This window comes from Pelophylax lessonae, assembly GCF_965119305.1.
Source record: "Pelophylax lessonae genome assembly, chromosome: 4".
Lineage (NCBI taxonomy): Eukaryota > Metazoa > Chordata > Amphibia > Anura > Ranidae > Pelophylax > Pelophylax lessonae.
The window spans coordinates 51,131,496-51,275,674 of NC_138771.1; the positions used below are offsets into that span (position 1 = coordinate 51,131,496).

Genomic DNA, 144,179 nt, shown 5'->3' on the forward strand with positions numbered 1-144,179 from the left:
ACTCTTGCTGACTGACCTCCCATTTGATACCAATGATCTTTTTTTTAATTCTATAATTAAAGCGGAGTTCCACCCAAAAGTGGAACTTCCGCTTTAGGGAGTCCTGACCCCCGACATGCCACATTTGGCATGTCATTTTTTGGGGGGGGGGAGCGGGTACCTAGTTTTGACAGGTACCCGCTCCCACTTCCGCTCGGAGCGCCGCGGCGCCCTGAGCGGAAGTTCTCCTCTCCCCCTCCCTCCCTGCAATCTTCTGGGACACGTCAGAGGTCCCAGAAGATTGCCGGCCAATCATGGTGCGCAGCGCGACTCGCGCATGCGCAGTGGGTACCCGGCTGTGAAGCCGCAAACTGTAACAGCCGGGTGCCCACAGCAGTGATGCCGGCGCCGAGGGAGAGGATCGAGGCTTCCGGCGGCCGCATCGCTGGACCGTTGGACAGGTGAGTAAATGGCTGGAACTCCGCTTTAAGGTATGCAGTAGAACATAACAGTATGACATGACATGCCATAATCAATGAAATCCATCTATACCCATCAATACAACCATATCTGAGAATCAATGGCTATCAATGAGATAACAATCAGGGTTCCTTTACAGCAATATAAGGTGTCCGTAAACTGTGGGCTGCAGCCTCTACACCAGGGATCCTCAAACTACGGCCCTCCAGCTGTTGGGGAACAACACATCTGAAAGGTAGCACTGATTGGTGTCATTGATGGGCACCAACTGGCATCGCTGCTAAGGCTGCACTGATGATCAGTGCCCTGATTACCTGTACAGGTCTCCTCTGCGAGGAGATGCCTCTATTTGGAGTGTGAGTCGTGGAGAGACGATAAACAGCACTTCTGTGTTTACATTGTGATTGGCTGTGCGCGAGAGCGGTGACACTGGGGCGACGTCATATGATGTCGTCCCAAAATGAGAGGAGATCCCGCCCGCCATCATTTTACTATACAGCAGGTGGGAGGAGGTTAAACACTTTATTTGTTTTCATTTGATTGAAATGTTGATGCACTTTCACTTTATCTGGATGGCGCAACACGTTTTTATGTTTATTAGTTAACTATATGTATGTGGATGTATAGTGAGTGCAGCTATCACTGATTAGTCTTCAATCACTGAGATTATTTTAGTATTGACACTCAACTTTATTTTTTGACATACATACACTTTAGCTTATGGAAACTTAGTCTGTCACCTATGTGCATAGTATAAATCCCAACTTCCAGCCAATCCCATTGGATTTAGTTGTGGATAGAGTGGAGAAAGGTAGGAACTCTGTCAGATTTTTATTATTATTATTATTTCAGGTACTTATATAGCGCTGTCAATTTACGCAGCGCTTTACATATACATTGTACATTCACATCAGTCCCTGTCCTCAAGGAGCTTACAATCTAAGGTCCCTAACTCACATTCATACACATAGTAGGGCCAATTTTTTACAGGATCCAATTAACCTACCAGCATGTCTTTGGAGTGTGGGAAGAAACCGAAATACCCGGAGGAAACCCATGCAGGCACAGGGAGAACATGCAAACTCCAGGCAGGTAGTGTCGTGGTTGGGATTCGAACCAGTGACCCTCCACCTGCTAGGTGAAAGTGCTAACCACTACACCACTGTGCCACCCATATGTGTCCCCATTGATGAGATTTCCATTCGCTTTCTGCCAGGTAAGGAAGTGATCAGAAATCTCTCCAATGCAAATACAGACAAAAGGGCAGCACAATGGCTTAGTGGTTAGCAATTCTGCCTTCCAGCAGTGGAATCCATTGAGTTCTGGTCAGAACACTATCTGTATGAAGTTTTCATGTTCTCTGCAGGTTTCATCCCACACGCCAAAGACATGCTGGTAGGTTAATTGGCTCTTGTCTAAAATTGGTCTAGTATTACAGTATATTCTAGTGATGGAAAATGGCTTCCTTGCCAGCAGCAGACAAAGCCCCCGAGGGGGAATGGGCTATATAAAATGTGAATTATTTAAATAGAATAAATAATTACAAAACATTCTTAGTAAATAGCAAATTTTTTGGTAATGAGGAGAATTTACTAAAACTGGAGCACACATAATCTGTGCATGATAACCAATCAGCTTCTAGGTTTTTGGCTCCGCGATTTCAAATTGCTGCGGTACGCATTTGCGATGCCATTACTTCTTAATGGCACCTCAATCATGCCGTGATTTCGCCTTCACCTTGTTTCGCCTTGTTTGCTTGATAAGACAGAGGTACTGGAGTCAGGCTGCACATGCTCAGTTTTGTGTGTATTACTAGAGAGGTAGGAGAGTGCATGTGATCAGCACAGGTCCAATCAGCACTGTCCAGACAGAGGGTAAGGGGTCCTGGATCCTGATAGGACAGCTCAGTGCAGTATGAAAACTCCTTCTACAAGCTTTACCAGGCACTGACAATGGTCACAAGACTGCTATATACTGCTGATGAGAAAAGGTATTAAGCAGTTTATATTTACTAAAATAATTGTATTTCCATGTTCTGTGTACTGTAGGAGGCCAGATATGATGAATGCAGGCGCCTGGGTTTAATAACACTTTAAATTTGTTGGCTGCATTCGTTTTTTTTTTTTTAAGCATTTTCCTCTATATTTACCTAGTCATCACGTCAGTAATACACTTTCTATCTTGGAGTGTCTGTACTCTGGATGGAGGACATAGTTGCCAACATTTGAAAAAAATTCCAGGAACACTGCAGCACAGCTATCAATTACTTACCACACCCACTTCCCTGAAGCTCCGCCCAATCCACATAATTAATCTCTGCCTACTTATCATCAGATTATAGGGTCTACTCAATAAAGAGAGAATTACAGGAATTTGAAAAGGGAATTTCAAACTTAAGGCCAAAGTAGCAGAGTGGGAATAATTCTCCCATTCAGCGTCACTTCTGCCTAAAGTTAAAATTCTCATCCCAATTCCCTACAATTCTAAAATGTCAAATGTGCTCAGGTGTGACCATACAAAAAATGTAATATGTAAATATAAAAAATGTGCGAGGCGTAAATAAGTACGATGAAACCAAATTATACTATCTGGTATTATTAGGTTTTATTGTACTGTCTTATTTACACCTCGCACTTTATTTATATTTACATATTACATTTATTGTATGGTCACATCTGAGCAGTTTTTGCACATGGGATTGTTGCTTTCATCCTACCTACCTTCATAATTAACCTCCTTAGCGGTAATCCCGAGCGTGACTCGGGGTTGGTTTTTCATATCAGGAGCGGTAACCCCGAGTCACGCTCGGGGTGGATTGCAGAGAGCGCAGCGGTGTTCTCTTACCTTATCCTGGCGATCCAGCGATGATCTCCCATTGCTGTGACCGCCAGCCGAGAGTCCCGCCGCTCCTCCGTCGGTCTCCGTCGCTCTGATCACTTCCTAGTTCCGTTCCCTGCAGCAGCAATGCTGCATGGGAGCGGAACTAGGGAGGGAAATTAAAAAAAAAAAAAAAAAAAAAAAAACGTTGCACAAAACACATTTTATATATATATATATATATATATATATATATATATATATATATATATATATATATGTATATATATATATATATATATATATATATATATATATATATATATATATATATATATATATGCACACACACATATATCTATATATAATATATAATGCATGAATTATAGTCTAATCAATAATATAATTTTATTATATATATTATATATTAAATAATAAAATAATATTATTGATTCGATTATAATTCACGTGTTTGTGTTTAAAATTTATCACATCTGGGATGTCTACTAGACTCTTGTTTTGGTCAGGTTTAAGTCAGTAATTACTAAGAATTGTAGGCCTATAATACATAACGCCAAATTTCCATGAAAAGAATTGTACCGCTTTTGGTATGTAATTCCTGACATAATCATACCGCCAGGGAGGTTAAAAGACGAAGCTACAGGCTATATTATACAAAAATTAATTAAATGAGGAAATACATACATCCCAATTATGTATAGAAAAAAAATGGAGAAACGGGCAAATAGGAGGAAAGGATTTTCATGGTACAGTACCCGGACAGATAGTCAGACCTACTAATGTAAATAAAAATATTAACATTTTTTTATTGTATACTGAGTAAAATAAAAATTTAACAGAGAGAAAAAAATGAATCATCAAATACATCAAAGGAATCAAAAGAATGAATCATCAAATATATCAAAAAAATCTTATATAAGATCTTTTTGATGTATTTAATTATACATTTTTTTGGATTTCTTTGATGTATTTGATTATTCATTCTTTCTTTCTGTTAAACGTTTATTTTACTCTGTATACAATAAAAAAAATGTTGATAGTTTTATATACATTAGTAGGTCTGACTATCTGTCCGGGTACTGTACCATAAAAATCCCTTCCTTCTATTTGCCCCTGTTTCTCCATTTTTTTCCTACCTACCTTCATGACATGTCTGTGAATGTGTCTTCACTCTCGGTCTCCAGGGGTCCTTCTCTGCAGTGTGGTGGCCGACGCAGACGAGGTGCTGCCTAGAATGAGTGCCTTTGCTTTAAAATTGGCGCCATTACATAACTGTGCATCTGCCCGCCTGACCAAGCTTGTGTGAGCTTTTCCAAGCCCGGCAAGCGTCGGAGCAGCACATGCGCAGTTACGATGTCGGCCCGGCACCATTTTCTTAATGGGCACCGGCTGCCCGTAACGGCGGGCATTTACTAGCAGCCCAATGCAACACTGATTTGCTGGGACTAGTCCCAGCAGAGTAAATTACCCGGGACAGAGTCCTATTTGTCGGGACTGTCCCGGCAAAAACAGGACAGTTGGCAGCTATGGGAGGAGCAGTGGAGAAACCTTTGGAAAGCACCACAATCTGTGTGGAGAAGGTAATGATGCAAGATGAACTGGTAGATTCACTAGAAGATCTAGATGGGCTTAACTAACAAATTAAAGCCGAACTCCAGCTAAGGCCTCATTCACTCCATGTGCAGGGACGTTCTGCAAAGGTGCAAAACAAAAAAAAATGTTCCTTATGTGCCCTGGTCACATCACAACACTGGTATCACGTGCAGATTTTTTTTGCGTAGGAATCTGTATAACACTCACTGAAGCGTGAATGAAAACTGATGTAAACATAAGGCTCTGCCAGTGAAATCTGCACGTCAGTTTCCATCAGTTTTACATGTATGGTGTGAATCAGGGGCGTAACTACAGGGGTTGCAGGGGTTGCAATTGCTACCGGGCCCCATGCTCCAGGGGGCCCGGTAGCAAACCAGTGGGTGAACTTCCAGGATCTCAAAGGTCACACTTGCGACCGGGCCCTGCCATTGCACAACTGTGGGGAGGCCCCAAGATTGCAGGAAGGGGGCCCACTGCAGAACTTGTGAAAGGATCCTGCTGCGGGACTGTAATAAAAGGCCATGCAACGAGAGTAAAGAGCCCCAGGATTAGTGGGAAGAGCCCCGGGCTTGAAGGGAAGGGCCCCGGCCAGGGGTCTGGGGGGCCCTTCATGGTTTCTTGCATCGGGGCCCTGAAGGTTCTAGTTACGCCTCTGGTGTGAATGAGGCCTAACAGTTACAGCAACCATTTTTTATTTTCCTTTTTAGATAAAAAAATGAATAAGAGTCGGTTCACACATATACGATGACAGACATTGCATGTGATTCAAAAAAGAGTTTCAATAGGTGGTGTTTAACCACTTTACCACCGGAGGATTTTGCTGTCTTCCGTCCAGGCCACTTTTTGCGATTCGGCTCTGTGTGACTTCAACTGACAATTGCGCGGTCGTGCGACGCCGTACCCAAACGAAATTTACGTCCTTTTTTTCCCACAAACAGAGCTTTCTTTTGGTGGTATTTGATCACCTGTGCGATTTTTACTTTTTGCGCTATAAACAAAAAAAGAACGTTTATTTTGAAAAAATAACAATATTTTTAACATTTTTTTATATGAAATTCCCCCCAAAAAAGATGTAAAACCAATTTTTTAAAAAATTTTTGGCCAATTTGTTTTCTGCTACCTATGTTTGGTAAAAAAAAATCGCAATAAGCGTATTTTGATTGGTTTGCGCAAAAGTTATTGCGTTTACTAACAAAGGGAAAGATTTCTGTCATTTTTGGTGTTTTTTTTTTTAACGCGTAATGGTGGCGATCTGCGATTTTTTTTGCGGGACTGCGACATTGCGGCGGACAGATCGGACCCTTGACTGACATTTTTGACACTTTTGGGGGTACCAGTGACATTACTGCAGTAATCAGTGCTATATATATGCACTGTTACTGTAAAAATGACACTGGCAGGGAAGGGGTTAATTTTATTGGAGAGGGAGGGGTTAATGTATGCCTGGTGCTTACTGACGTGTAGGGGGGGAGGTGACTGAGTGAGTCATGGACAGATCGGATGTCCAGCTATGCTGAACAGTCCGATCTGTCACTCCCTGTCACTATGGAGATCCGCCCGCTGTGTTTACACAGCGGGCTGATCTCCAGACTCGATCCCCGACGATCGGGTAAGAGCAGTGGCGATCGCCGCTGCTCCTCCCCTGGCCCGACTCCCGCTGTGAATGAAAACAGCGGAAGCGAGCCTCCGGCGGCGCGCCGCCCAGAAGGGGGAGTGTCTGACGACGTAGTACTACGTCGTCAGACGATAACGAGCCACTCTGCCGCAGTAATATTACTGTGAGCGGTCTTAAAGTGGTTAAGTATGTATAATTGTTATTGCACCCCATACAAAATAAAAAAAATGGGACAAGGGGGTATCTTGGGACTTTAACGGTGCAGAGGAATACCAGTATCAAATTACTCAAGACACAATATATTTAAAAGAGAACATTTTAACAAATTTTATTGTACAAATATTATTAAAAATATTGTTATTATTATTATTATATTTTTAATAATATTTGTACAATAAAATTTGTTAAAATGTTCTCTTTTAAATATATTGTGTCTTGAGTAATTTGATACTGGTATTCCTCTGCACCGTTAAAGTCCCAAGATACCCCCTTGTCCCATTTTTTAAATTTGCATGTGATTCGCGGTGCACTGCTCTGCAAATCACATACGATGTCTGTGCGATGCAAATTCAGCCATACATGGTGGAATTCACATTGCATGTGGACCAAACTCGCACAGGACCCTTTTTTGGGTCCGCAGCAGAATCGGATCGCATGGGTGTTCACACCTATGCGATCCAATTCATGTTCGAACTGACAGTTCGTACTGCGATATCCGAACTGATCTTGGGGTGTCGTTAAATTTGTATTGACACCCCCACATCAAGTGGATATAGGAGGAGTCCCCTGTAGTGCATTTGCACATTTTTCCCAGCAAGGAGTATTATCTCTAAGGGTTAGAAAGGCTGGATTCATCTCTTTTTCATGGATAGTGTAGGACCCACTGATAATGGGGACTTTGACGCAGTAGTGGGCTTGAGCACGATATGGCCATATGGTGGGACCAAACCCCCATTTTTATTTATGGACTCTCTTCAGATTTGGTAGTAATTTCTTTTGCATTTGCGCGCTATTCTTTTTTAATATACATGTCTTTTGGTTCATAGCTGCAGCAGCTTTGGAAATACATGGGTATGCTCCCCCAAATTTTTTACCCCCAGCGATTTGCATATGGCAGTGTGAACTGCCTGCGAGTTGAGTACAATGCGGGAACCCGCAGTAGATTTGCAGGGTTCCCGCATCGCATATATGTGTGAACCGGGACTCAAAGCTGACCTTAAGGCCTCATGCACACGGGACGTTTTTACAGCGGCTGTTTTTGGCATCAGACGTTTTTTTTCTGCAGCCAGTAAACTCCCCAGCATGTTATCCTATGTGTCCATGCACACATAGGCTGTTATCAGCAGTTTTTGGCAGGGGACGTTTTCTGGCTGGAAAAAAAACTCAGAACGAGAGGGTTTTGAGAGGAGTTTTTCAGCTGTAAAAACACTCTAACTCTGGTAAAAGCTTAAAAACGCTGTAAAATGCCCCAAAAAAAAAAAAACACAAAACACAGCTATTCTGCGTTTATTAACGTTTTTGAGCCATAAAGTTTTGTGGGAGTACAGTTTTGCTAAAAAAAAAAAGCTAAAAAACGCTACTGCAAGAAAGCTGAAAAACTCCTTCTAAAGCTACAGTTTTCTACTGGCGTTTTGGTAACGTCCAGTGTGCGTGAGGCCTTATAAGCATCCCTGTCAGTGGTAAATGATTTGTCTCAACCCCCTAACTGCTTTTTTTGGACAGCTTGGTCTGTTAACCGCCTTGGCGGTAATCCCGAGTACCAAAAGTGGTAAACCCGAACCACACTCGGGGGTTACCCTGTAGTGAAACTGACCTCGTCCCTCAATGTCCTCCCACTGTGTGCCAGCATCCGTCTTCCAGGTTCCCTTCCCTGCAAGCGCCGTGACGCAGGGGGGGCGGAACCAGACGGGAAAATCAAAACAAATAAACCAAACAAGACAGGATACATTGTAACCTGGTTTATATTACTGTATTAAACCATTTCACCTCAGTTTTCTCCCTAGTGCCTTTCCAGTGCCCTGCCTGCACTTTTACTGTTTTATTCCTTTTATTTTTATTAATAATTTTTTATTAATAAAGTATTAATTTATTAATTTAATTTATTAATTAAATAATTTATTTATTAATAATTTATTAATACTTTTTATTCACTTTTACCATTTTCCTAAGAATTACAGGCCTACAATATAAAAGAACAGATTTTCATGCAAAACAATGTACCACTTTGACATTCAAATATACTGACTTATTCAGACCGCCAGGGAGGTTAACCACTTTACCGCTGAGTACCGTAGTACTACTGCGGCAAAGTGGCTCTTGTAGGTCTGACGACGTAGACATACGTCGCCAGACTCCTCCCCCTGTAGGCGGCGCTCGCACGCCGCCGGAGGCACGCTCCCGCTGTTTTCATTCACAGCGGGAGTCGGGCCAGGGGAGGAGCAGCGGCGATCGCCGCTGCTCTGCCCCGATCGTCGGGGAGTCCAGTTTGGAGATCCGCCCGCCTGTGTAAACAGAGCGGGCGGATCTCCTCAGTGACAGGGAGTGACAGATCGGAGTGTTCAGCATAGCTGGACATCCGATCTGTCCCTGTCTCACACAGTCACCTCCCCCCCCCACACGTCAGTAAGCACCAGGCATACATTAACCCCTCCCTCTCCAATAAAATTAACCCCTTCCCTGCCAGTGTCATTTTTACAGTAACAGTGCATATGTATAGCACTGATTACTGTAGTAATGTCACTGGTACCCCCAAAAGTGTCAAAAATGTCAGTCAAGGGTCTGATCTGTCCGCCGCAATGTCGCAGTCCCGCAAAAAAAATCGCAGATCGCCGCCGCTACTCGTTAAAAAAAAAAAACACCAAAAATGACGTAAATCTTTCCCTTTGTTAGTAAACGCAATAACTTTTGCGCAAACCAATCAAAATACGCTTATTGCAATTTTTTTTACCAAACATGGGTAGCAGAAAACAAATTGGCCAAAAATTTTAAAAAAAAATTGGTTTTTACATCTTTTTTGGGGGGAATTTCATATAAAAAAAATGTTAAAAATATTGTTATTTTTTCAAAATTAATGCTCTTTTTTTGTTTATAGCACAAAAAGTAAAAATCGCACAGGTGATCAAATACCGCCAAAAGAAAGCTCTGTTTGTGGGAAAAAAAGGACGTAAATTTTGTTTGGGTACGGCGTCGCATGACCGCGCAATTGTCAGTTAAAGTCGCACAGCGCCGAATCGCAAAAAGTGGCCCAGACGTAAGACAGCAAAATGCTCTAGTGGTAAAGTGGTTAAAGGAAATCAAAAAATAACAGACTTACTGGCCGGATCACCAGGTGAAAAATAAAGAAAAAAAGTCTAACTATGTGAAAGAATTGCTAAGCTGCAATATATGAGATCTTTGTTTTCGGGTTTGATACTGCTTTAAGTCATCTTTGACACGGGTGCATTTTTCAGGTTTTGCTTTGGATGCAAAAGCAACCTTGGCCAACCACTGGTTGTTTTTAACCGCTTGCCAACCACCCCACGTATATGTCCTGGGGGGGTGGCGGCGGCTACTACAGGCAAACTGACATACCTGTACCTTGCCTGCTACTTCCGGGTTTGCTTTGGACACAGCGGAAGCCAATCAGCGGGTTTGGCAGACCCGATGTTCACCAGGACCCACTGATCGATCCCGAGAGAGGCAGAACCGCGGTCTGCCTATGTAAACAAGACAGATCGCCGTACTGTGACAAAGAAAGACAGAGATCCTGTGTTTCCACTAAGCAGGGACATGGGTCTCAGTCTTCCCACAGTTAAAGCACCCCCTCCCCCACACAGTTAGAAAGCACTCCCCAGGGACACATTTAACCCTTTGACCGCCCCTGGTGTTAACCACTTCCCTGCCAGTGTCATTATTACAGTGACACTGCATATTTTTTTAGCACTGATTACTGTATTAGTGTCACTGGTCACCAAAAAGTGTCACTTAGGGAGTGATTTACTAAAGGCAAAAAGACTGTGCACTTTGCAAAGTGCAGTTGCACTCTGAAAGTGCATTTATTCCAGAGCTTAGTATATGAGCAGAAGCAATGCTGACTTCCATTATCCAATCATATGCAAGCAAAAACTCTGTTTTTTTTTATTTTCCTTGCATGTGATTGGGTACTCTTTGCAAAGTGAAGCTTTATCTTATTTACTAAGCTCTGGAGCAACTGCACTTGCAGAGGGCAACTGCACTTTGCAAAGTGTACAGACTATTGTCTTTAGTAAATCAACTCCTAATAGGCAGTACACACTATCCGAAAATCATGCGACTTATCGAACCTTTTTTCTTGGTTGCTAATACACTTTCAAATATATCGCAAATGGGAGAGGTTACTAACAATACAAATTTTCTCGTACGATACTACAATAGCTTCCTGGATGAGTAACAACATGGTAGGGTGCGAGGGGAAATGATGTAATGTGGGTGTGACCCCCCCCCTAGCCACACCTTTGTTTGTGTCTGGTCACGTTTATTCGCTCATTCTGCATGGCTTTTTGGCATTTAACTGGTAATATGGAGGATTCCAGCCTTCCAGTAGCTATCCTTGGTGTTTTGGCTATCCAGAATGCCTTGCCTTATATGAAATTCATTTTTCAGAGGTGTCTTTTTGTGAAATGTTTCTGTAATTTTTTGGCCTTCACCAGTTTCTGTGTTGTGCAGTAGTAATGCACTTAAATGTGTGAAAGCAAGAAGGATTTGTGGGACTTTGATTGAGGTCAGTTGGACATAAAAATATTCTTTATTCAATAACATGGATAATATGAGATAAAACATGTACACTAGTACATCAATATAACCTATATTCTCATCTTTAGATAAACTTTCAAGCTTTCCATGAAACGCGTTGAGCCTACAATTACTCATGTTTCATCTAACTGTAATATATTCAAATATTGTGAGCATTTATGTCATATTTTATCCATTGTATTCTTGAGTGATCCATTTTTTGGTCCTAGAAAAAATTGTATTTACTTTGGATTTATTATGTATTGCTGTATTTACTGTGTGCCTTATCCCTGTATCTATTTATGCTACAGTGTTGTTTTATCTCATATTATCCATGTTATTGAATAAAGAATATTTTTATGTCCAACTGACCTCAATCAAAGTCCCACAAATCCTTCTTGCTCTCACACATATATACAAAGGGATGGAGGCTTTTGGACAACTGTGGCAAACCATACATATTACTTCCTAATGCACTTAAATGACACGTCTATAAGTAAAAATTTGGAAAAAATGTGGTTTCACTTTGCTGATAATGTTCTTCTTTTCAAGGAACTTGCTAATAATGAGGATGTCATTCCGTCAACTCCTGTTGCACCAACAGCAAGGGGGAAAAAAGGAGGAAACTGGAGGATGCCACATCTTCACTCTTATCAAAGGCAACTTCAGCTCTCGAACGAAAGCATGATGATTATGATAGGATTGGAATTGTCACAGCCAACAAATTAAGAAAAATGAATGATGAGCAACGCAATTTGACTGAAAATTTACTCCTAGAAGTCCTGCATAAGGGGGTTAGTGGGCAATTGTCAGCATACACACATTTGTCTGACAATCAAGTCTCAACACCACCACCAATACCACCACCACCACAGCCATCGCACCAGCATTCTCATCCCATGCCATTCCGTCCCATCCCATGCCATGCCATCCCATCAGCAGACAATAAGTTGGCACTACCCTCAAATGGAAAGGCACCATTCCACCTGGTTGCAGGAGTTTAATTATACTCAACTGTAAAGATTTTACTAAACATGTGGCATTTGCCAGTTAATTTGTTAAATCTTAAGCTATTACTAGTACTTTAGTATATTACTGCTCATTTTTGGAAATTGTTCTTCAGTGAAATATTTTTGGTGAGACCTTTCTTTGGAAATTAAATGTTGGTTTGAAATATTTCATTCCCTAATAAAAAATGTTTTTGATCATTACAGTTGTCTGCTTCTTCACTAAAAACAATATTTTAGTTTTCAGTACTGTCGCACTATGAATGGCAATTGCGTGGTTGTGCTGCACTGCACCCCAACAAAATTGTTATCCTTTTTGTCAAACAAATAGAGCTTTTCATTGGTGATATTAAGGGGGAGATTTAATAAAACGGATGCACACAGAATGTGGTGCAGCTGTGCATGTTAACCAATCAGCTTCTAACTTCAGCTTGTTCAATGAGGCTTTGACAATAAAACCTGGAAGCTGATTGGTTTCTATGTAGAACTGCACCAGGTTTTGCACTCTCAAGCTTTAGTAAATCTCCCCCTAAATCACCAATGTGTTTTTTTTAACATAAATTAATAAAAATAGATTTTTTTTTTTAAATAAGAAAATTATCATAGTTTGATATGAAATGTTTGAAACAGGTATTTTTTTTTTTTTAATTATATACACTGAAGAGGTTGCACTGAAGGGCACTAAAGAGGTGGCACTGATGGATGCCACTTTAAGGGCACTGATTGGCAGCACTGGTTGGAATGAACTCTTAAAGCGGAGTTCCGGCCTCAAAATCGAAAAAATCGATTTTGGGCCATCCGCTTGCTGAGTGTCACCTGAAAAAGAAATGGATGCTCCCTTCTTTTTTTCACTTACCTTGTTATAGAAGAAAATATACTCACCTTCCTTCCACTTACTCCCTCTGTCCCCACGGCCCGTGCCGTCTCTTCCTGTTTCTGATGACTCCTGGGAGCTGAATGTCATCGCTCCCAGGAGTCAATGCGCCTGCAACGGCCCCGCTCGTTACTTCCGGTGCAGGCGCATCATTCCCTGCTAAACAACTTCTGGGCATGCCCAGAAGCTGTGCAGGGATGCAGCGCCTGCACTGGAAGTGACGAGCGGGGCCGGTGCAGGGCATTCTGGGACTCTGACGTCACCGAAGAGGCCGCAAAAGAGGACGCGCTGGCTTCAGCTGCCCACACCTGAGATGGCAGCGCTGGAGAAGAAATTTTCAAGGTAAGTATTTCTTCTAAAAGGTAAGTGCGACCCGGGACAGTTCAGAGGCTATCCATTATGGAATGTACTAGCCCCGGGGGTATTTTTATCTAAATTTCACCCCCGAGGTCGAAACTCCGCTTTAATTAGGACACTGATAAAAAGTGCCATGATTATTAGTCTACATGTCCCTTTTGGCTGTCATGAGGAAAGGAGTGTTCCTTATTTTGAATACCCAAATACAAAAGTGTTGCAAAGAAATAATGGCAAAGACATTGGGTTACAAAGTCACTCTGCCAGCACTGCTGTTTAGATGGGAGAGTGGGGAAGTGCAATTATGATACATATAATTTTTACACATTACTTAATATTTTATTTTTCATTTTAATTCTTGCAAAAATTTCCATCTCTGAACTTTTTATTGTACAACAATTGTATTGGTTTTCAAAGAACACAAAACAGAATAGCTTTCCTCCTATACGAAATGACCTTTGCTATTTATACCTATTTTTTTTTTTTCTCTATCACTGGGTTTTCTCCGGGGTCGTTCTTTCGTTTCCGCTCATGCGCTGTCTACTGCTCTCAATTTTTTTCGTACGAACAACATACTAATCATACAATTATCGTACGATGTGTTATCATACGACCAAAATTTTTGTGCTTTCTGGATCGGATAATATCGGATGAGCTGTCGTGATCGGCTCTCAAAAGCTGTGTACTAACAATCCGATTATCGTATGATCGCTTTGAGAGTGGTATTTTTACTACGATTTTCGGATCGTGTGCCATGGGCCATTAGTGTCCGATTTGTCTGCTGCCCCACTATAACTCGCTAATCGCGGCCATTACTAGTAAAAAAAAAAGAAAAAAAAAGAAAATTCCATAAAAACACCCTAGTTTGTAGCCGCTATAACGTTTGCGCAAACCAATCAATATAATCTTATTGGGATTTTGTTTACCAAAAACGTAGCAGAATAAATATTGGCCTACACTGATGAAAAAATTAAATTTTTTACACTTTTTCATTGGATGTGTTTTATAGCAGAATGTAAAAAATATTGTTTTATTTTTTATTTTTTCAAAATAGTCAGTCTTCTTTTATTTATAGCGCAAAAAAATAAAAACCGCGAATGTGATCAAATACCACCAAAAGAAAGCTCTATTTGTGGGGAAAAAAGGACATCAGTTTTATTTGGGTACATTGTCGTACGACTGCGCAAAGTAACAAAGCGCCATATCACAAAAAAAATGGCCTGGTCATGAAGGGGGGTAAACCTTTCGGAAAGAAGTGGTAATGAACTTGTTTCTAATGCCTCGTTTCCACTGAGCGGAATGGTTCGGGTCGGTACAGTTTGGAAGGGTTAGAATGGTCCGGCCTATTCAGGTGAGCGTTTCCACTGCAAGTCGGACTGCCAGGGGCCATATGGGGTTTACACCAAATGCCTTTTGACGTGAGCATTGACGTTTTCCTGTCCGCCAATCAGTGGAATGTATCGTGTGACGCCAGTAGCTCCGCCCGAACCGTACCGTACCATTTCCTATGGCCCTACATCTGAAGGAGGACCAGGAATGGTATGGTTTAGCAGAGGACCAGGAATAGCGTACCATACCGAACCGACCCGAACCGATCCGCTCAGTGGAAACGAGGCATTAATGAACAATCCATGCCCCTTATAAAAATCAACCCGTATGTTCCTAAGAAAGGCAAAAGATCACCAGACCCATCCTAACCATTCTTTTATCAGCTGTAGATTTTTGGTGAATGAGCGCAATGATTTGGCATCAAAAAGGCAAACAAAATGAGAGCTCTGGTAACAAACATGGTCAAAATACGATCCGTAAATAATGTATTTTATTTGTGTTTTGCATTCTTTATTGTCCTCTGATAATTATTGTATTTTGTGTTCGTTCCAATAAAGGAGGAATTGTCGGCCTCCAAATTTTGCTGGATACCTTTTAATCTCCTTGGTGCCTCCCTGCTACAATAAATTATTATGGACTCCTAAGATGACCATCTGACATTCTGTCAAATTCAAATATCTCAATTTGGGAGGTCATCAGGGACATAAATAGCAATGAGGATCTGACAGAAGTTCTGGTCCTACTTCTATCAATCAAAAACTAGAAAGAAAATGTGACTGATTATCCATGGTGTTATTTTGCACACAGAAAAACCGTAGAACACAGAAGTGGATTTTTCGAAGATTTAATCCGTATCATACATCATAAAAAAAAGAATCATTGCAAAGGTATTTCTCAATAAATAGAAAATACTCCTAAAGACAAACCTTTTCTCCTGTTGGCCTGCCTAACATTTGCACATCGGTTGAGGTCACAATAAATGGTGCCTCTGCTGGTGATCTGTGGAAATGAGAGATGCTTTACAGTTCAGCATTGTACAGCAACCATTTTCAGCCAGCGTTCTGTGAAACCCTAGAGCAGTGATGGCGAACCTTGGCACCCCAGATGTTTTGGAACTACATTTCCCATGATGCTCATTCATTCTTAAGTGTAGAAACAAGAACTCACTGCTCAAGGTGGTGTGATTGCCTGATGACTCACACCGGTGTATGCCCCGGCTCGCCTCCGTGGAAACTTGATAAAGGAAAAGGAATTGGCAGCACTCCAGGTTGAGTCAAAATCCAGATTTATTGACTGGACATCCAAATATGACAATCGTGACAAGGTAGACGCGTTTCACACACTGACTGTGTGCTTAATCATTACCAAAGTAAAGTGGATTTTGACTCAACCTGGAGTGCTGCCAATTCCTTTTCCTTTATCATTCTTAAGTGTAGTTGACCTTCATGGGAAATGTAGTTCCAAAACATCTGGGGTGCCAAGGTTCACCATCACTGCCATAGAGGTTGTCTTTGCTGTGGCTGATTGACCTCCCATCTGATGATGCCTGCAGGGCCAAACCAGCATCATGACCCAATTATTCTTTTTATCTGTCTGTAAGGGTGGCATTCTGACCACCACTGTAAGGGTTGCATTATTCCTACTCATCACCAAAGTAATGGGCATTTTCCCCATTGACTCCTGATAAATTGGTTTAAGTGAGGGTTTCCCGAGACCTGAAAACTGTTTTAGGGGTTTCTTAGGGTTTCCACTAGGGTAAAAAGGTAGAGAAGGGCTGTTGTACAGTGTAATGCACCGTATAATGCTCAAATAGCAGTCAATATCATTATTCCATGCTGTAATATATTTACCCTAAGTAAAAAAAAAGAAGGTCCCTCATGCACACAACCTCTTCTCTGTTGTGGTGTTTATAGTCTATATACTGGACTTTACGGGAACGGTAAGTCTTATTGTTACATCATAGTTAGTATTATCCTTACATTCCTTAAAAAAAAAAATATAACAACTTGAGAAATAGTCCTTACACAAATGCAATATAAATGACTATATGACATCGCCAATATGCTTTCAAGGAGCTCTTTGACTTATTTTTACAATAGTCTTTTTGTTTCCATCACTGTAGGTGACATATTTGCTTGGCAGAGTTTGGCTCTCCTTTATCCATATGTCCACCCTATTACCTGGACCAAAAAAAAGTTCTTCTCTGGGTACATGTTCAACTGTCCTTGCGGGGACGCTAGAGTGTTTAACTCATTTTATAGCAAAATACTCCAAATTTCTTGTGTTTTTCTGGGAATCCAAAGCTTCGAACACCAGGTTCCGGAGGCCCACAGTTAAGTCGGGGGAAGGCAATGGGATATCGGACACTGCCATCATCCAACCATCCAGCATCACAGCGATCGAAGTCCAGAAATTTCCATGCAGCAAAGAGTTGGCCAAGTTTGGCGATCTTAGCGTCGTCTTCCTCACAGGCTTCTTTGGCTTCAGCAAACGTGAGCTTGTCAGGATGCTCTAGGTAGTAAACTCTACCTGGAACAGGAAATTAAACAGGTTAAACAATAGGTAGAAGCATTGATAGAAAAAAAGGTTTATAATTTTCAATGGAAGAAAATTTTTGGCTGAAAGTATTTTAAAACCAGACATTTTTTTTTAGCTTTGAATAGAGTTCGAATAGGGGGTAAAAACCCTTGCCGAGTTTTTATTGCCAACTGTGTCCCTGCTGAGGAGATTTACCTCTCTATTTGTCCCAGTCATTGGAATTGAAAGTTATGGAAAACCAAAAAATTTGAGTTGTCACCAAAAAAGGAATAAAGAGGAAATCTTCCAATAAGTACACTTCCTCTAGTGATAACTGATGGCATTTCCTCATTTTTTAGAGATTTCATCATTATAAGAGAAAAAGCTGACTTGTGTAGAAAGAAAATACAGTAAAACCTTGGTTTGAGAGTAACTTGGTTTGAGAGCGCTTTGCAAGACAAGCACATTTTTAAAATAAATTTTGACTTGATATACAAGTGATGTCTTGATATACAAGTAGCGTCATGTATAAAAAAGAAGAGAGGAGCCTCTAAGTGTAGCGATATGGTTACATTTAATGAAGGTTCAATATTTAGCAACTCACATGGTTGATGATTAAAACAGGCACATCTAAGTATGCAGGCATCTGGGGTAAAGCTGTCCACATAGACCATCCTCTGCACAGCCATCTTCATCATCCCTTCCACGCTGCACTACATGAGCAATTCAAAGCCTCACTTTCAGATCACTCTACTGCAGGATATTCTTCCCGATCATGATTGCAGACTGACAGTGGTGAGAGTCGGTGGTTCAGAAGATGGTCTATGTCGACAGCTTTAGTCCCCGTTCACACTAAGGCGACCTGTGAGGCGACCTGGTCGCCTCACAGGTCGCCGTAGGTCGCCTTCCATAGGGAAGCTGTGGACCCGTTCTAATAGGAGCGACACAAGTCGCTCCGACTTAGAAAAAGGGTCCGGAGCTTCTTTGGGGCGACCCGGAGGCGACCGCCATAGACTTCAATGTTATGAAGTCCGTGGCGGCCGCTCCGAGGTCGCGGCGCGCTGCTCGCACCGCAACCTCGGAGGTCGCCCCCCCAAGTCGGATCGCGGCAATGTGAACGGGGCCTTACCCCAGTGTGCCTATTTTAATCATCAACCATGTGAGTTGCTAAATGTTGAACCTTCATTAAATGTAACCATATTGCTACACTTAGAGGCGTCTCTCATCTCTCTTATATTCTGTAGCTCTGCTAGATTTTGCTTCTAATCCCCTTGGGAAGGCTGCATATTGTGGATGGACATTTTTTATGGTTACACAACCTATCACATTGCTATAATCTTTGTATATAGACTATAAACTGAAGGACTTGTAGAACGAATCATCTGAGTTTCCATTATTTCTTATGGGGAAATTTGCTTTGATATAAGAGTGCTTTGGATTACAAGCATGTTTCCAGAATGAATTATGCTCACAATCCAAGGTTTTACTGTATAGGAATATATCAATCTGCCTATGTTCCTCTAGAAGGCAAATAACCAAAACTGAATAAGACTAAAGGGAATATACTGTATAGTGATTTTTGTATGATTTTCTTCTTTGTTTATTGGGCCCAGGCTTAAAAAATATTAAAAAAAATAAAAAAAACTTGGGAGGCTCAGGTAAATATGAAATATGAGGATAATTCAAAGTGATTCTAAAGAATACTTTATTTTTCTCAAAATAAAAAAGATGTTATACTTACCTGCTCTCGAAATTGCAAAGAGCGGTCGCTTAACTCCTCATTGGCGGTCCGCCCACTGACACTGTCCACTCTTTCCTGTGCCCCCAGCAATCCGGGTGCTAAGTGATAAAAATATACTGACAGTAACCCACGCCCCTGCTTCTTCCTCACAGGAGTGTGACTGGCTGGAGAGGAGCCCATGGCTCCAACTGCCCTCTGTGTCTCCCGTGAAAGCAGGAAGAGAAGAATACGGGGCTGCAGCCGGGACAGCGCTGAAGTCAGGTAAGGGTTTAGGGATGGTGGGTAGAATAGGTAGTGCGGAGGTTTTTTCCTTAATGCAGATAATGAAAGCCCAACTCCAAAAAAATAAAATAATTTCCCATGCAGTGGGGTTGTGTCGGAACTGCACGGGTCAACTGCGGGTTTTTGTCCAGGAGAGAGGAGAAAGCTGTATACTCACCCAATCCTCTGCTCCACCGACATACGGCGCTCCCCCACGATCCAGTGGTGGACTGTTCCTGATGTCCTCATGCCCAGAGCAGGTCTATGGGCGTGATAACATCAGGAACAGTCCACTGCACAAGACCGCTAGACCGTGGGAAGGGAGGAGCCACAGGGACCGGTCTTGTGCAGGGAGGATCGGCGGGTTAGGTAAGTACATGTCTGTTTTTAAATCCCCTAGACAAAAATAAGCAGTTAACCTATGCGAGCACAGCCCCCTGCATGGGAACGTTTTCTTTTGCCAGAAATTGGGCTTTAAGGTAAAAAAAAAAAAAAAACATTTTGAATTTAGAACTACTTTAAATTGAACCTTCACTCTCCCAACCCACTTTCTGTCATCTCAGCCCTAGGCTTTTCCCCCCTTTAGAATCAGAAATATTAGCTTTTTGGAACCCTCCTCACACTTCCAAGATTCTCCAAGGAGAGAATGATGTATGAAGTATTAAAACATTTTGATGCCTCAGGTCAAAGAAAATGGGACTTTTACGGGCTTAGTAAAAAATTATATTTATTGGAGATTATTTAGAAAATTTCTTGCTGTTGAGCAAAAAATATAGAAATACAGACAAAATAGTATAATACAATTGGTGCAAATGGGTTATAGACCCATGTGAGAAGGTGAGAATGGAACGAAAGGTGACAAGGTGAAAATGGTGACTTTTTTGAAACTCTGTCTGTGGGGCTCAGAATTGTGAGCTTGTTGAGAGAGAGTGTGTCTTGTCAGACTTCCAATGCGTTTCGGCGTATATTGCCTTTATCAAGGAAGCGGAGACAGTTCACCATGTAGGTGACCAAGGCGGTTATGTCCCGGGTTGTATTATTCCCATTGCTCTTCCAAAACTATTCTCACGGGATTTCTGTGGAGTAGCTGTATAGCATAGGGATCACATGGAGGGGTCCAACCGAGGGACAACGCGGACGCCCTAGGACATGCTCTTCTGGACCCATACCACTTCAATCCAGCCTTACAAATCGGAACTAACAGGATCCATGACCAGGGCTCCCCCTGCTGTTCTGAACCTGGAATTCCCTATATATGCTCCATGAAAAGCACTCTCCACAGGCCTCCTAATTAACAAAATTGGATCACCATCTAGTCTTTCAACTGCCCACCAGAAGGATTCCCTTCATGTGATCCCCATGCTGTGTAAGATAAGGATCCCCTCCATGTGATCCCTATGCTATACAGCTACTCCACAGAAATCCCGTGAGAATAGTTTTGGAAGAGCAATGGGAATAATACAACCCGGGACATAACCGCCTTGGTCACCTACATGGTGAACTGTCTCCGCTTCCTTGATAAAGGCAATATACGCCGAAACGCATTGGAAGTCTGACAAGACACACTCTCTCTCAACAAGCTCACAATTCTGAGCCCCACAGACAGAGTTTCAAAAAAGTCATCATTTTCACCTTGTCACCTTTCGTTCCATTCTCACCTTCTCACATGGGTCTATAACCCATTTGCACCAATTGTATTATACTATTTTGTCTGTATTTCTATATTTTTTGCTCAACAGCAAGAAATTTTCTAAATAATCTCCAATAAATATAATTTTTTACTAAGCCCGTAAAAGTCCCATTTCCTTTGACCTGAGGCATCAAAATGTTTTAATACGTTTCTCTGGGACGGTGGCTACACCAACTTAGTTTAGGTATCAGGGATCGCATCTTTTTTCTCTCTCAATGATGTATGAAGTAGCCTGCAGCCTCCTGGGATGCCCATATCATGGATGCCCACATCATGGATGCCAAGAAAGTCTCTAATAAGCATGCGCCATGGCATATCATCAGGGGGGAGGTTGTTTTTTTCCTAGTTCTTCCAGCTAACCCCTTGATGACACACAGCAGCATGTGCACATCATCAGGGGGTTAGCTACAAGTAGAGATACAATTGGTTTCAATGACATCAGAGAAAAAGATGGCAGCGTGGAAATGATCGTTAAACAGCAAAGTATCAGATGCTTACAGAACACCACTAGATTACCGGGCATATAAAGTATATTTTACGTTTAAAAATACGTACGGGGGGAATTGGGGGGGAGCTCCTCCTTAAAAAAGAAGTATGTAAATCCGTTTAATTTCAGAATCATACTTACCTAGGTGGATGCAGCATCAGTACCCATTTGGCTCTAACACTGAGAACTGAGCGATCAAACACCACCGATCGCTCAGTTTTCAGAGCTCCCTGAGCGAGAGCTGTTGACTGTCAGTCACTGCTCTCTGCTCTGTCGCTCCAGCCCTCACTGGAGCGTGGGCTGTGGAGGGGCGGGGAGTGGGCGTCTCAGGCTCTTAGCGGCTCACTGTGAGGTTGAGCTGGGTGCCGGTCCAGGCATGTGGGCAGATCCCGACCATATGATCGCAATCTTTCCCAAGCCTGGACCGGCTCACTGTAACATCAGCCGACAGCATACTCCCACAAAAGCTTATGACTCAAAAACATTGGTAAACGCAGAATGGCTGCCATAACCCCGGTATTTTTTTTAAACAGCGGGCGGTCGGCTTTCAGATAAGGGTGGTCCCAGCGGTGGATTCCCCGCGGGATCACCCTTACGGTGCGACGGTAGAGGTGCCCCCCCCATCCCGCCGCGTCCCGGTCGTTTTCCCCGCTTACCAGACCCGCCGACAGCGGGGAAAACGATCGGGTCCCAGATCCTCTGAGACAGGAAGTCAAGTGAAGGCAAGATGGCCCTCACTCGACTCTATGGCCTTGGAGGACCGGAGCGACGTCAAACGTCGTTGCCTAGCAACCGGTTTAACCTCCATGGCGGTATGATTCTTTTGGATTTTAGGTGCTGAAAGCGGTACCATTATTTTGCATGTAATTCTTGTGAATGAGCAGCCCAAACCAATTGTATACATTTATTATATATATATATATATATATATATATGTGTGTATGTATATATATATATATATATATATATATATATATATATATATATATATATATATATATATATATATATAATGTATACAGTTGGTTTGGGCTGCTCATTCACAAGAATTACGTATATATATTTATATATATATATATATATATATATATACTGTATATATTATATATATATATATATATATATATATATATATATACACACATGTAGTATATATATATATATGTATGTATATATATATATATATATATATATACTGTATATATATATATATATATATATATATATATATATATATATATATATATATATATATGTATATATATATATATATATATATATATATATATATATATATATATATATATATACATATATTTACATAAAAAGTACAGTAAAACTGCAGGAAAGGGCACTGGGGGGCAATGTAATGTGATTTTATTTTATTTTGAATGGTATCAGTGTGTTTGGTGTGTTTTACATTTGAATTTGCCGCCGGTTCCACCCCCTGGCGGACGTCACGTCACCGGAGACGGAAGCCGGGCTCGCAGACGATCGGGAGGAAGCTCCGCCGCCGCATACCGCCCGCATTCTTCGCTGGATCCCGGAAAAAAGGTAAGTAAAACCTCTTCCAGGATCCAGCGATCTTCCTAGCGGTACCCCAAGTGTGGCTCGGGGTTACCGCTTTTGGCTCTAAAATCTAACCCCGAGTCACACTCGGGAATACCGCTAGGAAGGTTAAAGGGCCCGATTTTTTTTTCAACACTTATTTTTTTTTTTAGTGTAGTTGTGAGGTGTGAGGTCTTTTTGACCCCAGATCTCACAATAAAGAGGTCCTGCCATGCCTATTTCTATTACAAGGAATGTTTACCTTCCTTGTAATAGGAATACAAATGATCACTTTTTTTTTTTTTTTTTTTTTTTAAACTGTGTAAAAATAAAAAATAATAAATAAAATAAATGGGGAAAAAAAATTAAAGCGCCCTGTCCCCGTTAGCTCGCATGCAGAAGCGAACGCATACGGAAGTCCCGCCCACATATGTAAAAGGTGTTCAAACCACACATGTGAGATATTGCTGCGATCATCAGAGCAAGAGCAAACATTTGAGCCCTAGACGTCCTCTGTAACTCTAAGCTGGTAACCTGTAGAAATTTTTAAAATGTCACCTATGGGATTTTTAAGTACCAAAGTTTGTCGCTATTCTGCGAGCGTGCGCAATTTTGAAGCATGACATGTTGGGTATTTATTTACTCGGTGTAACATTATCTTTCACATTATGGAAAGAAATTGGGCTAACTTTACTGTTTTCTTTTTTTTTAATTAAAAAAAGTGAATTTTTTCCAAGAAAATTGCATTTGGAAGACAGCTGCGCAAATACGGTGTGATAAAAAATATTGCAATAATCTCCATTTTATTCTCTAGGGTCTCTGCTAAAAAAATATATATATAATTTTTGGGGGTTCTAAGTAGTTTTCTAGCAAAAAAAAAACGATTTTAGCTAGTAAACAACAATTGTCAAAAATAGGCCCGGTCTTAAAGTGGTTAAAACCCGCTAGTTCTGGAGTTTTTTTCCAGCGAGAAAACGCCCCTTCCAAAAATTTCATATAACAGCCAATGTGTGAATGGACGCATAGGAGAACATGCTGGGGAGTTTACTGGCTGCAGAGAAAAACGTCTGGCGGCTAAAACGTCCCGTGTAGGGTTGAGCGAACACCTAGATGTCCGTGTTCGACGGGTTCGGCCGAACTTTAAAAAAAAGTCCGGGTCCGTGTCCCGGACTTTTACCGAACTTTTCCCGGACGCCGAACCCCATTGAAGTCAATGGGGACCCGAACTTTAAGGCACTAAAATGGCTCTAAAACACCAAAGGAAAGGGCTAGAGTGCTGCAAATGGCAGCAAAACGTAATTAAGAGCATGGCAAGTGCTCTGCAAACAAATGTGGATAGGGAAATAACTTAAAACAACAAAAAAAAACAGAAAAATAAAACAATGTTCTTCTTCATCTCTGAAGGACGAGGCCCATATGGAGTAGGAGGGAGGTTAAGGTGGTGGTGGATGTGGCGGTGACATAGGCGTGCGCACAGGGTGTGCTGGGTGTGCCTGGGCACACCCTAATCACCTAGGGCACATAGCATTGCCAGTGAGGAGATGGGAAAGATCTCCCTGGGACCTGCTCTGCTCTATTTCTCCTTGCCTACAGGTACATGGCCCCGATACATTACTCTCCCTGCTGGCAAACACATGCATGTGTATTTCAACTTTGGGGTGCACACCTTAATGCAATAGGCTGCGCACACCTATGGGCGGTGTAGGTGGAAGCGGCGGTGGAGGAGGACCAGGGCCGGATTAACAGCATCATGGGCTTGGTGCTGAGGATTTTGAAGGGCCTTAGGGCCGTGCCTTGCCATGCACCCAGAGGAGGAAGGGTGCAGCCATGCATGCCTAATTCAACATGGGATGCTGTCTCTGAAGCCCATAAACACATCCATGCATCGCCAACTGTCCCTCCTTGTCCGGCCTTCACGCCGTGTGGGGAGGTTCTGAGGGTGCTGCCTGGGGAAGCGAGCATAGAAGCCAGACTTCTGTGTTTACAAGTGACAGAAGAGCGGTAACAGTGAATATGGCCAACCCGGGGCCTATATAAAAGGTAGGGGCCTGGAGCTGCAGCTCCAATAGCCCCTACATTAATCTGGCCCTGAGGAGGAGGACGAGGTAGCCAACACTGCTTCTTTTCACAAATTTTAAATGAGGGTACACCCCAAAAGAGTGAGAAAGAGCAAAAATGGAACAATGGGTGGGTAAGGTCGGTATCCATTGCTATTCTGCATAAGGTACGGAAAAGTCCCGTGGGATCCATGCCTGGTTCATTTTAATGAACGTGAGCTTGTCCACATTGTCTCTGGACAGGCGGCTGCGCTTGTCTGTTATAACGCCCCCAGCCGTGCTAAATACCCGTTCAGATAATACACTGGCTGCAGGGCACGCCAGCACCTCCAAGGCGTAAAGGGCAAGCTCAGGCCATGTGCCCAATTTGGAGACCCAGAAGTTGAAGGGGGCAGACCCGTCATTCACTACATGTAGGCGTGTGCACACATACTGCTCCACCATGTTGGTAAAATGCTGCCTCCTGCTAAGACGTTCCATCTGAGCTGCTGGTGCTGCTGTTTGTTGTGGCGTGCTGACAAAGCTTTTCCACATTTCGGCCATGCTAACCCTGCCTTCTGAGGTGCTGGCGGTGCCCTGGTTGCGTTGGCGACCTCCTCCTCCTCCTCCTCTGCCTTGTGCTTCCACTGTGGCCCCGCTGTCAGATGGGAATGCCAGCAGCATGGCGTCTACCAGCGTGCGCTTGTACTCGCGCATCTTGCGATCGCGCTCCAGTGAGTGAATTAAGGACGGTACGTTGTCCTTGTAACGGGGATCCAGCAGCGTGGCCACCCAGTAATCAGCACAAGTTAGAATGTGGGCAACTCGGCGGTCGTTGTGGAGACACTGCAGCATGTAATCGCTCATGTGTGCCAGGCTGCCCAGAGGCAACGAAAGGCTGTCCTCTGTGGGAGGTGTATGGTCCGTGTCCTCTGTATCCCCCCAGCCACGCACCAGTGATGGCCATGAGCTGGCCTGGGTGCCACCCTGCTGTGAACATGGTTCCATCTCCTCCTCCAGCTCCTCCTCCTCCTCATCCTCCTCATCCTCCAGAACTGTGCCCCTGCTGGACAATTGCGTCCCTGGCGTTTGCGTGTGCAGGAACCCACCCTTGGAGCCCCTTGCGAATGACTGCCCTGAAAGCCTTGGAAATGTTACCTCTTCATCCTCCTCCTCCTCCTCATCCTGTGCCACATCCTCTTCCATCATCGCCCGAATTGTTTTTTCAAGGAGGCATAGAAGTGGGATAGTTAAGCTGAGAACGGCGTCATTGCCACTGGCCATGTTGGTGGAGTACTCAAAACAGCGCAACAAGGCACACAGGTCTCGCATGGAGGCCCAGTTAAATTAAATAGCGGAATAGAAAATATGATCCAAAAAAAGTGTATGTATATCACACGTACACAACCACACTAGGCCCCAATTACTATTGTTTGTACCCCTAAAAGGCTAGATGAGGAGTAGGGGGAGTATGGAACAGGCAGCACCCTCAAACCTTCAGAAGTATGAGATGAACCCCAACAACTTGGAAAGGTGGATCTCTCTCACACGTACCGACACAGACTATCCCGCAATTCAATTGATCCTCAAAGGTTTTTATTGAATAGCGGAATAGGAAATATGATCAAAAAAAGTGTATGTATCTCGCACGTACACAACCACACTAGGCCCCAATTACTATTGTTTGTACCCCTAAAAGGCTAGATGAGGAGTAGGGGGGGTATGGAACAGGCAGCACCCTCAAACCTTCAGAAGTATGAGATGAACCCCAACAACTTGGAAAGGTGGATCTCTCTCACACGTACCGACACAGACTATCCCGCAATTCAATTGATCCTCAAAGGTTTTTATTGAATAGCGGAATAGGAAATATGATCAAAAAAAGTGTATGTATCTCGCACGTACACAACCACACTAGGCCCCAATTACTATTGTTTGTACCCCTAAAAGGCTAGATGAGGAGTAGGGGGGGTATGGAACAGGCAGCACCCTCAAACCTTCAGAAGTATGAGATGAACCCCAACAACTTGGAAAGGTGGATCTCTCTCACACGTACCGACACAGACTATCCCGCAATTCAATTGATCCTCAAAGGTTTTTATTGAATAGCGGAATAGGAAATATGATCAAAAAAAGTGTATGTATCTCGCACGTACACAACCACACTAGGCCCCAATTACTATTGTTTGTACCCCTAAAAGGCTAGGAGTAGGGGGAGTATGGAACAGGCAGCACCCTCAAACCTTCAGAAGTATGAGATGAACCCCAACAACTTGGAAAGGTGGATCTCTCTCACACGTACCAACACAGACTATCCCCCAATTTAACTGATCCCCAAAGGTTTTTGATTAAATAGCGGAATAGAAAATATGATCCCAAAAAAGTGTATGTATATCACACGTACACAACCACACTAGGCCCCAATTACTATTGTTTGTACCCCTAAAAGGCTAGGAGTAGGGGGAGTATGGAACAGGCAGCACCCTCAAACCTTCAGAAGTATGAGATGAACCCCAACAACTTGGAAAGGTGGATCTCTCTCACACGTACCAACACAGACTATCCCCCAATTTAACTGATCCCCAGAGGTTTTTGATTAAATAGCGGAATAGAAAATATGATCCCAAAAAAGTGTATGTATATCACACGTACACAACCACACTAGGCCCCAATTACTATTGTTTGTACCCCTAAAAGGCTAGGAGTAGGGGGAGTATGGAACAGGCAGCACCCTCAAACCTTCAGAAGTATGAGATGAACCTCAACAACTTGGAAAGGTGGATCTCTCTCACACGTACCAACACAGACTATCCCCCAATTTAACTGATCCCCAAAGGTTTTTGATTAAATAGCGGAATAGAAAATATGATCCCAAAAAAGTGTATGTATATCACACGTACACAACCACACTAGGCCCCAATTACTATTGTTTGTACCCCTAAAAGGCTAGGAGTAGGGGGAGTATGGAACAGGCAGCACCCTCAAACCTTCAGAAGTATGAGATGAACCCCAACAACTTGGAAAGGTGGATCTCTCTCACACGTACCAACACAGACTATCCCCCAATTTAACTGATCCCCAAAGGTTTTTGATTAAATAGCGGAATAGAAAATATGATCCCAAAAAAGTGTATGTATATCACACGTACACAACCACACTAGGCCCCAATTACTATTGTTTGTACCCCTAAAAGGCTAGGAGTAGGGGGAGTATGGAACAGGCAGCACCCTCAAACCTTCAGAAGTATGAGATGAACCCCAACAACTTGGAAAGGTGGATCTCTCTCACACGTACCAACACAGACTATCCCCCAATTTAACTGATCCCCAGAGGTTTTTGATTAAATAGCGGAATAGAAAATATGATCCCAAAAAAGTGTATGTATATCACACGTACACAACCACACTAGGCCCCAATTACTATTGTTTGTACCCCTAAAAGGCTAGGAGTAGGGGGAGTATGGAACAGGCAGCACCCTCAAACCTTCAGAAGTATGAGATGAACCTCAACAACTTGGAAAGGTGGATCTCTCTCACACGTACCAACACAGACTATCCCCCAATTTAACTGATCCCCAAAGGTTTTTGATTAAATAGCGGAATAGAAAATATGATCCCAAAAAAGTGTATGTATATCACACGTACACAACCACACTAGGCCCCAATTACTATTGTTTGTACCCCTAAAAGGCTAGGAGTAGGGGGAGTATGGAACAGGCAGCACCCTCAAACCTTCAGAAGTATGAGATGAACCCCAACAACTTGGAAAGGTGGATCTCTCTCACACGTACCAACACAGACTATCCCCCAATTTAACTGATCCCCAAAGGTTTTTGATTAAATAGCGGAATAGAAAATATGATCCCAAAAAAGTGTATGTATATCACACGTACACAACCACACTAGGCCCCAATTACTATTGTTTGTACCCCTAAAAGGCTAGGAGTAGGGGGAGTATGGAACAGGCAGCACCCTCAAACCTTCAGAAGTATGAGATGAACCCCAACAACTTGGAAAGGTGGATCTCTCTCACACGTACCAACACAGACTATCCCCCAATTTAACTGATCCCCAAAGGTTTTTGATTAAATAGCGGAATAGAAAATATGATCCCAAAAAAGTGTATGTATATCACACGTACACAACCACACTAGGCCCCAATTACTATTGTTTGTACCCCTAAAAGGCTAGATGAGGAGTAGGGGGAGTATGGAACAGGCAGCACCCTCAAACCTTCAGTATGAGATTGTGTTCACTGTACCCCACAAAGATTGAGTTCACTGCACCCCACAATGATTGTGTTCACTGCACCCCACAAAGATTGTGTTCACTGCACCTCACAAAGATTGTGTTCACTGTACCCCCCAAAGATTGTGTTCACTGCACCCCACAAAGATTCTGTTCACTGTACCCCACAAAGATTGTGTTCACTGCACCCCAAAAAGATTGTGTTCACTGCACCCCAAAAAGGATGTTGTTCACTCCACCCCAAAAAGATTGTGTTCACTGCACCCCACAAAGATTGTGTTCACTGCACCCCAAAAAGATTGTGTTCACTGCACCCCAAAAATGATTTTGTTCACTGCACCCCAAAAAGGATTTTGTTCACTGCACCCCAAAAAGGATGTTGTTCACTCCACCCCAAAAAGATTGTGTTCACTGCACCCCAAAAAGATTGTGTTCACTGCACCCCACAAAGGATTTTGTTCACTGCACCCCAAAAAGATTGTGTTCACTGCACCCCAAAAAGGATGTTGTTCACTGCACCCCAAAAAGGATTTTGTTCACTGCACCCCAAAAAGATTGTGTTCACTGCACCCCACAAAGGATTTTGTTCACTGCACCCCACAAAGATTGTGTTCACTGCACACCAAAAAGGATTGTGTTCACTGCACCCCAAAAAGATTTTGTTCACTGCACCCCAAAAAGATTGTGTTCACTGCAGCCCAAAAAGATTGTGTTCACTGCAGCCCAAAAAGATTGTGTTCACTGCAGCCCAAAAAGATTGTGTTCACTGCAGCCCAAAAAGATTGTGTTCACTGCAGCCCAAAAAAATTGTGTTCACTGCAGCTCACACACAGAAAAATGGATGTGGATCACTGACACCTGCCTATCTCCAATCCCACACCACACAGCAATATCGATTGTAGTTTGTAGAACACAGTTTCCCTAAAATTCAGCAGACTCTGTCCCTAACAGGATTGAGAAGAGATCGTAGATCAGGATTGAGTGCAGACCCCACCCCCCACACAGCAATATCGATTGTAGTTTGTAGAAGACACTGACCCTATATAATTCAGCAGACTCTATCCCTAAAATGCCTACAACTCGCCCTGCCTAAACACTCCGACCTGTCCCTCAATTCTATCCGGACACAAATGTTTTTTTCCTGCCTATCTTTCCCTAATCAGCAGCCAGCACGTTGATGTGTGCTCTGTCCCTGAATCTAAGCAGCATAATGACGCCGCTGCGGCTGCCTCGAACTTATAAAGACTTGGTCACATGCTTCAGACGGCCAATCACAGCTACTGAGACATTTGCAGGCATGGCTGGGATGGCTTAAGGCACACCAGTTAAACGATTGTTGATTGGCTGTTGAAAGCCCGCCATGAAAAGAGCGCCAAAGCATGCAAAACCCGGAAATAAAACGACCGAACACGGATTTTTACCCGAACATACAGTAAAGTGTCCGTGTCCGTGTTCGGGTACAAAAAATCCAATTATTCGGTACGAACACGAATAATACAGTCCGTGTTCGCTCAACACTAGTCCCGTGTGTAAAAACGTCCCGTGTGTAAAAACGCCCCGTGTGTAAAAACGTCCCGTGTGCATGAGGCCTAAAAGATTTCTCATTGACAAATGTCAAATTCTAGATTTCCATTCACTGCCAATCTCAATACCAATGACCACAAGACTGAAGGTAAGAGTAAGTCTCCCCAACATTAACACAGACAGCAATAAAAAACCTAATGAATGCTCAGACACTTCTCTAATCGAATTAAATTAGAAATAATGTTTACTTTATTTAATTAAATCCATAAAACATTGTCTCATTTGGAAAGTCTCTGCTGTGTTTAAGTGCATTATACATCCAGGGCCATCTTTATTTTTGATTGGACCCTGGGCAAAAATTTTCTTGGGCCCTTTTGAATCCACTTATCAACTATTTGGGGGCTCAAGGGGCAGCTGCTTTGGGCCCCACAACAATGACTAGACCCGGGGCAGGTGCCCCTTTTGCCCTGTGTTAAAGACAGCCCTGTATACATCGGTTTCGTAAGTAGTGCCTAGGCACACCCACATACCAGGAGCACGCTGCTAATTTTCAGAACGAATTCCCGAGATAAAAATACAATTTTCAGGCTGCTTTTCGGACATAATTGACATTTCTACATATTCCCTATGATATAACAATTCTTCTTTTTATTTATTTTTTATTCAGTTCCATTTTAAGCTCAGCCAATCGCCTAGGCACACTCATACCAGGAAGAACACTGCTATTTTTCAGGCCTTGACTGAAAACACAAAGTAACATTTTCAGGGGAATTGGTTCTACACAATTATCACTTCTAAATGTTCACTGTAACATCACAAATCTTTACTTTTTGAATTCAAATCTACTTTAACCTCTTGCTGACCTCCCCACTTATATGTACTGCGGGGCGGCGGCTCCTTTGCACAAAATAACGTACAGGTGCGTGATTTTGTACTTCCGCTCCCGTTGTGATTGGACACAGTGGGAGCCAATCAGCGGTATCCGTTCCCAACAGAGGTAGAACACTATGTAAACAAAGCAGATCGCTGTTCTTTTAGTAGGAAAGACAGAGATCCTGTGTTTCTGCTATGCAGGAACATAGATCTCTGTCTTCCCACAGTTAAAGCACCCCCACACAGTTAGTAAGCACTCCCTAGGAACACATTTAACCCTTTTATCATCCCTAATGTTAACCCCTTTCCTGACAGTGTCATTAGTACAGTGACAGTGCATATTTTTTTAGCACTGATCACTGTATTAGTGTTACTGGTCCTCACAAAACTATCAAAAGTGTCACTTAGTGTCCGATGTGCCCGCTGCAATGTCACAGTCCTGCTATAAGTCACTGATCACTGAAATTACTAGAAAAAATAAATACATAAATAAAAATTCCATAAAAATATCTCATAGTTTGTAGACACAATAACTTTTGTGCAAACCAATCAATATACGCATATTGGGATTTTCTTTTTTTTTTTTACCAAACCAAAAACATATAGCAGAATAGATACTGGCCTAAATTGTTGAAGAAATTAGGTTTTTTATTTATTTTTTATTTTTTATTGGATGTGTTTTATAGCAAAAAGTAAAAAATATTGGGTTTTTTTGGTTTTCAAAATTGTCAGTTTTTTTGTTTATAGCGCAAAAAATAAAAGTCGCGGAGGCGATCAAATACCACCAAAATAAAACTCTATTTGTGGGAAAAAGAACATCATTTTTTTTGTGTAAGGCACAATTTCAGTTAAAGTAACACAGTGCCATTTTGCAAAAAATGGCCTGGTCATGAAGGGGGGGTAAACCTTCTAGAGCTGAAGTGGTTAAAGAGGAGGCAGGAACCCCAATGGTTCAGTCAGATGCAACATGACTTCTTTATTTAACCAGCCTAAGACTAAAATATGTAAAACTCAACCCTGAACCTTCAACTAAAATTCTGAGTATATCACATGAACAGATGGAAACTTCCTCCAACATAAGCATTCATGTGTGCCTAAGCAAATGTAGGAAAATTCCAGGCATTTTATCTTCATTTTTAGTATTTTTAGTAATAAAAACATATAATATTTAAGAAAAAAAACATACATAGCTAGATAGATAGCTAGATAGCTAGCTAGATAGATAGATAGATAGATAGACAGACAGACAGACAGACAGACAGAAAATGGAAAGATAGACAGACAGACAGACAATGGAAAGATAGACAGATAGACAGACAGATAATGGAAAGATAGATAGATAGATAGATAGATAGATAGATAGATAGATAGATAGATAGATAGATAGATAGATAGATAGAGGAAAGATAGATAGATAGATAGATAGATAGATAGATAGATAGATAGATAGATAGATAGATAGATAGATAGATAGATAGATAGATAGATAGATAGATAGATAGATAGATAGATAGACAGATAGATAGATAGATAGATAGATAGATAGATAGATAGATAGATAGATAGATAGATAGATAGATAGATAGATAGATAGATAGATAGATAATGGATAGATAGATAGATAGATAGATAGATAGATAGATAGATAGATAGATAGATAGATAGATAGATAGATAGATAGATAGATAGACAGACAGATAGATAGATAGATAGATAGATAGATAGATAGATAGATAGATAGATAGATAGATAGATAGATAGATAGATAGATAGATAGATAGATAGATAGATAGATAGATAATGGATAGATAGATAGATAGATAGATAGATAGATAGATAGATAGATAGATAGATAGATAGATAGATAGATAGATAGATAGAGTACATATATATATATATATATAGTTTTTATTTTTGCATCTTACCTTTCAAAGCAGAAGAAAAACAGAAAACATCAAATCTGTGTAAGTGTTTGTGACGTTCTCCATAGTTCCTCACCCCCGGGGCAGTGTCCTTTCCACCACAGGGTTCTCTGGGTAAAGCGATGGGGTACTGAACAGTACCGTCCATTAACCATCCAGCATTGCACCAGTCCAGACCCTCCTCCCAGGCTCTAAAAAGTTGTTCAAATGAAGCCATCATAGCGTCTTGTCCTTCGCAGGCTTGTTTAGCTTGGTGGAAATTGAGCTGGTAGCGCCCATGGTGAGGCTGATAGGGAAATACAACACCTGGACACAGAAATTTTTGATTAGCAAAGCAATCATTACAAACTTCACAACTGCGTGAACCATGTGTTTGTTTGTTCCGTATATATGACCAGACCATCTCACCTATGTCATCTTACCAACAATGCCAGGCTTTAGGGTTTCCATGCCCTCCATGGTGCCACCAACTTTCTTTCAGCATTTTAATACATGTTTTGCATTTCCATACTTTTATTGTGTGAGTATAAATGTTATTTTATTTCAGTTACCAGGTCCTGGTCTAAAAAAGCTTAAGAACCGTTGATCTAGATCTGTGGTTTCCAAACTGTGGCCTACAGGTCAGATGTGGCCTTTTGATTGCTTTTATCCAGCTCTTGTGGCACTAGTCCTTCTATTTATATGAGGCATTATTCTTCCACAGACACCAACAATGAGGCACTATTCCTTCCACAGACACCAACAATGAGGCACTATTCCTTCCACAGACACCAAGAATGAGGCACTATTCCTTCCAATGACACCAACAATGGGGTATTATTCCTTCCACTGACACCAACAATGGGGTATTATTCCTTCCACTGACACCAACAATGGGGTATTATTCCTTCCACTGACACCAACAATGGGGTATTATTCCTTCCACTGACACCAACAATGGGGTATTATTCCTTCCACTGACACCAACAATGAGGCACTATTCCTTCCACTGACACCAACAATGAGGCACTATTCCTTCCACTGACACCAACAATGAGGCACTATTCCTTCCACTGACACCAACAATGGGGTATTATTCCTTCCACTGACACCAACAATGAGGCACTATTCCTTCCACTGACACCAACAATGGGGTATTATTCCTTGCACTGACCCCACTGAAGGGGCAATATTCCTCCCAACGATGCCAATGATGGGTCATTATTCCTTTCACTGACCTCAATGATGGGGTACTATTCCTTTCACTGATACCAAGGACAGGGCACTATTCTTGCCACTAATACCAATGACGCTAATTATTCTCCTACTGACTACAGGTGCTATGTAGTTTTTTACTCCCAATGACCACCCAGCCTGAGACATTTTCTACTCCTAATGGCCACACTTCTGTCCCTCCTAAAGTCTGAAGCACAGTAATCTGGCCCTTTGTTTAGAAAGTTTGGAGACTCCTGATTTAGATTAACACTTTAACCACTTTCCGACCACAATACGTATATATATATATATATATGTTGGAGTTTGCAAGTGGTTTAATGGGATTATGGCTGAAGATGTCAGCCACAACCTGGGTATTGTTTTTTGCAGCCGGCGACTGGCTTTCTCATAGGGCGCTCCCCTCCCGCCGCTGTTTCTCAGGCTTACCATTTCTGCGGGTTCGCCTGAGAAATGATCCGACGGTGCAGCTCCCATAGGCTCTAAACTCTAAGAATCTATGGCCCTGGAGGACTGGAGTGACATCATGATGTCACTTCCGGTCCAGACTGGAAGTAAATCCATTTTTTTTTTTTTTAAAGCAAAAGATCAAAAAATATATATATTTTTTTTTTTTGATCTTTTATTTTTAAAGTTGAAGAAGAGATCTGGGGTCTTTTTGACCCCAGATTTCTCCATAAAGAGGACCTGTCATCCTTATTTCTATTACAAGGGATGTTTACATTCCTTGTAATAGGAATGAAAGTGATAAAAAAAATTAAAAGGGACAGTGTAAAAATAAAAAAGTAAAATAAATAATAAAATGATAATAATAATAATAATAATAATAATAATATAAAAAAAAACTGTAATTCTAAACAGGTAACCTGTTTTGCCTATGAAGATTTTTAAGTACCATTGTTTGTCGCCATTCCACAAGTAAGCGCAATTTTAAAGCGTGACATGTTAGGTATCTATTTACTCAGTGTAACATCATCTTTTACAATATACAAAAATATAGTACATATTGTGTTTTGTTTTTTTATTCATTAAAGTGTATTTGTTTTCTAAAAAAATTGCATTTGCAAAACTGCTGCGCAAACACCATGTGACAAATAAAATGGAAAAGTATAATATTGGAGGTTTTAAGTAATTTTCTAGCAATAAAAATACTAATTTAAACTTGTAAACAAAAAGTGGTCAGCAAGTAGTTGATAGATTTACCTTATTGGGGATGCACTGCTATGGTACTTGTACCCCAATATTAGACTTTATCCCTTAGTGAGTTCAGGAGCTGAATGAAGGAGGGTAAAGATACAGTATACTGTATGTCCTAAAACCACTGGAACAATGATGGAGTAATGGAATCACAGCTCTAACAAAGAACCTTAAAAACCTTCCCCTTGTTCTCTCAGAATAGATTGCCTCTATATATACTCCACCACAAAGTATTAATATAACATCCTTGTATATTAATTCATTTTTTTCTTATTTTCAATAACAAACAGTGTTGGATCATAAAGAAAAAATTCATTATGGACACCCGATGTTCAGTATTTGTCTACCAATTTGTCATACACCTTTTCCCTAATGAAACATTCATTGTTATTTTGAAATAACAAAATATTTTAATGAGGAATATACATTTAAATAGGTAATGTTGGGTGATGATTATGTTTAATGAATTCTATTTCTTGTATTGTTTATCTAGACCCAGGGAAGGAGGGTAGCTATTTACTATTAGATTTATTGAAATATTTGTGTAGACAGTGACATCTACTGGTTACTTCTAGAAAAGCTCCATGGAATTTGCGACTTTTGCACACGCTACAGAGGACGTTTATTAATATTATGGACATTTTTTAATAATATGGACGTTTATTTATATTATGGGTGTTTATTAATATTATGGACGTTTATTTATATTATGGGCGTTTATTAATATTATGGACGTTTATTTATATTATGGACATTTTTTAATATTATGGACGTTTATTTATATTATGGATTTTTATTAATATTATGGATGTTTATTTATATTTTGGACATTTTTTTTATATTATGGACGTTTATTTATATTATGGGTGTTTATTAATATTATGGACGTTTATTAATATTATGGACGTTTATTTATATTATGGACATTTTTTAATATTATGGACGTTTATTTATATTATGGACATTTTTTAATATTATGGACGTTTATTTATATTATGGATTTTTATTAATATTATGGATGTTTATTTATATTTTGGATGTTAATTAATATTATGGACGTTTATTTATATTATGGACATTTTTTAATATTATGGACGTTTATTTATATTATGGACGTTTATTTATATTATGGGTGTTTATTAATATTATGGATGTTTATTTATATTTTGGATGTTAATTAATATTATGGACGTTTATTTATATTATGGGTGTTTATTAATATTATGGACGTTTATTTATATTATGGATGTTTATTAATATTGTGGACGTTTATTTATATTTTGGATGTTAATTAATATTATGGACGTTTATTTGTATTATGGGTGTTTATTAATATTATGGACGTTTATTTATATTATGGATGTTTATTAATATTATGGACGTTTATTTATATTTTGGATGTTAATTAATATTATGGACGTTTATTTATATTATGGATGTTTATTAATATTATGGACGTTTATTTATATTTTGGATGTTAATTAATATTATGGACGTTTATTTATATTATGGACATTTTTTAATATTATGGATGTTTATTTATATTTTGGATGTTAATTAATATTATGGACGTTTATTTATATTATGGGTGTTTATTAATATTATGGACGTTTATTTATATTATGGACATTTTTTAATATTATGGACGTTTATTTATATTATGGATGTTTATTATTATGGACGTTTATTTATATTATGGACATTTTGAATAAACAGTTTGTTTCTGGTTCACTCCAAAACTGGTACTGTCGAGTCATTGGGGTAATTTCAGTATCTTCTGAGACACCGCAACAAGCATGCAGTTGTAAAAGTCTGAGATAAATCAGAATTCCTTATATTTTTAAAGCGGAACAAATTCCTCCTATGCTTTGCAACCAAGGAAGCGGTCATCTTGGCCTCTGTTTGATCTGCAATGGCCATGGTGCTGCACATGTGATCAGTCATGACTCCAGCCATGTAATGGTTTGACAGTTTGGTTGAGAGAGAGCACAAGTAAATGTGACAGTTATCTTACCAGCATGTGTCAGCATTGTAACTGTTTTTTGAAACTGTTAAATCGATGGGTATAGTTGCACTTTCAAAAAACAGTTACATTCATAAGTTGTGTTCTCAACCAATCTGTCAAATCATCAAAAGGTTGATGTCCTAACTAGTATTCCCTGCACTACTTTGGTCAAACTTTGATGCGACCTGAGGTCCATAGACCTCAAGATTACACAGACATTGTTTCAAGTGCAGTCAAAGTCGTGTTAAAATCGTGGCAAAAAACTGCGTCAAAATCGCAGCAATGTCTCGCGACTTTCAGGTCGCACAACTGTGAAAGGGGCCTTACAGAAATTTCCCATAATTGTCAGCTCCATCTAGTGGCTATAGTGTGTTTTTTTTTCCTGATTGATGTATTTACGGAAACATACCATATTGTGGCCAGTAGATGGGGCTAACAATCATAAGAAATTACTGTATTAAGCAAAACATGGTCAGAATTTGATAGCTGGTAATGCTTTTTATTAAATATTTTTTTATAAATAGACCCCCAAGTGTACAGCACTTTATCCTCGTAGAGCTGGGGCTCTGGCTTTGATCCCCTCTAAGGACACTATTTGCACCGAGCCTGTAATATCTCTGGAAAACTGGCAACTTACTAACTGACACCAGTCTGAAAACTCATTAGCTGAGCTCAGGTCATTTTACTAAGAACGGAGGAGAGGGGAAAGGTCTGGCAATCTATTTCTGCATCCTGACAAGGAAACCCGGTGGAGAAAAGCAACTAGGTAACTATACAAAAGGTTGACACCGGCTCCATGGCAACAGACAGCGGTTATTATTTAGTAATCAGAAGCAGTGATGATGGACCTTCAACGGAAAACAGAATATTCCGTCTCGCTATGATAATTGTGCAAGTTTACATATTAAAGGGTACGTTCCAAAGTACACATATTACCCAAAAAGGTCCCCATGCACCACAGTGCCCCCAATATATTAAAATGCTGAGCTCCATTTCCCCAAACAAATGCCCGCTGCTGACACCATTGTCCTCCCCGATCCATCCTGCATGTGGGTGGACGCACCCAGAGCCAGATATGCTATCCCGGAAATCCACAACTCAGCCCTCCCGACCTCCCTCCTCAACCACACATGAGCATTCCACTTGCTTTTGCAGCTCGGTATTTTTGTGTGTAGGCTGGGTTCACATCTATGCATGTGCGGCTGATGCATTTTTGAGACCCATTCTCTGGCACATTTTGCGTTTTTTTTTCGTGTGCGTTTTTGATGTTTTTAATGCGTTTAATGTTTGATGATGATGTTAATTAAGGATTGACTGATTATTGGCAAAGCCGATATATTGAGGGCCGGTCTGCACTTTCCCCGATATATCGGAATCGGCCCCTGAGGTTACTGATATTGCCGATATTTCGGGAAAGTGCTCGTACCAGAGTGATACCTGCAGCTAGAGGCATCACCCCGGTACCGGCGTCCATATCGGTCGGCTGTCTTGTAATGACAACCGATGCAGCTGAGAAGCCGCTCGGCTGTCATTACAAGGAGCGGGAGGGGACGTCCCCCTCCCGCCACCTTCCGTGGCTTCCCGGGTCTCCTGTCCCACAAGAGTACCTGTCAAGTGCTAAAAATAGAAAAAAATGTTTTTAAATGTACGAAAATATCGGCCAATATCGGCTGATACCGATATTCAATGGCCAAAGTAACGGTAACGGTAACGAAAAAACCGATATCGGTCGATCACTAGCGTTAATGTGATTGGAAACACTCACCTTGAAAAAAAAACATTCTGTTTAAAATAGAAATGAAAGGCAAAACATTTTTGTACAGATATAAAAATACATTATACATACGTTTTCCCTTTTTCATAAGTGATCACACTCCCTCTGTTCTCAGCTGCATAAAAGCTGGGGGAGGAGAAACAGCAGCACACTGAACTTCCCAGTGAAAGGCTGTGCAGCGGAGGAGTGTTAGGACAAGTCTGATGATTGGAGGAGAGTACACTGAGTTCCCAGCATAGCTAGAGAACTGACCAAGGTGTGTTCTCATGCATAGTGTGGTCAGTTTTTAATAGGAAAGCAGAGGGACTGACAGAAACACCAGGGATTTCACATAAAGGAAGCAATACAAAGAGAACAGAATTATTTCTCATACAAGTACATGGTACAGCAGGCACATATCAGGAATATGAGGCGCTGGGGTAACAAACACTTTAAGGTTGCTAGGAATAGGTGTCTGTTGTCATGTAGGAAAACGGACCAAAAAAGCATGCGTACGCGCTTTCTACGCATTTTTGATGCAATTTCATTGTAGTCTATACAACCACAAACACTGCATGTAAAAAAGTCCCTACACCTTTCCAAAAAACGCACCGGTGGAGACTGCATAGATGTCAATGTGACCCATAGGAATCATTATTAAATGGACTGTAATGCAAATCTGCAAGCGCACTGCAAAACGCAAAGGTGTGAACCTAGCCTAAGGGAGAGAGGTCTGCACATGCATTTACGTAGATTTCCAGGGAAACACATCTGGCGCTGGGTGTGTCCTGCCCATCCACAGATTGGGGAGGGCAATGATGTCTCCACCTAAAGGGTTGAGGACACTGTTGCACAGGGAGATTTTTTGGAAATGTGTGTAAAGGTGAGCTTATACATCCTCTCTTTTTTAGCTAGAGTCATCTCAATCAGGAAACAACAATGTATTGTGGCCACTAGATGGCGCTGATGATATAGGAACCACGCTTAGTAGAGGAAGTACAGCAATTTTCATCCTGATTGTGTCGTTTGTCACATCCGCACAATGAAAGTTTCATACATAGACCACCTTAAAGTTAAAGTTCTAAAAGTTTTATACATAGACCACGTAAAGTCCTGAATGCCGGGGAGTAGGAAGGATTAGCAGATCAAGTGACCACTGTATTTGGCTGTCACAGTGGTCACAGAATCGGGAGCCAGTCTTGCTGATCATAAGCAGGATTTTTCGCAGGTCAGTCCCTAAGCTGGGAGCACGCATTGAGAACGTTCCCAGCACAGAGACATCACCCAGCAGCATGTGGGAGGTAAAGCATGATAACCACTTGCCTACTGGGCCAATTCTGACACTTCTCTCAAATATGTAAAAATCTGTGGGTTTTTTTGCTAGAAAATGGCTTTGAACCCCCAAACATTACATGTGGTTTGTTTTTTTTTAGCAGACCCAAGAGAAAAAATGGCGATAACATTTTTTATGTCACACAGTATTTGCGCAGCGGTTTTTCACATTTTTGGGGAAAATATACACTTGAATTAATAAAAAAAAAAAAAAAATACAATATATATAACCCAATTTTTTTGTAAAATATGAAAGATGATGTTAGGCTAAGTAAAAAGATACCCAACATGTCATGGTTTAAAATTGCGCACGGTAGTGGAATGGCGGCAAACTACGGTACCTAAAAATCTCCACAGACGACGCTTTAAAAACCTCTACAGGTTACCAGTTTAGAGTGACAGAGGTGATCTAGTGCTAGAATTTTTGCTCTCGCTCTAATGATCGCAACAATACCTCACACATGTGTGGTTTGAACACCGTGTACATATGTGGGCGTGGCATATATAAATGTGTCAACCATTGCACATGAAAAGAAAATGTATTATTATTTATTTTATTGCTTTTTTTTTTTTTTAATTATTTTTACACATTTCCTTTAAAAAAAAAAAATACGTAAAATCCCTTGTGATAGAAAAAAGGAGTGACAGGTCCTCTTTCTGGAGAGATCTTGGTTCAATAGGACCCCACATCTCTCCTCTACAATGTAAAGCATTAGATTAAAAAAAAAAAAAAAAACCACAAAAAACGATCTTGTGCTTTTAAACAAAAAATGTCCTTATTTACATTGGGCCGGAACCAGAAGTGATGTAATAATGCCACTCATGTCCTCCTAGACCAGTAATGGCAAACCTTGGCACCCCAGATGTTTTGGAACTACATTTCCCATGATGTTCAACTACACTGCAGAGTGCCTGAGCATCATGGGAAATGTAGTTCCAAAACATCTGGGGTTCCAAGGTTCACCACCACTGTTCTAGACCAGTGGTCCTCAACCCTGGCCTACAGGGCCCACTGACAGGCCTAGGTTTGCAAGATAACTGAAATACATCACAGGTGATATAATTTGCTGCTCAGTGATTGCAGTACTCTAGTCTGCATCTCCCCAAGGTAATACTTAAAATCTGGCCTGTTAGTGGGCCCTGAGGACCGGAGTTGAGGACCACTGTTCTAGACCATAGAGATGATGAACAGAGGCCATCTTTCCTTCGCTCATCTCTGTTACCAGCCGCCGAATCGGTCCTCAGGCTTCTCGATCTGCCAGATAAGCCTGAGAACCACCAGGAAGCTTGGGGGGGGGGGGGGGGTGGCAGGACCCCTCCGGCTGCTTCAAAAAGTGATCCAGTGGTGAATCTGCTGCTCAGACCATTTTTAACAATACCAGGGTTATGGCATATTTCTGCAGCCATGACCCCCGTCTTTTGTCTATGGCCCGGTCGGCAAGTGGTTATTGGGCATTAGGCAGTTAGTAGTTAAAGGGCTTTGCTGCAATTATTAACTGTGGATAGAGTTAAGGCAAGGAATCATAAGGAGGGATTGGGAAGAAGAAGAGAGCAGGAAAGGAAATGGGGGGGGGAATAAAAAAGGGGGGATTGAAAATTGAGTAAGAAGGAGAGAGGAGGAGAAAGAGAAAAGGGTGAGAAAAGGAAAAGAGGGGAATCAGGGAGATGGTGGAGGGGGGGGAGGTTGGTTGAGAAAAAAGGAACATCTGTGTAAGAAATACAAGAGTTTAAATTGATAAGAAAGTTTGATCAGATGAGGGCAATTTGTGACCTGGGAGTCAGATCCAATATTTTTGAACCCGTCAGGCTTCTTTTGAAGTGCATTTGAATTGCAAAAGAAAATCAAAATTCATCAAAAATGGTAGAGCGCACTTATGGTGGAAAGTGACTTCGGCCAAGGTGGGGAGTAGGGAATGAAATTAAATTTTATCCCTGGTTCCTCACCTCTTAACTCCAGTTCTACAATGCTGCTCTCATCTTCCAGACCATCAATGATCTCACACTTGTACTTCCCATAATCCTCCAAGCGCAGATCAGTAATGACAAGAGAAACCTCGTGTGGGGAGCTCTGGAGCAGGTGGACACGACCTTTGTATTCTCCGAAGCTCCGATGCCTCAGTCCAATGGCCACCAGCACATCCTTCTCCTTGGTGTTGTCTTTGTGCAGCTTGGACCACTTCACACGAAATCTTCTTGGGGACGGTAGTTTTGGTACATAGTTGAAGGAGCATGGAAGAGTAATGTTACCTCCGCGATAGCCAAAGAGGGCATCTTCTGGTGTGGTAACCACAAGCTTCACACCATTGAAGTGAATCACTGAAACAGAAATAAATATGTTCATAAATAATGGATAGAAAAATCACAGCAATAATACCATTCTTATTTCTCAAAGCATCTCAGTAGAGTATTAAATGTACAAACGTGGGCAGCACAGGGGCATAGGCTGGTCAGTAGAATTTTGTTTTAAATTTTTTGTTTTTATAACGTTCGATTTTCTATTGCTTAGCGGGGTTGCAGTGGCAAGAAAAGTTGGATGAAAAATTGTTCTCGAATGAACAGATATCTAACAGAGAATTTGGTTTTTCATGGTTTGGAAAAACCATTCACTGCAAAATCAAATGTTAAACTTTTTTTTAAATGTACGTTAGAATGTCGTCAAAGTCATTGAATGTACTGAAGAATTTTCGTCAGCACTATATAAATACATAATATCAGTACTCAGATTTATAATTCCTGTAATTGTAATGTGCTTTTAAACAGCAATTTTATATACAGGAAGTGGAAGTGATAATTTAAAAATAAATAATGTATGTGTATATATAGAAAGATATATATATATAGATATAGATACATACACACGTATATATATATATATATATATATATATATATATTTATATATATATATATATACAGTAAACCCCCCTCCATTGTGGGGGTTACATTCCGGACCCAGCCGCAAAAAGTGAAAATCCGCGAAATAGAAAAACCCTATTAAAATGCATTGTAGGCATGTTTTTTGACTGTCACTGTACTTGTAAAAGCATTTTAAGGTATTTAAACACACTTTTAAAACAATAGAAACTCATTTAAACACATAAAAGATACTGAGAGACATAGCAAGAGCTATGGAAAACACAAAAATATTTCATTTTTAATTATTTATATAGTAAAATAACATTGAAAAAAAAAAATGCAATATACCGGGACCGCAGAAACTGAACCGCAATGGAGCGGGGGTTTACTGTATATATATATATATATATATATATATATATATATATATATATATATACATACATATATATATATATATATATATATATATACATACATACATACACACACACATATGTGTGTGTGTGTATGTATATATATATATATTTATACACACACATATAAATATGTTTAATGTACAACTGATAGTGGGGTTATGTTGTGAATATAAAATTGCTAAATTTTGTATGGGCAGAATAGATTGTATCTTCCGGACTTTGCAATCTTATGTTACTGCCTGTCTTTTCCAACTTGAACACTAGGTGGTGCTAATTAACAACTGTTATATTTTCATGGGGACCAATATGTATGGAATATGTGTACAGCATACAAATGACATTCCCTGGATTCATAGCTGGGTAGAAATGTACAAAAAAATGAATACAGATCTCACTTTTGAAGTATAATTTTTGGAAAAGATCTGTAGAAACTGAAGTTCTATATATCTATTTATACTCAATATAGAATTGGAACCCCTAACAGGTTTTATTGTCTGTTTGGTAATCTATTAGAGAGATTTCCCCTTATTCACTGCACAAGTATAACATCCCCAGACAAGAAGTGAAAGAAACTCTCCAACAGCAACTAGGACAGAAGTAAAAAATATATTTAAGTCATAGCTGCATGCAATGAGCTTATTGCATACTTATATTGGTCCAGCATGGCATAATGTAAGTATGTTTGCTCACCCACCACTTTATTAGGTACACCTTGCTAGTACCGGGTTGGACCCCCTTTTGCCTTTCAAAGCAGTTGTATACACAAAAAAAAAACTGCAAGACAATGCCATAATGTGCTAGTATGCATAGCATACTAGCACATTAGGAATTACTCACCTTAAAAGAAAGCCCCCACAGTGGTGCTTGGTCACCACTGAGGGGGCTGACATGTTCCCCCGGCGTTTCTTTCGGGTTCGCGGGCTTCGGCACTCTGAGTAGCCGGAGCCACGATGATGTCACTCCCGCACTTGCACGTGGGTGCCCTCGGTTCCGGCAAGAAGCTCTGGAGTTCTGTCACGATATGAGATGTGGTGATCTGGTGAGTGTGGAGGCCATTGGAGTACAGTGACCTCATTGTCATGTTGAAGAAACCAGTGGTGAGATGATTAGAGCTTTGTGACATGGTGCATTATCCTGCTGGAAGGAGCCATCAGAAGATGGGTACACTGTAGTCATAAAGGGATGGACATGGTCAGCAACAATACTCAGGGAGGCCGTGGCATTCAAATGATGCTCAATGGGTACTAAGGGGCCTAAGGTGTGCCAAGAAAATATCTTCCACACCATTACACCACCAGCCTAAACCATTGATACAAGGCAGGATGGATCCATGCTTTCATGGTGTTTATGCAAAATTCTGACCCTACCACCTGAATGTCACAGCTGAAATTGAGACTCATCAGACCAGGCAACATTTTTCCAATCTTCTATTGTCCAATCTTGGTGAGCCTTTGAGAATTGTGGCCTCAGTTTCCTGTTCTTAGCTGACAGGAGAGGCACCCAGGGTTGTCTTCTGCTGCTGTAGCCCATCTGCTTCAAGGTTTGATGTGTCCTGCATTCAGAGATGGTATTCTGCATACCTTGGTTGTAACGAGTGGTTATTTGAGTTACTGTTGCCTTTCTATCATCTCAAACCAGTCTGCCCATTCTCCTCTGACATCATCAAGGCATTTTCCTCCACACAACTGCCCCTCACTGGATATTTTCTCTTTTTCAGACCATTCTATGTAAACCCGAGAGATGGTTGTGTGTGAAAATCCCAGTAGATCAGCAGTTTTTGAAACCAGCATGTCTGGCACAACAACCACGCCACTTTCAGTCACTTAAATCCTCTTTCTTCCCTATTCTGATGCTCGGTTTGAACTTCAGCAAGTCATCTTCACCACATCTAGATGCTGAAATGCTGCCATGTAATCGGCTGATTAGCAATTTGTGTTAACAAACAACCTAACAAAGTGGCCAGGGAGTCTATATCTAATATTTGAGGGACCACTGGGAAGATGATAATCACTGTGGTAAGAGATCTCCTGGGTCCTCATTCATGGAAAGCCCAGTCTCTGATTGGACAACTTACATCGTGACATCACCAGCTCTCATCTCTACCTCATATTGTATTCAGTGAAGATTATGTGAATGGCAGCAGTGCAGAACAATCAGGTTTCCTACTGCACACTGACCACAAGGGGGCACTCACAGGACCTGGAAGATCACAGTGATCACTGTAGTAGAGCCAATTACTACAGCTATTGTCACCTTCCCCAGCAGCCCCTCAGGAATGAGATATACATAATTACATTGTGCCAAGCTGGATCAATGTAACTACAGTATGTAATAAAGATCATATTTGGAGTTCAGCTTTATGTGTGAGATGCTAGAACCTCTGTCAGCCTTTTATTCCTGTCTGTTTCCTTGCTGCTTTCTGTCTGGTAAATGGAAGAATCTGCAACATAAAGTGAGGGGAACCAGACAGCAGTAAAAGCTGACAGAGGTTTTAACTAAGCATAGACCAATATGTTTTTTTCAGGGCCGATACCGATATTTTGGTCACAACGTATCGGTATCGGCCGATATGGGCCGATATTTTGTACATTTAAATTTTTGAAAAATAAATACAATTTTTGACACAAATCTGGTACTGAACATGTTAATTTTTGTTTAATGCTTAATAGCTGTCTTGCTGGCAGCCTGTGGTGGGTGGCTTGCTGACTGGCACCCTGTAGTTGGTGGGTGGCTGGCTTGCTGGCACCCTGTGGTGGATGGCTGGCTGGCTGGCACCCTGTGGGTGGCATGCTGGCTGGCACCCTGTGGTGGGTGGGTGGCTGGCTGACTGGCACCCTGTGGTGGGTGGGTGGCTGGCTGGCACCCTGTGGTGGGTGGGTGGCTGGCTGGCACCCTGTGGTGGGTGGGTGGCTGGCACCCTGTGGTGGGTGGGTGGCTGGCTGGCACCTTGTGGTAGGCGGGTGGCTGGCACAGGGGCTTTGGGTGGCTGGCTGGTACAGGGTATGTGGGTGGCTGACTGGTACAGTGCCTGTGGCTGGCTGGTACAGGGCCTGTGGGTGGCTGGCTGTCTGGCACCCTGTCTGTGGGTGGATGGTTGTCTGGCACCCTGTGGTGGGTGGCTGGATGGCTGGCACCCTGTGGTGGGTGGGTGGCTGGCTGACTGGCACCCTGTGGTGGGTGGCTGGCTGGCACCCTGTGGTGGGTGGGTGGCTGGCTGTCTGGCACCCTCTGGTGGCTGGCTGGCACCCTGTGGTGGGTGGCTGGCTGTCACCCTGTGGTGGGTGGGTACCTGGCTGGCACCCTGCGGTAGGTGGGTGGCTGGCACAGGGGCTGTGGGTGACTGGCTGGTACAGGGCCTGTGGGTGGCTGGCTGGTACAGTGCCTGTGGCTGGCTGGTACAGGGCCTGTGGGTGGCTGACTGTCTGGCACCCTGTCTGTGGGTGGCTGGCTGTCTGGCACCCTGTGGTGGGTGACTGGCTGGCTGGCTGGCACCCTGTGGTGGGTGGGTGGCTGGGTGGCTGGCTGGCTGGCTGGCACCCTGTGGTGGGTGGCTGGCTGGCTGGCACCCTGTGGTGGGTGGGTGGCACAGGGGCTGTGGGTGGCTTGCTGGTACAGGGCCTGTGGGTGGCTGGCTGGCTGGTACAGTGGCTGTGGGTGGCTGGCTGGCTCGCTGGTACAGTGCATGTGGCTGGCTGATACAGGGCCTGTGGGTGGGTGGCTGGCTGGCTCAATGGTACAGGGGCTGTGGGTGGCTGGCTGGCTCGCTGGTACAGTGCCTGTTGCTGGCTGGCTGGTACAGGGCCTGTGGATGTGGGTGGCTGGCACCGGGCTGCTGCGGGTGGGTGTATGGCTCTGATACACTCCTGCGAGACTAATCCCGACTCCAGACAAGGCTGTCCAAGGCGAGGGAGGTGGCCTAAGAAGGCAGAATGACGTCACAAAAATATCGGCAATATCGACCAGTTCCGGGGCCGATACCGATATATCGGGGAAAGTGCATATCGGCCACCGATATATCGGCCTTGCCAATAATTGGTCTATCCCTAGTTTTAACCCTTCCTCACTCTATCCAAAATTAAATTAGGCAAAAACAGGTTAGGCTATAGATCCACTTCAAATGGTAATATTTGCTCCATTGCCTTTACCCTGTACAGAAATGCACATTGAAGGGTATTTACTATAACTGGCGAGTGCAAAATCTGGTGCAGTGGTGCATGGTAGCCAATCAGCTTCCAGGTTTTTTGTGTCAATGCTTAACGTGGTTGTAAAGTCAGGAAGGTTTTTTATCCTAATCCATTCTATGCATTAAGATAACAAAAACCTTCTGTGTGAAGCAGCCCCTCTCAGCCTGCCTAATACTTACCTGAGCCCCATCTCGATTCAGCCATGTTGCAGGAGGGTCTCAGCTGCCCAGGACTCCCCTCCTCATTGGCTGAGACAGCAGCGCAGTGCCATTGGCTCCTGCTGCTGTCAATCGAAGTCAGTCAGCCAATGATGAGAGAAAGGGGCGGGGCCGGGCTGCAGCTCCGTTTCTGAATATGCATACGGAGCTGCAGCTCAGCTCGGGTGCCCCTATAGCAAGCTGCTTTCTGTTGGGGCACTCGACAAGAGGGAGGGGCCAGGAGAGCCGAAGCAGGACCCGAGAAGAGGAGGATCCGGGCTGCTCTGTGGAAAGTATTGTAGCTGTGGCATGTGAACACTCCCATGTGCTGCCATTGCAACTTAACCATTTGTCTAACGGGCACTTTTACCTCCTTCCTGCCCAGGCCAATTCTCAGCTTTCAGCGATGTCGCACTTTGAATGACAATTGCGCGGTCATGCAACACTGTACCCAAATTAAATTTTTATCATTTTTTTCAAACAAATAGAGCTTTCTTTTGGTGGTATTTAATCACTACTGGGGGTTTTTATTTTTTGCTGAACAAACCAATAAATACCGAAAATTTTGAAAAAACAAAACAGTTTTTATAGTTTGTTATAGAATTTTGCAAACAGGTAAATTTTCTCCTTTATTGATGTGCGCTGATGAGGCGGCACTGATGGGAGCTGATAGGCACTGATAGGCTGCAATGATGGGCACTGATAGGCGGCAGTGATGGGCACTGATAAGGCAGCACTGGTGGGCACTGATAGGTGGCACTACTGGGTGGCACTGATGGGCAATGATGGGCGGAACTGAAGGGCACTGATAGGTGACACTGAAGGGAACTAATAGGTGGCACTGATAGGTGGCACTCATGGGCACTGATGGGCACTAATAGGTGGCACTGATGGGCACTGATAGGTGGCACTGATGGGAACTAGTAGGTGAAACTGATAGGCAGCACTGATGATGGAGCACTGATTGGCAATTATAGGTGGCACTGGTGGGCATTGATAGGTGGCACTGGTGGGCACTAATAGGTGGCACTGGTGGGCACTGGTAGGTAGCACTGACCTTCACAGGTAGGTGACATTGGTGGGCACTGGTGGGCACAGTTGCTCTTCCTCTTTGGGACCAAAGTCCCTCTGACAGCAGCCAGCGATCGTCTTTTTTTCTCCTCACACTGACAGCGGCCCCTGACTCCAATCTTTGATCAGCCGAGTCTCATGGACTCGCTAATCACAGAGCGAGCTGCACACGCCCTGCAGGGAGCGTGGAGGCAGCTCATGCACAGGAGGACATAAATAAACGCCCTCCTAAGCAATTTAGGGCCATGCTGTAGCCATTTTCGGCTATAGCGCGGGCAGGAAGAAGCTAAAGAGGAGCTCCAGTAGCTACAAACCCTGTTCACATACTGTAGCTGCTGACTTTTATTATTAGGACACTTACCTGTCCAGGGATCCAGCGGTGTCGTCTCCCGAGTCGATTTTTCAAATCTGCTATCGGTTGCTGCGGCCACCATCTCCGCTATGGGAAACCGGCTGGGAAGCCGATGCGGATGCGTGGACCGCACAGCGCTCTGTGGATGGGCCGGCTGCAGGGGAAGGAGGGGGGGCCAAACTTCCGGGTGAGTGAACTGGTTTTACCAGGTTACCTACTGCCCCCTTCCCCCCAAAAGGTGCCAAATGTGGCAGGGAAGGGGGGAGGGCAAACAAGTGGAGCTTCCCTTTTTGGGGAAAGTCCTGCTTTATGGGGGAACAATCAGGTATCAAAGTAAAGACTTATTCCAGGCCAGTATCTCTGGAATTATTAAAGCTCCTGGAATGGACATGAAAACCAGGCAGCTGGCATTTTTCCAGAAGCAGAGGTTAGCAATGGCGTCTCTATTAGAATGGAATCTCTATTCTTCCCTTACAGGTTTCTATTATGCACTTTCTAGGTAACTTCGGACAGCAGAGCAGACAAATTGGGGCTGATTTACTAAAACTGGAGAGTGCAAAATCTGGTGCATCTGTGCAAAGTAACCAATCAGCTTCCAGTTTTTTTCTTTTTTTCTTTATCAAAGATCAATTGAAGAAGCTGAAGTTAGAAGCTGATTGGCCACCATACACAGCTGTACTGGATTTTACACTCTCCAGTTTTAGTAAATCAACCCCATTGTGTCTGTCTGACGCTGAACATACATGTCATGATAATAGATGATTGGATCATAGATTTAATTGTTTCATCAGATCTTTTAAGATAAAGAACAGTGAGGTGGAATTTGATTGTTCCTTTTTAATAAGAAAAAATACTTCTTGATTGCAATGCCATAAGTAGGTGGATTTTCTAAAGATATTATTCTTTTGTTAAAATGATTGTCCTATTAATCATATTGTTTAATTTTATAGCCAGCATAAGTTTATAAAAAATAGACATTAAAGCTGGACTCCAAGAAATATATATTTTTTGCATACTTACAGCGCCTTGAAAAAGTATTCATACCCCTTGAAATTTTCCACATTTTGTCATGTTACATCCAAAAACGTAAATGTATTTTATTGGGATTTTATGTGATAGACCAACACAAAGGGGCACATAATTGTGAAGTGGAAGGAAAATGATAAATGGTTTTCAAGATCTTTTACAAATAAATATGTGAAAAGTGTGGCGTGCATTTCTATTCAATAAATAGTAATAGTAAATAGATTGGAAAGTATATTATATTTACGGTATATGTTTTAAACATTTTATTTTACATTTCTTCAGTTACTTCCTGGTCTCCAGGCCTAGGCATATGATGTCATACCCTTTAGCAGATATTTCCATTACATGCAGCCGATGATGTCATCAACGCATGCGCTCTGAAGGAACGGCCACCCGTGCCGTTCATTTAGATACCTGTGCCGTGATCGACGGCTCCCCCAGGAATGCATGGGAGTGATGTCATTGTGGCTCCAGCCTGTCACACAGCCGGAGTCCATGGACACGGAAGGAAGACTAAGTGAAAATGGGCTTTGTTTTTAGGTAAATTTCACATATTGCGATGCATACTAGCACATTATGGCTTTACCCTGCAGGTCCAAAAAAAAACAACCAGCGATTGGTTTGTGGTGCTCAGATGCAGTGTAGATCCATCATCAATCTCATCATTGCAAGTCATGGTCATATTTCTAGTCTCTTTAAATAAATTCATTAAACAGAAAAGAGTTTTCATTGTTAGCAATAGACACCCCCCCCCCCCCCCGATACACTGTGGTGGGATTTGAACTTTGGTGTAAAGTTTCCAAGTGTTGTGCATGCTCATAGCTCCCAACTGTCCCTGATTTTGAGGGACTGTCCCTGATTTTGAGGGACTGTCCCTGATTTTGAGGGACTGTCCCTGATTTTGAGGAACTGTCCCTGATTTTGAGGAACTGTCCCTGATTTCGAGGGACTGTCCCTGATTAGGAACAAAGTCCACCTGTCTCTCGTTCCTCCTCTTTGTCCCACAATTTGGTCTAAACTATATAATTGTATATAAATCGCACTATTTATCTTTCAAAAAGTGTTTCCCTGTGCTAAACCTTTCATCCAATTTCTAAATTGCTGCATTTGTAAATTCCAAAAGCCAATATATAGGAACAGTCCTGAGATTGACTATGGACATGTAGTGTGCATACAGGCCGCCAGGGCCCCTGAATGGGGGGGGGGCATTGGTCCTCCTGTAGGGAGCCCGGGAACACAGGGGGCCCGGACAGCAGGACGAGCAGAAAAGCAACAATTCCCTCTGTGTCACTTACCCAGCAACTGAAAGACAGTTTCTACCCTCCCCTGCCCAGTTGCTGGGTGAGAGACACAGCGGGCCGGATTTAGGGGGTGCTGGGGTGGGTTGTGCCCACCAAGATTTCAGTTCTGCCCCTATACAACACATGTGACATGATTGCTCTTACTGTAGATCGCATTCAAGTCTGCACACACACAGTTTGATTGCCGCTCCCTATCCACATTTCCTCCTGTCGGGAGGTAAGCAGCCCTTGTGTGTGTACAGTGCGATCCACAGTAAGAGCGATCCTGTCCCATGTGTTGTATAGATGAATGCTCTTCTGACAGGAGGGAGAGCACAACACAGCGCACCTCCTCCTGGCTTTTACTGGCTTCCCCTGTAAGTTGGAGGAGGGGGATGGGGGGGCTATCTGTGTTGGGAAATGTAATGGGGATTTGGGGAGGGGGGGAGTATATGTTCTATAAAGAGGGATTGGGGTGGGTGGATATGTGGTAGAAGGAAGAATGGGGGGGGGGGTGATATGTGCTAGGAGGAGGGTTTGGGGGGGGGGTGGAACCATGAGTGGGGATGTTTGAGCTAGGAGGGGGTGGGGGATTAGTGCTGGGGGAGATTTGGAAAGGGAGGAAGAATTTGTGCTGTGAATGGTAATTTAGAGGGAATGGAGGAGAGATTTGTGGGAATTTGTCCTAGGAGGGGGACTGAAGAAAGAATATTTGTGCTGGGAGGGAAGATGGGGGGATTTTGTGACAGGAGGGGGAGGGGAATTTGGGCTAATAGGGGGAATTAGGGGGGGATTTGGGAGAGAAGATTTGGCTAGGATAGAAAGTTTGAGAAGAATGGATATGTGTGCTAGGAGGGGGGATTAAGGTTGGATTTGAGCTGGGGGTGGGGGCAAAGATTTGTGCCGGGAGGGGGGATTGGAACTGGGAGTTGGTAGACAATGTGCATTATTGTTTGGGGAGAATTTTTGCTTGAAGATGGATTCATGTTTTTTTTATGTATGACGGAATGTTTGTGTCCACTAATAATGATTTTCATGTAATTTTTGTGAAAATATAGTTTAGACGTTTTTGCGTGGAGGGGGGGAGGTGATGGCCGCTCCTGGGTGGTGGAGGGGCGGGTTGGTGTTGATGGCTCCTGGGGGGGCAGAGGGGCAGTTTGGTGGTCGCGGCTCCAGGGGGGCGGAGGGGCTGGGTGGTGGTGGCAGCTCCAGGGGGGCGGAGGGGCCAGGTGGTGGTGGGGGGTCTGGGCCATCAGGTAGACTCTATGGGGCCCCGTGATTTCTAACAGCGGCCATGGAGACCGCAACTAAAGCCCGGATCTGTGTGTGCAGCAGGCGGTTCGACAGAAGCCGACCAAACGCCCAGCTTCTGTCGATGGGGCATGTCCGAGAAAGCTCTGGCAATCGGCATTCAATCAGTGCCTTCCGCCAATGGCCGAGAGCACTGACCAATGTGTTCTGGTAGCTTAGCTGGGGAGGTCATTGTACTAATTGGATTGTTAGTACAGGATTTCCTTTTTTCGTTTTTTTTTTTTTTTCGTGCAGCCTGCTGGGGACTGAAGAAAAAAAAACGTCTAGTGTGTACCAGGCTTAACATGCTCTGCTCATTCCAAACAAACTGATAAGGGTGAAAATGAGAGGTTCAGGAGCTTACAGATTACGATACAGGGAGGCAGAAAAACACAGAAAGAAACTATTTCCTAAAAAATAAATGATAGGGCCATTGAGTAGTGGGTTTTATTTTATTTTTTTTGGAGAATAAGGATATCATTTAGTGTCACTTTTAGTATGCATATTGTACAAGGCCTGATTTAAAGAATGACAGATTTCAGATGTGTGATACAATTAAAAATAAAAAAGAGATTTTGCCTACCGTCTCCATTTCCATTGCCAGAACTGTTATTCAGGATGTGATCATAGTAGAATCCATTGTAGAAAGGAAGGCATTGGCACGTGGCAAAGAGCAAGAGCAAAGCACTGATTTCTGTATGCATTGTATGTCAGAAGGTCACACTCCAATACCAATGGATCTGGAAAACAGGAAAAAGCGATGAGGGTTTTTATTTCATTATTAATACTTACATAGTAGTTGAGGTTGAAAACAGACTATACAATCAATTCAGCCAAGCGTTCACTCGGAAAGGGAAGACCGGCGTGCTGCTCTCCTTAGACGGGGAACTCCAACTGAGATACATAAGAGAAAGAAAAGGAGGCGCAACACCTAGTAAATTACCCGTTTCGGGAGTCAGCTCTGATGAAGGGAGCTTGACTCCCGAAACGAGTTAGCGGTCTCATCTACAAGAACGTGTTCCAATCCATCTGTGGTGGAATCTTTTAATGCGATTTTATATTCTTCTCGTCTGTGAGTATGCATTTGGCATTTTGATAAAACATTTTATACGGTGACCACGGGTAATGCACTAGGTGTTGCACCTCCTTTTCTTTCTCTTATGAATAAAGACTATAGTTCATCCAGTTCAACCTGTGTAAGTGTGTGTGGCCATAATAATTTCTCATACCCCTGAATGTTTTGATCCTTGAGATGTATGTCTTAGAGTCTCTTGAACGTAGCCATACTCCCCGCAGTTACTACCATTTGTGGTAGAGAATTCCACACTCTTGTTGCCCTTATAGTAAAGAACCCCCCGCGCTGCCTGAGGTTAAAACGCTTCTCCTCTAATCGCATTGTATGGCCACATGTCCTCATGCAATCCTTGCGACTGAATCGTTTTTTTTTTCTATGCTGAGATCACCATTGAGATATTTATAAATTGCTATCATGTCCCCTCTCAGGCGTCTCTTCTCCAGGGAGTGCTTGTAAACACTCTTCATAATTTAGATCCTCCAATCCCTTAATTAGCTGTTACTTGTATTTGTCCTTCCTAGATTATACTGATTCTTGGGCTGTTATTATCCTAAACGTTCCTTTCCCCTTTCCAAGCTACAGTATTGATCATACAGTGAACCAGGTTTGACATCATTTAGCAAGATTTCATCATATTCATTACAGTTTTAGATCATTTTTCCAAGTATTGTTTATTCCCTATGAAGTCAGGGTGCAACTTCATGGACAAACACACTAAAGTAGTTCCAGCATCCTAAGCTGTGATTCCAGTTCATATCCAGGTCATTACTTGGTGGTGACGTTTGCTCATCAGTGCTGGACAGATGTTTATCTTATAAGAGTTTGTTTGGCCATAGCTTGGCAGATCTTCCAAGATCTTCTTGGTGATGAGAGTGAGCTGGACAGGGATATAAAGGGGATTTTAGCCCTAGAAGAGGGGTCTCCAAACTTTCTAAACAAAGAGCCAGTTTACTGTCCTTCAGACTTCAGAGGGGCTGGACTGTTGCCAGCGGTAACAGAAAATGTCCTGGTGTCACTGGGAGTGAACAATGCCCTATTTTTGGTATGATCCAGGGGCGTAACTACAGGGGTTGCAGGGGTTGCAATCGCTACCGGGCCCCATGCTCCAGGGGGCCCGGTAGCAAACCAGTGGGTGAACTTCCAGGATCGCAAAGGTCACACTTGCGACTGGACCCTGGCATTGCACCACTGTGGGGAGGCCCCAAGATTGCAGGAAGGGGGCCCACAAGATTGCAGGAAGGGGGCCCACTGCAGAACCTGTGAAAGGACTGTAATAAAAGGCCATGCAACGAGTGTAAAGAGCCCCAGGATTAGTGGGAAGAGCCCTGGGCTTGAAGGTAAGGGCCCCGGCCAGGGGTCTGGGGGGCCCTTTATGGTTTCTTGCATCAGGGCCCTGAAGGTTCTAGTTACGCCTCTGGTATGATCATTGGTATCAGTGGGAGGAATAGTGTCCCATCATCGGTGTCAGTAGGAGGAATAATGCCCCATCATTGAAGTCAGTAGGAGGAATAGTGTCCCATCATTCCATTGGTGTCAGTAAGGGGAATAGTGCCCCATCATTGGTGTCAGTGGGAGGAATAGTGCCCCATCATTGGTGTCAGTATGGAGAATAGTGTCCCATCATTGGTATCAGTGGGAGGAATAGTGTCCCATCATTGGTATCAGTGGGAGGAATAGAGTTCCATCATTGGTATTGGTCGGAGGAATAGTGTCCCATCATTGGTAAGGGAAATAGTGCCCCATCATTTGTATCAGAGGGAGGAATAGTGCCCCATCATTGGGGTCAGTAAGGGGAATAGTGCCCCATCATTTGTATCAGTGGGAGGAATAGTGCCCCATCATTGGGGTCAGTAAGGGGAATAGTGCCCCATCATTTGTATCAGTGGGAGGAATAGTGCCCCATCATTTGTATCAGAGGGAGGAATAGTGCCCCATCATTGGGGTCAGTAAGGGGAATAGTGCCCCATCATTTGTATCAGTGGGAGGAATAGTGCCCCATCATTGGGGTCAGTAAGGGGAATAGTGCCCAATCATTGGTATCAGTAAGGGGAAGTGTAACTTTACTTTCACTGCTAAGGGCCCTTTCACACGGGCTGTCCGATCAGGTCTGCCTGTTAGTTTTTAAGGCGGACCTGATCGAACCATCCAGTCTCCCCTATAGAACGGCAGATGTCAGCAATCCTGTCAACAAAGTACAGATGGATGGTGGTCCTATTTTCCATCCATCTGGCGGATCAGATTGGATAGGATCGTTCATTTATTTTCAGATGAAAATGGACAGGCATTTCCATCTGATATCCCCATAGAGGAGAGCAGGACTGTGTCTGTGTCCGCTCCGCACCCATGTATGGCCAGCCTTAGTGTCACTGAACCCACATCATAAAAACTATCAATAAATGCTGTATTACATGCTGCCCATATGCACAGTCACTATGAGATTCTGTATTCTGCAAAAAACCTTGTTGATCCTGCTGCTCTCAGTCATCCCTTCTGTCCATGTCCCCAATGCATTTGGGGATTTTGTAGAGCAGTGTTGGCAGCTCTGCACATGCTCAGTCTTCAGTGAGTTTCTATGCTGAGCATTGAGCAATGACAGCCCACCCCCTCCTCCATGCCCACCAAACACAATGGCAGTGGGATATTTAATCTTGATTGATAAAGGTTTCACCTCCCTCTTATTCTAAGACACATGCTGGAGGGGCATGACACAGCCTGTGACTGGCAGAAATCCCCCCGAACCATGTTATTGTCAAAAATAATAAAGATTTGGTTTCAAATACAGATCTGCATGATGATTTAAAACAGTTTATTGATATTAATTATTTATTTTTACTCTGTATCACAAAGGCTGATTTTTTTAACATGTGACCAGCAGCAGAGGATTAGAAGCTCCTCCTCCTGATGTTTCCCTGCAGACAGGCTGGGAAAGATCTGGGTCACGTGACAGCTGTATATCAATTTGGAAAAAGGTACTTAGATGATTTTTTTGACAAAAATAATTACAACACCACCACCCATTTACAGAAATAGAAGGGACAATGTAAATGAAAGTGTGTGTAGTATCACTTATTACTTTGAAAATCCCTATACTGTATGTTTTTATTTTTGTAGTTCCATAGTTTTCACATTGATCTTTGACCTATGTTAGCCCAAAAGTTAGATAAGATTCAGAACTGATCTGCACATGTTTTTCAGAACTAGGGATCAGGAAACATTGCCTGGATTAAAGCTCAAAGTCCTTGTGAAGTAACTGTAGTGTCTTAAAATGTTTTACGATGTAGATGTGGATTGCGGGATCCCTGGACTGTTTTAGATGTCTCAAGTGGGTGAGAAATGTCTTTCGATGAGCAGCTTCCTGAAGTACAACTTCCTTGAAGCAGCGATCCAAGAAATTGTAGGAAGAAGACTCATTTCACCCCTCAGAAATAATTTAGGGCCTACTGTACCATGTACTTGTATGAGAAAGTATCCTGTTCTCTTTGTATTGCTTCCTTTGTGTGAAATCCTGCCAGTCCCTCTGCTCTCCTATTAAACACTGACCATATTAGGCATGAGAGCACAGCATGGCCAGTTCTCTAGCTGCGCTGGGAACTCTGCTTTCTAGCCTGCTCTCCTCCAATGATCAGACTTGTCCTGACACCCCCAAACAGCCATGCACTGGGAAGACCTTAGATTGTAAGCTCCTTGAGGGTAGGGACTGATGTGAACGTACAATGTATATGCAAAGTTTTGCGTAAATTGACAGCGCTATACAAGTACCTGAAATAAATAAATTTCTATACACAAATGCTTTGCCTTTACTTTCAATATACCGTATTTATCAGCGCATAACACGCAGAGGAGTATAACACGCAGAGGAGTATAACACGCTCCTTAATTTTATGAGGAAGGTTTCAGGAAAAAAACTTAAATTATACATAAACAGCTTTGAAGCAAAATAAGGGTCATTGCCCATCTGTAGCCTCACCAGTGCCCACCACTGTAGACTGATCTGTACCCACCACTGTAGACTGATCTGTGCCCACCACTGTAGACTGATCTGTGCCCACCACTGTAGACTGATCTGTGCCCACCACTGTAGACTGATATGTGCCCACCACTGCAGCCTGATCTGTGCCCACCACTGCAGCCTGATCTGTGCCCACCACTGCAGCCTGATCTGTGCCCACCATTGCAGCGTGATCTGTGCCCACCACTGCAGAATGATCTGTGCCCACCACTGCAGCCTTGCCACTACCTATCATTGCAGCCTTATCTGTGCCGGATTACACAGAGGGTTCTCTTGTTTACTCGGCACTCAAAGTCACTCACAGTCCCGCCTCCTTGGCCGGCTCTTATGATAGACAGAACACTGGTCCAATGCTGGTCGTCTATCCTATGACGTCTATCCTAAGAGCCGGTCCAGGAGGCGGGACTGTGTGTGACAGCGAGCGCTGAGTACACAGAAGATCCCGGCTTTGTGTAATGCGCTGGCTCTCTTCCCACCCCCTTCCCCTCCGAAGCAGTCAGGCACAATATTGGCGTATAACACGCACACACGATTTGCCCTCTATTTTCAGGGGGAAAAAGTGCGTGTTATACGCAAATAAATACGGTACTCTAAATGGGCTGTTTTACAAGGTGAGGGTTTACATACACTTTAAAGTTTTCCTGGACGGGGTGGACTCTGGACAGGGGATCATTATCTTGTGACTGCAATCTGATAGGAATTGTTTTCTAACATCAAGTACATTCAAACTGAATTCCACATATGGCTAATTTTACATGGTCATAGCGGTCCATACACATTGAATCCCTGTGGCAGCTAGAAATTATTATTATTTGTATTATTATACAGGATTTATATAGCGCCAAAGGTTTGCGCAGTGCTTTACAACTTCAGGTTAGACAGTAAAGTTACAATACAATTCAATACAGGAGGAATCAGAGGGCCCTGCTCCTTAGAGCTTACAATCTGAGAGGGAGGGTCAAGTGATACAAAATGTAATAACCGTGGGAATGAACTGATGGAGAAAATCAAAGTACAGTTGTTAGGTGGGGGCAGGATAGGCTTCTCTGAAGAGGAGGGTTTTCAGGGATCGTCTAAAAGCAAACAGAGTTCAGAATAATTGGACAGATTGGGGTAGGGAGTTCCACAGGATGGGAGAGGCTCTGGATATGTCCTGGAGGTGAGCTTTGGAGGAGGTGATGAGGGAGCGAGAGAGTAGGAGGTCTTAGGAGGAAAAAAAGACAAAGATTGTGCTGGTATTTGGAGACTAGGTTAGTGATGTAGCTGGGAGCCAAGTTGTGGATGGCTTTGTAAGTTGTTGTTAGTATTTTAAATTGAATTAGTTGGGTGAGTGGAAGCCAATGGAGGGATTGGCAAAGAGGGATAGCAGACACTGAGTGGTTGGTAAGGTGAATGAGCCTGGCAGCAGCATTCATGATGGACTAAAGGGAGATAGCCTATGTAAAGTTAAGCCAATGAGAAGGGAGTTGCAGTAGTCGAGGTGAGAGGTGACCAGGGAGTGAACTAGGGGCTTTGTGGTGTCATTGGTTAGAAAGCTGTGTATTTTAGAGATGTTGCAGAGGTTGAGGGGGCAAGATTTGGACAGTGATTGGATGTGGGGCCTAAAGGATAAATCAGAGTCCAGGATAACACGTAGAATCTTGGCATGTGGGGACGGGCTGATAGTTGTGTCATTGATCTTGACAGAGAAATCAAGGGAAGAGGCACGTGGGAGAGGAAATATTATGAGCTCGGTTTTGGGTAGAATGAGTTTGAGGAAATGGTGTGACATCCAGACTGATATGCCTGTTAGTAAATTAGTGATATGCGAGGAGACTGAAGGAGTGAGCTGAGAGGTAGAGAGATAACTGTGTGTGTCGCCAGCGTAAAGATACTATTGGAAGCCATAAGAAGCTGACCCAGGGAGGAGGTGTAGATCAAGTATAGGAGAAGTCCAAGAACAGAACCTTGGGGGAGCCCAACAGAGAAAGGAAGAAGAGAGGAGGAAGTAGAATTATAGGTAACGCTAACCGTGCGGTTGGATAAGTAGGATAAGAACCAGCAAAGAGTACAGTCATGTAGACCAAAGGCGCAGAGTTTATTGAGGAGGTAGGATTGGTCAACCATATCAAATGTAGCAGAAAGGTCCAGGAGGAGTACAGAATAGTGTCCATTAGTTTTGGCCGTTAGTAGATCGTTTGTTAGTTTGAGAAGAGCAGTTTCTATGAAGTGTAGAGGACGAAATCCAGCCTAAAGGGGATCAAGAAGGTTATTCTCTGCAAGGTGGTTGCTCAGTCAGTTGTGGAAGAGTTTGAATAAAAAGGGGAGCAGGGAGATGGGGCATAGGTTGTAAAGATGTGTGGGGTCCAGTGAGTGCTTTTTAAGTATAGGGGTGACTAGCAAATGTTTTAAAGAGTTGGGGAAGATGCCAGATGAGGGAGAGATTGAGTGTGTAGAATAGAGCCAGAGGGTGTCCGTAGGATTTGCAAGGGTCCTGGGGACAGGTGGTTAGGTGGACGTTAGAAAGAAGTTTAGCAACCTTGTCTATAATAGCAGGGTTGAATGAGGGAAGTAATTATTGTACCTGTGGGCATGGAGTGTTAAAGAGGAGCTCCAGGCACCTATAAAAAAAAAATAAAAGTCAACACCTACAAAAAGTGTAGCTGCTGACTTTTAAAAAAGAGCCACTCACATGTCCCATGGTCAAGCAGTGAGCTCACCCCAACCATCTTTATCCTTCATACTCCGCCGGCATCTTCACTATGGGCACTTAGCTGTGACAGCTTGCGGCTTCACAGCCGGATGCCCACTGCACATGCGCGAGTGGAGTGGCGCATCCTGGATTGGTGGATGCAGTCTTCTGGGACCTGAAGACTGCAGGGGGGGGGAGAATTACCATTGCAAGAATAGAAGTGGGAGCATGTACCTGTCAAAATTGGGTACCTACTCCCCCCCCCCCCCTGCTCCTCAAAAAAAACAAATTGTGCAAGAGGAGTGGGGGTTGAGTTCCGCTTTAAGTTGAGAAGGTATCTGTACAGAGGTGGTCTCATCACAAACTAAATTAATCTTATGTTTGAAGTGATTGGCGATCTCCTGGACAGTGAGTGAGTTAGTGGGTGGAGGCAGAGGAGGACGAAGTAGAGAGTTGAAGGTAGAGAAGATTTAAGTTGATAAGATAAGTTGTTAATAAGAGTGATAAATCAATCTCATTTATAAATGATAAATGGACAAGTGGAAATCACTGTAGTAGGCACCACTACTACAGTTATTGCTGCTAGTTTCCAGGTCCCATGCCGAGCTACTGCATACTGATTACAGGAGGCTGCTCACTTGGCCCAGGTGCCATTCAAGGATGCAAAGTGACATCATCTCTCCCGCCTCTCCACCTAGTCCAATCAGAGAACACTTTGCATTCATGGCACAGGTGCCATTTTTTCCAAGAATGCAAAGTGACATCATCCCTCCCGCCTCTCCACCTAGTCCAATCAGAGAACACTTTGCATTCATGGCACAGGTGCCATTTTCTCCAAGGATGCAAAGTGACATCATACCTCCCGCCTCTCCACCTAGTCCGATCAGACAACACTTTGCATCCATGGAGAAAAGGGCACCTGTGCTGAAAAAGCGACCATCTATGTTCTCAATGAAGCAGGGCAGCCACTCAGCACAGGACCAGGAAGCTGGTGGAGATCACTGGGGTAGCGGTGCTTGATACAATGATTTCCAGCTTCTAGGGATCCAACAGGTATGGCATATACATACTTATGTCGGCCCAAGTTGAGCCAATGTAACTGTACAAATTGCCAAACCTGAAATTCAGCATTAAAATGTCTAATGAGGGACATTTACAAAACTGGCAATTGGCTGCCCAGAAAAACACAGGTAAGCAGTGGATAATATAATTTATTTTCGTTTGACAGGCATTGCTATATAAGCTCTTCCTCTATATCAAACATCAATTGCAGAACAGAGGACATTTTCTGTTAGATTTGTTTAGGAAATGAATGTTCACAGACTCCTCTTTGTGAACTGTTCATTACCTTCAGAACAGATTCCTATTTCATGTTAGTCTACCTAATATATAAAAGCACAAGCCCAGTGGCTATGTATTTATCTACATTCCTTACAGATTGGATAATTAAAGGGCTCACCAAAAATGAAAGCAAAGGATCTTGCTGGCTACTAATCTTGGCAGTCTATTAATTTCTCTAGACTCTTGTAAAACGTATTACATTGTGACAATTAAAATAATTCAGCCAGTCCAGTCTACTTTAGTGAGAACACCTGGTCCCCTTATTCACGTCTAAGTATGACTGTCTGATGAATGTACAACAACAAAGACTTCTACAATCCCGAAAAATGCAATCCAACATTGTAGTAGTGGTTCCGATTCAGTCAAAGAAAACAAAATTAAGCCTTTCTGGCCAATGTAGACATTAGCAACCAGCATAAAGCCCCGTACACACGAGTAGAAATTCGGCCGGGAAATTTCGTCCGACGACCGATCTGCCGATTTTCGGCTTGTTAGTATGGTGCTTCCGACAACCGACTCCGACTTTTCGGCTGAAAAAATCCTGGTGTGCAGGCTATAAAATTTTTGTCGACCGTCAAAACACGTCCGATTTTCGTCTCATTAGTACAGATTTCGATGGGGAAAAATCTTATGAGCAAGACTAGGCATGCTCAGAGATGAAAGAACACAAAGAAAGCAATTCAACACATGACGTCACTTCTGAAGTAGAATTCTGTCGTGCGGAAAAATTTGTGTGCAGTCTAGAGCACATTCCAACCAACAGACAGCACTCTGGACAAAAGACGGACGACCGGTCGGCGGAAATTCGTTGCGTGTGTACGAGGCTTAAGGCTCCGTTCACACTGGTGCAAATGCAGATGAGTCTTGAGTCACACAGAATCACATGACAATGGAAATCACATTGTTTTCACATCAATACAACTCAGCACACCATAATCTTGGAAAAGGTTCCTGTACTACTTTGGTGTGATTCTAAGTTGCACTACATAATCGCATTGAAAATGGGATCAAAATCAGATTGCAGAAGTGTGAACCTAGCCTAAAGGTTATTCCTGCTTACTTTACAAAAAAGCATTAGGGTTTGTTGCCTTAAAATGTAAGGTGGCCAAGGATACCTAGGCAAGGACATAGCCTAAGGACATCAATCTCCAGATTGATGTCCGCATCATGATACCTAGGCTGCAAGGAGAAAGCCTGGTGACAGCAATCTTCCAAGATGCATTTGGAAGGAAACAGGGTGCCTTGGTTTGCGAGGAAGAAGCCTAATGTCATCAAGCTCCCAAGATGCATCTGGAGGATGAAGGATGCTTAGCACGCAATGAAGAATTCTGAGGACAACAATCTCCATATTGATGTCCACAACAGATGCCTAAACTGCAAAGAAGAAGCTTGATAATATCAATCTCCCAAGATGCATCTTGAAGGCAAAAGGCTACCTAGACTTTGAAGAGGTTGCCTAATGACATTAATCTCCCAAGATACATCTGAAAGTTTTAATGAGTCCTAGATGAGAAAGAAGTCTGATGATGTCAATCTCCCAAACTGCATCTGATAGGAAAAAAAACACCTAGGCTGCAGGGAAATAGCCTGACGATATCAATCTCCCAAGATTTATCTGGAAGCTTTAAGGACGTTTTGGCTGTGAGGAAAAAGCCTGATGATACCAATCTCTCAAAATGTGTCTGGAAGGCAAAAGGTCACCTAGGCTATGGGGAGGTAGCCTGATGATGTCAATCTCCCAATATGCATCTGGAAGGTGTAAAGTGGTATTCCAGTCTATATCCAACTATGCTTAAAACTGCTCCCACCCCCTGCTAACTGCTATTCTAACTCCTCTGTAGAAGAAAGATGTTTATACTTACCTATTCTCATGATGTTCGGGTCCAGTTATGCGATATCTTGAGTTGCTGGCTTCAGGGGAGAGGAGAGATCACCAACGAAGGCTGAAATACCTGTGCGGTGATGTAACCCATAGACTTACTATGGGGCCACCATTGTCGACTCTTCCTCCTGTCCCCTGAAGCCACCACTGGGAGCCGATCATGTGACTGGACCAGAGCACACTGAGAATAGGGAGTGCATCTTTCTTCTACAGGGTAAATATAATAGCAATTAGAAGGGGAGTGGGAGCAGTTTTAGGCTTAGATTAGTTAGTCAGACTGGAATTGAACTTTAGGGATGCCTAGTTTGAAAGGAGAAAGCCTGATGACATCAATCTCCCAAGATGCATTTGGGAGGCTTTAGGATGCCTAGGGTGCAAGGAAGAAGTCTGGAGATATCAATCTTCCAAGATACATCTGGAAGGCAAAAGGTTACTTAAGGGCCGTACACACTTGATGGAAATCGGACGAAATATCCTCCGATTTTTCTCTCTCTTGTTCAACGTTCATAACCGTTTTTAGTTGACAGTGCATAAATGTTCACGAAATTTCTCGTCCGATTTTCTATTTTTTTTTTGGGACATTTGTTCCTAGATTTTCGGGTTGTCAGCAACTTGAGATCATGCGTCTTTCGTATCCGATTTTTCACAGACGTACTGCATACACATTAAACGAAAATTGGTCGTCTGGGGACGGACTATAAAAATTTTGGTGTTTGTCCTTCTGTTTTTTTTTCGTTGAAAATGTCGGGATTGGCTGCTGAAAGCTGTGTACACACTAGCCGAAAATCGTACGATTTTACCTCGGACGGGAATTTTCGGCAGATTTTCTACTAGTGTGTACCCCACTTTAGACTATGAGAAGCTAGCCTGGTGATATCAATCTCCCATTTTGGATGGCTTCAGGATATCTAGGCTGCAAGGAAGAAGCCTGATGTTATTAGTCTCTCATAATGCACATGGAAGTCAATAAGCTACCTATGCTGCTTGTGACTAGAAAGTTATGGCATCTGAATTTTTTTACATTTCTGCAAGATTTTTTTGCACAGTCTATTGTATTTTAGGCCACCCATGGGGCAGTGGTTTATTTAATTTGAATATTATAGGGTTGATTCAAATTAAATTGGCGAGTGCAAAATCTGGTCAAGCTCTGCATCTGCTTCTAGGTTTTTTGTTAAAGCTTATTTGAAGAAGTTGAGATTAGAAGCTCATTAAATAAATGACTTCATCTACCCTGTTTAAAGACAAAAAATCATTTTCTAATTAAACTGAATAGAAATAGCCAAGTCTGAGCTAAAATATTTATATGGAACTGATTAGTCTCGATGTCTACCAGAGAGGTTTTCTAGGTTTTTCTAGCCCTCTGGGGTGGTAACTGTCCCATTTGTTATCCCTTCATCATGCACACATTGTTGGTTATAATTCCTTAGCTGCTAAATGATACACCTGTGTTTAGGTATTGATGTCCTGTTAGGACCCCATTTCAGATGTTCAGATGAGCTCAACCCAGTTAACTGCTATGATCTAATTTCTACTACGTTTAACTAATAAATCATATTTCCTTTCTCTTTTATAACCTGGTAGGGTGTAGTCGTCTTTATTCTGTATGTTCTCATCATGAGAACTGCATTCCTGACAAGAAGCAGACGGCAATCAAATCCTCCAAGGAGCCTTTCATAGACTGGAGGGGAGTACATCTGTTCCAGGACTCCGACCTCTATACACACAGCACTGTACCCCATTACATTTACCATCCCAACTTAGCTACGTTTCCACTACAAGACGATGAGCATTTAAAATTAAGCTGACCACATGGAAAAATGTTGTCACAAAGTTTTCTGTATGGGTAGAAACCTCGCACTAATGCATGCAACGACACCAGGAAATTCGGGATATAATAGACAAAGAAGACAGTTGGCTGCACTTCCCACTCACCCTTGGGGCTACTGAACAATAAGAGAAAGTGTCTCCGTTATTTCCAACAGAATGAGGAATTTACATGTCCCTTCCAAACATGGTCTCCAATGAATGATTTTCTGGCATGGACTACTCCAGCTGATTCATTCTCAAATAGTATATGGTTGTTTAAGGACAGGACATCTTTATATTTAAATACAAAGCAAAAAAGCATATTTTGTGCCAAAGTTATAAAGTTTAAGCTCCATTCACACTTTGCGGTTCTGCCCGCGATCCCAAATCGCCTGGCAATCACAGCACGTGTTTGGGTGCCATCATCCTCAATTGGCACCTCAAAGAGGATGTGATTCTGCCACGATTGTCGTGCAACAGGACCCTGGGGAAAAATGCTCCTTGCATGAAGCTTGTTGCCCAAAAAGCAGTGTTGGGGTAGTTACTCAAAAAATGTAACTAGTTACTAGTTACTAGTTACTTCTGTAAATTGTAATGAGATTACTTTACTAGTTACTGCATTTGAAAAGTAACTTCACTACTTATTACTTTACTCTCCTCTTTCTTAATTGACCGTGTAGAACAGGGATATGCAAACTGTGGCCCTCCAGATGTTGGCGAACTACAAGTCCCATGAGGCATAGCAAGATTCTGAGAGCCACAAGCATGCGCCCAGAGGCAGAGGCATGATGGGACTTGTAGTTTTGCAACAGCTGGAGGGCCACAGTTTGCATATTACTGGTGTAGAAGAAGATACATGACACTCTTTCTGCATAGAGTTTATTGTATAAACACAGGCTTTGGGAAACATGAGAACAAAACCTGAAAAAACAGAATAAAACATAAAGTGCAACAAAAAGTCATAAACTTCATCCCTCTCTATTCTTCGAAATAACGATTGTATCGCACGGCTTGGGTAACGCAGGAAAGCGCGTTCCTATAGCCTAGTAAAGTAGTGTAGTTACCTCCTATAGCCTAGTAAAGTAGTGTAGTTACCAATATTAGTATTGTAACTAGTTACTTTACTTAGTTACCAAAAAAAGTAATGTAGTTACTGTAATTAGTTACTTTGTAACTAGTTACCCCCAACACTGCCAAAAAGGAACAGGAGCTTCATTTTGGGCAACAAACAGGTGTAATGCAGCCCAAGTGCATGGGCTGGTCCTATGTGACACGCAAAATTGCATGCAAATTGCACTTTGAAAATTGGGTAGCAGGAACGGGGTCCAAAGCTGAAGTTTAGTTATGATTTTTCTTGCATAGTTGTACTGGCACAGCTTGGACCATTGGGCAACTATTCATACATGGGCGATCCCTGAGGAAGCTGCAAATCACTGTAGTAGTCACTGCTACTACAATGATAGCAGCAATCTTCTGGGACCAGTGCTGAGTGGCTTCTCTGTCAAAATCGCCCATTCAAGGCAATAGGGCTGTGCCACAACCGTAAGACAAATGCGAGCGAAATAAGTCGCATTCAAAAATGCCATTAAAAAAGAAAAAAACAGCAGCAGGATCACCTCCTGAACACCCAACAGTGGCTGCTTCGTCTGTGGGTTGCTTTTCGGCTTATGGCAAGAATGGGTTTAGCTTTATTGTTATTTTAAACTAAATAATGTAAAATTATGGAAGATGAATGCGTGTATGAATTAATTTAACTCATGTCCAGATGAACCTTGAAAGGGTGGGGGTATGTGTGCAATGAGCTTATTGGCTTAGCACATGCTCCCATGTTATCAGGGTATCGCAATGCATGCCATGCTTGACCTGTGCCTGCCAACTCATATACTTCACATCCCTTGGGAGCCCCTCTGAGCCCAGGTCTGCCAGAGCCTGGACACAATGCTGCCCAACTAACTTGTCTTTCGGATGTGTTTCTATGCCCATCCTCCCATCTAAATACAGCCTAATAAAGAATCCAATAAACCTAATATAGAATACAATAAATGCTTACTGTCTAGTCATTATACACACTCACCGGCCACTTTATTAGGTACCTCTCTAGTACCGGGTTGGACCCCCTTTTGCCTTCAGAACTGCATTCATTCTTCATGGGATAGATTCAACAAGGTGTTGGAAACATTCCTCAGAGATTTTGGTCCATATTGACATGATAGGATTACGCAGTTGCTGCAGATTTGTCAGCTGCCCATCCATAATGCGATTCTCCCGTTCCATCACATCCCAAAGGTGCTCTATTGGATGAGATGTGTTGAGTGTGGAGGCCATTGGAGTACAGTGACCTCATTGTCATGGTGAAGAAACCAGTGGTGAGATGATTTGATCTTTGTGACATGGTGTATTATCCTGCTGGAAGGAGCCATCAGAAGATGGGTACACTGTAGTCATAAAGGGATGGACATGGTCAGCAACAATACTCAGGTAGGCCGTGGCTTTTACACAATGCTCAATTGGTACTAAGGGGCTCAAACAGTGGCGGCCCGTGCATAGGGGGCGACAGAGCGCCGCCCCCCCCCCCTAAAAAAAAGAAAAAAAAAATAGAAAAAAAAATGACAAAAAGAACAAATAAAGTTTTGAAAAAAAAATCGTGTTCGCAGGCCTATGCGCTCGGCCTGGTGGCTATGGGGGGGGGGGTGGGGTTTACGACCCAGAAGAGGCGCTGATTGGCTGCCATCTGGGGGCGTAACCTGGGCGCAGGAAAAAGCGCTGAGCCACCCCCACCTTCGTGATATCCTGGCTGTGATTGGTCCAGTCTCCAGCCTGGACCAATCATCATCCAGGACATCGCTGACTCGCAATGGGGGTGGTGCCGGTGCGTGCGTCAGTCACGCACCGTCACCGCCCGATCTCCTTCCCGCCACCCGGACCGGAAGACAGAAGACTGAAGAGGAGGACGTCCACGGCGCTGCTCGTCTCGGTTCCCGGAATCCCGCCATCGTCAGAAGGTAAGTGATTGAAGCCGACCTGTGCCCTCACCTGTGCCATGCCTGTACCATCACCTGTGCCATGCCTATGCCATCACCTGTGCCATGCCTATGCCATCACCTGTGCCATGCCTATGCCATCACCTGTGTCATCACCTGTGCCATGCCTATGCCATCACCTGTGCCATGTCTATGCCATCACCTGTGCCATGCCTATACCATCACATGTGCCATGCCTATGCCATCACCTGTGCCATGCCTGTACCATGACCTCAAAGTCATGCAATTTTTTTACCGCGTTTTTTGCCGCGAAGCAATACCTATTACATTTTTCTTTTTGCGCCCCCCCAAAAATTTTGAGCACCAGCTGCCACTGGGCTCAAGAAAAAGTGTGCCAAGAAAACATCCCCTATAAACTACTGAACCGGTGATACAAGGCAGGATGGATCCATGCTTTTTATGTTGTTTATGCCAAATTCTGACCCAACCACCTCAATGTCTCAGCTGAAATCGAGACTCATCAGACCAGGCAACATTTTTCCAATCTTCTATTGTCCAATCTTGGTGAGCCTGTGCAAATTGTAGCCTCAGTTTTCTGTTCTTAGCTGACAGGAGTGGCACCCGGTGTGGTCTTCTACTGCTCCAGCCCATCTGCTTCAAGGTTGAATGTGTTGTCCATTGAAAGATGGTATTCTGCATATCTTGGTTGTAACAAGTGGTTATTTGAGTTACTGTTGCCTTTTTATCATATCCAACCAGTCTGCCCATTCTCCTCTGACATCAACAAGGCATTTTCATCCACACAACTGGATATTTTCTCTTTTTCGGATCATTCTCTGTAAACCCGAGAGATGGTTGTGCGTGAAAATCCCAGCATATCAGCAGTTTTTGAAATACTGAGACCAGCCCATCTGGCAGCAACAACCATTCCACGCTCAAAGTTACTTAAATCTTTTTTCTTTCCTATTCTGATGCTCGGTTTGAACTTCAGCAAGTCACCTTCACCACGTCTAGATACCTAAATGCATTGAGTTGCTGCCATGTGATTGGCTGATCAGCAATTTGTGTTACCAAGCAATTGAACAGGTGTAACTAATAAAGTGGTGTAGTTACATAGTTAGTCTGGTTGAAAAAAAATTAGTCATGGGACTGCAGGCCGCAACCCCTCCCCCCCCCCCCCCATCCATAGAACACCATCAATATTATTAATAAAGAAAACACTGAACTCAGGAAATGGCCGCAGTACTTTATTGATTTACCAAATACAACATAAATCATTGTAAGAAGATTTTAATTCAAATAACAATAAGAACAGACAAATTTACCAACTTCTTTGTTCAGTTATTACAACTCGAACATATATAGAGAAAAACAACACCCCCCCCCCCCCCCCAGGTCCAGGGTAGCAGAAAATCACATAACATACCGCAATGGGCGGGAGGGTGGGGGCTCCTTTTGCTAGAAGGTCCAAAGAGGACCAGAACCGGATCCAGCCGCCTTATATAGACCCTGGGCCAGCATCCCATAATAATCCCAGGTGTTTCCATTGGCTTTCATAGCACACCTGGGAAAACAAAGCTGGGAAAGCAGCTTTTAGAAGGAAATAAAGGGGGGAGAGGAGTCACAGTCCCCAGAGAGTTTTGCCCCCCTTTAACATTGTTGACAAGCATTTACCATGATGTACATTTGTTCTACTAGTGAACGCCCCCCCCCCCCCTCCTGAAGCATACCAGACCACATGCCCTCAACATGGGGAGCTGGTGCTTTGGGAAAGGGGGGCTCTCCCACCCATTCCAGAGCACCTTGTCCCCATGTTGATGGGGACAAGGGCCTCTTCCCAACAACCCTTGGCTGTGGTTGTGGGGGTCTGCAGGTGGGGGGCTTATCGGAATCTGGAAGCCCCCGTTACCAAAGGGGGCCCCCAGATCCCTCCCCCCTTATGTAAATGGGTATGGGGTACGCATTAACAAAGGGGGGCGGGATCTGGGGCCCCCTTGTTAAATTGTACCTGTACCCATTCACCAAAAAAGTGTAAAAAAGTAAAAACCACAGAATACTGTTTTTGACAAGTCCTTTATTAAAAAGAAAAAAAAAAACATAGTGTCCCTCAATGTAAATCCATCATCCATCAATCACGACGTCCACCCGAGTGACGTAGCCAGGTGGCCCCACCCCTTGCCTAAAAAAGAACTGTCAAAGCCGAAGAGGGGGCATACGGCAGGTAGCCTCTTAGGAGGCGAAGCAATTTTTAATTTTTTTAATTTTTTGGGTCTGGCGGGTGTCGTGATCGACGATGGATTTACATCGAGGGACACTATTTTTTTCTTTTTAATAAAGGACTTGTCAAAAACCGTTTCCTGTGGTTTTTACTATTTTACTTTTTTTTGGGGAATAAGTACGGGTAAGATGTACCCGATACCCATTCACATGGGGGGGGGGCAGGATCTGGGGACATCCTTGTTAAAGGGGGCTTCCCGATTCCGATAAGCCCCCTTCCGCAGACCCCCGCAACCACAGTCCAGGGTTGTCAGGAAGAGGCCCTTGTCCCCAACAACATGGGGACAAGGTGCTTTGGGGGGGCACCCCAAAACACCCTCTCCATTTTGAGGGCAAGCAGACTGGTATGGTTCAGGAGGGGGGGGCTCTTGCTCGCCCCCTGCCCCGTTTCTGCATGCTCGGATAAGGGTCTGGTATGGATTTTGGGGGGGCACCTATGCCGTTTGTTTTTTTTTTTGGCATGGAGTTCCTCTTAAAATCTATATCAGACCCAAAGGGCCTGGTATAGACTTTGGGGGGGGGGGGGGAGCCCACACCATTTTTTTTTTTTTAATTCTGTTATAGGAATCCCCTACTTCAATACAGGGCACTTTCACCCCCTTCCTGCCCAGACCAATTTTCAGCTTTTGGTTTGTGGTTCTCATATGCAGTGTAGACTTTCTTTAAGTTAAGAATGTAAGCAAATTACAAAGTCTTTCTAAAATTATATATATATATATATATATATATATATATATATATATATATATATATACACAGCTATAGAACTACATCAGTCTAATTGCCAAGAATGAAAGTAGCAGGCTCATATACCCTCCACCCACACAGCTTCTAATGATCTATGCAGAAACCACAACATCTGCACAATGGAGTCACTCTACCACCTCTGCCTTCAGAATCATGAATTTCTACGTCTTCCCTTACTTTTCATATACATTGTTTGTATATCTGGGTATCTACAAAGGTTTTGCTACATAAAAACATATATTATGGGGTTGATTTACTAAAGGCAAATCCACTGCGCACTATAAGTGCACTTGGAAGTGCAGTCACTGTAGAGGGGAAGCTCTGCTGATTTCTATTATCCAATCATGTGCAAGCATAAATGCTGGCTTTTATTTTCCTTGCATGTCCCCCATAGATCTACAGCGACTGCACTTCCAAGTGCATTTGTAGTGAACAGTGGATTTGCCTTTAGTAAATAAACCCCAATATTACCAAAAATATTGGGACGCCTGCCTTTACACGCACATGAACTTTAATTGTATCCCAGTCTTAGTCTGTAGGGTTCAGTAATGAGTTGGTCCTCCCTTTGCAGATTTAAGAGCTTCAACTCTTCTGGGAAGGATGTCCACAAGGTTTAGGAGTGTGTCTATGGGAATGCTTGACCATTCTTCCAGAAGCACGTTTGTTAGGTTAGACACTGATGTGGGACGAGAAGACCTGGCTTGCAGTTTCTGCTCAAATTTATTCCAAAGGTGTTCTATCAGGTTGAGGTCAGGACTCTGTGCAGGACAGTCAGGTTCCTCCACCCCAAATTCACTCATCCATGTCTTTATGGACCTTCCTTTGTGCACTGGCGTGCAGTCATGTTGGAACAGGAAGGGGCCATCCCCAAACTGTTCCCACAAAGTTGGGAGCATGAAATTGTCCAAAATATCTTGGTATGCTGACACCCTAAGAGCTCCCTTCACTGGAACTAAGGGGCCAAGCCCAACCCCTGAAAAACAACCCCACACCATAATCCCCCCTCCACCAAATGATTTTGACCAGTGCACAAAGCAAGGTCCATAAGATTAGATTAGATTCAACTTGATTGTCATCACACATGTACGAGTACAGGCAACGAAATGCAGTTTAGGTCTAAAGACATGGATGAGTGAGTTTGGGGTGGAGGAACTTGACTGGCCTGCACAGAGTCCTGACCTCAACCCAAATTCATCCCAAAGGTGTTCTATCGGGTTGAGGTCAGGACTCTGTGCAGGCCAGTCACGTTCCTCCACCCTAAACTCACTCATCCATGTCTTTATGGACCTTGCTTTGTGCACAGACTAAGACTGGGGTGCCATTTAAGTCCATCTGTGTGTAAAGGCAGGTGTAATTTTTGGTAATATAGTATATGTCATAATCGGTTAGAATACTATGACTGCTGTAGATATATAAAAAATATCAGATCATGTGAAATTGTGCATTGACACTAAGGGCTTGTTTATACCTGTGGTCAATGGGTAGTAAAAAAAATCAGTGGTTGAGCCTTGATTTTACTGCCCCATCCTTTCCCCTTATGCTGTAAAGACAAGTCAGATGGGGGTTTACACATACTGCAGCCATGATGCAACAATTAAACCCCGGGTGGCATTCGGTGGGCAGTACCATCGCCAAATGCAACCTATTCAAGTAAATGGGACTATGCCACAACCCCCCTGCACCTGTGTGCATTGTAGTCCTGTGGTGCAGGCTTTACAGGGTTAAACAGAAGGAGACAACATGTTGCCTCTTAAATATGATTTTGCAGATATAAAATGTGCATTTATTATTTTCTTTTCTCAGGAGCCTGCAGAGCATTGCACCTGAAATCAGCAGATCACAGGTGCAATGTCAGGCTCCTGCAGACTCTTCCTCCAGCTCTACAAGAGCTTACCTATGTAAGGGCCGTCGGTTACAAATCTGGTGGAAGTGCCAATAGACTAAAAGGGCGCTGATCAAAAAGCCTGTTTTAAAGCGGAGTTCCACCCAAAAGAGGAACTCCACTTATATGCTTCCTCCTCCCCCCCGGTGCCACATTTGGCACCTTTTAGGCGGGAGGGGGGAAGGGTACCTGTTTTTGCCTCTTGCACACTACAGCTTGAAAAAGCTTAGTACAGCGTTTTTGTTTGTTTGTTTTTTTTTTGTTTGTTTGTTTTTTTACTGATCCAGGATGCAGCCTATTGTTTACGATGTGCCTGTACACACAGGCGTCTAAGCCCCCGTTCACACTGGGGCGAGGCTACTTCGCCGGGCGACCTCACAGGACCCACTTCGGAGTGGCCGGCACGGACTTCATAACATTGAAGTCTATGCAGGTCGCTCCGGGTCGCCCCAAAGAAGCTCCGGACCCTTTTTCTAAGTCGGAGCGACTTGTGTCGCTCCTATTAGAACGGGTCCATAGCTTCTGTATGGCGGGCAACCTATGGCGACCTGTCAGGCGACCAGGTCGCCTGACAGATCGCCCCAGTGTAAACGGGGGCTAAGAGCCCATTCATACTAGCGCGACATGACTTTCGGGGCCGACCTGTGAAGTTGCGTGCACCGCTGTGCACCGTGACTTCGGCACGACTTGCAGAGACTTCACATAATGGAAGTCTATGCAAGTTGCTCCGAGGTCGCCCCGAAGTAGTACAGGACCCTTTTTCTAAGTCGGAGCGACTTGTGTCGCTCCTAATAGAATGGGTCCATAGCTTCTGTATGGCAGGCGACCTACGGCGACCTGTCAGGAGACCAGGTCCCCTGACAAGTCGCCCCAGTGGGAACGGGTGCTAAGAGCCCATTCAGACTAGCGCAACATGACTTTGGGGGGCGACCTGTGAAGTTGCGTGCACCGCTGTGCACCGTGACTTCGGCACGACTTGCAGAGACTTCACATAATGGAAGTCTATGCAAGTTGCTCTGAGGTCGCCCCAAAGTAGTACAGGACCCTTTTTCTAAGTCAGAGCGACTTGTGTCGCTCCTATTAGAACGGGTCCTGTACTACTCAATGGACCGCGACATACCGCGACTTGTCAGGCTGACAAGTCGCCTGACAAGTCACACTAGTGTTAATGGGCTCTAAGAGCTGCGTATTCTTGAGCTAAAAAAAAAAATTAAAATAAAAAAAATAAAAAATCTGTGTTCGCGGTCAGTGTTTTGCACGCAAATACACGCATGTGAGCCTAAATATAAATTCATTTTCCCTATGAATGTATTGTGAGCGTGAATGCACAAACAAGCAAATACACGTATAAATATGTGCAAATACGCGCAAAATAAAAGTCTGAAATGATGGCCAAAAAAACAGATGCTGAAACATCAATACCGTGTGCAAGATGCCTTAAAGTGTCACCATCTGCCTTCAGCAACTCTCATAAAACCAATGGGCGCCTGACTAGCCCAATGAAATCCAAGCCGGTCTGAGTATTGGCCACCTTAGTGCTGCTATAACAGCTGATTGCAGGCATTCTAAGCTGAACATCTCTGCTAATAAACAATTAATCACTTCAGCTTTAGAAATGACCAGGCCATTTTTTGGGTTGCGTCACTGCGTTACTTTAACTGACAATTGCACGGTCGTGCGACGCTGTACCCAAAAAAATGTGTGTCCTCTTTTCCCCACAAATAGAACTTTCTTTTGGTGGTATTTGATCACCTCTGCGGTTTTAATTTTTTGCGCTATAAACAAAAAAAGAGCGACAATTTTGAAAAAAATAAATAAATAAATATTTCTTACCTTCTGCTATAAAACACATCCAATAAAAAAATCAATTTTTTTTCATCAATTTAGGCAAATTTGTATTCTGCTACATATTTTTGGTAAAATAAATCGCAATAAGTGTATTTTGATTGGTTTGCACAAAAGTTATTGTGTCTACAAACTAGAGGAAAGATTTATGTCATTTTTATTTATTTATTTATTTATTTATTGTTTTACTAGTAATGGCGACGATCTGCAGCCAGTGGTGATCAAAGGGTTAATTGTGAGCCTAGGGGAGTGTTTACTAACTGTGGGGGGATGGACTTCTGAAATGACCATAAAGACATGTGATCCTATATAGAAGGATCACAGGCGCTCTGTGATCATTCCAGAGAGAAGAACGGTCAGCTGTGTTTACAACCTCTGACCATTCTTCTCTCTCAGCGGGGAACGATCGCGGGTGACCAGCGGCAAAACACATCCAATATAAAATCAAAATTTTTCATCAATTTAGGCCAATATGTATTCTGCTACATATTGTTGGCAAAAAAAAAAAAAATCCCAATAAGCGCATATTAATTGTTTTGTGCAAAAGTTATAACGTCTATAAAGTATGGGATAGTTTTACAGAATTATTATTTATTTGTTTTTTTTTTTTTTGCTAGTAATGACGGCGATCAGCGACTTATAGCGGGACTGCGACATTGCGGCGGACAAATCAGACACTAACTGACACTTTTTTGGGGAACCGGTGACACCAATACAGTGATCAGTGCTACAAATATGCACTGTCACTGTACTAATGACACTGGCTGGGAAGGGGTTAACATCAGGGGCGATCAAAGGGTTCAATGTGTCCCTAGGGAGTGATTACTAACTGAGGGAGGTGCTTGTACTGTGAGAAGACTGAGATGCGTGTTCCTGCTTAGCAGAAACACAAGATCACTGCCAGTGCCTTCCCTACTGACAGAACGGCGATCTGCCTTGTTTATATAGGCAGACCACCGGTCTCCGCCTCTCCCGAACGATCGCCGGGTGCCCACAAACATTGAGTCTGCCAGACCTGCTGATTGGCTCCCGATGTGTCAAATTACAGTGGGAGAGGGTCATCAGTGGCGCGAGTGCGTGCCCCAGACACAGGAGTGCAGGATCACCTCCCTGCAGTAAATGTACCTAGGGCGGTCGGAAAGAAGTTAACCACTTTACCACCGGAGGATTTTGCTGTCTTACGTCTGGGCCACTTTTTGCGATTCGGCGCTGTGCGACTTTAACGGACAATTGCGCGGTCGTGCGACGCTGTACCCAAACGAAATTTACGTCCTTTTTTTCCCACAAACAGAGCTTTCTTTTGGTGGTATTTGATCACCTGTGCGATTTTTACTTTTTGCGCTATAAACAAAAAAAGAGCGTAAATTTTGAAAAAATAACAATATTTTTAACATTTTTTTATATGAAATTCCCCCCAAAAAAATTTTAAAAATCTAAATTTTTTTACATTTTTGGCCAATTTGTTTTCTGCTACCTATGTTTGGTAAAAAAAATCACAATACGCGTATTTTGATTGGTTTGCGCAAAAGTTATTGCGTTTACTAACTAAGGGAAAGATTTCTGTCATTTTTGGTGGGTTTTTTTAACGAGTAATGGCGGCGATCTGCGATTTTTTTTGCGGGACTGCGACATTGCGGCAGACAGATCGGAACATTGACTGACATTTCTGACACTTTTGGGGTTACCAGTGACATTACTGCAGTAATCAGTGCTATAAATATGCACTGTTACTGTAAAAAGGACACTGGCAGGGAAGGGGTTAATTTTATTGGAAAGGGAGGGGTTAATGTATGTCTGGTGCTTACTGACGTGTGTGGGGGGAGGTGACTGAGTGACACAGGGACAGATCGCATGTTCAGCTATGCTGAACCCTGCAATATGACCCTGCCTGTCACTTAGGAGATCCGCCCGCTTTGTTTACACAAGCGGGCGGATCTCCACACTCGATTCCCAGACGATCGGGGAAGAGCCGCAGCGATTGCCACTGCTCCTCCCCTGGCCCGACTCCCGCTGTAACTGAATACAGCGGGAGCTAGCCTCCAGCGGCGCGCGCGTGGCGCCGAGAAGGGGGAGTGTCTGGCGACGTAGGTCTACGTCGCCAGACGATGACGATCCACATTGCCGCAGTAGGGCTCTAGTGAGCAGACGGCAAGTGCTTAACTGACAATTGCACGGTGGTGCAACACTGTACCCAAAAAAATGTGTGTCCTCTTTTTCCCACAAATAGAACTTTCTTTTGGTGGTATTTGATCACCTCTGCAGTTTTTATTTTTTGCGCTATAAACAAAAAAAGAGCGACAATTTTGAAAAAAATAAATAAATAAATATTTCTTACCTTCTGCTATAAAACACATCCAATAAAAAAATCAATTTTTTTCATCAATTTAGGCCAATTTGTATTCTGCTACATATTTTTGGTAAAATAAATCGCAATAAGTGTATTTTGATTGGTTTGCACAAAAGTTATTGTGTCTACAAACTAGAGGAAAGATTTATGTCATTTTTATTTATTTATTTATTTATTGTTTTACTAGTAATGGCGGCGATCTGCAGCCAGTGGTGATCAAAGGGTTAATTGTGAGCCTAGGGGTGTGTTTACTAACTGTGGGGGGATGGACTTCTGAAATGACCATAAAGACCTGTGATCCTATATAGAAGGATCACAGGCAGTCTGTGATCATTCCAGGGAGAAGAACGGTCAGCTGTGTTTAAAACATCTGAACGTCTTCTCTCTCAGCGGGGAGCGATCGCGGGTGCCCGGCGGCAAAACACATCCAATAAAAAAAATCCAATTTTTTCATCAATTTAGGCCAATATGTATTCTGCTACATATTGTTGGTAAAAGAAAATCACAATAAGCGCATATTAATTGTTTTGTGCAAAAGTTATAACGTCTATAAAGTATGGGATAGTTTTACAGAATTATTATTTATTTGTTTTGTTTTTTTGCTTGTAATGACGGCGATCAGCGACTTATAGCGGGGCTGCGACATTGCGGCGGACAAATCAGACACTAACTGACACTTTTTTGGGTAACCGGTGACACCAATACAGTGATCAGTGCTACAAATATGCACTGTCACTGTACTAATGACACTGGCTGGGAAGGGGTTAACATCAGGGGCGATCAAAGGGTTCAATGTGTGCCTAGGGAGTGATTACTAACTGAGGGAGGTGCTTGTACTGTGAGAAGACTGAGATGCGTGTTCCTGCTTAGCAGAAACACAAGATCACTGCCTTCCCTATTGACAGAACGGCGATCTGCCTTGTTTATATAGGCAGACCTCCGGTCTCCGCCTCTCCCGGGTGCCAGCGAACCTTGCGTCTGCCAGACCTGCTGATTGGCTCCCGATGTGTCAAATTACAGTAGGAGAGGGTCATCAGTGGCGCGAGTGCGTGCCCCAGACCCAGGAGTGCAGGATCACCTCCCTGCAGTAAATGTACCTAGGGCGGTTGGAAAGAAGTTAACCACTTTACCACCGGAGGATTTTGCTGTCTTACGTCCAGGCCACTTTTTGCGATTCGGCGCTGTGCGACTTTAACGGACAATTGCGCGGTCGTGCGACGCTGTACCCAAACTAAATTTACGTCCTTTTTTTCCCACAAACAGAGCTTTCTTTTAGTGGTATTTGATCACCTGTGCGATTTTTACTTTTTGCGCTATAAACAAAAAAAGAGCATAAATTTTGAAAAAATAACAATATTTTTAACATTTTTTTATATGAAATTCCCCCCCAAAAAAATTTAAAAATCAAAATTTTTTTACATTTTTGGCCAATTTGTTTTCTGCTACCTATGTTTGGTAAAAAAAATCACAATAAGCGTATTTTGATTGGTTTGCGCAAAAGTTATTGCGTTTACTAACTAAGGGAAAGATTTCTGTCATTTTTGGTGGGGTTTTTTTAACGAGTAATGGCGGCGATCTGCAATTTCTTTTGCGGGACTCCGACATTGCGGCAGACAGATTGGAACATTGACTGACATTTCTGACACTTTTGGGGTTACCAGTGACATTACTGCAGTAATCAGTGCTATAAATATGCACTGTTACTGTAAAAAGGACACTGGCAGGGAAGGGGTTAATTTTATTGGAGAGGGAGGGGTTAATGTATGCCTGGTGCTTACTAACGTGTGTGGGGGGAGGTGACTGAGTGACACAGGGACAGATCGCATGTTCAGCTATACTGAACCCTGCAATCTGACCGTGCCTGTCACTTAGGAGATCCGCCCGCTTTGTTTACACAAGCGGGCGGATCTCCACACTCGATTCCCCGACGATCGGGGAAGAGCCGCGGCGATTGCCACTGCTCCTCCCCTGGCCCGACTCCCACTGTAACTGAATACAGCAGGAGCTAGCCTCCGGCGGCACGCGCGTGGCGCCGAGAAGGGGGAGTGTCTGGCGACGTAGGTCTACGTCGCCAGACGATAACGATCCACATTGCCGCAGTAGGGCTCTAGTGAGCAGACGGCAAGTGCTTAACTGACAATTGCACGGTGGTGCAACACTGTACCCAAAAAAATGTGTGTCCTCTTTTTCCCACAAATAGAACTTTCTTTTGATGGTATTTGATCACCTTTGCAGTTTTTATTTTTTGCGCTATAAACAAGATCACTGCCTTCCCTACTGACAGAACGGCGATCTGCCTTGTTTATATAGGCAGACCTCCGGTCTCCGCCTCTCCCGGGTGCCAGCGAACCTTGTGTCTGCCAGACCTGCTGATTGGCTCCCGCTGTGTCAAATTACAGCGGGAGAGGGTCATCAGTGGCGCGAGTGCGTGCCCCAGACACGGAAGCACAGAGTCACATACCTGAACGTGATTCCGCGCACAGGAGCCGCCTCCCTGCAGTAAATGTACGTGGGGCGGTCGGAAAGAAGTTAAAGAGACAAGTCCCAAACACTATTATGGAGTTTGTATGTTCTTTATGCCCATGTGGGCTCCCTCTGGGTACCCTGGTTTCCTCCCACACTCCAACGATACGCCGATAGATTCATTAGCTCATAGATGAGATAAGGACCTTAGATCCTCCCTAAAGTAGATCTAAACCCAAGAACAAACATGTAAGATACTGCAGCTTATAAATCCTAAGTCTAACTTCACATTTGTGCATTGTGGGAATGAGCCCAAAATTGTGTCTTTTCCCGCAACACACAGAAACGCTCAGCCCTTCTGCAGACGCACAGCGTGCCATCAATTCTTCATGGCATCCTCATGTCTCTGGGAATGCGAGCATTTCTGCACATGCCATAAATCCTGTGCCGCAGCACCATGTGCTTCAATGAGGTGAGAATGCTCGAAAGGGTCAAAGACTTCTTTTGAGCATTTCTCGCCCTTAGTGCAATGAATAGGTTGCCCTACACACGACTCATGGAAACGAGCTGAATCACACATGCCAGGCCTTCTCTCCAACATCAGTGCCTGACCTCACAAATGTGCTTCTGGAAGAATGGTCAAACATTCCCATACACACACTCCTAAACCTTGTGGACAGCCTTCACTGAAAAGGAGAAGCTGTTATAGCTGCAAAGGGTGGCTCAACTCAATATTGAACCCTACGGACTAAGACTGGGATGCCATTAAAGTTCATATGCGTGTAAAGGCAGGTGTCCCAATACTTTTGATAATATAGCGTATCTTCACTATCAGTAATACTGCACTCCACACCCCCCATTGACTTTAAACATCCCTATAGATTGAATTCCTAGACTCCTGGCACACCTTAGTACATTGGTAAATAATGGCATGGATGTTGACTAAGGAGGCTTTCCTCTCTATGCTTCCACCTTTCCCCCCATACAAGGCTGGATAATCCGGAATGGCATGTTGACCTATGGCCCATCAAGAGGAAAGAGTCGGAGATAACGCATGGCAATGTATAACCAGCTCTCTGCACAGCTATTTCCCCAGGAATGTTAAGTGGAGATGACTGACACATCAAGGTCACAGATTCCTCCCTATAATTACCCATCATGTCTGACGAGGATATGGAACGCTGTCATGTGTATCCTATTATCTCCCATTCATGTCTCTTTTATCTTGTCAGGCCACAATGCACAATTCTTACTGTTTATTAGGATCTATTGCTGTACATTAGCCCCATATACACCGATCTCATACTCATCCTATAGTGAGGAATGCTTCCAATAAAGAATCCCCACCCTCTCCTGTGATGGTTAATATTTACAACAGCAGAAACTACAATGTGAGGTTAATGTGTAAACCAGAAATAACAAATGAAGAGTTCACAAAGACAGAATCAGATCAACCCTTCCATATACATACGGCTACAGGATACCTTGCTGCTTGGATTGCCAGGGATATTGGATTATATATTTTTGATCCCCCCCCTCCTACTTACCAGCATAGGCTATTCCATTAGCCACCCCGTAGCCCTCTCATCTGGATGGATTATGGGATGTATACACACATACCTTTCGTGAACAATCACGCCACCATCGTGACCCTTACTACCTAGCCTCGTTTAGGTTTGAACCGCTCCCATGTCCGCCTGGGGGGACATCTACCCTAATTGCGATTCCTGGTCTGTCCTCTAGGTTTCAGGATTGGTCTGGTTGCAGCATCTGTGATGTCCCTTATCTGTGTATATGCCCCTGAAGAAGCGGTCACCCGCGAAACATGTTGGGCCAGTGTATGGGCATCAACGTTCATCACTACATCAAACCTATGTTACCCCTTGGGTTTCTGTGCATGCTACCTACAATATTTGCAATACAGTATCTATGTTTTTTAATACAGCAATCTCTTCTATATATGATGATGGTTTCTTCCAATAAAGATTGTTTTTTACCCCATATGTACTTTGATTATTGGTCTAATGACGGTATCCCCTTTAGAAGTCCCCCTGCCCCTCCTTGTTCCTATTTTTTAATGAATTTTGGGACGTGGATACCTTTACTTCAATATCCATCTAGGATATATATTTCTGTTTTGGAGCTTGTCTTTCTTTTATCCTTCCATATACCCAGTGAGGTGACCGGCCTCAGAGAGAGGAAACAAATCCTCCTACATAAGTTGTACCTGTTTATTTCCAGCCCTCTCTCCTCTACATCCATTCAAAGTACAGAATCTATACAGCTTGTGTTAGCATTCAAAAAGAAGGGGGTGGGAGTTGAAGTTACACAGGGTTGATTTACTAAAACTGGAGAGTGCAAAATCTGGTGCAGCTCTGCATAGAAACCAATCAGCTTCCAGGTTTTTTTTTTTTTTTTTTTTGTCAAAGCGTAATTAAAGTGATTGTAAAGCCTCCAGTTTATTTATTTTTGTTAAAATAATAAACATATTATACTGACCTCCTCTGTGCAGTTGGTTTTGCACAGAGCAGCCCGGATCCTCCTCTTCTCGGGTCCCTCTTCTGTGCTCCTTGCCCCTCCCTCCCTGCTGAGTTCCCCCACAGCATGCAGCTTGCTATGGGGGCACCCGAGCCGAGTCATAGCTCCCTGTGTCCATTCAGACATGGAACTGCCTTTCGGCCCCACCTCCTCTTTCTCCTGATTGGCTAATTGACTTTTATTGGCTCCCGCTGCTGTGTCTCAGCCAATCAGGAGGAAGAGCCAAGGACAGCCAAGGGACTCATAGACATCGCTGAATAGAGATGGACCTCAGGTAAGTATTGGGGGGCTGGGGGGGGGGGGCTGCTACAATTCATGTAACAAGTATTGTGTGTTGGTAATTCATGTAACAAGTATTATATTGTTTCCTCTTTTTCTTTTCTTTCATTTCCTATTGATACATTTTCAAATATTGTGTGTTGGTAATTCCTGTAACAAATATTGTGTGTTGGTAATTAATGTAACAAATATTGTGTGTAGGTAATTCATGTAAGAAATAATGTGTGTTGGTAAATCATATAACAAATATTGTGTGTTGGTAACTCATGTAACAAGAATTGTGTGTTGGTAATTCCTGTAACAAGAATTGTGTGTTGGTAATTCATGTAACAAATATTGTGTGTTGGTAATTCATGTAACAAATATTGTGTGTTGGTAACTCATGAAACAAGAATTGTGTGTTGGTAACTCATGTAACAAGAATTGTGTGTTGGTAATTCATGTAACAAATATTGTGTGTTGGTAACTTATGTAACAAGAATTGTGTGTTGGTAATTCCTGTAACAAGTGTTGTGTGTTGGTAACTCATGTAACAAGTATTGTGTGTTGGTAATTCATGTAACAAATATTGTGTGTTGGTAATTCATGTAACAAATATTGTGTGTTGGTAACTCATGAAACAAGAATTGTGTGTTGGTAACTCATGTAACAAGAATTGTGTGTTGGTAATTCATGTAACAAATATTGTGTGTTGGTAACTTATGTAACAAGAATTGTGTGTTGGTAATTCCTGTAACAAGTGTTGTGTGTTGGTAACTCATATAACAAGAATTGTGTGTTGGTAATTCATGTAACAAATATTGTGTGTTGGTAATTCATGTAACAAGTGTTGTGTGTTGGTAATTCCTGTAACAAGAATTGTGTGTTGGTAATTCATGTAACAAATATTGTGTGTTGGTAATTCCTGTAACAAATATTGTGTGTTGGTAACTCATGAAACAAGAATTGTGTGTTGGTAACTCATGTAACAAGAATTGTGTGTTGGTAATTCATGTAACAAATATTGTGTGTTGGTAACTTATGTAACAAGAATTGTGTGTTGGTAATTCCTGTAACAAGTGTTGTGTGTTGGTAACTCATATAACAAGAATTGTGTGTTGGTAATTCATGTAACAAATATTGTGTGTTGGTAATTCATGTAACAAATATTGTGTGTTGGTAACTCATGAAACAAGAATTGTGTGTTGGTAATTCCTGTAACAAGTATTGTGTGTTGGTAATTCATGTAACAAGTGACTCAAGTTTTGCTACACAGCAGAAAGTGTTTTCTATTAGAAAGTTATTTGGTACAATTAGCTGTGATCCCCAAATGACCGCGTCTAAAGGATTTGTCATACTTAGATTAAACGTAAGTGTTTCCAGAGGGGAAGGCTTTTGTAAAATGTCTCATTCAGGCGTATTGTACAATTAGGGATGATCACACTGTGGGGAATACAACCCCACACCCTACAGCTAGAGCAGATCTAGAATTCACACTTTTCTATGCAAACCGTGCTGACAGTGCATGCTGAGATTTGTAGTTCCCCAACAGTGAAGCCACAGAGGCTGTGTGCCTGAGCACAACTTGACCACCTCCTAAACCCTGGTTCACACCTGAACAATTTTTTGGAAGCACTTCAATGCTCGGCATGAGGACTTCTATTGTATCCATCAGTGCTCATTCACCCCTGAATGGCCGGTCACTTGAAGCTTGTCCCTCATGGCTCCAAAGAGTACATGAGCCTCATGGGGCAGAGTAGTGCATTTTTGGTTCCTTGAACTTGCGTCTAAAGAAAAAAAAGCCAGCAAAGCATGGGTAACATGCATTTTTCAAGTTGTTTCTTGTCTATTACCCTAGTAGGTAGCTCGCTATTGGCTAATACAAAAATTCTGAAGCCAAAAAACTGCTTGTGCGAAGCGCAAAAAAAAGAAAAAATGCTCGAGTATGAACCCAGCCTAAAGCCTAGCCACACGTGTAAAGCCTAGTATACACTATGAGAAAATCGAATGAATGACCGTCCAATTTTCCATCAATATTGTGTATCTGCTAGCTTTCCATTTAGGAACACTTACCTGTCTCTGGATCCAGCTCGGTCCTAACGTTTTTTGATCAGCTTCAGGTCCAGGCACCAGCATCTTTACTAAGGGAAACCAGCACTGAAGTCTTGAGGCTTCACAGCCGCCTTCCAACTGCGCATGCGCAAACCGCTCTGCGCTTTGTGAGTGGTACCGCAGTCTTCTGGGACCTGTGATGTGGGGAGCCGATCTTCTGATCCAGACAGAAGTGGGGGGGGGGGCAGATACCTGTCAAAACCAGGTACCCCTCCCCTCCCCTCCCCCCTAAAAAAGTGCCAAATGTAAAGGAGGAGGGGGGGAGGAAGAGTGGAACTTAAAGTTTTGGGTGAAGTTTTGGTTTAACTTCTTGAACAACAAAGGCAAATGTATACATATATAACTAGGTACTAGCGTCTTCCAGGTCCTTCTTTGTGTCTGATCATGCACGGTATTTTTTAATCGATTATATCTGTACGATTACTGTACATATTGAACGAAAATCAGATGTTTTGTTCACTTACGATAAAAACATTTCTAGCTTGCACCTTCCTTTTGTTTCATCCGTTGGAATTGGCTGTCAAAAGCACGATACTAACAAACATAATCAACCGATCGTTCCTCGTAAGGACATTTTTATCCAATTTTCTTATCACGTGTATGAGCCTTAGGCTGGCCATACATTATACAATTTTCTGTACAATTTTCTTAAGATTTACCTTAAACTATGTAATACAAAGGCCTGCCTTATAGTATACAATTGAAAGTGTTGTTTTGTTTTGACCTCATATTATATGGATTTTGGTAAATCTAACAGAAAATTGTACAAGAGAATTGAACATGTATGGCCAGCTTTAAGGTCCTTAAAGTGATTGTAAAGGTTAATTTTTTTTTTAACAAACATGTTGTACTTACCTGCTCTGTGTAAGGGTTTTTGCACAGAACAGCCCCGATCCTCCTCTTCTGGGGTGCCCCGGAGTCGCTTCTGGCTCCTCCTCTTCATCGGGTGCCCCCACGGAGAGACGCTTTCCATAGGGGCATCCGCGCGGGCGCGCTCCCAAGTCCTGTTGCTGCGTCCATTGACACAGACAGCAGGACTTGGCCCCGCTCTTGTGTCACTGGATTTGATTGACAGCAGCGGGAGCCAATGGCTCCTGCTGCTATCAACCTATCCAATGCGGACCTGAGAAAGGGGCTGAAGCTCTTGGGCTCATGCTCATCACTGGAACGTTCAGGTTCAGGTAAGAATAACGGGGGGTCTGGGGGGCAGCTGCAACCAAGAAGGTTTTTCACCTTAATGCATAGAATTTATTAAGGTGAAAAACCTTGAGACTTTACAACTCCTTTAAGGTATCTTTATTCAGCCAGCCAGCTAAATGAAAAAACTGACCCTATTCCCCCATCTATACATTCAGGTCTAATGCACACGAACGCTGGACAAAAATGCTGGATAAAAAAAGCTGGTAATAGTTTTTTGTAGTAGCATTTTAGTAGCAATTTAGAAGCATTTAAGAGGGTATGGGAGCGTTTAAGAGGGTATGGGAGCATTTAAGAGGGTTTGGGAGCGTTTAAGAGCGTTTGGGAACTTTTCGGAGCGTTTGGGAGTGTTTAGGAGTGTTTGGGAGGGTATGGGAGCGTTTAAGAGGGTTTGGGAAGCTGGTAATAGTTTTTTGTAGTAGCATTTTAGTAGCAATTTAGAAGCATTTAAGAGCGTTCAAGAGGGTATGGGAGCGTTTAAGAGGGTTTGGGAGCGTTTAAGAGCATTCAAGAGGGTATGGGAGCATTTAAGAGCGTTTAAGTGGGTTTGGGAGCATTTAAGAGCTTTTAAGAGGGTATGAGAGCGTTCAAGAGGGTATGGTAGCATTTAAGAGCGTTTAACAGGGTATGGGAGCATTTAAGAGCGCTTAAGAGGGTATGGGAGCGTTTAAGAGGGTTTGGGAGCGTTTAAGAGCGTTTAAGAGGTTATGGGAGCGTTTAAGAGCGTTTAAGAGGGTTTGGGAGCATTTAAGAGCGTTTGGGAACCTTTAGGAGCATTTGGGAGTATTTAAGAGTGTTTGGGAGCGTTTAAGAGCGTTTAAGAGGGTATGGGAGCGTTTAATAGTGTTTAAGAGGGTTTTGGAGCGTTTAAGAGTGTTTAGGAGGGTATGGGAGTGTTTAAGAGCGTTTGGGAACCTTTAGGAGCGTTTGGGAGTGTTTAAGAGTGTTTGGGAGGGTTTAAGAGCGTTAAAGAGGATTTGGGAGCGTTTAAGAGCGTTTGGGAACCTTTAGGAGCATTTGGGAGTGTTTAAGAGTGTTTGGGAGAGTTTAAGAGTGTTTAAGAGAATTTGGGAGCATTTAAGAGCGTTTGGGAGCGTTTGGGAGCCTTTAGGAGCATTTGGGAGTGTTTAAGAGCGTTTGGGAGCATTTAAGAGCGTTGGGGAGCATTTGGGAGCATTTAAGAGCATTTGGGAGCGTTAGTGTTTTATTAGCATTTTTGCAGTTCCTTTAAGCCAGGGTTCACACTACTGCATTGCGGGAACCAACGCAATTCTAGTGCGGGTTCTCGCATCACATCTCCCCCAAAGGCAGGTTACACTGCCCTCTGCAAACCACTGCGGGTGTCAATACAAAGTTAATGACACCCCCAGATTGGTTCGCAGATCGCAGTGCGAACTGTGAATTAGAACATGAATCAGATTGCATGGGTGTGAACACCTATGCGATCTGTTTCAAGTGCGCTGGAAAAAAAAAAGTTCCTGCACTTTTTTTGTGTGTGAATCCAATGTGAGATCAGCCACACAACTGCATGGCTGAATTCGCATCACACAGACATCGCATGTGATCTGCACAGCAACACCGTGCGAATCACATGCGATGTCTGACATTGCAGAATGTGTGAACCCTGGCTAAAAAAGGAAAAATCAGCTCAAAAACACTAATATGAGTGTTTCAGACTATATAGCAGCCTTTTGGAGCTGAAAAAAATGCTCCAAGAAACGCAACAAAAACTATTTCTTTTTCTGCTACAAGACGCTGAAGTTTAAAAAATGCTAATAGCCTAAAGTAGTGTGCATGGACACATAGGATAACATTATTTCTCTTCTGGGAGCAGAAAAAAAATGCTAATAACAGCTTCTAGGTCTAGGAGCTTAAAAAAAGCTAGTGTGCATGGAGCAGCCATGGAATCCTCCCCGCTGTGTCATTGTATTTTGACAATGGGACTCCCCCAACCATCATACACACATATATACATTGCAGCCTATTCTCTGCAAGCGCTGATCAAATGGAAATTCTCTAGCAGGACCCTCCATGAGAAGTTAATCGATAAATTGATTTCTCGTGAATAGGAAAGGCCATAGGTGGATCGACATTCAATCTATGTATGGCCAGCTTTAGGTTAGGTTCACATATTTGCAATGAGGCAGCAAACATGCATTCATGCATTGCTGCGATATTCTTTTTCAGCCGTTACAGTGCGCTGTGGTCAGGGGGGCTATTCATTAGAATGGGCTGCCTACTGCATTTACCACAGGTGTCAAACACAAGGCCCGCGGCCGAATGCAGCCCCTCAGGCCATTTCACGTGGCCCTCGTACCTCTCCTGCAGCTGAAGCACCCCCCTTGTCTCTGTAGTCGGCACCAGAGAGGACAGAACTCCTTTGCCAGATCCTGCATTCCTAAGTGCAGCTGCAGAAAGTCTCATCTTTGCACACCCTCCCCTTTTCAGCAGTCCACAGCAGAGAGGAGGGCAGAACTACTCCTGCAGATCCTGCACCTCTCTGTGCAGCCGCAAAACCACCTGCCTTTGCCTCCCCTAGTCTCAGCATTCAGCAGGCTCTGGAAGCTGACTCCAGCCCTCCTCTGGTTCTCCTCCAGACCCTGCAGTTCTTCCCAGGTCCACCCGCATCTTCTTCCAGGCAGCAGCACAAGGTAAGGGGGGTGCTTTGTGATATAAGGAAGGGTGGGTGACTCTTGACTTCTAATGGTGGGAGGGCTCTTGACATCTAATGTAAGGGTGTAAGGGGGCATGGGGTGCTCTGGACATCTAATCCTACAGATATAACCGGCCCTTTGAGGGCAACCATAATGCTGATGCGGCCAGCAATTAAAATGACTTTGACACCCCTGGTGTTTACTTTAGTGCTTTGTTACCATGTGTTGTGTTTTCGCACGCACTTTGGCAAGGTGTGTTGGGGTGCGATTTATTACCAGTTAATGGCACTGCAAAAAAGATGCAAGTTTCTTGTGCACCATGGGAACACCCATGATTCTGTGTGTGTTTATGCATCACACAAGTGTGAATGAAGGGGAATGCCTATGAAGTCACACCAGTAGAGGGTGACAGATCCCATCTCCCAAAATCTGACATCTGGAACAGCAACATGAAATGTACTCAGGAAACAACTGAACGTGAAAGTGCCGAGAGGGGAAATCAGATCTAATGAAAGGAGAGGCATTGGACTCCAAATAAGAAAAAGGCACAGCAATGAAATCAATCAGTAAATCCTACGAGCAACCAGGTAATAATTAATTGCCTCAAGCACTCCACTATCTCACACAGTGTAAACAATTATACCAAAAAATGTGTTGCAATAAGTAGTGAACCAATTTGTGACTCAATGTGATCCAATAATCAATAGACATCAAATAAATAGTGATGATAAATACATAAAAAATAAATAATTATATTGTTGTAAACGCAAGTAAGAAAAATATTTATATATTGCTGTAAACGCATGTAAAGAAATAAATATATTGTTGTAAACGCATGTAAAAAAAAAACCAGTAGTGCAAAAAATGCTGAATGAGCTAGGCTAAGTAAATAACAACAACTTCAAATAAACCTTCTAAAGTGCCACCGGGGCCAAATATGTGATAAAGTAAAAAATCGCAAATAAATAAATAATATCCCCTGATGAAGACACGAGGTCCCTGTGTCGTCATGCATAGGGGAAGGGCAAGGACGGACGGAATGTCTATTGATTATTGGATCACATTGAGTCACTAATTCGCTACTTATTGCGCAGCATTTTTTGACACAGCAAGGAAATCCCCGCTGATTAATTCCATCAATACTGCCTGTTATTATTATTATTATTAGTAGTAATATATTATTATTATTATTATTATTATTATTATTATTATTATTATTATAGTTTTACAGGATTTATATAGCGCCAACAGTTTGCTCAGAGCTTTACAAAATAAAAGGAGACAGCACAGTTACAATACAATTCAAGACAAGAGGGTTAGGGGGCCCTGATCACAAAAGCTTACAATCTAAAAAGGAAAGGAAAGTGATACAAAAGGTATTAACGGTGTGGGTAGGAGTTGTAAAGTAATGATGCTTTTTGTTTTCAAGCTTTGAATCAACACTTCAGCATTCAGACAGTGCACTCAACATATAGATATTCCAAATAAATAGAAATCAGATTTTACCTCCTGTTATAAAGATCTCAGGTATCTAAGGATAATAACACTAAACTTTCACCCATCAACTCCTTTTAGCATTTCTATTGCTGTGATCAAGATATCCTGGAACTGTACAAATGTACCTTGCTGGAGAAGTAAATTACAAGTACATAGTGGATTTGTCATTCATAGTATTGTTGGTAAATATAAGGAGCAACAAGAAAACATTGTGGTTGTCAAGTTTTGATGTTTCTGAAATCTGTCCAAAGAATTGATCTAGAGTCTAGACTGTATAAACAGAGGAGGAGGAGGAGGATGAGGATGATGTTGAGGGTAGAAGCTTGAATATGCAGTGATTCATGAAATATAGGATAGTGAGAATGATGATGATGAAGATGATAGGAGTGTGAGCATGCAGTGATTTATATACTATAGGATGTTGAGAATGATGATGATGAATATAGAAGTGTGAGCATGCAGTGATTCATATACTATAGGGTAGTGAGAATGATGATGATGAATATAGAAGTGTGAGCATGCAGTGATTCCTATACTATAAGATGATGATTAGAAAGATGATGAGGATAGGAGTGTGATCATGCAGTGATTTATATACTATATGATAGGGAGGAGGAGGATGATAGAACTGAGATCAGTAATTTCAATACTATATGATGATGAAGATTATAGCAGTGTGCAATTATTCATACTTTAGATGATGAGGAGGAGGATAATGAAGAAGAAGTGTGCTCATGCAGTCATTCAAGCAGTATATGCTGATGATGAAGATGATGACAGGAGTGTGATCATGCAGGGATTCATATACTAAATGATGAAGAGTATGCAATTATTCATAAACTATACAATGATGATGATGGTGATGATGAAGAGGAGGATAAAGATGATAAGAGCATGCAGTGATTCATATACTATATGATGATGATTATGAAGATGATAATGATGTCGATAGGACTGTGCAGTGATTCATATACTGTGATGATGAGGATGAGGATGATGATAGGAGTGTGCAGTCATTCATATATATATGATGAGGATAATGATGATAGGATTGTGAAGTGATTCCTATTCTATATGATGATGAGGATGATCATGATGAAGATAGCAGTGTGCAGTGATTGCTATATAATATGATGATGAGGAGAAGGATAAACATAGCAGTGTGCAGTGATTGCTATAGGATATGATGAGGAGGAGGAGGAAGATAGCAGTGTGCAGTGATTGCTATACAATATGATGAGGAGGAGGATGAAGATAGCAGTGTGCAGTGATTGCTATACTATATGAGGAGGAGGAGGAGGAGGAGGAGGATGAGGAAGATAGCAGTGTGCAGTGATTGCTATACTATATGATGAGGAGGAGGAGATGAGGAAGATAGCAGCATGCAGTGATTGCTATACAATATGATGACGAGGAGGAGGAAGATAGCAGTGTGCAGTGATTGCTATACAATATGACGATAAAGAGGAGGAGGAGGATGAAGATAGCAGTGTGCAGTGATTGCTATACAATAGGATGATGAGGAGGAGGATGAAGATAGCAGTGTGCAGCAATTGCTATACAATATGATGAGGAGGAGGATGAAGATATCAGTGTGCAGCAATTGCTATACAATAAGATGATGAGGAAGATGAAGATATCAGTGTGCAGTGATTGCTGTACACTATGATGAGGAAGATGATGATGAAGATATATCAGTGTGCAGTGATTGCTATACATTATGATGATGATGAGGAGGATGAAGATGATGAAGATATAGCAGTGTGCAGTGATTGCTATACTCACAGTTGCTGATTCCTGTCCTGGACGATCCTTTGTATGTCCTGAGCACACAGCCTGCTCTCTCTCTAGCTCTGGAGCTCTGTAGTAGAATGTTTGGGCTCCAGCCTTAATGACTGTTCATTGGCAGAGGGGAAGCTCATGACGTCATAGAAGCCAAGCCCCGAGTCAGCCCTCTAAGTCAGGCAGTGTATGGATAGGTGGGGATAGGTGGAGATTGGGAGGGTGCCAATGGCCATAGAACACACACATTGTACCATCCTCTGTAACCTTACACCCGGTGTTCTATACACAGCTCCGCTCTCTGCATGATATATGGAGCTCCTTCCATCCTCCTCACCCAGCATACAGATCATTCCTTCCATCGCACTATAATCTCACACCTGTTACCGGATCTGTTACCGGAGGAGGAGGACGGATCCGTGTCCCGGGGATGATCGTCTGATAGACGGACATTCCTCTCTCCAGAGCCGGCACACAGCGCAGCAGTGTGATATCATATCTGTATATATTCACCTCTATACAGAGACATCACCTGGGACACCAATCATGGGACATTATTCACCCACCCATAGGCACTCACTCATACCACCAATATTCACCCACTCATACCACCAATATTCACCCACTAATATACACCCACCAATAACACCAATATTCGATATTACCAATATTTACCCACCAATGCCACCAATATTTACCCACTCATACCACCAATATTCACCCACTAATATGCACCCACTAATATGCACCCACAGATAAAACCAATACTCACCCACCAATACCACCAATATTCACCCACTCATACAACCAATGATGGGAAACTCTTCACCCATTGATACCAGAAATATTCACCCATTCATACTACCAATATTCACCCACTCATACCACCAATATTCACCCACTAATACGCACCCACCGATAAAACCAATACTCACCCACCAATACCACCAATATTCACCTGCCAATATTTACCCACTGATACCGCCAATGTTTGGGGACTATTCACCCACTGATACCACCAATGATGGGGCATTATTCCCAATTCCTTTTCCAATTGTGGGGCAGTTTTTCCCCCCAATGATACCAACAATGGGACATTATTCCGTCCACTGCCACCATTGATGTGGCATTATTCTCCCACACATACCACCAACAGAACACTAATCCTACCACTGATGCTAATGGTGGGGCACAATTTCTTCCATTGATACCAATGATGGGGCATTATTCTGTCCACTGGCATTAACAATGAGGCATTATTCCTCCTCCCACTGACAGGGCTGGATTTAGCCTGTCTGATGTGGGGGTGCAGTAAAAAATGTCAGGGGCAGAGGATGGGAAGTCAGCAGTGCAATATATAGGAGCCAGTGGGTTAGTGTACAGGGGGTCAGTAGTGTATATTGCAGTGTATGGAGACCATTAGTTTGTAGGACAGTGTACAGCAGGTTATCAGGGCAATGTGCAGGGGTTTAGCAGGGCAGTAGACAGGGGGTCAGAAGGGCAGAGGATGGGAGGTCAGCAGGAGAGTGTACATGAGTCAGTAGGGAAGTGTACAGGGTTTCAGCGGGGCAGAGAATAGGGCTTAGCAGTGGAGTGTACAAGAGTCAGTAGGACAGTATGGAGTGGGTCACTAGAGTAGAAGGTAGGGGTCAGTAGAGCATATAACAGGTGCCAGCAAGGCAGAGAACAGGGGCTACAAGTGCAAAGGACAAGGGGTCAGACGGGTAGTGTACAAGGGTCAGCAGAGCAAAGGACAAGGGTCTGTAGAGAAGAGGACAAGGGGTCAGCAGGGTAGTGTACAAGGGTCAGCAGAGCAAAGGACAAGGGTCTGTGGAGCAGAGGACAGGGGTCAGCAGGGCAGAGAACAGGTCACAAGGTCAGAGGACAGGAATCGGAAGGGCAGAGAAAAGGGGGACAGCAGGGCAGAGGACACAGTTCGGTAGGACGGTGTACAGGTGTCAGCAGGGCAGCAGACAGTGGTCCGCAGGGCAGAGTACAGAGTTCAGTAGGACGGTGTACAGGGGTCAGCAGGGCAGCAGGCAGGGGTCCACGGGGCAGAGGACAGAGTTCAGTAGCACAGTGTACAGGGGTCAGCAGGGCAGCAGGCAGGGGTCCATGGGGCAAAGGACAGAGTTCAGTAACACAGTGTACAGGGGTTAGCAGGGCTGAGGACAGTGAAACTAGAGAAGAGGATAGGGTAATTGCTGGCAGGCCACTCAGCAGAGATCCTTTTCCCATCCCTGCATTGTACACAGCCTGGGCACTCAGCAGATCTTCCCCTCCCCACACAGCACGATAACTGAGATCGGATTTCCTTATAGACAAAGTCTTTATCTGCACATTGTGTAGCTGGCTACTGCAGCTGCCATTCCAATCTGGGAATTTTACTGCAACCTAGCAGCCAGCTACACACAGAGCAGTGGCTCTCTCTGTTCTCCCTATCTCCTGACTGGACATAGAGGCGGCAGAGAGAGCCATTGGCTCATGCTGCTGTCATTCACATCCAGTAAGATGCAGAGGGCGTGGCTGAGCTGTGCTGTGTGTGTCAATGAACACACAGAGTGCAGCTCAGGATTGAGCCCGCATGAGTGCCCCCATAGCAAGTGGCTTGCTATGAGGGCACTTAGCCGGGGAGAGGAGCCAGGAGCGCTGGTGGGGGACCTGAGAAGAGGGGGATTGGGGCTGCTCTGTGCAAAACCACTGCATAGAGCAAGTAAGTATAACATGTTTGTTTTTTGTTTTTGTTTTTTTAATGTTTGGAAAAGTAAGATATTTTAATGAAACAAAAGTGACTTCTGTAATAAAATAAATAATAAAAAAGTGTACAATATAATCTGAAATAAAACAAAAATAAATCTGATTTGTAGATAGAACAATTTTTATATACCTACACTGCTCCAGTTTGAAGATATCTAAGTATGTATGTGCCTTACCTGTGGGATCCACATGGAAGCCGGAAATCACTGTAGTAGGCAACATTTAGAGAACGCTTTGCATTTTCCTAATTATTGCAAAGCATTCTCGAATTGGATGAGGTGGAGAGTTGGGGCAGTGGAGTCACATTCTCCACCTCGTCCAATAAGAAAACACTTTGCATTAGTTGAGAAAATGCAAAGTGTTCTCTGAATGGTGCCCTTGCCGAGCCGCCCCCTGTGTTCCAATGCACAACCCTTTTTTTGGTCCGCACCAGAATCGGATTGCAAGGGTGTTCACGCCCATGCAATCCGATTCCTTTCCGAATTCACAGTTCGCACTGCGATATGCGAACTATTCTGGGGGTGTCATTAACTTTGCATTGGCCCTCCCAGCAGTTCACATATGGCAGTGTGAACTACCTGCGAGTCAGGAACCCGCAGTTGATTTGCAGGGTTCCCCCATTACACCAGTGTGAACTGGCCCTTACAGACAAAGTTCATCCCTTTGATCTAAAAGAACCAAATGATACAATGTTTCTTTTTATCTTAGTGCTGAGCAATGTTGTGATACACTTTGCTGGCTGCCTGGACTAAATCCTAAAGAGGAGCTCGAGGCTCCTTCAGAAAAATACTGTAGCTGCTGACTTTTAACCAGTTCTGGACCAGAAGGATTAATGACCAGGCCATTATTTGCGATTCGGCACTACGTTACTTTAACAGAAAATTGCGCAGTCGTGCAACACTATACCCACATAAAATTGATGTCTTTTTTTTTTCCACAGAGCTTTTTTTTTGGGCGGTATTTTATCACCTCTACTATTTTTATTTTTTGCGCTATGAACAAAAAAAGAGCGACAATTCTAAAAAAAAAAAAAAAAAAAAAAAAACAATATTTTTTTCACTTTCTGCTATATAACATTCCTAAAAAAAAAGTACAAAAGTACAAATCTAAATTTTTGATCCTTTTAGGCCAGTTTGTATTCTGGAAAAAAAAAATATCAATAAGTGTATTTTGATTGGTTTGGGCAAAAGTTAATAATGGCGGCGATCTGGGATTTTTAGTGGCACTGCAACATTGCGGCGCACAGATCAGACCCCTGACTGACATTTTTGATACTTTTGGGGGGATCAGTGGCATTACTACAGTAATCAGTGCTAAAAATATGATATGCACTGTTACTGTAATAACACTGTCAGGGAAGGGGTTAACACAGTGGTGATCAAAGGGTTAATTGTGAGTCTAGGGGAGTGTTTTCTAACTGTGTGGGGGAGGGACTTGTGAAATGGCCATAGAAACCTGTGATCCTATATAGAAGGATCACAGGCGCTCTGTGATCATTTCAGAAAGAAGAACGGTCAGTTGTTTACAACAGCTGACCGTCCTTCTTTATCAGCGGGGAGCAATCACGGATGCCCAGGGCAATCATGGCCACCGGTCCCGTGGATCGGCATCACTGCTGCCTAGTGGGGCCAGCGGCGCGGGCTTGCCCCCCCCCCAGTACCACGCGCGCGCGACCGACGTAGGGCTACGTCGTTTCGCGCAGCCGAGACAGTAAAACTGCGGCGGGCAGTCGGCAAGTGGTTAATATTAGGGCACTTACCTGTCCAGCAGTGTTAATTTCGTCAACTAAAATATTTTCGTTGACTAAATTAACACTATTTTAGTCTACTAAAATACAACTGAAACAATTCAGATGACTAAAATACGACTAAAACTAAAATTACATTTTAATCAAAAGACTATGACTATGGCCTCTTCCACGCGGGCGTTCCGTATGTCCGCATATCATCCCATCCGTTTGACATCCGATTTGCGTCCTTTCAGTTCTGTTCCGTTTTTTGGAACGGAACAGAACCCTATTTTTCTTCCGTTTTAAAAAAAAGGAAAGGACGCAAAATCGGATGAGCGGATCGAAATATGGTCCACTCTGTGTGAAAGAGGCCTAAAACTAAATTGAAAATTGACATAAAAATTAACATTACTCTGCTGGCCATTTCTAAATCGGCAACACAGTTCAATCCAGAGCCTGTAATAATAGTACATTAAAGTTTAAACATGTATTGCACTACCACATATGTATAAGTAAGGGACATCTACTAAGCTGCTGAAAGACAAATAAAATTAAGAAAAAGGATTTTCTGATATATATATATATATATATATATATATATATATATATTTTGCAATGACAGTACAGCCTATACACTTTAGGCTCCATTCACACCTGGGCGTTTTTGAGTGTTTTTCAGCTCCAAAAACGCTCAAAAAAAAAAACGTTCCAAAACACCCAACAAGTAAAACCCCATTCATTTAAATGGCCCCTATTCACATCTGGGCGTTTTGCAAAATGAGCTTCTTTTTGGGCTGATTACCAGCGTTTTTGATAGATGTCAATGCCTGCCTGCAAAAACGCCTGAAAAAAAACGCGGTAAAATCGCGGTAAAATCGCGGTAAAATCGTGGTAAAGTCGCGGTAAAAAAAACGCGCAAAAACGCTACGCTCAAGTGTGAATGCAGCCTTAGACTCCGTTCACATTATAGCGTGTGGATCACGGGCAGAACCGCCGCGGTTCCGCCCGCGATCGGGAGATTATTGCAAATCGCGGGACGCCTGTGCGTTGCCCGTTGATTTGCAATAGACCCCCAAACGCTGAGCGATGTTGCCGCGATTTCCGCCTGCCGAATCGCGGTAACATCGCGCAAAAAAAAAATTGCGGGACGCAATACGATCCAAAGAAGCTCTTGTACTTTTTTGGTCGTATTGCGTCCCGCAATTTTTTTTTGCGCGATGTTACCGCGATTCGGCAGGCGGAAATCGCGGCAACATCGCTCAGCGTTTGGGGGTCTATTGCAAATCAACGGGCAACGCACAGGCGTCCCGCGATTTGCAATAATCTCCCGATCGCGGGTGGAACCGTGGCGGTTCTGCCCGTGATCCATACGCTATAATATGAATGGAGCCTTACAGTTTTTTGTGTTTTTTGTATTTTAAAGTTGCACTTCTGTGTTTGTTTATGAAACTTGGTTTTATTTATAAAGACAAACATATCACAATGGCTAATCTGTGTCTGTAGTGCATGTTCAAATCATAATACCAGAAATAATAGATTTTTACTCCAGTATATAATTCGTTTGGAAATCCTAGAGAAATGTTTAAATAATGCATTCCAATTTACCTAAACCCATTCAATTTGTAGTTGACTAAAATGTACTGGAGATTTTAGTCAGATAAAATATGACTAAAACAATTCAGATGGCTAAAATATGACCAAAACTAAAATAGCATTTTAGTAAAAAAGACTAAAAGACGAATAAAACTAAAATGGCATTTTAGTAAAAAAAAAAAAATCTAAGGGCTCTTTCACACGGTCCGCCTCCGTAGGCGGATCCGTACTGCTCTGCGGGGATCGATCTGCCAATCCCCGCTGAGCCGGCGGATGACAGCTCCGTCTCCGCTTGCAGTGCGGAGAGGGAGGTGTCACAGCTCCCGCTGCTCTCTATTGGGGATCGGATGAGAGCGGACCGCCTGTCCGCTCTCATCCGATCCCTGAACGGATGGAAAAATAGGGTTTCCATCCGTCCAGATTTCACGGACAGGATCGGATACGGATGGCAGCGGGTGTCAGCGGAGGTGTCTCCGCTGACATCCGCTGCCCCATAGAGCTGCATGGAGGATCCGATCAGATCCGCCTAAAAAACTGACAGGCGGATCTGATCGGACCGCCCATGTGAAAGAGCCCTGAATCGAAATTTGCTGCCAAAATGAACACTGCTGTCCAGAAATCAAGCAGTGTCCACACCCAAGCTGATCTTTCAATCAGCTATCAGGTGCCGACATCTCGACCAAGGGAAACCTCGTGTTTGGTGAATTCTGGCTGTTGGAACTCTGCACTGGTGACACCTTTAGCACTGGATATTGTTATTCACTACATTTTATAGACATTTTTTTTTCACATTTTTTTCACAATTTTTTTGGAATTTTTGAATATTCATATTATATATTAGTTCCGTGATTTGCTTTTCCTTTTGTGAATTGCACTTTATACACCTGAGATTTTTTTATTCACTTCTGCTTTTTATAATTAGCACTTTATACACTATTTATTATGTATTTATTTGGTTTGTGCTGATTTGATGCCCTTTTTTTGATGCACTTTATGTATGAATGCCCTTTTAGATTTTAATGTTTTAGCGCCGAGCTGTTATTTCTTCATTTGATTATTGTTGTATGTGGTGACACTACATTGATTGGCTGCTATCGCCTTTGTACTATTTTGAATTATTTTTTTATATTTATTTAGTGAATGAATAATTCTACTCTCTACCTGCTGGTATTGGTAGCACATTGGTTTTACTGTTTATTATACAACATATATATACATATATATATATATATATATATATATATATATATATATATATATATATATATATACACTGTTTTGCTGTATTGGTTGTTGTTTATACAGCACTGCAGTCAATCTTGTCTTTTATTTAGAACAAATAGGGTAAAATAACTGTCAGTGCCGGTTCACACTTCTGCGAGTGCCGGGTTCGCATGTAATATCGGAGCGCACTGCTCCGACATTACATGCGATCGGCTGTGCGGTGCGAGTTTAGCCATACAGTTTGTATGGCTAAATTCGCATCGCACCCGCAGCAAACACGCACAGGAGGCATTTTTGCAGCCGCATCAGGATCGGATCGCACAGCGGTTCACACTTGTGCGATCCGATCCTGTGCGAACTGCACGATCGCACTGCGATATGCGATCAAACTGGGGGTGTCGTTAAGATTACATTGACACCCCCAGCGTATCGCATATGGCAGTGTGAACTGCCGGGGGTGCGCGTGCGATGCGGGAACAGGCTGCGAATTCGCAGCCTTCCCGCATCGCAGAAGTGTGAACCGGCACTCAGTGTCACAGTCACTCTTCCACCCACTTCACCATACAACTAGAAGAACCTTCAGCAAATGGGTCTTCACATGATTGAAAGTAAAAATTAAACCCGCGCTAACCTAAAATAGGTCTAATAAGTGTGTATGTGAATATTGCAGCTGCTGTTCACCAAGTAAATAACTCACAAAAAATAAAAACAATCAATTAAACACAGCGGTTGCATACATAAATAAAAAATGCATAAACATAATCATGTGACTCAAAAAGATATTAAGAAAAAATGATTGCAAAATCAATAATAAGTGTCCAAAATAAATTAGATATCCAAGGCAGTGTCCGATATGGTGAATATTAGGGATAATCGAACTTTTGAAAAGTTCGGTTCGACCAGAACACCCGAACTTCCCGAAAGTTTGGGTCCGGATTCCAGAACCCCATTGAAATCAATGGGACCCGAACTTCGGTAATCAAAAAACACAATTTTGAAGCCCTAAAACCCAATAAATGCCCCTAAAAAGAGCCTAGGGTTCTGGGTCATGCCACAGGGACTATTAATCACATAAAAAAAGTTCTTAAAAATTATTGAAAAAAAAAAATGAGATTTCTTTGGATTTTGTGTCTGGGGGGTCTAAAAAGTGTACCTGTGAAGTTTCAGCTCTGTAGCATGCCCAGAACCAGGAAAAAAAGATAATTTTTCTTAGAATTTTTATTAGCGCAGGGATAGGGTTCCGCTCCTTTCACACCTGGGCGTTTTTGTTCCAGGTGTTTATTGGGCATTTTTTGGGCGTCTTTGGAGGCAGGCATGACATCTGAACTTCTGTGTAGGGGTATATATACACACACACATATATGTATATATACACATGCACACATATAGGTGTGAAAGGAGCGGAACCCTATCCCTGCAAATTATTTAATTAGCGCACGGATAGGGTTCAGCTCCTTTTAAAACCTATATGTGTGTATGTGTATATATACATATATATGTGTGTGTGTATATATACCCCTACGCAGAAGTTCAGATGTCATGCCTGCCTCCAAAGACGTCCACAAAAAAGCCCAATAAACACCTGAAACAAAAACGCCCAGGTGACACAGGAGCGGAGCCACAACCCTGCTCTATTAATAATTCTAAGACAAATGATCTTTTTCTTCTGGCGGTCACCCTGACATGGATGAGTTCGGTCACCCTGGCATAGCAGTCAGAGTCAGTTCACCCTAAACTACATTACGGTCACCCTGACACTTAACACTTTCCCTACAGAAACTAGATTATTGAATCTAACTATAGTGGTATATAGTACCCTAACTACACTGCATATCCCTTTCCTCACACTAATAATTGCTAAATGACACTTTTGCAGCAGGAGTAACAGAACTGCTTCCACTCTCTTCCACAGCCCTTGTATTACAGTGCTAGAGATTTGGTGGGGCTATGTTATATACTGGGGGGCGTATTCACTACTGATTGGCCTCTGGACCCCCTAGTCACTCCAATCACATTCCTAGCATACTCCTGCCCCCTCAATTGGCTTTTCCTGACGTTTCTGGTCCAATCACGGGCTTTTAAAGCCCAGTTCCTGTCCCATTGCATTTTGGGCGGTTCTGGTTGCCGAATTCCGAACTTTTACTGCAAAAAGTTCGGAATTCGGCCGAATTTCGAACAGCCAATGTTCGGGTCGAACCGATGGTCGACCCGAACCGTTCGATCATCCCTAGTGAATATACAACAAGTGATGAAGTGCTCCATTGCAAATAATTAAACACTCGTGCTCCAAGTGGTGGTGACCCCTCCAGGAACCCTACTCACCAGAACATGTGGACCCTAGATTAGGGTCTAAAAAGCCTGTGGACGGGTGGATGTGGATAGCACCAGGACTTCTCCTTAGTAATCAAAGGCTGAATGGACAATAATGATCGGTGGTAATCTTAGATGTCTCCAAATAGTGATTGCCAAGAAAAGAGGACCAAGAATAGTGAAGCCCGTTTCAGATAATTTTATTAATAGAAGCCAAAAAACATACTCACAATATCAGTATAATGGTAAACGAGGTATACTGCAGTAAGTACCGGGAACGCCACTTACAAGCGGCGTTCCCGGTACTTACTGCAGTATTCCTCGCTTACCATTATACTGATATTGTGAGTATGTTTTTTGGCTTCTATTTATAAAATTATCTTCACATGATGTCTCTGTATTTTTGTCTCCAAATTGTAAAACTACTTCTTCATGGTTGAGCAGCGAAATTATCCACAGGGGTGGTGTAATTGGTACCTAATGGCCTTGGGTAGCTTTAGGGATCATTCATCCGAGAAGACATGCAATAATGTGTTGGCATGAGTTTAGGCAACTATAAAACCTATGAAATGGTGTGCTGTTCTAGTGAATATTTAAATGTATATTATAATACCCTCATATCAATATGTGACAAAAAACATGAAAAGACTTTCATCAATCGTGCATCGAAGTATCATAACCAGTTCTGGACCGGAAGGATTTGCCCCTCGGCTGCATGCAATGTAAATATCTCCTAAACGGTGCAAGTTTAAGAGATATTTACAGTACCTATAGGTAAGCCTTATCATAGGCTTACCTATAGGTACAAGTTATAAAGGTGGGTTTACAACCACTTTAATCAGCCACAGAACCTGTATAATTAATGTGTGTCCTTGTTTAAAGTGATGAGGTGGAAACCCTATGATAGAGCGGCTTCAGCTCACCCACTCCCTTGGCACGAGCCGCGGTGACACCGTATTTATGCCTGAATTTGCTTGGTCAGCTCTCTGGGCTGTGCGGATTCATCTGTCCTCCCTTCTCCTTGGAGAAAGACTTTCTGGATCCAGTGCCAAAATTACTATGAGATTATAAAAACTACATTAATAATTGACTCTACTGGAATAGCCTTGAATGGCATATTGTGTGTCTGTGGTGGAGTGCCCCTTTATGCACCTTCCTCAACGGGGGACACAGGCTCCTTTAATTCCATAACCCACAATCACCTGGGCTTCCATCATCCTCCAGATTTCTTGACATGCCCAAGGGAAATAAATTCCAGCTCCTCTTGACATTGGGTGTTCGGGGAGACCCTGCCTGGTGGAAAAGTAGTGGGTGGGAACGTGAGTGGTCACTGGGTGCTGGTTTTTAATTGCTGTGTCTATTGTGCAGACTGCCGACAGCATCTGCCTAAACCCCAGTTAAGCCTCGTAGACACACGCAACGATTGTTGGCCGTGAATTTTCGGCCAACGTCCGATCGGCCGATTGTCAGCTTGTTAGTATGATGCTTCCGACAACAGACTGCGACTTTTCGGCTGAACAAAATCTGGTGTGCAGGCTATAAAATTTTTGTTGGCCGTCAACACAACAGCTGATTGTTCGTCAGTCAGTACAGATTTCGGCAGACAAAAATCAGATGAGCAAGACTGGGCATGCTCAGAGAAGAAAAAACACACGGAAAGTCAACCATCACATGACATCACTTCTGAAGTTGGTTGTTGTTGGCCGAAAAAATTAGTGTGCAGTCTAGAGCACATTTCAACCAACACAACAACACTGGACAAAAGACGGCCGATCGGTCGGCCAACAATCGTTGCGTGTGTATGAGGCATTACTGCAGTGGACACTTTGCCAACAGATTTTAGAGTACTGCCCTTCCAGCTGGGTAGCATTGCCTTCAACCACCTGAACCTCCAGACTGAGGACTTCTCAAAGTTATTGTAAACTTTCTTTCTTTCTTTTTTTTAATACTAAACATGTTATACTTACCTGCTCTGTGCAATGTTGTTGCACAAAGCAGACCTGATCCTCCTCTTCTGAGAACCTTCGCTGGCTCGATTCTAAGCTGCACTGCCTGTGTCTATAAACACAGACAGCATGGCTCGACCCCGCCCCCTGCTCCCTCGTAACAGGATTTGATTGACAGCAGCAGAAACCAATGGCTTCTCCTGCTATCAATCTGCCCTGTGAGGAAAGAGAGAACGGAGAGAACCGCTGCTCTCGGGTAGAGCGGAGATCGGGATTGGGCTCAGGTAAGTGTGAAGGGGGTGGGGGGAGGGGGCTGCGGGATCCTGTGGCACAGAAGGATTTTACCCTAATGCAGACAATGATTTAAGGTAAAAAAACAAAAAACAAACTTAAAAGTAGAACTATAGGCAAAACATTTTTTTTTTTCATTTTGGATAAAGTAAGAGAGGGTTATAACCCATAAGATTGTGTTGTTTTTTTTTTGCCCATCTTTGTCCCATTGTGGAGATTTCTCTTCACTTCCTGTCCCATAGCCAAACAGAAAGTTAGAGAAAATCCCTGTAAATCAAACGAATTCCTTGGGGACCCCAGCTCACCGCTCACCAGAACTAGTGTCCCCGTTAGAAAATTTCCCCTCTATTACTTTTCAGGGGACAACCCAAAATTTACGATTTTCTTTTATGTTCACTTTCAATGATAATGGTAAACAGGACAAATAGAGAGAGTGAATCTCCCTACGGGGGGAACAGAAAGCAGTAAAAACTGACAGAGGTTCTAATCCCTCTCCACTCTATCCAAAATTAAAATACAAAGTTTTGCCTTTAGTTTAAGGTGACCAGATTTTTAAAATGAAATCCGGGGACATATTTTCTTATTTTTTTTGGGCAAATGGGCAAATGGCACAGGACAGCATAATACATAGAGTGCTGGGCACCGGGCTACATAATACATAGAGCGCTGGGCACAGGGCTACATAATACACAGAGCGCTGGGCACAGGACTACATAATACACAGAGCACTGGATACGGGACTACATAGTACACAGAACGCTGGACACAGGACTGTATAATACACAGAGTGCTAGGCACAGGACTACATAATACACAGAGTGCTAGGCACAGGACTACATAATACACAGTGCGCTGGGCACAGGACTACATAATACACAGAGCACTGGATACGGGACTACATAGTACACAGAGCGCTGGACACAGGACTGTATAATACACAGAGTGCTAGGCACAGGACTGTATAATACACAGAGTGCTAGGCACAGGACTACATAATACACAGTGCGCTGGGCACAGGACTACATAATACACAGTGCGCTGGGCACAGGAAAACATAATACACAGTGCGCTGGGCACAGGACTACATAATACACAGTGCGCTGGGCACAGGACTACATAATACACAGAGTGCTGGGCACAGGACTACATAATACACAGAGCTCTGGACACAGGACTACATAATATACAGGAGGGTATTAGGCATAGAGTGCAGGGTTCAGAGGTTTGCTATGCACAGAGGATACTTCTGCCCCCACATCCATAGCTCACCTCTGCACCCTTCTCCCACAAATTATCTCAGCAGCCACCTCCTAGCCCTTCCCCCCACAACAGCTAAACTCTCTATCTCTCTTGCTGCATCAGCTCTGACCCCTGCCCCTCACTGCCCTAACCTGTGTACAAACAGACCCCCCCCCCTCACTTCCCAGTCTCAGCCCTCCACACAGTCAATTTTAAATTTTTGGCTCTGCCTCTCCTCCACTGAACAGCAGTAGGAGCAGCAGTGAGATCGTCCAGCAGGGGGCGTCTGCATCTGAGCCACCAGGCTGTTTGTCAGCCAGCATGGGACGCCCTGTCTACATTAATCCGCCCCTGAATCCGGGGACAAAACCGGCGACAGACTTGGACTGAGGACAGTGTCTTTAATTCGGGGACTGTCCTCGGAAACCAGGGACATCTGGTCACCCTACTTTAGTTATTCTTTAAACCAGAGGCGTAACTAGAACCTTCAGGGCCCTGATGCAAGAAACCATGATGGGCCCCCAGACCCCTGGCCGGGGCCCTTCTTTTCAAGCCCGGGGCTCTTCCCACTAATCCTGGGGCTCTTTACTCTCGTTGCATGGCCTTTTATTATGGTCCCGCAGCAGGATCCTTTCACAAGTTCTGCAGTGGGCCCCCTTCCTGCAATATTGGGGCCTCCCCACAGTGGTGCAATGCCAGGGCCCGGTTGCAAGTGTGACCTTTGAGATCCTGGAAGTTCACCCACTGGTTTGCTACCGGGCCCCCTGGAGCATGGGGCCCGGTAGCAATTGCAACCCCTGCAACCCCTGTAGTTACGCCCCTGCTTTAAACCTTTGGAACCACTTCAAGTCATACCTTTGTGAATCCTGCCTGGGGATCCCCGCGGCCAGCTAACTAAGCTATCACCTCCAGCCAGCCACCTAGTGAGAGAGATCTTACACCCCAATATTAGAGACTATTTTACTTTGTTGCACCGTTTATTTTGCAAGTAAACTTCCCCTATTTTTAGTTCTTCAGGAAGTGTAACGGAAATTTGTGGCAGGGTTACCAGGTATTATTTTGATGAAAGTTGCATATTGAAGAAATATTGAAATTGAATATTCAATTACATTAACATGTTAGAAATTATATGAGATATAAGTGATTCTGTTTGCATACACCTTGAGGTTGAAATCCGGGATAAACCTAACTGCCTCCTCCTCCCTCTAACACCTATGCTTACCAACCTGTGTCAGATAGGTGTGCATACTTACCTATTTGTGATCTCTCTTGTATCAGCCAGAGGCAGCTGCAGGGGAGAGGAGAAAGAGACAGCTAGTAAAGCCTGGAGCTATGATGTTACCCATAGGCTTCAATGGCTCATCTGATGTCAGGGCTCTCCCCTCTCCCCTGCAGCTGTGCTAGCTGACACTGGCAAGGTGGATCACACGACTGGACCAAAGCAGCCTGAAAACAGGTAAGTATATACATCTTTTTTCAGATCTCTGTGTTCATCCAGTGAGTCCATCCCCCACACAGTTAGAAAACACCCCCTATGGACACACTAAACCCTTTGAGCGCCCGTCATGTTAACCCCTTCCCTGCCAGTGTCATTAGTACAGTAACAGTGCATATTTTTAGCACTGATCACTGTAATAATGTCACTGATTTTGAAAAAGTGTCAGTTAGGTGTCCTAGGTGTCCGATTTGTCCAATTTGTTCTCCTCAATGTCGCAGTCCCGCTACAATTGTCAGTCTTTTTTTCTTTCTAGCGCAAAAAAATAAAAACGACAGAGGTGATCAACTACCACCAAAAGAAAGAGAGGCCTGGAGTAAAACCAGAAAGCACTAAACAGAAGGCCGGCATGCCAAGGGTTAAATAGGCTTGGGTAAACCTGGATAAACAGGACGGGTAGCTGGCTGGGGGGCATGGTCAGGGTTAGGAGGAGCATTGGGGGATGGGGTTTTGTTAACCTGAGGGAAGGGGAGTCAATCGGGGGTCAGCAAGCAGGGAACAACTTCCCACCCTTCCGCCCTGCCTTTGGTGGGATGTTTCCAGTTGGATTATGGGATGATGGCGGGGTGCAAGGTCCTTTTTAGGTTCCTATGGGCACAAAAAGGTATGGTGTGGGACCCGTCTTCTGAGGTACGGCTCCCAGTTGGTGTAGATACCTGCGAGTTGTCCCTGAGTCGGTGTTTTTGTGGCTGGAGGCCTGACAAGTGACACGCAGGTACTGTCTTTGATTTGATGCCTATTAGGACCTTGTGGCTCCATTTTATTTTATGCACTGTGTGTTCAGGTTATGATGGTATTGATCAGTTATTTATTTGTTATTTATATTTTTGGTTAATAAAAGGCGGCTATTTAATTCCAATCAGTTGTGGTGTGGTTTATTTTACTGGAAGGGGGGTTTTATTGGTATAGTAGTTAAGAACAAGCCATATTTAATACCTTAGCCAAGCTCTATTTTGGGGAAAAAATGACATACATTTTATTTGGGTATAGCGCCGCAGGACCACGTAATTGTCAGTTAACCACTTTGCCGCTGCTCACTAGAGCTCTACTGCGGCAAAGTGGCTCTTGTAGGTCTGACGACGTAGACCTACGTCGGCAGACACTCCCCCTTCTCGGTGGCGCGCGCGCGCCGCCGGAGGCTCGCTCCTGCTATATTCAGTCACAGCGGGAGTCGGGCCAGGGGAGGAGCCGCTGCTCTTCCCTGATCGTCGGGGAATCGAGTCTGGAGATCCGCCCGCTTTGTTTACACAAGTGCCTGGCAGGGTCAGATTGCAGGGTTCAGCATAGCTGAACCTGCGATCTGTCCCTGTGTCACTCAGTCACCTCCCCCCACACATGTCAGTAAGCACCAGGCATACATTAACCCCTCCCTCTCCAATAAAATTAACCCCTTCCCTGCCAGTGTCATTTTTACAGTAGCAGTGCATATTTATAGCACTGATTACTGTAGTAATGTCACTGGTACCCCCAAAAGTGTCAAAAATGTCAGTCAAGGGTCCGAATTGTCCTCCGCAATGTCGAAGTCCCGCAAAAAAAAAATCGCAGATCGCTGGCCATTACTCGTTAAAAAAAAACATCAAAAATGACAGAAATCTTTCCCTTAGTTAGTAAACGCAATAACTTTTGCGCAAACCAATCAAAATACGCTTATTGTGATTTTTTTTTAACCAAAAATATGTAGCAGAAAACAAATTGGCCTAAAATGATAAAAAATTTTGATTTTTACATTTTTTTTTGGGGGGGGGGGGAATTTCATATAAAAAAAATGTGAAAAATATTGTTATTTTTTCAAAATTTACGCTGTTTTTTTTGTTTATAGCGCAAAAAGTAAAAATCGCACAGGTGATCAAATACCACCAAAAGAAATCTCTATTTGTGGTAAAAAAAAAGGACGTGAATATCGTTTGGGTACGGCGTTGCATGACCGCGCAATTGTCAGTTAAATTCGCACAGTGCCGAATCGCAAAAAGTGGCCCAGACGTAAGACAGCAAAATCCTCCGGTGGTAAAGTGGTTAAAGTAATGCAGTGCCATATCCCAAAAAATGTCCTGGTCATTAGGGGGTTGATCCTTCCGGTCCAGAAGTGGTTGAGGATTGGAATTTTTCCTTTAGTATAGATTGTTTCAGATACACAGCAAAATGCCTATCCAGTATTTCAAATAAAAGATATGTGAGAAATGTTGGAGCCGCCATTGCTGACCCCAAACCTCCCCCCCCCCCCAACTTTTAATACAAAATGCTAGCTGTCTTGCTGTGATTTAATCCAATTAGTTTATTTCTTGATAATGAGTCACCGACTTGTATGCAGATCAGGAGTTTTGACTTCCTTCTGACTTGAGTAATCTGAATGTTTGTTTTGGTTCAGTCTCTCAGAAGATATTTGTAGCACTGCCCCTTGAGGACTGATGTATAATACACTCTCGGGTCCTCCTGGGTTACTGTTAGCAACACTGGCATTCACAGATTAACACTTTACTTCTTGGCTCAGTCAACGATCAGTCCGGGGGTAGGTAGTTCTTTTTGGTGTTTTATTTTAAATGGGGATGGGAGAAGGGAAAAGTGGGATACTCCAGGTCAAACTATTCACAATGGATGGGGATTCCTGTCTGAAGATGCAGCCCAACTGCAGATTCACCTTGTCACTAGTTGAATTTAAGTTAAGTCTCTGTACAGACGATTTAGTTGAGTAGATTATCTTCAGGATACCTGCCTAGTATCCCCTTTCACTCCATTGACTGACATCTGTCCTCTGACTAGCCCCCCTCAGGTCAGGCCCCTAGACACGATCCCCTGTACTCACGATACTGTTTTTCGAGGGTCTCCAGTGTCTCTACCCCTCTAGTCAGTTCTCCTGGGCCTCTGGACTCAGTTCCTTTCCTCTGGTCCCCAGGCCGACTGCCTGTGACCACATGCCACTACTACAGAGAAGGAGGCAGCCGCCACCCTCCCTCCGGGACTCTGCTCACCAGCCAAAGACGCTGAAGCACATGTGCTCCTGGCTTTTATACAGTATCCCATAATGCACCGAGACAGCCAGTCTCTACCAATCACTGGGACTGTATCAAAGCCTGTGTACCCATTGGTCAGGTTTCCTCCCGCTGTCCAACATGCCTGCCTATTGGACCAGTGTGAAACACTCTCTAGACCCAATGAATCACACACTGAGCACACTGAGCAGTGGTGGCCGGTGCTTTGGGGGCGCAGGGGCACCGACCCCCCCCTATCCATGCGTCCGGCCCCCTAATCTGCATGCGGGGCGCCAGATGCATGGAGGTCAATGGTTTTTTTTGGGTTTTTTAAGTCACCTGATTACAGCCAGAGGCTCTAATAGGCTTCAGCAAAGGGTGGACCCGGGAGCAGAGCAGTGCGCCCGAGCCCACCCATTGTGTGACAATAGCGGATGAAAATTTGTTATTGTCACACGGATCCTCCTCCTGGCCAATCAGAAAGCGGGTCTGAGACCCGCTTTCTGATTGGCCGAAAGGAAAACCCCATGCCATTGGCCGAGGAGGAGGCGGGAGGACTCGAGGAGACGACGGGGGACTGAGAAGAAGCCGCCACCACTGCAGTTAAGTGCACCGGTCTCGGGGGGGGGCACGGCACAATGATCTCTGCATTGAAGGGGGCACACTGATCTCTCTGCATTGAAGGGGGCACACTGATCTCTGCATTGAAGGGGGCACACTGATCTCTGCATTGAAGGGGGCACGATGATCTCTATGCATTGAAGGGGGCACACTGATCTCTCTGCATTGAAGGGGGCACGATGATCTCTCTGCATTGAAGGGGGCACACTGATCTCTGCATTGAAGGGGGCACACTGATCTCTGCATTGAAGGGGGCACACTGATCTCTGCATTATAGGGGGCATGATGATCTCTGCATTGAAGGGGGCACACTGATCTCTCTGCATTGAAGGGGGCACGATGATCCCTCTGCATTGAAGGGGGCACACTGATCTCTGCATTGAAGGGTGCACACTGATCTCTCTGCATTGAAAGGGGCACACTGATCTCTCTGCATTGAAGGGGGCACACTGATCCCTACATTGAAGGGGGCACACTGATCTCTCTGCATTGAAGGGGGCACACTGATCTCGGCATTGAAGGGGGCACACTGATCTCTCTGCATTGAAGGGGGCACACTGATCTCTGCATTGAAGGGGGCATGATGATCTCATTGAAGGGGGCACACTGATCTAGCTGCATTGAAGGAGCACACTGATCTCTGCATTGAAGGGGGCACACTGATCTCTCTGCATTGAAGGGGGCATGCTGGTCTCTGCATTGAAGGGGAGCATGCTGGTCACTCTGCATTGAAAGGGGGCACGCTGTGGTCACTCTGCATTGAAAGGGGGCACGCTGGTCTCTCTGCATTGAAAGGGGGCACGCTGGTCTCTCTGCATTGAAAGGGGGCATGCTGGTCACTCTGCATTGAAACGGGGCACGCTGTGGTCACTCTGCATTGAAAGGGGGCACACTATACCTTAATTACTGAAGGCCCCTTTCACACTTTTGTGACCTCAAAGTCACGCAATTTTTTACAGCGTTTTTTGACGCAAAGCAATGCCTATTGAAAAAAAATTTCGAGCACCAGCCGCCACTGACACTGAGCAGATCTCACTAACAGATCCTGCTCTCTGGTAGGCAGAAAGCAATATAGATTAGCCTGCTGCTCCTCTGATAGGCAGACAGAGCCAAAAACCATACTCTTCCACTAGCACCCACCTAGGAGGGTGCTACATATTGAAACCAGAGGCAGCCAAATAAGTAGTATTTTCCAAAAAAAAACGCAATAGCAACCTCAGGACAGGTTTCTTTCAAACATTCTTCTAAGAAAAAAGAACATACTTCAAAATAGGTGACATGTTCTATAATGCATTAGGAGAGAATAAATTATGTCATTGATCTTTTGTTTTACAAATTCCCATGCTGTGCGTTCTCCACTTCTATCCTTCTATAAGTTTATTCATGTCTTTTATACCCTTGTGTCTGACTCCTTCTATCTCTACAAGCCTTTTTGATGTGTTCAGTGATTCTGGTTTTGTTTTGCAGACAATGACACCTTCTGTTGCCCAGAAATGTGGTACATGAAGATCCAAGAAGGATAATGCCGACCTAGATCAATGCAGATCAAGAGTGAAATGATATATTATCCCGTCTGTAGTGTCCTTTGTTATTCTGCTGTTTGTGTAAAGGAAGTAGTGCAGGCTTGAGTCAGTCACTACCAGGACACAAGCTGAAACAAAACCAACTTTAAAAAAAAATAGGACTTCATACAAGAATAATAACCTCTTTAGCCCCAGAAGGTTTACCCCCCTTCCTGACCAGGCCATTTTTTTGCAATTCGGCACTGCGTTACTTTAACCGACAAATACACGGTCGTGCGACCCTGTACCCAAATAATTGATGTCCCTTTTCCCCCAAATAGAGCTTTGATTGGTTTGCGCAATTGTTATAGTGTCTACAAACTATGGGATATTCAATATCTCACAAAAGTAAGTACACCGCTCCCATTTTTGTAAATATTTTATTATATCTTTTCATGTGACAACACTGAAGAAATGACACTTTGCTACAATGTAAAGTAGTGAGTGTACAGCTTGTATAACAGTGTAAATTTGCTGTCCCATCAAAATAACTCAACACACAGCCATTAATGTCTAAACTGCTGGCAACAAAAGTGAGTACACCCCTAAGTGGAAATGTCCGAATTGGGCCCAAAATGTCAATATTTTCTGTGGCCACCATTATTTTCCAGCACTGCCGTAACCCTCTTGGGCATGGAGTTCACCAGAGCTTCACAGGTTACCACTGGAGTGCTCTTCCACTCCTCCATGACGACATCACGGAGCTGGTGGATGTTAGAGACCTTGCGCTTCTCCACCTATCGTTTGAGGATGCCCCACAGATGCTCAATAGGGTTTAGGTCTGGAGACATTCTTGGCCAGTCCATCACCTTTGCCCTCAGCTTCTTTAGCAAGGCAGTGGTTGTCTTGGAGGTGTGTTTGGGGTCGTTATCATGCTGGAATACTGCCCTGCGGTCCAGTCTCCAAAGGGAGGGGATCATGCTCTGCTTTAGTATGTCACAGTACATGTTGGCATTCATAGTTCCCACAATGAACTGTAACTCCCCAGTGCCGGCAGCACTCATGCAGCCCCAGACCATGACACTCCCACCACCATGCTTGACTGTGGGCAAAACAAACTTGTCTTTGTACTTCTCACCTCGTTGCCGCCACACACGCTTGACACCATCTGAACCAAATAGGTTTATCTTGGTCTCATCAGACCACAGGACATGGTTCCAGTGATCCATGTCCTTAGTCTGCTTGTCTTCAGCAAACTGTTTGCAGGCTTTCTTGAGGCTTCCTTCAGGGATGACAGCCATGCAGACCAATTTGATGCAGTGTGTGGCGTATGGTCTGAGCACTGACAGGCTGACCCCCCACCCCTTCAACCTCTGCAGCAATGCTGGCAGCACTCATATGTCTATTTCCCAAAGACAACCTCTGGATATGACGCTGAGCATGTGCACTCAACTTCTTTGGTCAACCATGGCGAGGCCTGTTCTGAGTGGAACCTGTCCTGTTAAGTCGCTGTATGGTTTTGGCCACCGTGCTGCATCTCAGTTTCAGGGTCTTGGCAATCTTCTTATAGCTTAGACCATCTTTATGTAGAGCAACAATTCTTTTTTTCAGATCCTTAGAGAGTTCTTTGCCAGGAGGTGCCATGTTGAGCTTCTAGTGACCAGTATGAGAGAGTGAGAGCGATAACACCAAATTTACCACACATGAGACCTTGTAACACTAATGAGTCACATGACACCGGGGAGGGAAAAGGGCTAATTGGGCCCAATTTGAAAATTTTCACTTAAGGGGTGTACTCATTTTTGTTGCCAGCGGTTTAGACATTAATGGCGGTGTGTTGAGTTATATTGAGGGGAGAGCAAATTTACCCTGTTATACAAGCTGTACACTCACTACTTTACATTGTAGCAAAGTGTAATTTCTTCAGTGTTGTCACATGAAAAGATATAATAAAATATTTGCAAAAATGTGAGGGGTGTACTCACTTTTGTGAGATATTGTACTTATGGAATTTTAATTTTTTTATTGTTTTTACTAGTAATGGCGGCAATCAGCGACTGTGACATTGCAGAGGAAAAATCTGACACTAAGGGGTGGATTTAAAGAAACTGGAGCGTGCAAAATCTGGTGCAGCTCTGCAAAGAAACCAATCAGCTTCCAGGTTTTATTGTCAAAGCCTAATTGAACAAGCTAAAGTTAGAAGAGGATTGGCTACCATGCACAGCTACACCATTATTCTGAGTGTTCCAGTTTTAGTAAATCTCCCCCTAAATGACAATTTTTGGGGACCAGTGACACAAATACAGTGATCAATGCTAAAAAATGCACTGTACTAATGACACTGGCAGGGAAGGGGTTAACATTATGGACAATCAAAGGGTTAAATGTTCTCCTAAGGATTGCTTTCTAACTATGTGGGGGAGGTACTTTGACTGGGGAAAGACAGAGATCTGTGTTCCTTCTTAGTGAAAACACAAAATCTCCATTTTCCCCGCTCACAAACCGTTGTTCTGCCTCTCGTTTGAACGATCGCCGGGTGTCGGCAGACATTGACGTGGGGGGGGGGGGTTGGTGGGCGGTCCTGCTGCGCATCGGCGCCACGCCCTGCGCGACGCATGACGTCATTTTGGCGCCATTGCACCGACGGCTGTTTGTCCACCTTAGTGTATTTTAGGTGGCCTGCGGGACGGTTTTGCCATGGCTCTTACCGGTCCCGCGATGCCTCCCTTCCAATACACCGACGTGACGCTGGGACCACAGCAATTGTCGGCTCTTGGTGCAGACTGGACACACACATGCTTGAGATTCGGGTTCCGTTTCATGGGTATATTCCCCTTCATTATTTCCTTCCCTCTGGGTTTGGCTCTGGTCACCTCCTTTCTTGGTTATGTTTCTGATACTCATTCATTTGGGGTCCAATACTCTTCTCTCTCTTCCCCCCTTTCTTGAGCTCCTTCACATGGTTTCTTGATTTCACTACAGGGCTTACATACTTTTTCTTGGTGCTGACCAGACACCATTCTCCACTCCATACTTTCACTATTCACTCTATCGGACCCTCACCTCTCTCATATTTTCAGCAAGCAGCATCATGTATTCCCATTGATATATACAGCAATATATATTTTTATTTCCCATAGATACTATCACGCTGCTACTACTGCCAATACTCTTCTTGAACAACTCATACCTACTTATTGTGTGGCATCTCTCCCTGCCTGCCTTCTCTGTGTTCCCTCAGCTCCCGTGGGAGACACACAGGGTCGTGTCTTTACCTCCAGTGCCAGTGCTACTAGAGCTATCATGTAAGTCTGGGACCTTTGGGGGCATTGTCTCCCCTCCCCCCCCCCTTTCCAGCTTCCAATCATTATCATCATTGCTGCATTTTCTGATACTTATATATCTTATAAATACATATCACACATCTACTCCTGAAGAAGTGGTGTACTAAATCCACGAAACGCGTAGAGTTTATGATGTCTAGATTTGTATTTTAATACTTTTATATTTTTTGGAATTTTTTGCCTTGTTGGTTATATTTTATCTGGATCTGGGGATCACTTACCAGCTCTCAAACTACTTTGTATTTGTATTTATACACTATTTTGTCATGTTGGCATATCTGTATGTACCATTAAATGTGTTTATTTTGATCCAACTAGCCTTGCAATGTCTCTCATTTAAAGTCCCAACTTCCTCTCCTATTTTTGCTGGACCATTTGATTGGCTCCTGCTGTGTCCAATCACAGCAGGAGTGGGTCACCGGCGGCGAGCATGTGCCCCAGACCAAGTAAGAGGGGATCTACCCACATGAAAACACCATTTTATCACCTTGAGGGAGTGTGCAAGTAGATTGCTCATTAGATTGTGAATTGGATCTCTTTTTTGAACATTTCCATGCCCTGCCCATTGAGGAGTGGTGACCACAATTATCATCATTACCACATGCTTGGACCACTACCTAAAGTTATGTATAGGAAACATTTTTATTAAAAAAAAAAAAACATGTTAAACTTACCGGCTCTGTGCAATGGTTTTGCATAGAGGAGCCCTGATTATGCTGTTCTCTGGCCTGCCACTAGCGCTCTGGGCCCCTCCCCCTTGCCAAGTGCCCCCATAGCAAGCTGCTTGCTGTGGGGCCACTCGTACGTGCTTGCTCCAGAGCCAGCTCTCTGCGTCCATAAGACACAGAGAGCGTGGCTTAGCCCTGCCCCCCCACAGCCGCCTCACTGGCTGTGATTGACAGCAGTGGCAGTCAATGGCTCCTGCTGCTGCATCTCAGCCAATCAGGGGGGAGAGACTCAGGTCTCGTGCACATCACTGGATTGGGATCAGGCTTAGGTAAGTAATAGGGGGGCTGAGGGGGGAGCTGCACACTGAAAATTGTTTTACATTCATGCATGAATGCATGAAGGTAAAAAAAACCTTCAGCCTTTACAACCACTTTAATTACCGCATGCATTTATTTAATTATTTTCATCTGTGAATTGAGTTTAACGTGTGTTCATGTGGTATTTACCAAGCCGTTTTTTAGCCTTTTGCAGTAAATACTGCAAAACGGCACAGTGAATAACCAGTTTCAGGATCGTATGCGATATTTAGGGAAAATGTGTCCGGGCACCTAAATATCACGTGCGATCTTCTTTACTGAATGAAGCCCATTGTGAATTGTTGTAGGTGAGCTACTAAAAAACTAACTAAGATGTCATTGTTAAACTCTCTGTACACGGTTAGAACGTTTGTACGGAAATTCAGAAAAATTATTTATCAGCACATTCTTTCTTTCCATCATTGAGTTAACTAATTTAGTTTGAAAGCCCTTATAATGTCACCCAGCCCTGCAATTTGAATGGAATCCCAGCTGAATTGAACATATGTATTTTCCCAAAATGAAAACCACATTCACAGTTAGAATTTTGTTTATTTCAGAAAACTTTTCCATCCTACTCCTTCAAATTTTCTCATCCCTATATTCAAAACCCCACTAACCATTAGAGCAGCCTTTCCTGGGGATGAAGCACTCCATATAGGAAGGTAGGGGCAAATATTTGAGATCATCATGGGTGAACCCCTAAGCCAGCCTTTCTCAACCTTTTCAACACAGAGGAACCCTTGCAATACATTTCTGGTCTCGGGGAACCCTTGCTAAAAATGTAAATTCTACAACTCATGACACATTAGTGTGACAGTCAGTGGGAAGAATGCTCCTTACTCTTGTCATCATTGGGAAGAATTACCCCCTTACAGAGAGCTAAAAGGGACAATGGTGTCATTGGGAACGTATCGGACAGGCAGAAATTACCTATTGCTCAAGGAGCCCCTAGCAACCTTAGGAGGAACGATTGGGTTCCACAGAACCCTGGTTTAGAACATTGAATGGTTTACAATGTGGCAGTAACATAAATAAATAAATGTGGACTTGTTATACAATAGAATAAGGAAGGAAAGCTGCGCACAAAAAAAGTGAAGCTAAAGGCTGCTGGTACAAAGTATATCAAACCCAGAAAAATGTAAAGATGGTACAGCGCCACTAAATAAGTAACTAACTAATATGAAGGTGAACCAAAGTCCATAAGTCCATAGGAGGGAGATTTCAGATTTTGGGAATATGACCATAAATCCCACATCAATCTTGCAAGTAGAGTTTCAGGCAGAGATCACATAAACAATAAGGATGTAACCTTACCGGACAGTTGGACCCCCTGTTACGGAAGGTCAAACAGGCATGCGATATCCACCACCAGGGACAAAACTGCAACAGAATTCCTCTCCTATCGACCACAGACACTCCGGGTAACCATAGACCATGGATCCGGCGAACCTCACTGAACCCCAGGTACACACAGGGGATGACCTCCAATGAGACAAATGGGGGCGCACATAGTGAAGTACATTCAAGTCTTTTATTGAATTAAAAGGTAAAAAACTCACAATTTAGCTGCTTGACACAGGCATGTTAAAAGTCATTGGCCGCGGCTCGAATAGCGTGACTGCATGGGGGCTTAGCGTGGCTGACGCGTTTCGTCCTGCAAAAGGCGTTTTCAAAGGAAAACAATAGACTCTCCTTTAAAAATCATTGTGAAATTGTTGGTAGGTGAGCTTCTTACAAAGGCAAGCTATGCAGCTATCATAGAAAAAGCATGACAATTATTTTTATAAGATGACAGTCAAATGATGCCTTTCTCAAATATTTTTATTCAAGTAGTAAAACAAATCTCCTGCGCTCAAGTAGAATCTGACGAAGTAGAGAGAGGTGCACTTAAGACTCAGGTGGTAAAAAAGCTAATGGTCTTGCTGCCCCCTCAGGATCAAGGGTATCCAGAACCAACTGGGAGAAAAGACAAAAAAGAAAAGAGGGCGCACCGACCTAGTGCATCACCACTAAAACCAATTATTACAATATTAAAAAGTATACAGAATACTCACAAGGCAGGTGTGATAATACACACATCAACGTTGCATATACAATCTCCAAGGTAGCCAAGGTCCCATATGTAGCAAATAGGCATACAGATTGTCGCATGGGGCTGCTGTGGCTGGGCTGACGCGTTTCAGGGGCGAACCCCCTTCCTCAGAGCCAGAGAAATTGCTGCTGAGCCACACTCCGGACGGCCAAGGGATAAATGGGAGCAAGCCACACCTCTTCCTACTCCGCCCCAACCCTGGGAGTGGGGCAGGGGAGGGGAAAAAGGGGGGGGAGGGAAAATGGAAAGGGTTGGATAGGAAGGAAGGAGGGGGAGGGGGGAGGAGAGGAGAAAGAGGAGGGAACATGGAAGGGGGGGGCGGAGGTACATATCCCACCTGGACCAGAAACCCCCACCCTCCGAAGGCCAAACCAAACTGTGTAATCAGCAGCATAAAAACAGCAAGTGAAACACTTAATTTAAAAACACAGAGGGGAGAATAAAAGACCAAATGCAACAATTAATAATTAGATATTGTGAATGAAAAGTTCACATTCAGTACCATAAGTGCATGTGGATTCAAAGTGATGCTCTAAAACATGGGTGTCCAACCTTTTGGCTTCTCTGGGCCACATTGAGTGTAGAGAAATTTTCTTGGGCCGCATATAAAATATATACTATAGTTAAGGTATATAAGTAATAAAATGCCGCCGCGCCCTTCCTGCGCGGCCGCACCCCCCGCACTAATTTAACACAACTAGAGGATGATCAAATGAAATGGATGGAATCAGTAGATGGAGGTTTACTGCTTCTGAGAGATATTAAAGGAACACTCTAACCACCATGCCCACTTCAGTGATTTGAAGTGGTCATGGTGGTAGGAGTCAGAAACACTGCACATGCTCACACCCCCCCCCCCTCCCCTCCGAGGCAGCCTCTGCCTACCGTTAGTTGGAAGCCGCTATGGCCATGCCCCCGACCAGACTTCCTTCCTCCCCAGCAAAAAAAAATATTGTCAGGGGGCAGTGGGCCGCATTGCCTGGGGTTCCGGGCCGCATGTGGCCCCCGGGCCGCAGGTTGGACATGCCTGCTCTAAAAGGTAATTTTCATGCTTTCCATACAACAGCAAGTCTGATGTTGACAGTGCCCATATCCACTGGCCTAAGATGCTGCAAAGATTACGCTGTCCATAAAGATGGGGTACTGAGAAACAATCGGTATAATGTACACATATCCCATTTAAATCTATATATGGTGGTACCTGATCCCAATACAAGGGGTGAAGTGCTGTAGTATGTCCGCTATACGGGACACGAGTGCTGTGCTGGTTTACCGATCATTTCCCTTGATGCTACGGCCGTGTCGTTCCTCTGAAACGCACGCCGACCCGCACCTGGAAGTAAAAAAACGGAAGTGCGGGTGGATGCGTTCCACTGCGTCTTTCTTCAAATATTTTTATCCAAGAGGAACCCTTGAAATAAATTTCAGGTCTGGGAGAGCCCCTGCAATTCATTGGGGGTCAGTGGAAAAAATAGTGCCACTTATATTGGTGGTCAAAATGCCATCCAGACAAATAAAAAGACCATTGATGTCAAGCTGCTCGTTCTGCAAAGTGGTGTTGGGTCTGGAACTATGTAGGAACCATCAAATAGGAAAGTCAACCAGCCAATCAAGCTCAAGGAATCCCTTCTAACTTCTGGAGGAATCCTGGAGCTCTAGGGAACTCTTGTTGAGAATGGTTAGTCTCATTCATGTGGATAATTGAAAGGAAACCCGCCACGAAGAAAAGAAAATAAGCACAAAAATCAAGCCATGTATATATAAGTAATACATGTTTAGGGAAGCAGAAAAAAAAGGCTGCTTCCTGTAAAGTAATTTGGACATGGTAGTAACCTGCACTAGACATTGGATGAAGGTCTTACATATGGCTTGGAGTATTTGAAGTGGTTACAAATTTATTGGGTTTTTGTAGTTTTTTTTATCACTTTATTCCCATTGCTTCCTGCAGTAAACTCTACATGTACACATTCAAAACTGTCCACAGTTTTCATCTCAGTATTACGCTTGTTATTCCTCTTGCTTTGAAGACAGAGATGTTTCTTTTGACGGCATCACCCGAGGCTTTCTCTTCCTTTCCTCTGTTTTGTCTTAGTGAAAAGTGTTGTGTACCTTGTCATTTTTCACTCCCTGGACTTGAGTTTGACAGACACCAAATCCAGCTGCTCTACATTCTGTTTAATCACTTGCTGGGAAATTGCATTCTTTGTGAACCTTCATCACCTGCCATCAAGACTTGGGAAGATCCTGCTGAGGAACACACAGGAGGTTTATAAGAGACCCCCTGCCTGGCAGCAGGCCATTTACTGTAGCAGTCACTCGCTAGTAATAGCACTTAGCAAGGTAAAGCAAAATAACCATTTGCTCACTTTAGCGCAAACATGGTATAGAACAGATTTGATGCGTTATGATAATTGCACAAGGGTAAGGCCCCTTTCACACATGCTGTCCGTTTGTCCGTTTTTCATCCATCCGTTGATGGATGAAAAACGGACATCAATGCATCTCTATGTAAAAACGGATGACAACTGATGATCATCAGTTAACATCCGTTTTCATCCACTTCCGTCAATGTCCGTTTTTTTGAACGGATGAATGCCCTATTTTTCATCCGTCAAAAAAACGGATCGGACGAAAAACGGATGACAACGGATGAAAAACTGATGTCAACTGATGACAACGGATGAAAAACTGATGACAACGGATGACAACGGATGAAAAACGGACGACAACGGATGAAAAATGGATAACAACTGATGAAAAACGGATGAAAAACGGATAACAACTGACGAAAAACGGATAACAACTGACGAAAAACGGATGACAACTGACGAAAAACGGATGAAAAACGGATGAAAAACGGATGAAAAACTGATACATTTGACGTGACTGAACTGATGAATTGAAGGGACTGTATGTGTGAAAGGGGCCTAAGGCCCCTTTCACACATACAGTCCGTTCAGTTCATCAGTTCAGTCACGTCAAATGTATCAGTTTTTCATCTGTTTTTCATCAGTTTTTCATCCGTTTTTCGTCAGTTGTCATCAGTTTTTCATCCGTTGTCGTCAGTTGACATCAGTTTTTCATCCGTTGTCATCAGTTGACATCCGTTTTTCATCCGTTGTCGTCCGTTTTTCGTCCGATCCGTTTTTTTGACGGATGAAAAATAGGGCATTCATCTGTTCAAAAAAACGGACATTGACGGAAGTGGATGAAAACGGATGTTAACTGATGATCATCAGTTGTCATCCGTTTTTACATAGAGATGCATTGATGTCCGTTTTTCATCCGTCAACGGATGGATGAAAAACGGACAAACGGACAGCATGTGTGAAAGAGGCCTAATGAAAAAAATATTCTTTCATCTTAATCAAGAAAATTCTTCTCATTAAAAAAAAAAAAAGATATGTATGCTCTAAAAGCTGGGAACAGGGAAATATTCTGAAATGCTTTTGGTAACTACAATAAATAACTGCCATCAGATCCAATCTGTTGCAGCCAGATCAGTCAATGTGATACATCTACACCATGGGCATTTCATTTTTTTACTATTTGTTTTATTTAAGCAGGCCATAGACGATTCGAATTTCGTTCGAAAATCGTAAATGGCAGTGTTATCGAACGATTTTCGTATCGTTAGTGTGGTATGTAAAACGTTCGATTTTCGTACGACAGCAAAAATTCACATATCCAACATGTTGGGTTTTTTTGCGAAAATCGTGCGAATTTCGTATCATTAGTGGGGGAGTTGTATGATTTCGCCTAACAAAACACAGAACAGTAGGGAGTGTGTCCGGTAGAGATGTGGTTAAAAGGCACAAAAAATAGTGTTTTGTCGTACGATTTTCGGCTCACATTGATGGTACACTCGATGATGTGCACGAGTGCCACTTTCGTTTATCGAACGATAAATCGTACGAAATTCGAATCGTCTATGGCCTGCTTTATTTTTTTAGAGCCGGTTCACACCGGGGCGACTCAAAGTCGCCCCGACTTTGAAGACGCCCGTGCAGCACGGCTTCATCGCGGCTTGCAAACGACTTCTCTAATAGAAGTCAATGCAAGCCGCTCCGACTTCGCCCCCAAGTAGTGCAGGAACCTTTTTCTAATGCCTCGTACACACGCAACGATTATCGGCCGACCGATCGTCCGTCTTTTGTCCAGAGTTGTGTTTTGTTGGTTGGAATGTGCCTAGACTGCACGCGAATTTTCTCGCCCGACAAAATTCTACTTCAGAAGTGATGTCATGTGTTGGTTTGCTTTCTTTGTGTTCTTTCTTCTCTGAGCATGCCCAGTCTTGCTCATTAGATTTTTCCCTGTGGAAATCTGTACTGACTGCACGAAAATCGGCCGTGTTTTGACGGAGGACAAAAATTTTATAGCCTGCACACCAGACTTTATTCGGCCGAAAAGTCGGAGTTGGTTGTCGGAAGCATCATACTAACAAGCCGAAAATCGGCAGATCGGTCGTCGGACTAAAATTCCCTGTCAATTTTCGACGAGTGTGTACGAGGCTTTAGTCGGAGTGACTTGAGTCTCTCTGATTAGAACGGTTCCATTGCACAGAATGGAGCGCTACTTGTCAGGCGACCAAGTCGCCTGACAAGTCGTGGCAGTGTGAACCGGCTCTTACTGTAATTACTTTTTCATTTTAATAATATTTACTATTTAATTATGATAATAATAATTAATTACTATTATTATTATTTTGTATGCATTTTAATATGAATTTTTAATGCAATTATTATTTAGGTTTAATTCATTTTAATTTAGAATTATTACAATACAGTGCATTTATGGTCTTTTTTTTTTTTTTTTTACTACTGCTTTCCCTAGGTTAAAGTGGTAGTAAAGTCAGTTATTATAAAAATCGCTGACAAGCAGGGTTTTTATAACAGAAGGGACCCTAGAAGTCTCTCCTGTCATAAACCCCCCCCCCCCCCCTCTCTGACTATCAGCGAAGAATGTGATTTACCCAACATTCACAGCTCAGAGCACATATATGGCTTGCTCTGTGTGCCGCTGCGATGTGACTCCAATGCGCATGCACGGGAGCGACTTCACCCCAGCACAGCCAATCAAGCGACCAAAGATCGCAAGCCTGGAAGAAAGATTGGGCAAAGATGGAAGCTGCAGGGGACAAGGGAGAGCGGTGCTTGAAGGGCTAGGTTTGTAGGTGTATCTGTCATAATGTACTAGCATACTAGTACATTATGGCTTAAGGCAGGGGAGACCCGTTTTTAAAATAATAAATAAATGTGCTACCGCTTTAAGGGTAGCAACAGAGGTGTCAGCAGCCTCTGCCCCATTGTTAGGGTAGTCACATAGGTATTCTGGTTAAAAAAGACACACGTTCATGTAGTTCAACCTATACAAAAAAATTAATAAATAGAAAACCTCCATATACACTGTCCTCTACCCACAGCTGATCCAGAGGAAGGCATTAAAACACCCTAAATAAAGCCTGGTCCCAAAATTCTCTCCTGATCACCCAAAAGGCGATCAGATATTCCCTGGATCAACTTTACCTATAAATGTTAGTACCCATTTATATTATGTACATTTAGGAATGAATCCGGGCCTTTCTTAAAACAATCAAATGAGTTGGCCAAAATCAGCTCTGGAGGGAGTCTATTCCACATTTTCACAGCTCTTACTGTGAAGAAGCCTTTCCGTATTTGAAGATAAAATCTCTTTTCCTCTAGACATAAAGGGTGCCCCCGTGTCCTCTGTGATGGTCCTAAATTGAATAACTCAATATCAAGTTCACTATATGGACCCCTTATGTATTTATACATGTTGATTATATCCCCCCTTAAGAGAGAATAAATTCAGTTCCTCTAATCTTTCCTCATAGCTGAGCTCCTCCATGCCTCTTATTAGTTTGGTTAGATTAGCAGTGTGCCTTGTGCTGTGGTGCCCTTCTCCCTGTAGGTGTGGATCTCTTCATCATTTTTGTACTGTGGCCATTAATACAGAGGGTGGGGGGATGTGGATTAGTGGGGAAGGATGCTAGGAAGCCTTTGGAACAATCGTGGAGTGAATGAAGGACTTTGCTTTTCACCTTTGCGTGCACCCGCAGGACACTACTTTTTGATTTGAACTGGCTTGCTGTATGGGACTCTGATGTTGGGTAATTGGTGCACCTAGTGCTTTTTTTTTCCTCAGAGAATAGGTGCAAGTCACTTCATGTCTCCACCCCCTACCCACCTCAGAGCACTGACCCTTGGTTCTGCCCCTACCCACCTCTGAGCACCGACACTTCGTTCCCCCCCTACCCAGCTCCCAGTATGGCCCCTTTTAGAGACTATAGAGCCAAGTATCATTTTGTAGCACTAAGTAATTTGTATAGAATTTGGTAATGATAACAAGAAAAGCAATAAAATAGATCCCCTGAAGCCAGCAATGTTAGACCCCCAGCAGCAACAACAGACCTCCCAGCAGTCAGCATTATTAGACTCTCCAGCAGCCAGCAACAGTAGACTCCTCCCTAACCAGTAGATCCCTTCCAACAATAATGGACCCCCCAGTAACAAAAGATCCTCCACCAGCAACAATAGATTGCCACGCAAAAAATTGATCCCCAGCAGCCAGCATCAGTAGACCCTCCATCATACCCCAGCACTTTTGCTATTGCATTCAATCAGTGCTGGAGGTGCTGGAACTGCGTTCCCCCGTGTTCCCGCTGAAAAAAGCCCTGGGTGCACCACAGCAGCTCTCTTGTGTGTATGTTGAAGATAGGATGTAGCAGACGCGACCATTGTTAGGCATTGTGTAATATCTGCCTGCCATTATCTAGACTGTTATTGCTAGTTATTTGGAAACCAAGTAAAGATAGTTAAAACATGCTTTTTTTCCTGCAGCCCAGTTTAGAAATGAATATGGAGGTAAAAAGATAGGAATGCAGCCAGCTCAAGGTAGGAGCGGTGGTGGATACGGGACAGAGGGCTCTGATGGAAAGATGGTTCCATAGGGTCAAGACGCATCTTTCCTGGGCAGCTGGGCTACTCTTATGGCACTTTTCCACTGCAAGTACCGGCTCAGCTCAGCTTGGCCCTGCTTGGTTTTCCACTGCATGGTACCGCATGGTACGGTGTTGGAACGGTTCGGTACGGTTTGGTACGGTTTGCTTTTCCACTAAAGTAGTACTAAAGTAAGTGGGTGGGATAACAACAGTTCTCTGACCAATCAGTGGCTAGTAGTGACAAACAGTCAAGGCTGCATTCAAAGGATTGTGGGATATGGTACCAGTATGGCCCTCTTGGAACCACAACTGAGGTGGTACTGTTTAAGTGAGCCGTACCGGTCGGTTCCATGCAGTGGAAAAGCACCGCCGTACCGTACCGTACCAAACCGTTCCAACACCGTACCATGCAGTACCAGCAGTGGGAAAGCACAAAAGCGAGCCGAATCGTTCGGTTCCATGCAGTGGAAAAGCACCTATATAGTCCTTGCCTCTCAGGGCCTTCTGTAGGAACCTATTAGGAACCACAGAATAGAGCTCACAGATATCCTTAGTGATGTGTGGTTCCTGACCTGCTGTACGGTCTAAGGTGCTGGGGACCCTGTGTAAAGATAGCTGATAGGAGGGCTCGGGTTATATTATTTCCCTCCCAGAGATGTATAGTAACTAAGTAGATTTACTTCACTACTGTACTTAAGTACCGAAAGGCGGTATCTGTACTTTCCTAGAGTAGAATTTTTTTCTCCTACTTCCACTTTTACTTCACTACATTTTTTCAATGATTTCAATACTTCTACTCCGATATTTTTTTTTTTTGTGCTGCATAGTTACTCGTTACTATTATAAAAATGACCACTGCCAGAACAGTAGATGGCAGGTTTCATGAAGCTCAGAACATGTGTATTATCAGCGCATACGAAAATAAATGCTACTGTATGTATAAATAAAAGCTGCATTTGAAATAATAAAAAACAATATGATGTTCAAACTTTTGACTTCTTTCTTTAATAACTACATAACACAGTACTTGTACTTTTACTTTCAGTACTTGAGTAGCAAAATTAAAAAAAAAAACTACTTGCAATACTTAAGTACAAAAAATGTTGAATACTTTATTACTTCTACTCAAGTCACTTTTTGATCGAGCACTTCCACTTCTACTCAAGTCACTTTTTGATCGAGCACTTGTACTTTTACTCAAGTATGGGTTTCGAGTACTTTATACAACTCTGTTCCCTCCTGAAATGTACAAGTGAGAGGAGCCGGATCCCTGCTTGGCAACCCAACGTAAATAATATAATGCAACATATGGTGGTAGCTCCATCCTCTATGTAGGTTCCCATCAGTGTTAATTTTGGCAGCAAATTTCGATTTAGTTTTAGTTATAGTCTTTTGACTAAAATGCCATTTTAGTTTTAGTCGTATTTTAGTCTTAAGACTAAAATGCCATTTTAGTTTTAGTCGTATTTTAGTCATCTGAATTGTCTTAGTCGATGAAAACGTTTTAGTCGGTTTTAGTCGACGAAATTAACACTGGTTCCCATACATAAGCTCTGGCCATGATGACCTCCGAGCACTAGGGGGGCCCTTTCATGTGGCTATAGAAACAGCACAGCTTCTGACTGGTTATCCTGAGACCTTGAATCTTCAATAAAGTTTCCTGGGTGGTAGGATGCTAGTTTGCCTTCCAGGAATGGGTCTTGCCACAGCTGGGACCACAGTGACCTCTGTTCCATGCCACTTTCGCTAATACCAAACAGATTATCATGTGCTATCTGGATGTTGGACAGCGGCTTTGGTTTCTCACTTAGGTCATTTGCACTTATGTTTCCCTTTACTATTGTTTACCTGCTCATGAATTTGCATTATATTTTTCTGTGCCCATATGCTAGGAGAAAGTTGGCTTCATATTAGCCAGTAACTACAAATTCTAGCAATAAAAAAAAAAAAAAAAAAACGATTTCATGAAATTAGAAAATAAAAGTCGTGCCTGCCATATGGCAGGGGTTCTCAGGGCAGGCTGGAAAGTTCTCGCTGCCATAGGTTATTCAATCTGCTACAGAGCCGTGTTTTCTTTGGACTGATTGAAATACACACAGGCATGTGTTTAGTTCAGCTGTAATAGGAAGAATGCGAGGAACAGACAGACATAAGGGTATTCAAGTATGTTCTCCTGCTGAAGTGACACATTCAAACGAGTTTAATTAGCAAAATATAAAACTTCAGCACAATTAAATCATTTCATTTTAGCTGTCTATTACTGGAGTCTATGCAAGTATTTTATGCCATCCTTACCTATGAAGAAACCATTGGACTTGATTAGTAAAAAATTTGTAAAGCTAAATTAAAGGAATTATTTGGACTATATGCTTACTTTGGTCCAGCTTGGCACAATGTAAGTATTACTCATATGCTGGGAAATGTGGAAATCATTGTATAGTTGGCGCAACTGCAGTAATAATCGTTATTCTCCAGGTCCCACTCGGGTTCTATGCCAGCTGCTTCCCACTGCACACTGAACATAGGGGATTGTTCGCTTGGCAACACCACCATTTATAGAATGCCTTGTATGTTTTCAGTGAATACATTGCGTTTTCTAATGGAACAAGGTAAAAATCATGACCTCAATATCCCTCCTCTCCACCTTGTCCAATCATGGAACACTTTGTATTCAGGGCCGGTGCTTCCACTAGGCAAACTAGGCAGCCGCCTAGGGCGCATTGCCACCTAGGGGCGCAGCCACGAGTCGGCACTCTCTCTCCATCATAAATGATCCTTGTGAGCTGAGGGGAGGGATGGCAGTGGGGGAGGAAGAAGGGACAAAGGAAGATGCCAGGTGTCTTGGGCAGTGGCGGAACTACCAGGCCCTGCCTTTCCACCACTTTTGGGGGGGTAGCTGGTCTTGCCTAGGACGTAAAATAGTCTAGCAGCGGCCCTGTTTGTATTCACTGATAAAAATAAAAGGCACTCTACAAATGATGATCTTGCCAAGAAAGCAGCCCCCTATGATCGGTGTGCAGTGGGGCAGCTGCTTGCAAAGAACCTAAGCAGGATCTGTAGGATTGAGACTATTGCCAGGGGAGGACTGGCCCAGGGGGCAGGGGGGCAATTGCCCCCTGGGCTGCTCTGATGCCCCTTAAAAAGGCTGCACTGATTCTGCCACAGACATAACTCAAGGATTCCTGGTGAAGAGAAGTAAGAAGTCCCTACCGCTGACCTACTGAGTGTGGGATGAAGACACGGAAAATGCGCAGCCCCCCCAGCATGGGTGATGTAAACTGTGTCTGAGCAGAGGCCAGTTCCATGCCCCATTAGAGACTCTCCTCCCCCAGCCAGCCCTGACGGAGTTGTCCCAGCTCCCCCCAACTGCCCCCTGCTGGCCAGGTGGGGAACCTGGATTCGATCAGTAGAGAGTACCTGGACCTGAGCTTCAGGCAGGAATGGGGGTTAGGAGGAGGCAGGGAAGAGAGAGATTGGGAGGGGGGCTGCACCATGGGCCTCTGGTTTGTACTTGCCCCCTGGGGCAAAAGTTGCCAGTCAACCCCTGACTATTGCTGTAGTAGGACTGACCCCTAGGCTCCTTTTATACGGGCGCCCGACAGGGTCCGTTCTGCTCAGTGGGGGATCGATCCACCAATCCCCGCTGAGCAGGCAGATGACAACTCCATCTCCGCTCTGTGTGCAGAGATGGAGTTGTCAGATCCCCACTCTCCTCTATGGGAGATCGGATGAGAACGGACCTCCAGATGGATGGAAAATAGGGTTTCCATCCGTCCTGATTTCACGGATAGGATCGGATCATATAGCAGTGGGTGTCAGCGGAGATGTCTCCGCTGACATCCGCTGCTCCATAGGGCTGCATGGATCATCCGATCCGGTCCGCCTGAAAAACTGACACGCGAATCGGATCACAAAGCCCGTGTGAAAGGGGCCCTACAGTGATTTCCAGCTTCCCCAGTGTGGCCCAGCAGATATGAGATACTATTACCAAAAGTATTGGGATGCCTGCCCTAGAGTTCTCTTGCTAGATTTACACTCAAGTGCCTAGAAATCAGTCAGGGAAAATAACGAAAAGTTTTACCCCATATTAAAGTGACACTAAAAAAATATATAAATATATCAAATAATAGAAGATGCAATTCAATTGTTGTTCCAAATATCCTTTACTTCTGATGTTCATGCATATAAGTAAACATACATTTACAAGCGACTGCACAGTTTCGGACTTGCATATGTCCTTCATCAAGCTGCATGTGTAGCACTGACCCCCGGTTCACATTTGTGCGATCACGGAGATCGCATGTAATTCGGAGCGCACTGCTCCTTCATTACATGCGATCTCATGTGCAGTGCAAATTTCATACCGCATCTGCACTAAACACGCACCTGACCCTTTTTTTTATCCGCAACAGAATCGGATTGCATAGTGGTTCACACTAGTGCAATCCGATTCTGTGCGAACTTGCAGATCGCAACTGGGGGTGTTGTTAACTTTTAATTGACACCCCCTGTGTATTGCATATGGCAGTGTGAACTGCCAGGGGTGCGGATGCGATGCGGGATCACGCTGCATATTTGCAGCGTTCCCGCATCGCACAAATGTGAACCGGGACTTAAGCTGGATACACACTATACAACTTTTGTTGTCAGATTTCCTTTAGATTTACCTTTTCTATATAGTGCAGGGGCCTGCCTGATTGCATACAAATTGAAGTGTTTAGGTTTGACCTCATATTATATGGTATTGGTATGTCTGAAGGAAAAAATCTAAAGAAAATTGTATAGTGTGTATGGCCCATTATCCTCAGTACAATCTTTTATCTCTATTCCCTCAGTGAGTCCAACCTCACACTACACAGGTGTGTCTCCTTAATCACAATTTTTAATCGAATCCACTTTAACCACTTAAGCCCCGGAGGATTTGGCTGCTAAACGACCAGGGGGTATTTTGCGATTCGGCACTGCGTGACTTTAACGGACAATTGCGCGGTCGTGCGACGCTGTACCTAAACGAATTTGGCGTCCTTTTTTCCCACAAACAGAGCTTTCTTTTGGCGGTATTTGATCACCTGTGCGATTTTTTGATCACGCACTATAAACAAAAAAATAGCGTAAATTTTGCAAAAAAAGCAATATTTTTCCCTTTTTTTTATATGAAATTCCCCCCCAAAAAAATGTAAAAATCAAAATTTTTTAACATTTTCGGCCAATTTGTTTTATGCTACATATGTTTGGTAAAAAAAATCGCAAAAGCGTATTTTGATTGGTTTGCGCAAAAGTTATTGCGTTTACTAACTAAGGGAAAGATTTTTGTCATTTTTGTTGTTTTTTTTTTTAACGCGTAATGGCGGCGATCTGCGATTTTTTTTGCGGTTCTGCGACATTGCGGCGGACAGATCGGACCCTTGACTGACATTTTTGACACTTTTGGGGTTACCAGTGACATTTCTACAGTAATCAGTGCTATATATATGCACTGTTACTGTAAAAATACACTGGTAGTGAAGGGGTTAACTTTATTTGAGAGGGAGGGGCTGTGTGTGTCCCTAGGGGCGTGATTCTAACTGTGATTGGCTGTGGCTTCAGCTGTATGCAGAGTGATCAACGGATCTACATAGTAGATCCATATGATCATCTCTCATACAGAGGGGAGAATGACAGGCAGCTTGTTTACACAAGCTGCCTGATTTTCTCCCTCTCCCCCGCCGATCGCAGAGTGGCCGGCGGACATCGGGTCCGCCGGTCACACGCGCGGGGGGGTCCGTGACCACGCGGGAGCGCACCTCCGGTGGCGCGCGCTCGCTCCCTAGACCCTCACAAGCTAGTGACGTAGCCCTACGTCACTTTGCCTGTGAGGGGCTGACCGCCGACGTAGATAGTCGTGCGGCGGTCGGCAAGTGGTTAACCCATAACAACCTCAAAACGATCGACAAATTTTCACACCTCCACATAATACCCCTCACTGCTAACTGCAATCATTTATTACTAATCTATTACATCAAAACCACATCATTGTTTCGTATTATTTTCATTAGATGTGTAGATTGGGCACCCCAAAGCCAAGAGTACCCAGCCCACACGTGAATGTCGGCAATAGCAGACTCATCACAAAATTCCAAAATTCTCAACCGTTTACCCAATCTATTCAAGATCTCTCCTTAAACTCATCATGTACCAAAGGATAATATGTACATGCTACCAAGCAATATTCAAAAATCATAATTATTATCATCCTATTCACAAGAATAAATAGAGATCATAAACCCACTTAGGGTATAAATAATTTAGCTGTTTAATCCACCAAACTTCCCTCTGTCTCAGCCTTAAAATTCTATCTCCTCCCCTATTGTCTTTTTTTATTTCTTTCAAATCATGAATTGTATTTCAGTATCCTTATGATTATGCTGCATACAATGTTTAGGTACCGGTAACCCCGGCTGTTTACTCCTCCTGATTGGATATTGGTGTTGTGACATACGATCTTTCCTTTTTCAGTGTGGTTTCACCAACATATATCAGCCCACACTGACAAATTAATGCATAAACCACATATGATGTTTGACATGTGTAAAATCCTCGAATTATGTAATTTTTTCCATTACTAGGATGTATAAAAACATCACCTTTCCTCATTTGTCCACTTTGTATACAACTAAGACAAGGATATGATCCATTTCTCTTACTTCCCAAAAATGTCCTTTTTTCCATAGATTTCTTTTTTTTTTTTTTTGATGATCTTAATGTAATAATATATCTCTTAGGGCCCTTTCACACGGGCGCTCCGAATGTCCGCAAATCATCCTATTTTTTTGCGGATGATTTACGGACATAATGTAAGCCCTCCACTGGCTTCCGCTCACCCAACGAATTAAATTCAAAATACTTACAACATCTTACAAAGCAATCCACAGCCTAGCCCCCAGCTACATCACCAGCCTCATCTCAAAATACCAACCTAATCGCTCTCTTCGTTCTTCTCAAAACCTCCTGCTCTCTAGCTCACTCATCACCTCCTCCCATGCTCGCCTCCAGGACTTTTCCAGAGCCTCTCCAATCCTATGGAACTCCTTACCCTTATCTGTCCGATTATCCCCCACTCTATTAGCTTTTAGGCGATCTCTGAAAACCCTCCTCTTCAGAGAATCCTATCCTACCAACCCCTAACAAATGTACCTCCTTTTCTCCATAAACCCATCCCCCACAGTTATTGCCTTTTGTTTCACTTGACCCTCCCTTCTAGATTGTAAGCTCTAACGAGCAGGGCCCTCTAGTTCCTCCTGTTTTGAACTGTATTGTAACTGTATTGTCTTCCTTCACATTGTAAAGCGCTGCGCAAACTGTTGGCGCTATATAAATCCTGTATAATAATAATAATAATAAGTCTATGGCATTGCGGATGTCAGCGGAATACCATCCGCTGACATCCGATTTTCTTCCTTTCAGTTCTGTTCTGTTTTTTGGAACGGAACAGAACCCTATTTTTCCTCCGTTCAAAAAACGGAAATGCCGCTGACATCCGCAATGCCCATAGACTTACATTATGTCCGTATATCATCCGCAAACGGATGGGATGACATGCAGACATACGGAGCGGATGACACAAGTGTCATCCGCTCCGTGAAAAAAAAAGTGCCGGAGCGGATCGCAATGCGGTCCGCTCCGTGTGAAAGAGCCCTTTTTGTCCTGTTCCTTTTATACGCTTTCAATGGTACTTCCTGAAAATTTTCTATCTCAGGGTATGCCCTTTGTAATAAACTCCAATGTGTTTTAAAGATTTCAAATATTCTCTCACTATAACAATTGTACTGCAGGGAAAAAGGAAGACGTTTTCATCTAGATTTTTTATTATTTCTGATGGAACATTGGAACTCTATATATGTTCAATGATATGCTGAATTCGTTCAGCACAGACATAAAATTCACGATGTATGTTGGTGGTAAATCGGTGTCATTTTTTGGACACTATGATTTACATTGAGAATGGAAAAGTGGAATCTGATTTCCAATTACCCAGGGTATAATGCATGGGTGTCCAACCTTTTGGCTTCTCTGGGCCACATTGAGTGTAGAGAAATTTTCTCGGACCGCACATAAGATATATACTATAGTTATCGTATATAAATAATAAAATGCCGCCGCGCACCCGCACTAATTTAACACAACTAGAGGATAATCAAATTAAATGGAATCAGAATACAGAGGTTTACTTCTTCTGAGAGATAATAAAGGAACACTCTAACCCCCATGGCCACTTCAGTGATTTGAAGGGGTCATGGTGGTAGGAGTCAGAAACACTGCGCATGCTCCCCTCCCCTCTGAGGCAGCCTCTGTCTACCGTTAGTTGGAAGCTGCTGTGGCCATGCCCCCGACCTGACTTCCTTCCTCCCCAGCAAAAAAAAAAATTGTCAGGGGGCAGTGGGCCGCATTGCCTGCAGTTCCGGGCCGCAGGTTGGACATGCCTGGTATAATGGGTCAGTGACTCCTGTGGGTCCTGGGTAAATGGAGCCCGCTTGGTGTCCTCTGCTTCCACTACTCCTTTTTCATACAGTTGTCTTTTAGGTGTGGTGGTATTCAAAGAGCTTCTCATGGTGTAGTAAGTTTAAATATTAGCACTTAAAGTGCTAATAAAGTGGAGTCAGAAAATTAAGTCCTGATAGATCACTCCAGGATGGCCATTTTGCAGGTATAGATAGAGTATGCAAAACATGCTGAGGAGGGAGGAATAAGACAGACTGTGCTGAGGGAACACAGATTAGGGAGGGAGAAAAGCAGGAGAGGTGACAGGACAGGACAAATGCTGCTGCCGGGAAGACACAAAAGAGGTAAACTTACAAGGATAGAGTCTTCTCTAATCTCCCTATGTTCTCCTTTCTCCCTCATCAGCAGCCTGTGAATTTCAGCACTGTAAAGCTTCTGTCAGCCTTCCCCTCTAATTGAGCCAAGACTTACAATTAAGGCTGGAAATGTACACATTTTAATTGAAGAAAGGGACATATAGATTTTAAGACTAGGGAGAGGAGAAGGGGCGAGAGTTTTCAATAAAGAAATGACCGCTCTGGGCTCAAAAAAAAAGGTGGCCCCAGGCAAAAAGGAACAGGAGCAATGCTAGAGGCAATTTACAGCACACACTATTTTTGGTAGCATACTTTTTAATGTGAAATGTATGTTCTTTTGTTAAAGAACATTAATTGTTATCAAACTGTTATGGGTAAATTCCACTTTAAAGCGGAGTTCCACTTAAAAGTGGAACTTCCGCTTATCTGTCTCCCCCCGGTGCCACATTTGGCACCTCTCAGGGGAGGGGGGGGAGCGAGTACCTGTTTTTTTTTACCTGTTTCTGCCCCCTACTCCTACCTCTGCTTCCAAGCAAATTACCGAACGCAGTGCGCTTCATGCATGCACAGTAGGGACCTGGCCTGGCAAGGCTTCACTCCCGGGCTCCCTTGCCAGCAATGACAGCGGCAGCACCCAACAGCCGATGGAAACATTGGCTTTGGTGCTGACATCGCTGGACTCCAGGACAGATAAGTGTCCTAATATTCAAAGTCAGCAACTACAGTATGTGTGGCTGCTGACTTTTAATTTTTGGAGGGGGGGCGGAACTCCGCTTTAAGAATAAGAATTTTTTGACAAGGTTGTAAATGTACTGGCATAACGAGCTTTGCATAGGTGGATTTTGTGAACCTGATTAATTTATGACACCTTTTGGGCAGGCCCCATCCTTTTTGTTTTTAATCTTTTTTACATGGTTGCCTTTTAGGGAATTAAAACCAGAATGCCTTTTAGCAAGCATCAGCGTACTGTGCGATATACCATTACAGAGCTTGGATTGAAAAAAGTAGATGGCAATATGTTTCCTGCGGGAGCAGAGGCTCTGACTTTGTAGACTTTATTTATAAAACCTGGCAATTTTATATCAGTATTATGGTTACTATTTCTGTTACTTTGAAGTCACAAATGTTTCTTTTAACCGCTTGCCGACTGCTCACAGTATATTTACTGCGGCAGTCGGCCCCTCACAGGCAGAGTGACGTAGGTCTACGTCGCTCGCCTGTGAGGCTCTGGGGAGCGAGCGCGCGCCCGCGGAGGCGCGCTCCCGCTCCCGCGCGGTCACGGACCCCCCCGCGCATGTGACCAGCGGACCCGATGTCCGCCGCCGGTCACTCGGCGATCGGCGGGGGAGAGGGAGAATGTCAGGCAGCTTGTGTAAACAAGCCACCTGTCATTCTCCTCGCTGTAAAGACACTGATCACTCGGATCTACTATGTAGATCCGTTGATCAGTGTCCTTACAGCTCAAGCCACAGCCAATCACAGTAGAAAGCACGCCCCTAGGGACACACACAGCCCCTCCCTCCCAAATAAAGTTAACCCCTTCACTACCAGTGTATTTTTACAGTAACAGTGCATATATATAGCACTGATTACTGTAGAAATGTCACTGGTAACCCCAAAAGTGTCAAAAATGTCAGTCAAGGGTCCGATCTGTCCGCCCCAATGTCGCAGTACCGCAAAAAAAAACGCAGATCGCCGCCATTACACGTTAAAAAAAAAAACACCAAAAATGACAGAAATCTTTCCCTTTGTTAGTAAACGCGATAACTTTTGCGCAAACCAATCAAAATACGCTTTTTGCGATTTTTTTTACCAAACATAGGTAGCATAAAACAAATTGGCCGAAAATTTTAAAAAATTTTGATTTTTACATTTTTTTTGGGGGAATTTCATATAAAAAAATGTGAAAAATATTGTTATTTTTGCAAAATGTACGCTCTTTTTTTGTTTATAGCGCAAAAAGTAAAAATCGCACGGGTGATCAAATACCACCAAAAGAAAGCTCTGTTTGTGGGAAAAAAAGGACGCCACATTTGTTTAGATACAGCGTCGCACGACCGCGCAATTGTCTGTTAAAGTCACGCAGTGCCGAATCGCAAAATACCCCCTGGTCGTTTAGCAGGAAAATCCTCCGGGGCTTAAGTGGTTAAACACAATACCCGAGGCTTTACATTTTACATGGCTGTACACTATGATTATGTACAACGTTTAATATCATTTAAAAAAATGCAGCATTATACTATCACTTACCCCCACCCTGCAGATCAGTTGTTAGGATTGTCTATATGAGTTAAGTGTAGGCATGAATTTGTTCTGAAGTTCGTTCTGAACACCAGTTGAGACCGAAACTTGGTGGTTAAAGCATATAGATTAACACCCAAACATTCACTCGTTCGGCAGAAATGGTTTTAAGGATAGTGGTATTACTTCTGCTACTATCCACTTGACCTCCAAAAGATTTACCCCCCTTCCTGACCAAGCCATTTTTTGCGATTCAGCACTGCATTATTTTAACTGACAATTGCGCAGTCCTGCGACGCTGTACCCAAATAAAATTTATATGCTTTTTTCCCACAAATAGAGCTTAATTTTGGTGATATTTTTGTGCGCTATAAACAAAAAAAGACCAACAATTTAAAAAAAAAAAACAAAGTTTTTTTACTTTCTGCTATAAAACATATCCAATATAAAATTCAAATTTCTTTATCAATTTAGGCCAATCTGTATTCTTCTATATATTTTTGGTAAAATAAATCCCAATAAGCAGATTTTGATTGGTTTGCGCAAAAATTATAATGTCTGCAAACTATGGGATATTTTTTTACATTTTTTTTACAAGTAATGGTAGTGATTAACGTCTTAACGTCTGATCGACTGCGATATTGCGGCGGGCATTCTGACATTAACTGACACTTCTGACACTTTTTAGGAACCAGTGACACTAATACAGTGCAAATGCATACAGTACATATGCATTACATATGCATTGTCACTGTACTAATGACACTGGCTGGGAAAAGGTTAACATCAGAGGAGATCAAAGGGTTAACTGTGTGCCTAGCCAGTGATTTACCACAGTGTGGGAGGTGCTTCTTACTAGGGGAAGACATGGATCCTAGTCCCTGCTTTGCAGAGGCACAGGATCCATGTCTTTCCTCATGTCAGAACGGCAATCTGCCTTGTTTACAAAGGCAGATTGCAGTTCTGTCTCTGTGGCTGATGATGGGCAGTTGCCGACGGATATCGAGTCTGTGGGACCTGCTCTGTATAATTACAGCAGGAGCGAGCCAGCGGCGGTGCGCATTCGCACCTCCTACCTGGAAGTGTAGGATCACATATATATATGATCCTGCGCACAGTGGCTGCCCTGTAGCAGTAAAACTGCTATAGGGCAGTCGGGAAGTGGTTATACATGACAGCTTCCCGCCTTCAATAGTTGATTAAGATTCCAGCGGGTGCAGGCACCACTGATTCCTTTACAACTATTGATGTCACTAGACCCCCTTTAACTTACATGGCCGAGAATTCCCAGCCATGTAAACTATAGAGCAGAGTGGTGGTGTCACCACATCCCCACCCCTTTGTATATAAACCTAATTACAGCTCTGGAGAGCAGTTGTTAATGCAGGAGTGCAGCTCAAGTGGACATTTTTCTTTTGACAATCTGTAGGCAACATTCGTCATGACTGATCCTGGATTTACAATGCTGGATTTTTAAAAATTATTTTTAGTAAAGGACATGTCAAAAACTTGTGTATGTGTTTATTTACAACTTGCTTTTTGACTATGTACCCAGGGCCGCTGCTTCCACTAGGCAAATTAGGCAGCTGCCTAGGGCACATTGCCACCTAGGGGCGCAGCCAGGAGTCTGCACTCTCTCTCCATCATGAATTCCCCATCATGAATGATTATTGTGAGCTGAGGCGAGGGGCGGAGGTGGGGGGGGGAGAAGGGACAGCGGAAGATGTCAAGTGTCTTGGGCAGTGGTGGAACTACCAGGCCCTGGCTTTCCACCACTGTTGGAGGGGCCCCAAAAGGCAAGAAGGGAGCCCCCCAGAGTGCTGCCTGCATGATGATCCTCTTCAGGTGGAGCTGAGCGGCCTTAACCCTGGGCAGGAAGTGACTCTCTGCACTGAGCTGGTGGGCATCCGTTTATTTCCCTGGGTCGGTATTAAGCAGGGAGCGGAGGAGAGCTGAACCTGAGCCAGAGCTCGGCACTGGAGGGCGGAACCTTTACTGGGGCAGAAGCGACGAGGCACCAGAATGGTCTGAGGAGGTTGGTGATGAAGGACGCGCGGAGCTCTCTGACTGCTGCTTTTCCCTCCACCAGGAGCCACCGCGTTTAACAGGGGTTCGGGGTCACCAGGTGTCCCATGAGGAATTGGGGTCCCTGGGTGTGCCATGGGGGATTGGGGTCCCCAGGTGTGACACGGAGGAACATCAGGGTCCTCAGGTGTGACACGGAGGAACATCAGGGTCCCCAAATGTGAAATAGAAAACATCAGGATCTGACATAGAGGTACATCGGGGTCAGTGGGTATGACAGCATGACATGGAGTAATATTGGGGTCCCAGGGTGTGACATGGAAGAACATCAAAGTCCCTGGGTGTTACATGGAGGGACATTAGGGTCCCCGGGTGTGAAATGGAGGAATATGGGTGTCACTGAGTATGACAGCATAACATGGAGGAACCATCAGATCAGGGTCACATAGAGGAGTTTTTAACCCCTTCCCTTTTTTTGGGGGGGGGCACAAGTAGCTAGTCTTGCCTAGGGCATAAAATAGTCTAGCACCGGCCCTGTATGTACCCCTTACCCATTCACATTGAAGGAATGAAGGGCACCCTTATCTTAAACAGCCTTCCAAATTCTGAAGTACCCCCAAAATCACAAAGCCAAATTTGTATTGAAGAGGCCATTCATCAATATGGCCTTCCCAATGTTGAGGGCATGTGGCTGGTGTAGTTCAGGAGGCTGGGGAAGCAAGCTGCCATCCCTTTCCTGGCCTCCCAGGCTGTGTGCTCAGATTAAGGATCTAGTATGGAATTCAGTTTACATGGTAGAGATGCGCCACTCTGTAACACAAGTTTAGAGGATCCCCCAAGCAGGATTTTTAAAGAAATCGTGCACTTTAATGTTTTAATGTAAGCATTATTAAATTCACTGCCCCTTGCAAAATGGTATTGTTTAAAACTTTTTTTACTTTGGTACATGTCACATAGGGCAATCCCCAACCCAACTTGCACTCTTTTGCCGATCCCCTGGCTATTAATCTTAATAATTGAGAAAATTGTTTTGACAAACTCAACTCTGATGGACTTCAAAGGGGTTTGGATTTGGAACCTCCACAAACCAAATCCAGGTGTGTCCAGCTCATCCCTAATCCACAGGCAGCTAGGGAAGGTATAGGAGAGATGACATGTAGTAAATCCAAGATATATGGCCATCCTTCAATAATGTGAGCACTGCATCCAGGCCCAGCTGGCTGAACATAAACTCTTGGGCATGTATTTGAATGATTTCTGTCATTCTTCAAATAGAAAAGAGATATATTTAAAACAAGGCTTTATTTTCCATAAGGGTTTTTGGTCAGCACCAAGACAGAACAGTAAAGCTGGCCATACATGGATTGAAATTCGTCCAAGTCAGCAGGGACTGGCCAAATTTTTCCCAAACAATAAGTGCCACCCCCTATAGCCCCTATAGCCACTAATCATTGTTCCCCTTGCTTTCCGCGGGTATAACACAATAGAGCTGCAGGAGGGATTCAGTCAGTGTTGATGGGGAAATCAAGCAAATGTTCTTTTTTTTCCAACCATGGTGGAAGGAAAGGAAATTGTGTAATCTATGGCCTGCTCAAGGCTGATTCTGCCACTAGAGACAAACCGCCGGCAGCAGGATTTTTAGTGGCAGAGTCACCCATGTCTTATTATCCTAATAGAGATAGGCAGAACCTTAAAATTGTGCTTTGACTATGGAAATACGACCCTGACTCCTTCTACCGAATTTCATAACCTGGTGTCTACTAAATCACAACTTTTTCCAGTTTTCTAACATCTGACATTATAGAAGTGACAGTACTATAAATGTGCCTGTGGTTAGAGATCAAAAGTCCTGCAAGGTTCAGGTGCCAGTCAATCCAATCTGGGAGCAAACAGAAGATTTTAGAGAGCCAAGGAACTTGTGCTTCCATTGACAACATCTGTTACTGGTTTCCTGACTCCAAGGGTTTGTTCAGCCCTGTATAAGAAAAATCATAGCCAGAATCTGGTTAATGTATTAAATGCCTTTTCTAAAAATGTTTACATCACTCCAAGTGAAAAGAGGAGAGAATGTTCTAAAGTAACAAGCTTGCCCTAGATAATATAAATAATCAGACTGAACACTCTCCGGGGTCCAGGGAGAGTAGTGTAACAGCACAGGTAACCAGCCAAATGATGAGACAAGGGGTAACTTTTACTAAACAGGCTCAAAGTTAAAATCAATAATGCACAACAGGTTCAGGGTGACAAATACATGCATAAACTGCAGAATATTTCAAAGTAGAATATGAAAGCTGTACAAACATGGCTGCTCAATCAGGGTAACATGTACAGTACCTGCACAGCATAGTCATTATAAGACTCTATAACAGAGTTAGATATCATAAACAGTATCACAGACACTCTTTAGAATTCTGTTGCACCAACTCGATGGTGCTTGCCACAGATTGTCACAGAATTGTACATGTTGGAAACTCTGTCCTTCAAAGAATTGAGCTGTTAGGTGGATGGAGCCTGATAGGGATGCTGAGAGGCCCCGTCAGGTCTGCCTCCCTTGTAATTGACAGCTGATGGCAGTATGTAGATTCCATAGCCACGAGACCACACAATGGTGGACTATGGAATCCACCCACTCCCATCCACTGTCAATCACAAGGGAGACCTACTTGATGGGGATCAGGTCTCGCAGCATCAGGCTTCGCCCACGCTATAATCCAACTGTGCGACAGGTGCATTGGCTGAAAGTTTAGGCTGAGAGACTAGGCTCCGTTCTTCTGCCGGCTGGGATATCCTCGTTACTGACCAAATATGGCCATTGCCATTTTTTGGTAATGAAATCAGCCAGTATCCCTGTTAGCCAGGGAAATTGGCCGGAAGTTGTATGTGGCCAGGGATGCATCATTGGTTGCTAGGATGCTGGCGCCCAAGCAACCTATGCACCATGAGTGAGAAGCTGTCACATTCATACAGCTTTCCACGACAAGCATGCCCCACTCTGAGCACTGGCCTCTCTCTGTATGTCAGCTTAGAGTTGTTCTTATTTACTGCCAGTATACAGATCGGCAAACTGGCTGTAATTCTTTTCCAATTTTGTCAGCCATAGCTCAAAAGTCTTGCAGATAAGAATCACCTAAATTTGTTCCACTTGTCATAACTCCTAAGCCTAGTACACATGGGTCGAATTCTGGGTGACATCTGCGGCTCCAGTAAAACTGGCCAACATTTGTGTATGGAGCGGCCGGTCCAACAGAAGCTGGCTGTTCGGCCAGCTTTTGTTGGACGAGCATGCTGGAAAACAGCAGCCGACTGGCTCCCGATCAGCTCTCTCAGCCAATGGGTAAGAGCGCTGACTGGAGTGTTCTGGAGGGGCGGGGCGGGGCGGGGTTGGGATGGGGAGGGGGCACATTCCCTATCAGAACGCAATAGCTCAGCAGGAGAGATCACTGTACTAAAATCAGATTGTTATTACAGCGGCTCCAACCTAAGCTGTCAGTTTTTTTTTTGTGCTCCCAAAAACGGATTCTAGGCTTTAAGAGGTCCAGTTTATTGGCAGATAAGACACAGGTAGCACCATATGACAACGGTGGATATAAGATTGTCATGGAATATAATGCGCAATTTAAGAAAGTGGAGAAAATCATCACCAAACATTGGCCAATACTTCAGCAGGACAAGATCCTAGGCCCTACCTTACCCAATAAACCAGCGTTTATTTATAAAAAAACCCCCACAATGAGAAATTTCCTGGCACCAGGGGTAATTGATCCCCCCAACCCGGGGGAAAATAAGCTTTTTTCATTTCTTTCGGGTTTTCATGCATGTGGAAGGTGTGTGGCCTGTAAAACTTCTAAGTTTAATACTAAGAAGAAAAAGGAATTTGTAGCCCACACCACAGGTGAATCCTATAAAATCAAGGACCTGATCACATGTGCGTCCACAGGGGTGGTCTACATGCTGGAGTGCAAGTGTGGGCTCCAGTATGTGGGCAGAACCACTAGGGCGCTACAAGTCCGTGTTGGAGAACATATGAGTAGTATAAGAAAGGGCAAGAAAGCCCATCATGTTGTCCAACACTTCAAACAATTTCACAACAAAGATCCCAAGGACTTGAAATTTTGGGGGATCGAAAAGGTCAAGAAACATTGGAGGGGGGGGTAATTTTATTAGACAAATAAGTAAGCGTGAATCTTACTGGATCTTTGAGACAAAAGTCGGGGTCCCAAGAGGTCTAAATGTGGACTTCGACCTCAACTGTTTTATCTCAGATCGGTAGTTTTACTTCGTTTTTACCCTCGTTTTTTATCAATACTTTTTATCAACATATGAATTTTAGGTCCCTTATACATATGGGCTTTTATGATATGGACTCTATTATATACCCATTTTATGTATGTTTTTTGACCTTTGAACACTATTGTATTTATGGATTTACATTTGATGTTTTTATTATATGTTTTTGATTATATATTGTTTTTTTTTTTTTTTTTTTTTTTTTTTATACTGCTTTCTTTTGTATACAGGGGCTGCGAGTGACTTATCATGATCCCCTCATGTATTCATACATTTAGGGGCATTAGTTCCCAAATATATGTTTTTTCTGTAATTTTTATTAATATATGTTTTGCCATATTTATGTTAGTTCTGATATTCTATATCCCCCCGCTCTTGAACAGTAATGGGCGTTACTAGCCCTTTAGCCCTTGTTGCTGTCTCGGTGTTTATGGAGGACTCTGTTTATGTTCCTGGGTCAATGTACTGCTTCCTGTGTGGGGCGGGCCCTGGG

At 43.4% G+C, this 144,179-nt stretch overlaps 1 protein-coding gene across 2 annotated transcripts; it reads right to left on the reverse strand.

Moving 5' to 3' along the window:
* Positions 1–17,012: 17,012 nt before the first annotated feature.
* On the reverse strand, positions 17,013–93,305 carry HAPLN3 (hyaluronan and proteoglycan link protein 3). 2 transcript variants are annotated; one of them, XM_082254015.1, is made up of 5 exons: positions 93,205–93,305; positions 54,421–54,577; positions 43,108–43,479; positions 33,668–33,970; positions 17,013–17,347 (listed from the first exon to the last, which is right to left on the reverse strand). In XM_082254015.1, the coding sequence occupies exons 2-5, from the start codon at positions 54,539–54,541 to the stop codon at positions 17,064–17,066; spliced, it is 1,080 nt and encodes a 359-aa protein (XP_082110141.1). In that variant the 5' UTR covers positions 54,542–54,577; positions 93,205–93,305; the 3' UTR covers positions 17,013–17,063. The 2 variants fall into 2 exon arrangements, with proteins under 2 accessions (XP_082110141.1, XP_082110142.1); XM_082254016.1 differs by lacking the exon at positions 93,205–93,305 and adding an exon at positions 66,748–66,868.
* Between the last annotated feature and the right edge of the window lie 50,874 nt (positions 93,306–144,179).

Bases quoted from the DNA above. Each gene is read 5' to 3' on its own strand.
- HAPLN3 (XM_082254015.1), bottom strand. From the start codon at position 54,541: ATGCATACAGAAATCAGTGCTTTGCTCTTGCTCTTTGCCACGTGCCAA. The intron at 43,480-54,420 runs GTAGGCAAAATC...TTTCTGTTTCAG, and splicing joins TGGCAATGGAAATGGAGACG to TGATTCACTTCAATGGTGTG. The intron at 17,348-33,667 runs GTAAGATGCAAA...TTCCTGTTCCAG, and splicing joins TTTTTCTTCTGCTTTGAAAG to GTAGAGTTTACTACCTAGAG.